Genomic DNA, 144,179 nt, shown 5'->3' with positions numbered 1-144,179 from the left:
AAGAAAATTGTAGACCAATCTCCCTAATGAATATTGATGCAAAAATCTTAAATAAAATATTAGCAAAAAGATTACAGAAAATCATCCCCAGAATAATACATCATGACTAAGTAGTATTTATGCCAGGAATGTAGGACTGGTTCAATATTAGGAAAGCTATTGGCATAATTGACTATATCATTAACCAAATTAACAAAAAACATATGATTATCTCAATAGATGCAGAAAAAGCATTTGATAAAATCCAACACCCATTCCTATTAAAAACACTAAAAAAATAGGAATAAATGGACTTTTCCTTAAGATAGTCAGTAGCATCTATTTAAAACCATCAGCAAGCATCATATGTAATGGGGATAAACTAGAACAATTCCCAATAAGATCAGGGATGAAACAAGGTTGTCCACTATCGCCATTGCAATTCAGTATTGTATTAGAAATGCTAGCCTTGGCAAAAAGAGAAGAAAAGCAGATTAAAGGAATTTGAGTAGGTAATGAGAAAACCAAATTATCACTCTTTGCAGGTGATATGATGGTAAACTTAGAGAACCCCAGAGAATCAACTAAAAAGCTATTAGAAATGATCCACAACTTTAGTAAAGTTGCAGGATACAAAATAAATCCACATCAACCATCAGCATTCTTATATATCACTAACAAAATCCAACAGCAAGAGATACAAAGAGAAATTCCATTTAAAATAACTGTCGATAGAATAAAATATTTGGGAATACATCTGCAAGGGAGGGTTAGGAACTATATGAGCAAAACTACAAAACACTTTCCACACAAATAAAGTCAGATCTAAACAACTGGAAAAATATTAAATGTTCTTGGATAGGTCAAGTGAATATAAGAAAGATGACAATACTATCTAAACTAATCTATTTATTTAATGCTGTACCCATCAAACTCCCAAGAAACTATGTTACTGACCTAGAAAAAATAACAACATTTATTTGGAAGAACAAAAGGTCAAGAATTTCAAGGGAATTAATGAAAAGCAAAGCAAATGAAGGTAGCCTAACTGTACCAGATCTAAAACTATATTATAAAACAGCAGTCATCAAAACCATTTGATATTGGCTAAGAAATAGAGCAGTTGATCAGTGGAATAGGTTAGGTTCACAGAACAAAACAGTCAATGACTATAACAATCTAGTATTTGACAAACCCAAAGACCCCAGATTTTGGGATAAGAACTACTTTTTGACAAAAACTTGGGAAAATTGGAAGCTAGTATGGTAGAAATTAGGCATTGACTCACATCTAACACTGTATACCAAGATAAAGTTGAAATGGGTTCATGATCTAGATATAAAGAATGAGATTACAAACAAATTAGAAGAACATAGGATAGTTTACTTCTCAGATCTGTGGAGGAGAAAGTAATTTGTGACCAAAGAAGAACTGGAGATCATTGCTGATCACAAAATAGATAATTTTGATTATATTAAGTTACAAAAGTTTTTGTATAAACAAAATCAATGCAGACAAGATTAGAAGGGAAGCAAATTGAGGAGATGTTTTTACATTCAAAGGTTCTAATAAAAGCCTCATTTCTAAAATACATAGAGAATTGGCTCAAATTTACAAGAATTCAAGCCATTCTCCAATTGACAAATGGTCAAAGGATATGAACAGATAATTTTCAGATGAAAAAATTGAAACTATTTATAGTTATATGAAAAGGTGCTCTAAATCACTATTGTCAGAGAAATGCAAATTAAGATAAGTCTGAGATACCACTACACATCTCTCAGATTGGCTAAGATGACAGGAAAAGATAATGAGGAATGTTGGAGGAGATGTGGGAATACTGGGACACTAATACATTGTTGGTAAAACTGTGAATGGATCCAGCCATTCTGGAGAACAATTTGGAACTATGCTCAAAAAGTTTTCAAACTGTGCATGCCCTTTGATCCAGCAGTATTTCTACTGGGTTTATATCCCAAAGTAATCTTAATAGAGGGAAAGGACCCACATGAGCAAAAATGTTTGTGGCAGCCCTTTTTGCAGTGACAAGAAAACTGAATGGATCCAATGGATCAATTGGAAAAGGATAAATAAATTATGGTATATGATGATATGGGATATTATTTTGTAAGAAATGATCAACATCATGATTTCAGAGAAGCCTGGAAAGACTTACATGACGTGATGTTAAGTGAAATGAGCAGATCATTATACACGACAACAACAAGATTATGTGATGATCAATTCTGATGGACATTGCTTTTTTTTTCAACAATGAGATGATCCAAACCAGTTCCAATTGTTAAGTAATGAAGAGAGAATTGTGGGAACTAAATGTTTTTACAATATAGCATTTTCACTCTTTTTGATATTGTTTTCTTGCATTTTATTTTGCTTCTCTTTTTTCTTGTGTATCACAATATTTGTATAAATATGTATACATATATTGGATTTAACATATATTTCTACCATATTTAACACATATTGGACTACTTGTCATCTAAGGGAGGGAGTGGGGGAAGAAGGGGGAAATTGGAACCATAGGGTTTTGAAAGGGCTAGTGTTGAAGAACATATGTTTTCGAAGATTAAAAAAAGCTTTTTAAAAAAGAATATTCTATATTTTTAGTAAGGATTGATTTCAAATATATTTTATATGTTGAATTAATTAATTAATTAAATTAATAAGGATTTCATGAAAACAGAAACCTGATCATAATTTCCATTCTCTATTGATTATATAAATTTAAAATAAAATTTTAAAATAAAAATGACTATTTTGATAGCTATATATATATGCATAATTTTCAACATTCACCCTTGCAAAACCTCATGTTCTGAAATTTTTTATCCCTCCCTTTCCCCTATCCTCTCCCTTATGTGGCAAGTAATCCTATATATGTTAAACATTTCAATTCTTCTGCACATTTTCCCACAATTATCATGCTGCACAAGAAAAATCAGATCAAAAAGAAAAATAAAATGAGAAAGCAAACAAAAAGCAAGCAAACAACAAAAAAGTGAAAATACTATGTTGTAGTCCACACTCAGTCCCCACAGTCTTGTCTTTGGATGCAGATGGCTCTTTATATCATGAGTCCATGGAATTTGTAAGGGATGTTTCTCTCTCTCTGAGAATTGCCATGTATGCCATGCCAGCTGGTAGGGTGGGCCCAGGAGGTAAAAAGAGGTTTGGCCTTTGAGGTAGGAGGTTGTGTCTTACAGGTGTTAAAGGAACTCCTAATAGGTTCCTTGAGATGGCAAGGGGTGTGTCCTTTCGCCAGATCTCCACCTAGGATGCTACATTAACTCTAGGTATCTCCCTTCTGCTGATCTACCGAAGCAGTACTGAATGGGCTAGGCATGGGGTAATCCTGGAAGAGAGTAAATATAAACAGCTAACTTTGAGTGAAACTCGGAGAGAGATGCAGACACACATTCGAACACTTGCTCTTGCACTCTCTTACTCTTGCTTCTTGCTAACCCCTGCTGAGATTACTAATAAAGAAAGGCTGTTTTGCACTTCAAGATTGGCTCATCTTCGTGTGTATCCGGGAATATCCTGAAGACTGGTATGTATGGCCCTGGCAGTCTAGGATAGTGTGCACAGATGGTCTGGTACAAGTGATGCCCAAAGATGGGGTAGGATTGGCCAGAGACCCTGTGAGTTTGGCTGGTCCTATCATGGGAAGGGAGATGTACCCAGTATTACTCGAGAATGATAGTAGCTCTGGGAAGATGGGACAGGTTTTTGTTAGGGTCCCAGATTGAGAGATGGTGGAGAAAGAAATTTATAAAATAGTACAGCAAATAGAAATTAGATGTGACTTCACAGGAAGAAGTAATGAGGAATAAGCAGGATGTAAACATAAAGTAGCAAGAAATGGATATGATGAAACAGGAGGAGGCAGGAGGATGAGGAATGAGGAAGTAAACAGAGGGAGGTATGAAGAAATAGACTGGGCCATGGAAGGAGGCAGGGATAAGATGAGGGAGGAGAAGGTGAATAGAGGGAAGGTTGACTCCGAGGCATGGCCTACTTCCCTCTCTTCCCCTTCTCTGAGCTTCCCTGCTGCTCTTTATGTGCCCCCTTGTGGAGTATTTGAAAATTTACAAACAGTATTAGGACGTATTTTACAGAAGGCAGCAAATGAAGGGGACCAGGAAGCAAAGATTTGGCTAGACACTTATCCTGTGTTTGATGGCCTCCAGAGAAGAACGTGGGCCCCATTAGAGTGGAAGAAATTTAAGGAACTGAAAGAGACAGGTAATATTTACGAGGTTGAATCTCCATATGTTAAGAAGCTGTTGGCTCTCCTAGCCTCTACCAATATACTAACTCTGAATGATTGGAAGACTATTGCTAACGTCTGCCTTACACCTGGGGAGTCTCTGCAATGGATGATTCTGTTTGCAGACTTAGCAAAAAACTCTGTAAGAGACATACAGAGCCACACCCCTCAAGATAATTTCACAAAATAGTAGAAGTTGGAAGGTATGAAAGAAATGAGACAAAAAGCATTATGATGCAAGCAGTGTATGCAGTTGTGTCCCAATGTGCCCAACGAGCATTTAGAAAAATTCAGGCTTCTGGAAAGCAGAGGCCCTCAATGACTAAAATTAAACAGGGGCCAGATGAACTTTTCCCTGATTTTGTGTATCCCTTCTGCAGATCTATCTATACAATACTGAGTGAGCTAGGCACGGGGTAATCCTGGAAAAGAGTAATATAAACAGCTAACTTTGAGTCAAACTCAGACACTTGCTCTTGCACTCTCTTGCTCTTGCTTCCTGCTAACCCCTGCAGAGATTACTAATAAAGAAAGGCTGTTTTGCACCTCAAGATCAGTTCATCTTTGTGTGCATCCAGGAATATCCTGAAGACTGGTATGTATGGCTTTGGCAGTGTAGGATAGTGTGCATGGATGATCCGGCACAGAAACTGGCCTGAATCACCTCCCTTTTGAAAAGAGCCACATCCATGAGAATTGATCATAGTGTAATGTTGTTGCTATGTACAATATTCTCTTGGTTCTACTTCATTTACATCAATTCATGTAAGTTTCTCCACACTTTTCTGAAATTATCTTGCTAATTACTTCTTACAGAACAATAGTATTACATAACATTCATATACCATAACTTATTCAGGCATTCTCCAATTGATGGGCTTCCACTCAGTTTTCTGTTCCATGCCACTACAAAAAGCATTATTTACAACAAGATTATTAAGTAAACCTTTGGATCTGGCTTTTTAACCCAGTATTACTAAGATTGTTCTTCTAAAGATCCCCAATAATTTCTTAATCCCTAAACCCAAAAATCTTCATTGTGTCTTCATTCTTCTTGGTCTGTGTATTTCATTTAAAACTGTATCCTCTTTCCAGAAATTTTCTTCCCTTAGCTTTCAGGACCACTTTACCCTCTTGTTCTCCTCTCTAAATATTTGAAAGGTTTCCATGTGGAAGACGGATAATAATTGCTTTACTTGAATGAAGGAGGAAGAACTTAAGAAAATTTAAACTTAATATGAGAACAAACTCATAATTAGAGCTATACAAGAGTAAAAGAGACTGATTTGAGAAATAATGGATTGCCCTTCATGGAATGTCTTAAAATAAAGACTTAATGACAATTTTTCTGATGTATGTGGTATGTTTTTGCATTTTGGTTTGTTTTTTTCTGGATTTTTAAAAATTGTGAGTTGTATTAAATAGCAGAGATCTCTTTTAATTCAAAATTCTGGCATTCTGCAACAATGTCCATAACTAATATTATTATATTTTCTATTTTGACTGCTTCTATCATATACCATTGTTCACACAGATTTTTGCAGATTTGAAGTGTTCTTTGTTCTACCAAACTCATAAGGCTGTTGTGAGATGGGATACTAGATTAGAAAGCCCTAAACCTTGTGCAGACATAATGTGGTAGTAATTTTTTTTTTCTAATTTTAGCTGACTGTTTCTCTTTCTTTCGAGAGCCATCTCTGGGCTACCACACTCCACTCACATCCAATTTGTATTACAAGCATAGCTCAGTCCTCAGGTCATGAAATATTAAATTCAGTTGGAATTTCTAATTAATCCATGGAGTGATTTAGCAAACCTTGTCATGATGGAATATGGTAGTTTTGTAGCCAGAAGACCTTCCTCTGCTATTTACTGCCCAGGTGACCTCAGATATCCCTTATGTTTCTCAAGTCAGTCACTAAGTCAACACAAATTTATTGGCATTTACTATGAGGAAGGCACAGTGCTAGGCACCAAGGGTCCAGAGAAAGGCAAAAATAGTCATCATAAGGAATTAGTAGTTTAATAGGAGACAACACAGAAAAAAAGAAGTAGGTATATGAAAGATAAACATAGAATAGAATAGAGGAGGCACCAGCAGCTGGAAGGAACAACAAAGGCATCTCACCAATGGTGAAGGAAGCCAGAGGAGCTAAAAAAAATTAGATGTGAGGGGTCAAAGTATTCCAAGGATCAGGAATGGTGCGAAGGCAAAAATCAGGAGATTGACTGAGCCTCAGTTTTCCCAGCTATAAAAATGGGAATCTTAGTACCTACTCCCTTCTCAAGGCTGCTGTGAGGTAACACAAGAACCAATAATGTTACATAAATTTTAGCTGTTATTTTTCTTTTCCAAATATTCCAACTAATCCAGACTTTGTGATCCTACTTATTGATTAAATCTTTAGATAAAAGTCCAAGCAATATGACTCTTTTCAACAGTTCCAATGGTCTTGTGATGAAGAGAGCTATCTGTACTGAGAGAGAGGAGAATCTGGGACTGAGGGTGGGTCACAACATAGTATTATCACTTTTTTGTTGTTGTTTGCTTGCATTTTGTTTTCTGTCTCATTTTTCCATTTTGATAAGATTTTTTCTTGTGCAACATGATAATTGTGGAAATATGTATAGAAGAATTGTATATGTTTAGCATATATTAGATTACTTGCCATCTAGGGGAGGGGTTGGGGGCAAGGGAAAAAGAAAACAATTGGTACACAAAGTTTTGCAAGATGAATGTTGAAAATTACTTATGTATATGTTTTGAAAATGAAAAGCTTTTAAAAAATAAAAGTTCAAGTAGTGTTCTGTGTGAAAAAGGCATACAAAGTGACTGGATATAAAGTCAGAAGTTTCAATGTTGACATATATTAATAATTGAATACCTCCTAACCTTAATTTCCCCAGTTGTAAAATGGTAACAATCTTATTTGTACTCTGTTCCACATAGTTGCTAAAAGTAAAATGCTTAATAAATTGTAAAGTGGGAGCAGCTAGGTAATACATGGTAGGACCTGAGTTCAAATGTAGCCTCAGATGCTTGGCAATTACTAGCTGTGTGATATTGGGCAAGTCACTTAACCCAGATTGATTCACAAAAAATTAAAAAGTGTGATATTAAAATTAAAAAAAATTAAAAAGTTGTGACTTCTTATAAACAATAATCATGATAAATGACACATATATATAGAAACACAAACACCATTTAGAAAGACAAATTATATATTTTTTATAATTTTTTAAAGTAAAGAAACTCAACCAATGGCCAAGAATCAACTTAAGAATTTTCCCTTTAAGTATACTTCTTAGCTTCCCCCAAGATACCCTCCCTCAATATGTATCTTCCTTCAGAGTATAAACTCTATGTCTTCCTTTGGCTCAGTTCACTTCCACTTCTTAAGTGACAAGGTTGAATGAATTTAATTTCTTTGGAAGGAATTGGATCAAAAATCAAGGTCATTTATTTTCTGAAAAGAAAATGAATGGTTGGTTTTTTAGATGATCTTTTTTTTTTCTTTTTTAACTAAAGGTACAGTGGTTAATACTAAGAATCCAAGGTCATTTAAGCTTACCTTGCCAAATCATAAAAAAAAGAATTCTTTATACAGGATTTTAATTAGGTTGAGTACAGCTAATTCTTCCTTCAGTATTTATTACATTTCCTTTCCCTTCTGTAATTACTGGCAGTGCAATGCTTCTCACACATACAAGTGGAGCTAAAGAAAGTCCTGTGATTAGACTTATTTGTCCTCATACAAGAAGGAAGAAGGGCATCATTAAAATTAACTCAGTGTAGAGATTCTAGACAATGCTTTTAATATGATAACACGTGTGTTTGCTTTATTTTTAATGAGAAAAGAGGTATATAGTCAGCAAATACAGTCTTTTACATTCAAGAATCCCAGTAATTTTATACCAAAATCAGCTTAGGGAAATCAAGATAAGCAGATTCAACAATCTTTGCTATGTGTTGGTTATAATCAATTAGCAAATAGTGTCCCAACTAAGGTCAAGACACTATAGCAGCCATTATGGGAAAGAGAAATATGATGAATAATACTTAATTCTGTACTCTAGAAATTGGGAGGGGAATGGAAAAAACAATGAATTTTGAGATGATTCCAGGATTCTTGAAATCCCAAATTCAATTCCTTTCAAAAGGGAGCTGCTAGGTTGTTTTGAAAGTTTTCTGTGCTTTCCATATATAGGCAGGCTTCTGTGAATTTTCAGAATCTCAATACTTATTCTGATGTGAAACAAAAGCTATTTAGTAACCAATACCTATATTATACCTTGAGTACTCACATGGGAGCAAATTTCCTTTTTGCCTTTAGATGTGGTAGATACAGCTACATCATGAGTATATATTAGGTGATTCTCTTGGAGTATCTACTACTTGTAAGGGGGCTTTCTAATAAGTCTAATGAGTTCTCAAATCAACCTGATAATTGTAGGTCACTGTGTAAAGATATCAGAGTGACACCTCTTAATGTATGTAGATAGACTTCCAGAGAGGTTTCAGATGATGTCTCCAAAGAATTGGAGACAATTCAGATAATTGTCTCCAAGAAAACAAGTTCCTGTGAGTCTAAAGGAGAGACTTTTGTCAGGAGAACCTCTCCCTCTAAGCCAGTGAGATGGGATAGTGGATAAAGTGTTGGGCCTGGAGGCAGGAAGATTTGTGTTCAAATTCTGCCTCAGATATTTACAAACTGCATGACTGGACAAATCACTTGTAGTCTATTGATGAACAATATTCCTTAGCTTCAAACTTCCATGTAAAGGAAAAGGGATTTTAAATTTCTTAGCCAGGGGCAGCTAGGTAGTGAAGTGGATAGAGCCCCAGCCCTGAAGTCAAGAGGACCTGAGTTCAAATGTGGTATCAGACACTTAACACCTAGCTGTGTGACCCTGGACAAGTCACTTAACCCCAATTGTCTCAGAAAAAAAGGAAAAGAAAGAAAAGAAAAGAAAGAAAAAGAAGAAAAACTTTCTTAGCCAGCATGATCTTAGAATCTTAGCCACTAGACAGAAAAACATTTTCTGGGCAGCAATGGCTTTGGGAGTTATCTCATAAGTAATTGCATGTTGAAAAGTTTAGCTATTGGACCTTTTAGAGAAGGAAGGAGATTGTATTGTATTCTTCAGAGAAAGTAGAAGATTGTCTACCAATTTCCTATGCAATGTACTATTTACAGAAAAAGTCCAGTGAGCATCAAAACAGAGAAGGTCTAATGGAAAGTGATTTTTTTTTTAAAAGCTCCTAATGTTTAACTTCTGGATGCTTGTATATGTTCTTGTTGTGTGTGGTAGAGATTGGGAAGACTGGATAGATTTCTATGGGAAAGAAGACCTTTGCCCAGAATGTCAAAAGATTGCTCCAATTATAACCCCAACTTTAGTATTATATGTTGAATTCCTATTTGAGAGCTCTTGCAGAAACTTGGACAAAAGCTATGCCATAAGGGTAATAGGATGTTTCTCTGCAATGACTGAACCAAAAAAAAAAAACTTCCCTTGAATCACTCTTCCACAGGATTAGACTTGGTGAGCCCAGTCTTGAGGTTCTCTGAGTTACAGGTTGCATATTAATTTTGTAAGCCTGGGTAAGTTATATTACTTTTCAATGCCTCATTTTCCTAAGGTCTTTTCCAGCTCAAACATCTTATGATTCTATGGGTTTACAATACAGTTGGGATGACCAAATGTTTATTGACTTGAACATCTCTTAACAGAAACACATATGAAGTGATCAACAACACTATCATTATCATAGAATGAAAGCTCAAAGCAGCCTTAGAAATCATTTAAACAATCTCTCTCATTTAACAAATGAGGAAATTGAGACCCAGGAAAAGTAAGTGACTGACTGCCCATGACTGCCCAGCTAATGAGATAAAAGAAAACATGTTTTTCTGAATGATATACTGGTAAATATTTAACAATTGACTCTCTGGAAAACAAAAGGTTTTTGGGGGGCAGAGGGAGAGACAATTGGGGTTAAGTGACTTGCCCAGGCTCATACAGCTAGTGTCTGAAGCAATATTTGAACTCAGCTTCTGATTCCAAGGCTAGTACTCTGCATTGAACCATCTAGCCTGCCCTCCAATCACATACTTTTAAATTTAATCTGCATTATTAACATGTTCTTCAGATGACATGATGGTATACTTAGAGAACCCCAAAGACTCTGCTAAAAAGCTATTAGAAATAATTCAGAATTTTAGCAAAGTCGCAGGATACAAAATAAATCCACATAAATCCTCAGGATTTTTATACATTACCAACACAATCCAACAGCAAGAGATACAAAGAGAAATTCCATTCAAAATAACAGTCGATAGTATCAAATATTTGGGAATATATCTACCAAAGGAGAGTCAGGAATTATATGAGCAAAATTACAAAACACTTGCCACAAAAATAAAGTCAAATTTAAATAATTGGAAAGACATTCAATGTTCTTGGATAGGCCGAGCGAATATAATAAAGATGACAATACTCCCCAAACTAATCTATTTATTTAGTGCTATACCAATCAGACTCCCAAGAAACTATTTTAATGACCTAGAAAAAATAACAACAAAATTCATATGGAAGAATAAAAGGTCGAGAATTGCAAGGGAACTAATGAAAAAAAAGTCAGAGGAAGGTGGTCTAAGTGTACCTGATTTAAAGCTATATTATAAAGCAACAGTCACCAAAACCATTTGGTATTGGCTAAGAAATAGACTAGTTGATCAGTGGCATAGGTTAGGTTCACAGGACAAGATAGTGAATAAAAATAGCAATCTAATCTTTGACAAACCCAAAGATCCCAAATTTTGGGATAAGAATTCATTATTTAACAAAAACTGCTGGGAAAACTGGAAATTAGTATGGCAGAAACTAGGCATGGACCCACATTTAACACCACATACTAAGATTAGATCAAAATGGGTCCAAGATTTAGGCATAAAGAACGAAATCATAAATAAATTGGAGGAACATGGGATGGTTTACCTCTCAGACTTGTGGAGGAGGAAGGAGTTTGTGTCCAAGGGAGAACTAGAGACCATTATTGATCACAAAATAGAACATTTTGATTACACCAAATTAAAAAGTTTCTGCACAAACAAAACTAATGCAAACAAGATTAGAAGGGAAGTAACAAATTGGGAAAAAATTTTTACAGTTAAAGGTTCTGATAAAGGCCTCATCTCCAAAATATACAGAGAATTGACTTTAATTTATAAGAAATCAAGCCATTCTCCAATTGATAAATGGTCAAAGGATATGAACAGACAATTTTCAGATGATGAAATTAAAACTATTTCCACTCATATGAAAGAGTGTTCCAAATCACTATTGATCAGAGAAATGCAAATTAAGACAACTCTGAGGTATCATTACACACCTGTCAGATTGGCTAAAATGACAGGAACAAATAACGATGAATGTTGGAGGGGCTGTGGGAAAACTGGGACACTGATGCATTGTTGGTGGAGTTGTGAAAGAATCCAACCATTCTGGAGAGCAATCTGGAATTATGCCCAAAAAGTTATCAAAATGTGCATACCCTTTGACCCAGCCATACTACTACTGGGCTTATACCCCAAGGAACTACTAGAGAAGGGAAAGGGTCCTGTATGTGCCAAAATGTTTGTGGCAGCCCTTTTCATAGTGGCTAGAAGCTGGAAGATGAATGGATGTCCATCAATTGGAGAATGGTTGGGTAAACTATGGTATATGAATGTTATGGAATATTACTGTTCTATAAGAAATGACCAACAGGAGAAATACAGAGAGGCTTGGAGAGACTTACATCAACTGATGCTGAGTGAAACGAGCAGAACCAGAAGATCATTATACACTTCAACAATGATACTGTACGAGGATGTATGCTGATGGAAGTGGATTTCTTCAACATAGAGAAGAGCTAATCCAATTCCAATTGATTAATGATGGACAGAACCAGCTACATCCAGAAAAGGACTGGGAAATGAATGTAAACTGTTATTTTTACCTTCTGAATCCAATTCTTCCTGTGCAACAAAAAATTCGGTTCTACACACATATATTGTATCTAAATTATACTGTAATATATTTAATATATATACTAAGACTGCTTGCCATCAGGGGGAGGGGGGTTGGGGGAGGAAGGGAAAAAATCTGAATAGAAGTAAGTGCAAGGGATAATGTTGTAAAAAATTACCCATGCATATGTACTGTCAAAAAATGTTATAATTATAAAATAAAATAAAAAATTAAAAAAAAAAAAAAAAAAAAAAAAACCATGTTCTTCATCATTTTTAAGTTATAGCTTTTTTGCTCATTTAATAGCATTGATAAAGTAGCTTTTGCTCATTTTTCGAGGTATAAATGCTCACTAAAGATTTAACAATTACCTGAGCTGGTTCAAGCTGTCTTCGGCACATCCCTAGTTTGGCTCAGAAAGAACTGAGTTCAGAGGAAGGAGAAACTGTTGTTTTTAGGAAAGTTTCATGAAAGTAATAAGCAAGCTGAGCCAGGAAGAGTTGTTGGAATTCATATAACTGATGGAGTAGGGGTGAGGATTATTTTTAGAAAAATAGTAAGAAATAAGAAAAAAATATGGAAGCAAACTATTGGGGTCAACATACTTCATCTAATAGGAGCGGAAAATTCATTTATGTTAGGAACTGAAGCTCCTTCTGAGAAAATAACTTTTCAATACTAGCTGGCTGTAAAAAGACCTGCACACATTATTTGTGGTAGTTGGTCTAAGCAATCCAGTCCATGGGGCAGGGTGACCAATTTTTTTTATGCCTGCTAGTTTAGCTTTAACCTAATAGAGGGGAATTTGCCTATTTTTGACAACTAGCCTTCTGTCTTTGTACCAATCTGAATTCTTTTGATAATTTTTGTTTTCCTAAGGAATATTTATTCATGTATCTGCCATTCAAGTAATTATTGAAATTATGTCTAATTATGTAGCGATGGTAAATAATAATAATTACCTAGCCACAACATGCACTCTTTTCATTATGAGTAATGATTTTGTGGAATTCACTAAGAAATTTTTTGGAAAGAGGGACAAATGGGGAAAAAAGACCATTTTTGCTTTTGCTCAGGTGCTTCCTAATCCTGCTTTATTGCTGAGCATAAAAGAAGCTTAATATTTTCCTACTTCAGATACTGCTCCATAAATGTTTTTTGATATATGCCCCTCTTCTATGAGTACCCCAAATGCCTTTTCTATAGGGAGAAAAAATATTGCTCTTATAGTTGCTCAGATCATATGGGATTCAGAATTGTTGGACAAGGGATAATGGAGAAAAACAAATTACTCAGATAAATAACTGTGTGATTAGCTTAGTAGAGGCCTTTGCCTAGAGACAAGTGTGGCACAGAAGAGCCAGCACTTAGGGGTACTAATCTCAATTGAGCTACTAACTAGTAAAGGCTTTGAGTAAGTCACCTCATGTATGTTTTTTGGATGAGTGAATGAACTAAAAAAATTTATTAAATGCTTATTATGTGCCAGGCATAGTAAATTCTGGGAATAGACCTAATAAAAATAAAAATAAAACAGTCTCTGCCCTCAAGGAATGTATTTTCTAATAGCAAATGACTACACATTGAGGGTTATCCAAAAAAAAAAAGAAAAAGAAAATGTAAGCCATCAAAAGAATGGTGAGGAGACTCCCAAGGTAGAGGATCCCACACTTTGGAGTTGCTTTGATTTTTATTTGCAGAATAAGAAAAAGAGTGAGTATAAATGAAGGGGAAGATGGCAAGATACCTTGATATGTAGGCTCTGATGTCCTAGCAATAGATGGATGGGATGTTAAACATAGATCTGAAGCATCCATGTTTCTTCTTTTAAAATAGAAATACCCCTTGGGAAAGGTAAAACAGAAAACTAATGCTAATTATATATACCTTAGAGTAGATTAGTTTGTCAGATGTCCTCCTTGCTGTTCAAGACTAAGACACTTTGTTGATGGAAATTTTGATAGGGAATAGGGGAAAAGGAGTGGGAAGGTTAGTTTTGAAGCTGGATAAGGAATGGATCTGGCCAAGGTGAAAAAAGGAGCAGTATGACAACAAAGAAGATCCTGGGCCAAGAGGGTGGATAAAATAGAAATGGGAAGGGGATGCTAAAGACAAACTTCATCCACTTCACCTTTTTTCTAGGTACTGAAACCAAGTAGGTAATTTATTCCAGATGGCCTTAACCAAGCAAGCTGATAGTTTCACTGGAAAACACTGAGCTGTCTCCTTCAGGTCTGGTAAGATCAATCAACATTTATCAAGTGCCAGGGATAGGAAAACAAGGAAGAAAGGAAGGAAGGAAGAGAGGAAGAGAGGAAAATAGAAGAGAAAGAAAAGGGAGGGAGGGAGGAAAGAAGGAAGGAAGGAGAGGAAAAAAGGAATGAAAGAATAAAAGAATGAAAGATAGGAAGAAAAAAGAAAAAGAAAGAGAGAAAGAAATCAAGAAAGAAAGGAGAGAAGGAAAGAAGGAAGGAAGGAAGGAAGGAAGGAAGGAAGGAAGGAAGGAAGGAAGGAAGGAAGGAAGGAAGAGAGAGAGAGAGAAAGAAATAATTCTTGCCCCCAAGGAGCCTACATTCTATCAAGGGAAATAACCTAAACATATATTTATATATGAAATATTACAAAGTAATATTTGGTAATTTGGAATGGGGAAAACACTCAGTTGAAAAACATCAGGGAAATGCTTTTGTAGGAGGTAAGCTTAAGTTGAGCTTTGAAGTTAAGGAGTCAAAAAGACAGACATGAGGAGGAAGTGAATTCCAGGCAAGAGGCACAGGGATGGAGATAAGAAATGGAATATATGTAAATAATAGAAAAAAGACCAGTTTGGCTGGACAATGGATGTATAAAGGGAAATAATAAAAAAAATAAGCCTGGAAAGGTAAACTGGAGCCAACTCCCTTTCTGATCTATGGTAAGGAATGGGAGGGAGATGGCTTCCCTCTACATCCCTTCTTGGTTCTCCTAGATATCATGGCTTCTTAATTATATTCTAGGAACTGCTACTTCATCCCCATTTAATGAATGAGAATACAGAGGCTGGGAGAGTCTTAATTAGCTTGCTCAGGATCACATAGCTAGTGTGAAATTTGAACCCAGGTTTTCCCAGTGTCCAACATTCTAGCTACTAATACAGGCTAAAAATTTCTTTTTTGATCCCCCTTCTCTGAATTTACTATCCTCTCCCAATCCTAAGGGTGCTAGGCTGATAGGACTGGATATTTGCTCTCTTTTCCTTGCCATTTTTAATCTGGCTAAAGACAAGGAGGCACTTTAACTAAATTTGTGATAGACAGTAAAATTTTCCTAGTCCTAGAAAATGACTGCAGTCTAAACTGTACACAAAAAATCAGCAGAGCCCCCAGGGAAATAGAAATAAATCCTTTCAAACCAAATCTAATCTATCAACAAGTATTTTTTAACCTTATATTCAACAGTAGATTTAGAAATTTTACCCACAAGGTAACTTTTCTCTTTCATTTAAAGTGAGCTTGAAGGGCATAACAGCTTTAATTTCTTTGCTTCTGTCCTCCCTTCCCCCATTTTATACCAAGATTCACTGTCACAAAGAAGATATTCCCCCAGTGTGTTCACCTATAAAATGGGCATTGTACTAAATGATCTCTAAAATCCCTTATACTTATGGGGCATATTGAATTAGAGACTCAAATCAGACAATGTCTGCAAAACACTTTGCAAACCTAAAAGAACCATGTAAATGTCAGCTGTCACTAACATTATCAAAATTTCACTTGTTGGGACCATATGAGGCTATCAAGACTTAATTATTGTTAATGTTCCTGAACATTAGTTTCAAAGGAATTATCAATTTGGTGCTCGAAGTCATATTAAAGATCATTCAACTTCCTCATTTTGCAGATGAAGATACTGAGGTCAAAGGGATTGTGTCTTGATAAGGGTCACACAGCTGATAATTATCTAAAGCAGGATTTGAACCCAGATTTTCTTGAATTCAAGTCCAGTGCCCTATTTACTATGCCATGATACCTCTCATGTCTTCTTCATGTGAAAAATGATGAGTTGGACTAGACCAGACTCTCTTAAACTTTTTTGCATTTTTGACCCCTTTTAGCCCAAGAAATTTTCACATGACCCCATGTATATATATAATAGATATACAAGTCAAATATTTACTGATAATAAATCATAATGTCATGCCCCATATTAAGTTATGTGACCCTATGTGGGGTCATGATCTGTAGTTTAACAAGCTTTGGATGAGACAGTATTTGAAATCTCTTCCAGCTCTAAATCATTAATCCTGTGATTTTTATGAATAATGATCACAAAAGTACCAATTTGCTTAGCAGAACCCAGTTAAATTATACTAGATTTCTCCTTGGCTGCTTGTAAGTCCTTTTCATTAAAAACCTCCTCTCCCTGTCCCTTATCATGTTCAACCCCAATTTCAGAGAGACCCCCTTGTCATTGAGATAATCTAACTTGTCCAATGTTAGTAGACTCCTCTGGGAGAAGCATGTGCGACAGGGAGTGTTCCCAATTTGGTGTGGCTGAAAAATTATGGATTTTACTGGGGGATGGAGGATGGGTAGGAGGGAGGGGATAAAATGCATTGAATCAATAGAGACTGTAAAAATCATTTCTCATTTTTATTTAAAATTTCATGGAGGTAATTTCAGAGAACAATGAGACCAGACTGAAGTACCAAACATTGAGCAAAGGAAAGAGATGGGATAAGGAAAGGGAATGTAATTATGGGCAATGTTGATAAGGGCTCAGATGGAGCAGTTCAACACTTGCAGCTTTAGGAAAGGCTGGAAACAAATCTACCCAAGTCATGTCCTCCTCCCACATGCCTTTTTCTCCAGAGAATGGGGAAGACAACAGGATTTAAATTAGAGTGGTGAGCACTCACTCAGATGTGCTGCTTCTCAGATCCCCAAAGGATAAGACCATGGATGATAGGTGTCAACTTAGAGAATGATTTGGAGACAGGGGAGTGAAATTGCCAAGGTCAAATTGCTCAATGTGTTCGATGAACAAAACAGAACCAAACCAGAGCTTGGGGTGAATAGAAAAGAACTGGGATAATTCTTTCCCCTAGTTCCAAATAGTCTTTTACTTCCCTATTCCCCATCTCCCAAATCTGCTGTTTAGGCTGGAAACTAGAGGAGTGAAGAAGGGAAGGGAATGGACTCAATAATAAAGAAAAAATAATATTTGGTATAAAGAGACCAGCCAGATCATGGAAATCACACCAAAAGATACAGACAAGGAAACTAAGGTTAAGTGACTTGCCCAAGATCACACAGCTAGTGTCTAAGGCTAGATTTGAACTCAGGTCTATCTTATCTATACTCCTAGAGCTCAATTTATTGTACCAACAACTTGCCTCTGTAAAAATGAGGAAATTAGTGTAAAGACCTTTATATCTAAGGCAAGAGACTAATGGAAGAGAATGGATGAACAGACCAGCATGATATAGTAGCAAATAAGTTTGAATCCTAATCTTTCTGTTTATTATCTATATGTTTTTGGACAAACACTGCTTTTTCTGGGTCTCTGATGGTAGTCCAAGGGTAATTCTTCTCTATACTCAGCCCCATCCCCTGACCTCAGGAATCCAATGTCCCTGACATTATCATCTATGGCATCTATGTATGTCTTCAAGGAAGAGGCAGATGAGGCACTTGGGTATTGTGTAACCTCTCAGAAATGGGGAAAAGGAGAATGAAAGTTGTTGAGAGCACTGGGCAACAGCTTGCCTTCTTGCTCCCCTTCCCCAAATTCAAGTCCTTCAAGAATAAATGCCGCATGAAAAGTCTGCAAGAATCCAGATAGAGGCAGCAGGAGAAAAGATTACAGTCCTGACTAGATTACAAATGGTAGAATCTTCTTGGTATATTGTAGGTCAATGGTAATGTCTGTGTCCTAGGGAAATAGCAGAGTAGAATCCCTGCAAACAGCTACATCAGCTCACTATCTTCAATGGTCTTTTGAAGAGAGGTTCATTATTTGGACAAAGGCTTGAGACAATTCCTTTTGGCTAGTCTGCAATCAGGGAATGTGCCCTGTAGTAATGACACAACAAGGTTATTGTTATAGTTGTTGCTCAATTGTGTCTGATTCTTCATAATCTCATTTGAGGTTTTCTTGGAAAAGATATAGGAGTGTCTTGCCATTTCCTTCTCCAGCTCATTTTACAAGTAAGGAAATTAAGGTAAATAAGGTGCACACAACTGATAATGTCTGAAGTCATATTTAAACTCAAGAAGAGAAGTCTTCCTAAGTACAAGCCCCATGCTACTACTTTGCTGCCTAGCTGCTTACTGCTGGAATACTCTTCATTTTTAGAATTGTTGAGTAAGCTAAGTAGTGCAGGCTAGAAAACTGGACTTTTGAGTTAAATCCTACCTCATACACTTTTGTGAGTATTTTTACTTCTGGCACCTCAGTTTCCTAATCTGTAAAATGGTAATAATAATAGCACCAAGGTATATGAGGTAATATTTGTAAAACTCTGCAAGTTTTAAGTCCTAGAAAATGCTAGCTATTATTATTGTTACATTATCAGTATGGAGGGTAACTTGTCCCAATTAATGAGATAGGAACAATAAAAAATGAAGAAGGGAAGGGATTTCCTCATAGACATGTAAATAATATTTGCAAAGGCTAGGGCTCTTTGAGAAAGGCCAGGTCTTCTGATTCCAAGGTCAAACAATCCATCAACAAGCATTTTTTTTAAAGCAGCTACTTTGTAGCACACAGAATACTTTCTCCACTCCATCATGATACTATTAGAAAGTAGAATCACCCCCAGTAGATGCAGGATTCTCTAGGGGCCTTTAGCCAAACATATGTTGAGCTTTGGAAATAGTCTATGACAGCCAGCTCCCAAGCAATTAGATGCGCTGGCTCTGGGCTAACATTGGTTGGCAGGAACATCACATCTAGGGGAGCCTGGGAGTGGTCCTGGAGCAAAAGCCAAGAGAACCCAGGTCGGCTTCATGATAGTCTCAGAAAGAGTCAGTCCAGGTAGGAAAAGCAGTGTAAAAGAAAAGCTAGGAACTCTAGCTGCATGCGTACATATATGACCTGAACCTCTCTTTTGTAAAATGAGATGGGTGAACCAAATGATTATAAAGGTCCTTTCAAAATCTTTCAAAATCTCTCTGACACACTACAAAATATTTCTTGTTGAATTAATGCTAACAAGGCACTCATTCCAATTTTCTAGTGGTTCTAAAGGAAAGATGGATGTATGTGGCAAAAACACATTAAAATGTTGTTTGGAGAAACCAAATTACCTTAACAAGAGCAAAGCCCAAAGAACAATGTGTATGATGACTATGATAACAATATAAATATTGTCAGCCGCAAATAAGCAACAAGATTCTGGTGAGTTTCAATACCTCTTTTAGAAAATGGGGAGGGGTAGCTAGATGCCTCAATGGACAAAACAGTATACTTAGAGTTAGGAAGACCTGGGTTCAGAAAGGTTTGTGACCCTGAGCAAAATCACTTTAACCCCATTTCCCTCAGTTTCCTATTCTGTAAAATGAGCATGATCATAGCACTTACCTCCTAAGGTTGTTGTGAGGATCAAATGAGGCAATAATTGTAAAGCATTTAACATAGTATTTTATACATGGTAAGCACTATATAAACATTAACTGTTGTTATCATCAAATATTATTTCTTTCTCTGATTTTTTATCCCAGAGAAAATCCCAATGCCTGATACCTAGTAGGTACATAACATAAAAGCTAATTGATTAATTAGTGTCAAACTGTCAAGATTAGTGGATATGTTGCCTATTCTGTTAGTTCACATACTGTTTCCAGAAATATATTCAATGAAATTTGTTTGAGAGTTTTGTGAAAGCAACATGTATCAATAAATTAAATTATAATGTAAGAATACTCAAAGGATCAGAGATTCCATCAGTCATGGGAACTCCTGATGTGGCAACTCTCTTCACCCACACAGATTGTAACTTGTTTACAACTTAGTATATATGTCTGAAGGAATTGCTCAAAATGCATAGTGAAGAGGCAAAATGTCTTACCCTGGGTCACTTAACTAATAAGTGTCAGATATGGCCCCTGAACCTGGCTCGGTATTCAGTACACTGGGTTGTGTCACCTCTTAATTTTTTTATAAAAAAGGAATCTCAATAAGCCAACTTTTCTAAGAGAAAAATGAAAACAGGCACAGCTACAGGATCAAAAAATTGTATACCCATCCAGATATTTTGCCACTGCTTGAATACATGCTAAAATCTTTCACTCAGGGTTTTTATAAAAACAGCATTTCAGAAATGTGTTACTACTTGTATTCTTATTTTTATAAGTCTTAATAATGCTAGCTCTAATTTCTATATCACTTTAAAGTTAAACTATGAGACATTGCAAATTATCATTTCCCCATTTTAAGGTAAAGAAACTGAGACTTAAAGAGTTTCATTTCTTTTCCAGGGTCACACAGTTTTATAAGTGTCAGAACTGGAATTTGAATCTAGGTTTCCTGACTCCAGATTCAAACTTCTTTTCATGATGTCATTTTTGACTCTTGTTATGGCACAGAGAATCAAATCCAGCCTCAGATTCTAATTATGCTATTCTGGGCAAGTCACTTAATCTCCATTTGCCTTATTTTTCTCCTCTGTAAAATGGAAATAAGAAATTGGGTATGATGATGAGTGACTATAATCCCAGATACTGATAAATTTGAGACTGATGGATCTTCTGAACTTGAGAATCATGAGCTGCAGTGTCTGCTTATTAGTCTACATTCTCAGTCTGGAATTAATGTGGAGAACTCCTGAAATGAAGGAGCAGATTACCAGCCCAGGTCAGAAATGGAACACATAAAAGCTCTTGGACTTATCAGAGTGAGGCCTGACCTGTGAGTAAGCCCTGGATTTCCTTCATAGTCAAAATAGGGAGAACTTATTTTTAAGAAAAATACTTTTTCTAATGAGAATAACAATAGCACCTATCTCTCAGCATTATTGTGAGAATAAAATGAGATAATAGATTTTGCAAACTTTAAAATATAATTTAAATGCTAGCTATTATCATTATCAATTCAACAGTATCCTTCTGGACTAAAGTTAATAATCTAGTGAATGGAGAAACTAAAGCACAGGAAGGTTGCCCAAGGTCACATGATAAATCAAGAGTTGAACTGGGGATAGAACTGGTCTCTTAGATTGCTTCTCTAATACTGTCCATACCAGCCAAACAATGCCATTTTGAAAAGGGACAGTTCTGTCAAATTGAGATTCTTAAACAACTATTTATGCTGATTCAGTTTTCTACTTTTCTTTTCATACTCGGATGAAAATGAAGTTATAGAGGTGTTGTTGATAAAGCTGTCAAGGAACCATGGAGATAGTTTGTTTCATTAATATTACGAAAAGAACAGGCCCATAAATAAGAGATTATCAAGTGAAATAAGAGAGTCTCTGTTCCAACTTCTAACAAATCTCATGTGCAAAGCCATGTAATTTCCCCAGACATTCTCCTTGCCAGCAAATGTATAGAATACAAATTGCACTGGAAAGGAAATTGATATGCAGAGCAAGAAGTTGGAAAAATAATTAGAGCCCTGAGAACTAGGAGTAGAGAAGGATCTCTCAGGCTTGAATTGTATTTAAAAAGTCATCAAACATGGCATCCCAGACATCTTTTATCCCAGAGAAAAGTAGTGACAAAACATTAGAGTTAGAGATGATAGATTGGAAGAACCTTGAGGGCAGAAACTGTTTTTCAATTTGTCTTTATAGTTTCAGTTCCTTGGTAGGTGCTTAATAGGTGCTTAATAGATACTTATTCATGGGATCAATAATCAATAATGCAGGGCTAAAAATGACTGTATAGTCCCACTGACAATTTATGTGATACCAAAGGTCATAAATAGTGTCAGAAGTGGAATTTAAATTAAGTTCCCTTAACTACAAAGTTAGCACTTGAATTGAATCATTCAGTTCAATAGCACCCTAAGCCTCATTTTACAGATGAATAAACCTAGGACCAAAAATTTATCAAAGGTCACACAACTATTAGGATAAAATTGATAGGGTAAAGAGTTGGCATCCAGGGTCTGATTTTTAGCTGAGTGATCTTTCAATTGAAAAATGAAGAAGAAAAATAACATAAAAAAGAGAGATTTTTGGAGTCAGCACTTTATATGACAAATTCGCATTTCTCTGTACTTCAGACTAAATGACTTTCTGAATTACTCATATATATATATATATATATATATATATATATATATACACACACACACATACAAACAGATATGTATCCATATACATACATGTCTCTAGAGACAACTACATGGTGCAGGGGGTTGAATACTGGGCCTGGAGTCAGGAAGGCTTGAGTTCAAATCTAGACTTAAATACTTACTAGTTGGACAAGTCACTTCACCTTTTTTGTCTGTTTCCTCATCTGTAAAACCAGCTGGAAAAAGAAATGGCAAACCAGTATCTTTGCAAAAAAAAAAAAAAAAACCCTCAAAAAGAGACATGAAGAGTTGCCATGTTTACAAATGACTAAACAATAAGACACATGTTTCTATCACCTGTAGTCAGACTTCTAATAAGAACTTCTCTGAATTTAACCATAGTGCCCCTCAGACATCAGATACTCAGCTCATCACATAAGCAAGCAACAAGCACTCACAAGCCCTTACAACTTGTAAGACTGACAGAGCTTTTGCTCCTTCAACTACTCAGAGGCAGCTCCAAGACACAAAAGAAATCAGAAAGAATTTTCACTGGAAAAAAGACTAGGAAAGGAAACACAGCATAATTAGGAAGAAATTTCCTCCACAGATTTCATGGACCTCAGTTAATAAACCAGTCAATCAATCCATAAACATTTATCCAGTATCTACTATGTTCCAGGTACTGTGCTAAATATGGGGAAAACAAAGAAAAACAAAAGATAATGTCTCCCTGGGATTACATTCTTTCCCTCTTCCCCTTTCTCTTTTCTATTTTATTATCTGGGGACTGAGGTACTAGTAATATCAACTGCATGTGAATAGAAGCATGAAGATCAGAGGAAAAGCTAGAAAAAAAGAGAAATTAGGACAAATCACTATTTTCTCATGTTTTTACAAGGCTTGATACTTTTTCATCTAGCACCTCTAACCCTGTGAGGAGGTAGAGGCTGATTACTACTTTAAAGATGCCAGCTGCTTGCTATGGCTGAAATAAAAGTCACCCTATTTGGTGAAGGTTGGGTGGGGAGTAGAGATGGGGGCTGATGGAAAAGTGCAGCCAGGTCAAAAGCAAAGAAATGGCTGGCCTGGGTACCCTCCTTAAATGGAAGTTTGAAAGAAAGTTCTTCATCTTTCAATCAGAGGGAGGAGCCTTAGGGCAGGGAGTACTAATGAGGTATGAGTTCCAGGTTTCAATTGATCTTTTAAGATGAAAAGGATTCTGGAGCTGAGAAGTTTAGAGTACCACCAAGTAGGAAATGAAAGATCTATAGTTTAGGATCTTTGTATGCTCACTTTTCTTTCTCAAATCTTGCAGCTCAGGATAAATAAGTCATCAGAGAATATCCATCAAGACACAGCATGGTATAATGCAACAATTTTAAAGTTAAATAGAAACAGATTCCTCTGCCAAATATTGACTCAGAAAACCATAAGTTGACATTATGCATGTTGCATTGTATTTTTATTTATTTTTGTTAATGTTTCAATTCTACATTTTTATCTGGTCTAGACTACACTGGAAAATTTCATTGGTTCCCTTTGAGTACACTTGAGTTTGACACCTCTGGGTACTAGAAATAATTCTGGACTTAGAGTCAAGAAGACCTGGATTTCAAAGGGCTATCTAACTGTGCATATCTTTTGATCCAAAAATATCTCTACTGCACAGTTGGAAAGAGAAATTAAAGTGATGCAAGAAAATCATGAAAAAGGAGTCAACAGCTTGGTAAAGGAGATACAAAAATATTTAGAAAATAACACCTTAAAAAACAAAATAGACCAAATAGAAAAGAGGCTCAAACATCAAGGAAGAGAAGAATGCCCTGAAAAGCAGGATTGGTCAAATGGGAAAGAGGTACAAAAGCTAACTGGTGAAAAATAACTTTTAAAAGTTAGAATTGGACAAGTAGAAGCCAATGACTTAATGAGAAATCAAGAAAAAATAAAACAAAATCAAAAGAATGCAAAAATAGGAGAAATGTGAAATATCATTGGTAAAACAACTGATAAGGAACATAGATATAGGAGAAATAAGTGAAGAATTATCGGACTTATTATAAGTCATAATCAAAAAAAGAACCTAGATATTATCTTTCAAGAAATTACCATGGAAAACTACCTTAATATTCTAAAACCAGAGAATAAATTAGAGATTTTAAAAATCCACCAATCATTTCCTAAAAGAAATCCCCAAATGAAAATTCACAAGAATATTATCGCCAATTTTGACCTCCAAGATCAAAGAGAAAACACTGAAAGCAGCCAAAAAGAAACAATTCAAATATCATGGGGTCATAGAAAAACACAGAATTTAGCATATTTTACATTAAAGGATTGGAGGGCTAGGAATAGGACATTCTGAAAGGCAAAAGAGCTAACTCTCTAACTAAGAATCACCTATCCAGTAAAACTGAGTATAATCTTTTTTTTTGGGGGGGGCAAGTGAGCAAATGGATATTTAATGAAATAGAAGACTTTTAAGCATTCCTGATGAAAAGAACAGAGCTGAATGGAAAAAACTGACTTTAAAATAAAAAAATGAAAAAGAAGCATAAAAAAGTAAGCAGGAAAGAGAAATCATAAGGGATTCAACAAGGTTAGACTGTTTATATGTCTACATGGGAAAACAACATTTATAACTCCTAAAAACTTTCTCATTATTAGGGAAGTTAGCAGGAGAATATATAGACACAAATCAGGGCTGTGAATTGAATGTGATGGAATGATTATCTATTTAGCTATCTATCTATAATTAAGGAATGAGATAGAAGAATGCCCTGAGAAAAGGAGGAAGACAGAAGTGGTATTAAATAAATTATCTGACATAAAAAACCTCAAAGAGATTTTACTGTGGAGGGGGAAATGGGAGAAGCAGGGAGGGGAGCATGTGAACCTTACTCTCATAAGAATTGACTCAGAGAGGGAATAATATATATACTCAGTTGGGTGTAGAAATTTTTTACCATACAGAAAAGTAGGAAGGGAATGGATTGAGGAGCTGATAAAAGGAAGGGTAAAAGCAAAAAGAGTAAAAGGCAAGAGAGAATAGAATAAACATAGAGAAAAATGATGGAGGGAAATATATAGTTGATAATCATTACTGTGAAAAAAATGAGAGAATAGAATAAACATAGAGAAAAAGGATGGAGGGAAATATATAGTTGATAATCATTACTGTGAAAAAATGTTTTTACAATGTTTCTCTGATAAATACTTCATAGAATTATAGAATCTAGAGAATGAAGTCAAATTTGTAGGAATAAGAGCCATTGCTCAATTAATTAGTGGTCAAAGAATATTTACAGGAAGTTTTCAGACAAAGTAATCAAAGCTATCTATAATCATATGAAAAAAATTCTATATATCATTTATTGTTAAGAGAAATGCAAATTAAAACAACTCTGAACTACTACCTCACACCTGTCAGATTGACTAATATAGCATAAAAAGGAAATGACAAATGTTGGAGGGGATGTGGGAAAATTAAAAAACTAATATACTTTTGGTGAAGTTATATAATGATTCAAATCTTCTGGAGAGCAATTTGTAACTATACCCAAAAGGCTATAAAACCATGCATACTCTTTGGCAAGGCAACACCATACTCAGTCTGGATCCCAAAGAGATTTTAAAAAGAAAAAGAAAAGGGATATTTGCATTCAAAAATATTTTAGCAGCATTTTTAGTGGTGACAAAGAATTGAAAATTGAGAGGATGCCCATCAATTGATGAATGGCACAACAAGTACATATGATTGTGATGGAATTCTACTATTGTATTTTAAGAAATGATAAGGATACTCTCAGAAAAACCTGGAAAGACTTACATGAACTGATGCAAAGTGAAATGAGCAGAATTAGGAGAACATTGTACACAATTGGATGATGATCTACTCTGAATAATTTTTAGCTAGTTTCAGCAATTCAGTTAGTTCTGTAAGACTTATTATGAAAGGAGCCATCCATTTGCAGAGAAAGCATTGGTAGAACCCAAATGCAGGGCAAAAATTTTTTTCTTTATTTTTCTTGTTTATTTTAAACTGTGTTTTTCCCCAGTATGCTTACATGGAAATGTGTATTGCATGACTATACATATATAACTTTTGTTAAATTGCTTGCCTTCTCAATGTGGGAATGGGGAGGGAGAGAATTCAGAATTTAAAGTTTGAAAAAATAATGTTAAAATCGTTTTCACATGAATTTGGGGAAAATAGAATATTATATGAGATTTAAATACTATGTAATTTTCTAAACATCAAACAAAGTTTAAAAAAAGAATCCCATGGTAATCTCACCTGACACTCTGTTCACTACTGTTTACACCTCAGCTTATAAGTACTCAATTTATAAAATATTCACTTGCTTTGTTGATGTTTTTCTTCATTTATTTATCTGCCTAACATTTCATTATATATCCCCCTATGTATGCCACCTATCTATCTACCTATTTATCTCATCATGCAGGTAGGTTTTTTCATAATTGGATTAGAGTATTATGGAAGGCACAAACTGTGATTATTTTTCCCCTTCCTTCTTTTTCTTTTTTCATGTAGGGCTTAATCAGTGTTCAACATTTTAAAGATCTTTGAAGCACTTTCTGAATAAACAGAGATTTTTTTTAAAGCAGGTATAGTGTGATCCCACAGGATCATATTGTTTTTTCCACACTGATAGTTGCCTACTTTGAATGCCTGTGATACTCAGTGCCTGTACCATCATTCATTACTTAGCATGTCCTGTCATAGGTTATTTTTAACCTTCCTTGTCATAGCACTGTAAGTTTGCAAGTGCTTTCACTTATATCAGGGATATAAATATTCCCAGGTTACAGATGAGAAAACTAGGGCTCGGAAACAGTCAGTGATTTGCCTACCTAAGCTCAACTACCAAACTTGGAAGGAAAGGGGATAAGAAAAGGAGTTGGGGAGGTCATAGAAAGAAAGGCAATTTGGGGAAGGTAAAAGTCAGAAGCAAAAAGAATAAAAGGAGAGAGAGAGTAGGATAAATAGAGAGAAAAAAGTACAGAAGCAAATATATACTTGGTAATAATTACTGTGAAAAAAATTATACTGAGTTTCTCTGATAAAGATCTGATTCAAACCTGGTTTTATTGACTCCAGGTCAAATATCCTTACCATTTCATAATGTTTAACCAGTCTTGTCTTTTCAAAGCTGCATGGGGTCAGGACTTGTATTTTAATACCTTAGTATCCCTCACAGTGCACACTTTAAATATAAAATGTGATAAAAAGTTGTTTGTTGATTTTAATTAAATTTGGAAATAGCTTCTAAAAATTAGAATTTTCAGTATATTTCCATTATTTTATTTTCTCCATCAGTGGGAGGTATGGCAATGCAGAAATAAATTCTTGTGTTGAGGGCAAAGTTAAAAGACTACTTATGCTGGAGGATTTGTATGGTGGATTATATAAACAGTGCCATTTAGGCAGTTTAGATCTTTTGCATTCAAAATTATCTATATGGGTACATCCAACATCATGAGGAAGAAAAGATTATAACAGTAATAATAACAGTAGTTTTCACTTACATAGCACTTTAAGGTTTGTGAACATTTTATATATGTTATCTCTTTTAGTGCTCACAACAACCCTGGAAAGTTTCTGCTATTATTATCTGCATATCCCAGATAAGGCAACTGAAGTACAAAAAAGTCATATAGCTAGTTAATGAGACAAAATTTGATCTCCAATGCTTTGACCATTTGCCACCTTGAGAAGTAAGAAAGGGATACTTCCTTTTAGGCCTGTCTGGTAGAAAAGAAAAGGCTTCCCTGTTGTCTTCTTTTTGTCTCTCCATCAGGACCAAATGAATTCATTTCCTTACTCCCAGACTTCAGAAAAAAACATTTGTATTAAAGCATGGCCAAGGTGGAGTAAAATCCTCTATTGTAATCTATACAGCTCAAGCTGTGCTTCCCAGCACTGAGATCTTGTAATCTATGTAGAAGTGAGGTAAGGAGGTGGTCCAGTAGATAGCACACCAGGTTTGATTAAGGAAGACCTGAATTCAAATTCAGTTTTCTACACTTACTAGCTAAGAGACCATGGTCAAGTTATATAGCCTCTATTTACCAAAATTTCTTCAACAGTGGAATGAAACTCTTCCTTTCAGGGTTGTTGTAAGGACAAAATTTGTAAAGATGCATAAAGCATTTTGTCAACCTCAAAAGAAGGCTTATATGAATGCAAGAGATTATAGAAATAGGATACTCAACAAGGAGATGGGGTAATTGTGAACACAAATTCCAGCTGTTTCACATCTCTGCCCAGGAAACTGGGAAAGCCAAGGACTTGGATCATCTTCTCTCCTGGAGTGTGGTGTGACAGTGGTGAGGATTAGAGAGAACAGGACAGTGTTTCCTCAGGAGGAGGTTTCTCTGCCTGACTCCTCAGTGGGCCCATGTTAAGTAATAATGATAATGTTCATTTTCTCCTTATGAGCAAGAATTATAGCTTCTCATAAAGAGCTCCCTTTTAAACAGGGAAAATCCATAATTGAAAATGGCTGAAATTAATTTAATGACCCACTTCTCTGAGCAGGCAATGAGCTGCCTTTCCTTTGTCCTTTCAGAGAAAAAGGAGTGAGTCTGCAGTCTGAAACTCTTTGAGATTAGAGCCTGAAGGGGGCAATTTATGGCCCAGGCTAAAAGGTTGGTTCAGACTACATTGCAAGAAGCACCTTTTTTATCTTCTGCCCCAGTGAATAGTTCAACAATCAACACTGATACAGTGAACAGTGAACTTTCTATAGGATTTATCCTTAGTCCATTTAGTAGCTTCCTTATCAATTAATGCACCAGAATTATGTGCCAGAAACTGTGCTAGGCACATGAAAATACAAATACAAATGAAAAAATCCCTACTTAAAATGAGCTTACATTCTAAAGCGGGAAACAAGGGCATATAAATAGACACAGAACTTAAATAAACTGAATAAATAACATATATACAAAGTTGTATTACTAGCAGGTAAGAGCATCTAGCATTTGGGATGGATATCAATTTCAAAGGCAACCTGGTTTGGTAGAAAGAGCTCTAGTTCTAGAGTCAAAGGCACTATTAGAATGTGGAATCTTGCATAGTGCTGGAGAAGGAACCAGTATTCAAAACCTGATTCAGACAGTTGTTAGCTGTGTGACTCTAGGAAAGTCAGTTAACCTCTCTGAGACTCATTTTTTTCCATTGTTAGATTTGTAATTGTCACATTGTAGATGTGACAATAGAGGCCCGATTTGGATAAGACTGTGTAATTGGGAAAAAGGAATGTCTGGTCCCACCCATATATATATATTATGATGAGGAGCTGAGTCTTTCTACTCATTTCTATGAATTCCCCAATCATGCTGGTTCCAGAGCCCCAGAGTATATTTAGATCTGGTTTTTCTAGGCAAAGATCCATGCTCCCCAACTCCTCCTCTGTTGATCTCTGCATCAAAATTCAACTGAATCCTATTCCCTTTAGGCAGGTTTAAGCATATAAAGAAGTCCACTGTTGGAAATGATTGGTGGAGTTGTTCCTTTCATTCAGTGTTGAAAACAATTTCCTTCATTTATTTGGCCCATTTCAAGAGAGGCTTAAATGAAGAAAGCCAAGTCTGAAGATATGGAAAGGAAAGGGAAGGTCAAGGGTAACAAAGGAAAGACTGTAGACCCCCAAACTTTGGGCAGCAGCAGTCATCTCAGAACAAGATAGGTAAAGAGAGGGGAAGGATAGAACCAGGTATGTGATTAGTGCTTCAGGTTCAAAGAAACCGTCTCCAGTGTTCCCAAGAAAGACTATGCCTTGAACCAGGTATATCATTGCACCAAACTCTCCCCATTTTCCATTTTCAATGTGGAACTTTTAAATCTGTGTCATTCTATGCCTCAGAACAACTCAAAGGTGTTAATGAGGGCCAAGTAGGGTCTGAAACAGGTTGATTTTGTGAATCAAGTTGATTTGTTGAAACAAACATCTGATTGGTTGTTTTTCCCACCTGCAATGTAAAAGACATGGAAAAAGCACCAATCAATGATATTCCATTGCAAAGAAAAATTTAACCTGGAAGAATCCAGAAAAGGAAGGATAGCATGCCAAGCCTGGAGTTCAAATCCAACTTATATACTTACTGGGGTAAAATCATTTATCCCCAGTTTCCTTATAAGCACATACCTCCCGACTTGTGGCTGTGAGTCTCAAAACGATATATTTCTAAAAAGTACCTGACACATTACTGGTGCTCAACAAATGTTTACTACTTTCCTCTACCTTAGACATTAGGAGATACAGAATTCTATGATTTGGTTTTCTCAATTTTTTCTATAATTTAAATTTTTTTCTACAATACAAACTCTACAATTCTCTACAATTCAACTGCTTCAATTGGAAAGGGAAACCAATTCACTTCTGAGAGCCCTAGTTTTTTCATTTGTAACACAAGAATATTTGGGTGAGAGAAACTCTAGGTTCCCTCATGGCCCTGACAGTCTGACCTCCAAATGCTTTAATGTATATGGAAAAGTTATTATTTTATTTTTTTGCAAAGTGCTTTTTTTTTTGTTTGTTTGTTTGTTTGTTTTTTTTTTGCTGAGGCAATTGGGGTTAAGTGACTTGCCCAAGGTCACACAGCTAGGAAATGTTAAGTGTGTCTGAGATCAAATTTGAACTCAGGTCCTCCTGACTTCAGGGCTGAATGCTCTAACAACAGCACCTGCCCCAAAAGTTATTTGTTTTTTAGAATGACTACCATAGTTGCAGCACCTTAACTTTATGGAATGGATCTATCCAAGGGATCTCTAATGATGGCACCAAAGTAAGATACAAATGCTTCCAATGAAGAATAAATGCGAGTTACCTAAAGAGATTATAAAGAGACCAGATGTACCAAGAATGTATCTCTCAACTCAGATTTTTTTTTTAAAATAACTTATTAGTTAGGTAAAAGATAACTGGATGAATACAGAAAAATAATGATGAATATATACAATTGTAACAGTTATGGTAATAAAAACAAGAGTAAAATAAAACTCAGAATCAAACTAAGGGTGGTCATAAATGTTAAAGACAACAAAGACGACTTAAAAATTATGTTGGGTATGAAACAGAAGTCAATATACTAGAACTGTGTCAGAGAATAAATAAGTACTATTCAATTGTTAGTTTATCTGTTTTCTCTTCTGAAAAGAAGAATCTTCAGATTAAAGATAGAACATAAATGGGTAAGATGGAAGTGAAATTCAAAATAAGTGAGATGGTAAGAGAGATACCAATTATCCTCAGTGCAAATCTTCAAACACTACAATCCATAATAACAAAAGAACTAAGACAGAAGATCATCAGGTCACTATCAGTGATCTTTAAAATATTGTAGAGAATAAGAGAAATGCCAGAACACTGGCATTGAGCAAATATTATCTGAAACATCAAAAAGAGAAGGTGGTGGAGCCTTCAAACTATAGGCATTTTTCATCCAATATATCAGTTATTGTCCTTGATAGCTCCAAGTGATCACTGCTTCCCTTTCTCAACAATCATAAACTACCCCTTTAATATTATATACTAGAGTTTTGCTCCCAAATCCTCAAGAATTCTGTAAAGAATTAAGCCTTTCAAAGATGATCCTGAGATCTCTTTCTACTGAGTCAATGGAATGGATAATATTTTGAACCAGAAAACATTTGAATAGAGCCCCTAAAATAAGTATAACCAACATTTATTTAAGACTTTTAGATTTGCAACAAAACTAATGCAAACAAGATTAGAAGGGAAGTAACAAATTGGAAAAATATTTTTACAGTTAAAGGTTCTGATAAAGATTTCATTTCCAAAATATATAGAGAACTGATTCTAATTTATAAGAAATCAAACCATTCTCCAATTGATAAATGGTCAAAGGATATGAACAGACAATTTTCAGATGATGAAATTGAAACTATATCCACTCATATGAAAGAGTGTTCCAAATCACTACTAATCAGAGAAATGCAAATTAAGACAACTCTGAGATACCACTACCCACCTGTCAGATTGGCTAAGATGACAGAAAAAGATAATGATGAATATTGGAGGGGATGTGGGAAAACTGGGACACTGATGCATTTTGGAGTTGTGAAAGAATCCAACCATTCTGGAGAGCAATCTGGAATTATGCCCCAAAAAGTTATCAAACTGTGCATACCCTTTGATCCAGCAGTGCTACTACTGGGCTTATATCCCAAAGAAATACTAAAGAGAGGAAAGGGATCTGTATGTGCCAAAATGTTTGTGGCAGCTCTTTTTGCAGTGGCTAGAAATTGGAAAATTAATGGATGCCCATCAATTGGAGAATGGTTGGGTAAATTATGGTATATGAATGACATGGAATATTATTGCTTTGTAAGAAATGACCAGCAGGATGAATACAGAGAGGTTTGGAGAGACTTGCATGAACTGATGATGAGTGAAATCAGCAGAACCAGGAGATCATTATACACTTCAACAACAATACTTTATGAAGATATATTCTGATTGAAGTGGATATCATCATCATAAAGAAGATCCACTCATAAAGAAGATCCAACTCATTTCCAGCTGAGCAATGATGGACAGAAACAACTACACCCAGAGAAGGAACACTGGGAATTGAATGTAAACTGTTTGCACTACTCCTTTTCTACCCAGGTTACTTATACCTTTGGAATCCAATTCTTACCGTGCAATAAGAAAATTGGATTTACACACATATATTGTATCTAGGATATACTGTAACACATTTATAGGATTGCCTGTCATCTAGGAGAGGGAGTAGAGGGAAGAAGGGGAAAATTTGGAAAAATGAATACAAGGGATAATGTAAAAAAAATTACTCATGCATAGGTACTGTCAAAAAATTATAATTATGAAATTAATTTTAAAAAGACTTTTAGGTTTGCAAAGCACTTTGAATGCCTAATTTGATCCTCACAACCACTCTGTATATAAAAGGGTATTATTAATATCTTTATTTTACCATTAGGAAATTGAAACTGAATTAAATAATTTGCCCAGGGTCTCATGGCCTATCTAAAGAAGGCAAAATTTAAACTTGGGGAGGGAAACTTTTAAAGATTTGAAAGTGAATCTTTATGACAAGCATTTCAACATCATTCAATGAATGACTTAGTTGTGTAGATAGTCTCTTTGCAGAGATCTTCAAATTTCCATGCTTCTAAGATCACAAGGAAAGATATCTTTAAATCTGCTAAAGGAAAAAGTGCTATCAGAAGGGTCCTATAGTGTGTGTGAACAGGTGGGGAGATGATGAACACACTCCAGGAGAGTAGAAAAAATAAGAGAGTATGGAAAAGAGGCCCTGTCTGTAGGATAGCTGCTTTTTTTATGGTCTATGAAAGACCAGGGAGCTTTTGGGGGTAGAGAAGTTAGAATTTAACCACCATTTTCTTGGGCCAGCTGCCTGTCTGCTTGTCTCTGATTCCCTTCCCTGCTTTCCCTGTCTCTGGTCCCCATAGACCTACCCCAGGCTGCCGAGAAAATCATATTTAATTTATTTATTTCATTTGGTCCCGAGGTGCCCTAAGTAGCTCCTTTTCAAGGGCCCTGAGGTGGGTGTACAGGAAAATACAATCCTAATTAAAATGACTGAAACCACCAGCAGGGCCCATTAATAAAACATCAGAATAAAACTGCATTAGAAAAAAAAAAAAAAGCCTTTCTCCATCCCCCATCCCTCCACTAGAAGATGGGCAGGGTAAGAAAGATGTAGGTAAGAAAGAACATGAAGGAAGGGTAGCATTTCTCATTCCTAATGTGGGAGAAGGATTGTGGTTTAATCATTTCTGGTAGGTAAAAAAAAAGAAAGTGCATTCTGAAAGTCCTGAGCTTCAGTTTCTAAATCCTTCTCTCTGCTATTAACTAGTTCCTTGGCTTTGTACAAGTCACTTCCCTCCTATGGATCTGTTTCCCCATCTGCAAAGCGGGAAGAGGAATTACTTGTGTTACCTGTGTAAAAGAGTGGGTTTAAATTATCTGTGAGTGAGTCAATGTGTGCTCATCCTTATATGCCAGGATTTTGTTTGCTCCCATTTGCAATCCTAAAATTGGAGTTAAAAGACCTGGATTTGAATCTTGACTTTACTACTTACCAGCTATGTGTCTAAGGGCAAGGTACTCTAACTCTAGGCTCTAGTTTCCTCATTTGAGAGAACTAGAGGGGAAGGAGGAGAAACAAACATGTCTGTTTATTTATTTATTCATTCATTCATCTATTTATTTGCTTATTTGGAGAGGCTATCAGATAACTCTGATAGTTATGTGACTTGCCCAGAGTCACACTGCTAGGAAAAATCTAAGGCCAGATTTTCTTTTCTTCATAATAGTATTTTATTTTTTCAAATACATGCAAAGATAGTTTTCAGCATTTATTTTTGCAAAACCTTGTGTTCCAAAACGTTTCCCTCTCTTCCCCCTTCCCTACACAGCAAGAAACTCAATATAGGTTAAATATGTGCAATTCTGAACATATTTCTATATTTGTCATGCTGTGTAAGAAAAATCAGATCAAAAGGAAAAAAATGAAAAGAAAAAAAACCCAAGCAAACAACAACAACAAAAACATGAAAATACTATGCTTTGATATACATTCAGTCTCCATCTGGAGACTCTCTAGAGGAGGATGGCACTTTCCATCACAAGTCTATATTGGCCGAGGCTAGATTTAACTCAGCACTATCCACTGCAGCACCTAGTTGCCCCTGGAAAGAAGCATTTATTAATGTTTATTTGTGTCAAACACTCTGATACATTTTACAAATACTGTCTCCTGAAGAGACCTTAGAAAGCAAGGAATCCATCCCTATCATTGGTCAAATCAGGAAACTGAGGTTAATTGAGATTAACTAAGGTTAAGAGTAGGATCATAAGAATAATAAGTGAGAATTTAAAGTCAAGTCTCCTAGTCAAAACTCCAAGTCTTCACTGAAAATGCACCAAACCAGGTCTCTTTCAGCCCTAAGTTTCCATTTTTATAGTAAAAGGTTTCCTTAACTTCTTTGTAAGGCCAGTTCATATTTATTTCAGGTTCACAGATTTTTGAAATAACCAGAATAATCAAGGTTAAATATCCTGAGTTAGGCTAAAATTAATAACGTTTCATATTCACAGTGGGTTCCCATTCCAGTTAATAAAATGATTTATCTGAACTACTTTGCTTTTTATTGATGACAGGGGTTCTACTTTTCTCCTCCAGTCTTTTCCTTTCTAGGAAAAAACAAGCAACACTTATTGAATTCTAATGTATCATTCTAACAGTGGGTGTCAATAATGGCAGACAGATGTGAGAAAGAAACATGCGGTCTGTCCCAGAGCCCCTTGTCAGCAAATCTATCTAACTCCCCCCACCTCCCCAGGAAGCTGAGAGTTCATTACCAGTAGGAGAAAAAAAGTCAATAAATATGTAGCTATGATTTCAATCCTTGACTGTGGCTAATCTTTACAATAGCTAAGTCATTATATTTCCCTGGATGATGCAGCAGGTTAGTTGGAGTTCAATAGGGTAAGGAGGTGAGAGAAGAATGACATCCAATATGATCCTGGAGTCTTAACTATGGGATGTCCTGGAAAAAAAAGAGTTTAACTAGGGGAAAAGTGAGTAAGTATTTATAGGGACATTTGGAGATAATATTGGGGTATTTGGAAAATGGGAAGAAATATTCTATCTATGAATAACAATAAACAGATGATACTAGGTCTGAAATATACTTCTCTTACTTTACTGTTATATAATCATAGCATTTAGAGGTATAAATGAACCTTAGAAATTCTAGATTTATCATTAGAAAGGACTTTAAAAAACCATTGAGTCCAATACTCTCATTTAATAGTTTATGAAAAAAATAGTTTATTTAATAGTTTATGAAAAAGTCAAGATCTTATAGGTAAAAAAAAAAGTCAGGACATTTTTCACTGATCAATTCTGCCTCTTCTATCCCATCCCTTGCATTTTACAGAGGAAATAACATGATTTGCCCAAATGCCATATAGCTCATAAGAAGCAAAACCAGGATTATAACCTAAATCTTTTGACATGGAACCCACTACTGAAATTAAGAGAAGAGGAAGTACAATGTGTTTGAAGTAGTTAGGAAAAGATAGGATTTTCATAGAAAGTGGAGGGATTATGAGAGTGAAGGGACCTTGAGGTCTATTTAGTCTCAACCTTTCATTTTACAAATGAGGAAACTGAGGCTCAGAGAAGTTAAGTAAGCAACAGGTGGATTTCCTAGAGGGAGGACAAAATCAATAAATAATTTAGAGATATGAGGGATAAGCCTCATAAATGTATGAGAAAAAGATTTTCCAAATAACCTTTCCTTGTGGATAATAAAAAGTATCAAAGTCATTTGGTAGTACTAAGAAGCATCATTTCTGGACATTCTATAATAAAGATAATAGATATCCTATCCTTACATGAAGGGGAAAAGTAATTCATTACAAAGAGCAGATGTTGAGATAAGGGTCCTCCTTATTTGAATCAAAACTTGTATAGGGTTAGAACTCTGGAGCAGTATACTTGAAACAAGGATACTTACAACAAGGTGTTAAATCAATGGAGTTGATGAGATAATGGTTCTCTAGTTCACATATATCTAGTATGATATAATGATATGATCACTCTAGTTGGCATATAGTCAGTATGCCATAATGATATAATTGTAATAGGGTATTTAAGGGATGAGAAAACTGAGGACACAGTCAGTCAGACTGGGATAGACTGTGAAGGAGACAGACTGTGAGAATAAAGACTTTAGACTCTATTCCTGATATCCTCATGCTGAGACCAAGGCCCATCTGGAGGACCTCCAGAAAACTACCCCAGACATTACATTTTGGCACACTAACTGTGGGGCACTGAAAGAAGCACACTACATTTTGAGGCTGTGGATGTAAGGACCTACACTTAGCAGTTTGACTGACACAATCATAAACTCAGTGGAAAAGTCCCTGTGACACGGAAATAGGGTGAGTAAACTAGTCTCTTTCATTTTTCAGCTGAAATGGGGCAAATACTAAGAAAAGAGCCTTCCCCATCACAAGGGAAGTGTGTAGCAAGCATAGTTAGGTTAATAAAGAAGCAAGGTTTTTTGGTAACTTGGTCTCAGCAGGATAGTCACCACAAGGATAGTCAGGAATAGAGTCTAAAATCTTTATTCTTACATCTGTCTCCTTCACAGTCTGTCCCAGCTTGACTGACAATGTCTCCTGTGAGCAGCTCCACTATCTTTAGATAATCACCAGGTAATGTGAAGAGATCCAGAAAGTGTTGAATGGAAGGGACCAGATAGGTTAACTGCTTGGGGGAGAGGGTTTCTCCATCTACATATGAGAAAGAATCAGATGGGTGCCAAGGATCTATATTTGCTTTGTCCATATGAGAGAGACAGAAAAGACCCTTGAAATAAAGGAAAAGACGCAAGAAACATCAGATGGTTCCGTCTTTGACTACCTGTGCCAATGAACCACAAACATTGTTAATGAGACTACTAGAGGACTTCAAAACCCTCAGGAATCATTGGATTCCCTGACACATGAAGTAATGGACAATAGACTGGTGTTGGACTATCTCTTGGCTGTTGAAGGAAGTGTATGTATGACTGTTATTTATATACCCTCTTTCTAGGGCTTATGGAAATGTATAATTCTCATGTTGATTCATGTTGTTTGGTACATCACTACTAGCCTATGTTATATTACTATGTGCTTGTAATACTTCCCATGCTGATGAGATAATAGTTTTCTAGTTTATATATATATATATATATATATATATATATATATATATATATATATATATATATATATATAATATGATATAATCACTCTAGTTGGCATATACTCGGTATGCTGTAATGCTGTAATTATAATAGGGTATTTAAGGACTGAGAGAACTGGGGACACTGTCAGTCAGCCTGGGACAGACTGTGAAGGAGACAGATGTAAGAATAAAGATTTTAGACTCTATTCCTGACTATCCTTGTGGTGACTATCCTGCTGAGACCAAGGCCTGTCCAGAGGACCTCTACAAAGCTAGTCTGGACATTACAAAAAGGGCAACTATTGGAACAATTAAAGCCATTGAAATCACCTTAGATTTGATGCAGGAAGAAATTTCATTCATTTATATATATCAAAACCCATTCATCCTTTCTTATCCAGAATGATTCTTATCCCTTCCCCACATAAAAAATATGACCAAAAAAAAAAAAAAAAAAACCACACACACACACACACACACACAAAAGAGAAATCTTCTTTCAGGATATTTTTTTACATCTTATAGGTACCATGGCAATGATTAGGCTGTACTCAAATATTCTTCACTCTTACCACTTGAAGATCTATCTCCTTTTCTAATTTTACAGTCACTCACTGGTATCCCTTATGCCACATTTTGCACAACAGTAGAAACATGCTGCTGTTGAGGATGGGAAGGGGGACCCTAAAAGTTTGGGGGTCACAGACTAGTGTTGTGAGGTGTCTGAAAAGAATTTGCAGGTTTTAACCTATTTCCTAGTCAAAGAACAAAGTTTATTGTAATTGTAATGCCATTATAAATGGGCTAAATTCCAAAAGAAATTAGCAAAATCCTAAGATTAAAAAGACCCTTTTATCCAGATTTCTATTATTGATGTGCTACTTCTATGGCCCAGGAGTGGTCTTCAGAATGTGGTTATCACTGACCAAGAGATTATCTATCTGATACTTAGCAATGACCTGAGGAGTGGTCTATTCACTATCATCTCAGGAGTTTGATCTATAGAACTATATTGAGGCCAGAAGCTATATGACTGAGGAGTGGTCTATTCAGAATCAGACAGGCTGGTTGTGGGAGTTTCCTGAGGCAGATTCCAAAGCCAGAAGATTTAGGACTACTGACTTATTATTAAAACAGAAGCCCCCCCCCAAAAAAAAATTAGAGGTCTTCAAATGCTACATTACGTCACTGCTATTTGTCTATGGTCACTATATATTTTTTTCTAATACCCACACTTTAGATTTTTTAGAGATTCTGATGTTTGAATCAGCACTTTTTGGAGTCTGTAGGAATAAATGAAAGGGAAAAAGTATGGCTCTTACCTACTTCCTTCCTTCCTACAATTTGATAGTAGATATTATTCTAAATAAATGATGAGTAGGGTGAGAAGTTTTTTTTTTTTTTTTTTGCAGCAAATTTCTCTAACAAAGGTGTATTATACAAGATTTATAAGCAAATGATATAAATATATAAGAATAAGAGACATTACCTTAAAAGACCAATGACCAAAAGCCTCTAAGAATGTCTATTTCTCAAAAAAAGGAAAGACAACTATCAATACCAAATTAAAACTACTACAAAATACTAATAATAATGGAAATACAGATTGGAAAAAATCTGAGGTCTCACCTCACAGCCATGAGATTGACAAAGATTAAAAAAAGAAAAAATATAATTATCAAGGAGATTATTAGATGACAGAAACATAATACTCTGATGATGGAGCTAAGAATTGATTCAACCATTCTGGAAAGCAATTTGGAATTATCATCAAAATAATAGTCTTTTAAATTATACATGCTTGTTGCTCTAGAAATATCATTATAAAAGTATACCAACCCCCCTATCCCTCCCTTCATATACAAAAATGAAAGAAACCATATGTACCAAAATGTTTCTAGAGGTACTATTTTTTGATAATAAAGAATTATCAAAATGGTGACACATCAATTTGGAAATGGTTAGACAAATTATGCTACATATAAATACTATGAAGTTTGATCTTCTGATGAAAAGAGCCATCTACACCCAGAGAGAGGACTATGGGAACTAAGTGTAGGTCACAACATAACATTTTCACTCTTTTTGTTGTTGTTTGCTTGCATTTTGTTTTCTTATTCATTTTTTTCCTTTTTGAGCTGATTTTTCTTGTGCAGCAAGATAATTATATAAATATGTTTACATATATTGGATTTAACAAATATTTAATATGTATAACACATATTGGATTGCTTGGCACCTAGGAGAGGAGGTAGGGAGGAGGGAGAAATTTGGAACACAAGATTATGCAAGGATCAATGACTATTTGACATTCTCCTGTTGGTTTCATTAATGAATAAATGCTCTTAGGATGCCATGGTTCAGATAAGCCAAGCTTTCTGTAGATTTATTTTACTTCCACTGCTGTTCCTACTGCTCCCAGAAAATTGCAAGTGACACCAGAAACTACCAATGTAAAAATCTGACTGACTTTTGAGATTGCCCTGCACCAACTCTATATCTAGGATGGGAAACTTTCTCTCTGACGAAGACATTTTTTTTGGAGGATGGGGTTCCTTGCTTATTGTCCGGGAAGAATTAATTTCATTTCTCCACTGAACCTGCTGTGGAATTTCATCCATATCTGAAACTGTAGGCCAACTCTGTTGTTTCATGTTACAAACAACAGGAGGACTCTGACATTTATTCATTCTCCATGCTGCCTTGTCACATTGTCCATGATCACACAGCTGGTCTTAGCTACAGTCCCTAAATTTTCTGGGCAAATGTTTAGCTCAGTCCTTCACTTAGAAGAAATCTTCACAGACTGCAGAGACATTAAGAGTTGGTAAACCATGACAATTCACATTTGCCCCCATTTACTGAAAATCAATATTCAACATTTGGTGAAAAGACAGGGATTAGGAACATAGACAGGGCAAATTTGCTTTCAAGAGCCCTGAAGAGGGTTTAGAAGTCTTTGATGTATCAATGGGCACACAAGCAAAGTGTGCTTGATATAGAAGAGGAACCTGGAAGCCAAATGAGGGGTAGGGTAGGAAAGGATTGCCCAGAAACAAAGGGAAGATAGGACCTTGAATATAAAGGAAAATGCATAATTATTTTTCTTTTGGTTCTGCTCACTTCACTCTGTATCAGCTCATATATTACTTCTCATATTTCTATTAATTCATTTCTTACATCATTTCTTCTGAGACTATAGTATTTCATTACATTCACATATCACAACTTGTTCAGCTACGCCTCAGTTGATGGGCACCCACTTAATTTATATTTCTTTGCCATTACAAAAAGAGATATAGATATTTTTTTGGTAGAGATGGGCCTATTTCCTTTTCCTTTGCTCTTTTTGGGGGCAATGCAGTTTAATAACATATGATACTATAAATGCAAATAACTTTAAAAAACTTAAGAACTCTTGATTAATGCAATAACCAACCTAGATTCCAGAGGACTAATGATTAAATATGCTATCCACCTCATTATGATAATAGCTAACATTCATATGGTGTTTTGAGGTTTATAAAGATCTATACATGTTATTTCACAGTAGCCTTGAGAGGCAGGTGCTGTTATTATCCTCAATTTATAAATGAGAAAACAGAAGTTAAATGACTATATACAGTATCTTCTGAGGCTAGATTGTAGGATTCTAGTCAGGCATTCCTAATTCTTGGTTCAGTGCTCTATCTGTTCTCCATTGTATCACCTACAAAAGTCTGTCTCAGTCTCCTCATCTATAAAATGGAGATAATAATAACTTTGTGAATATTAAATGAAATAACATGTACAGGGCTTCACAAATGTTAAAATATTATATAAATTCTAATGATCATTACCTCAGGACATAAGGATGGTGGACTCGGTGTTAGAGGCATACATTTTTTGAAAATGGCTAGTTTGACAATTTGTTTCACTTAACCATTCTTACTTGTTATGAGAAACTGGGAGTTCCTTGTATTTCTTTTTCTAATGGGGTAATGAGAAAATATATTTGTAATAATTGGAAAAAACTGAAACTAAGTTTTTAAAATTAAATTTCTAAAAAAGAATCCTTCCCAAAGATGGGAAGGATTGGAGAAAGAATGAAGGATAAAGGTTGGGGTTGGGAGAGATATAGAGGAACTAATAAGAAATAAATGTGGGAGCAAAAGGTTGTTGAAATCAGGTGAGATGAGAAAAAAGTGAATGTCTGAGAGAAAGATAAGAAAAACAAAAAAATCTGAAAGGAAAAATTTTTGAAAAAATAAAAATACTACCCCATTCCCATCTTTAAATTTCATTGGAAAATAGAGGAAATGAAGATGACACAGATGTGTGTTTACCACATATGTGTATGGTGAAAAAACTGAAGAATTCAAGGTTTTCAGGCATATGATGTGGAGAAAACTATAGGAATGGAATCTTGGCTTTATTATATGGAATCAAATAAGCTATGAAAAAAAATCACTTAGCCCATATTGCAAATATTTAGTCCTACATCATAAAAATATGCATACAGAGTTCTCAATCATGTGAACATTGCCCCATATAAATGCCCACTCTTCCCTCCAACATTGATTGCAGTTTGTGAGTCCTGTCCTTCAACTCTGTCAATCAGAGCTTTCTAACCCCAAAAGGCAGCTTACTGAGCCCATACCAAGGAAAGGGATGCCTGCTGCCCCTACTTTTGCCCCTTACTGTGAGATTTGTTCTGCTCACTTCTAATGCTAGACAAGAATCAAAATTGCCGTGTGAGGGGTTAGTCCTCTTTTGTTAATTAAAGTAGCCCCCAGACCCCAGCTGCAGAAAAGCTTATAAGAATGCTACAGGGAATGTGGAAAAGCACCAGCGTAAAAGGATTACTTCATGGCCCTGAACACATCAGAATTTCCTCTCGCTTAGAACTCAGTGGGATCATGCACGCCCGCCTGCTTGAATAGAAAATGACCTACTTTCTACCAGGGATGGAAGCTGAATGTTTCCTATGGGCAGCTGTCCATAATTCATACTGCCCACTTCAATGGCTGCCCATTTCTCTCAAGGCCATTTTCCTCACTATGTCTGGAGGCACTCTGAGAACATGCTAGTTCTTGATTTACCATGAGTCTACTATGTTGAAGCTACATTACATTATGCTGAAACCTCATACCAATGATAAATGGTGACATTGTTGTACAAAATTTTGTGTACATATACACAAAGTTGTATATGTTCAAAGTTGTTTTACTGTTTGGAAATATTTTCAAGTGTAAACAGCCAAAAGATTATTTCTAAGACACAAATTTCACAGGATATCTTTTGCTTCTTTCTTGGAGGAAGAGCAAAAATAATCACATTGACCAGAATCATAGGAAAATCTATGGTTAAATTAATCAATCACCTATCAATAAGCATTTTTGAATTGTTCACTGTGTACCAGATACTGTGTTAAGTTCTGGGGTTACAAAGAAAAAAAAAGACACAATAGTTTCTGTCCTTGTAATGGATGGGTCAAACTTCGGCCAATAATCTAAAAGTTTAGGTTTGATTTTAGAGTGAAATGCAATACTTGTAGACCATTTGATAGTTAATAAAAGGAGGTTTCCTCAGCCAAACATAAAAAGTATATTCAATGAAGATGTTCCAACACTAAACTTAGGTAGGAGGGCACTTTACCTTTATAAAGAGGTTAGCAGGGCAGGGTATGATAACTCCTGTGCCTTGATTCATCTAAAAGTGTGAAGGACTCTGATTCCATGTGGCTGACCAGAAAAACAAATCAATATGGCCAGAGACCACCAGGAAGAAGCCTTAAGAGAGCACACCTTGAGCCTTAAGTCTCTTGGGCCAATCAAGTCCTAACAACAACTTTGCCTTGGAGGGGGGAACAGCTTAAAGTTAAGAGAAGTGTTGGGTAAGGATTATCTCTTCTTCATATCTCTTGTATATCAGGAATTATAAATTCTCTCCTCCAACATAAGGAGCAATGGAAAAGGGTCAATTCCTTCTCTCTCCCTTCCCTTTTTGGACTTTTTGGGGAAGACCACAAGGATAATTTGAATAATCCAATTTAGCCATTCCAGGAGTATGTGGAAGGACAATGGTGAGAGAGTATGGGTGGTTCCTAAACCCCAAGACTCAGTTACAAGTTCCCACTCAGACACAGGAGAGAGAGTGGTAATACTAATACTAATTCACTATGAGTCTACATAGGGAATGGAACTAGAAATTATTATATATATATATATATATATACGTATACATATATATACATATATATACATACATATATATATATACATATATATATATATATATATATATATATATATATATATATATATATATATATATATATATATATATATATATATATATAAAAACTATAAATAGTTGCAGGAAAAAAATCTAATTCATTCCTCCCCATTCTTTGATTAGACTACCATTTGAGATTTGGGGCTACAAGGACAGTATACATTCCCTGTATAACTTTAAAGTTAACAGTTAGGGTTTTATTTTGTTTTGTTTCAGCTATAAAAGTCTCATCAAATTGTACAGCTCAAGCTAGATTGGTTACTTGGTGCCCCTGGAAGAGTCATGGGCAACATTAACTGAAGGAAGAATTTTGGAAATCAGCAATTAGAGCTGAGCAGGAAAACTCAAATAGTGGACCATCCACTAGAACAGAGATAATCATGGAAAACAGTGAAGTAGAACTATGTATATGATGCAGAAACATTGAAAACAGAAAGGTGAAAGACTGGCATGCACTAGACAGTAGAGAAGACTTATAGGAGAGAGGCGATATGGTACAGAAAAAGAAGTTGTATGGTACAGAAAAAGAAAAGGAACCAGCCCAGATTGTCTGAGAATATTCAGGGCAATTGAGTATCTACAGTGTTATGTTGCTCACCAGAAGCATAAGAATTTTCATGGACCCATATAAAAGTCTGACTTACATCCTTTAACTCAAGACTACATGCTTATAAGAGAAACTAGTGACAATTTTGGGGGAATATTAAGTAGTGAAATTTCCAGATCATTTGAGGAAGAAGCAAAAAGTCAGACAAGTTTCCCACTAATATGACTCTGTCATGTCATGTTGGGAGAGTGGAGTCTTAGAAGTTTTTTTTTTTTTTAATTTCTTTTTGGATCACCTATAATTTTTACTTTTCAGATATCATGATATTCCATGATTTCAAGCATGTCATATGCCACATTTTCTTTAATGTCAAAACTGGGATGGTTAGGTGGCATAGTGGATAACCAAGCCTGGAGTCAAGAAGATTCATCTTCCTGAATTAGTACTTAAATCTGACTTCAGGCACTTGCTAACTGTGTAACCTTATTTTTCTTAGTTTTCTCATCTATAAATGAGTTAGAGAAGAAAAATGGTAAACCATCCTAGTATCTCTGCTAAGAAAACCCCCAAATGAAGAATCAGACACTACTAAAAATGACTGAATTGGAAAGTTAAAAGCATGAACCTTGGGTTCAGGGAATACAATGGAATTGTTTTGAGCATTATATAATTTAGCCCACGCTCATCCTTTAACCACTTTTGGGTACAGTCTCATTGTCTCATTGAAAGACATGCTGAAATAAATGGATGGATATATTAATCCAACTGGCTAATTGTAATCTGGGCAACGTAATTTTTTTCATCCATCTGTTTTTATTGTGTGGATTACTAGACCAACCTCTTTTTGAGTAACTATTGATCTCTTTGAAAAGAGCTGATAAGTGTACCCAGGCTTTATGTAGTTTATACAGTGTTTCCTGGGGTGGGCAAGAGGATGGGAGGATAACAAGAATGCTATTATCTTTAATGGATTTTTCTTCCATTTTGCATTCTGTGCATGCCAAAGAATACTTTATTTAAGACTAGAAGAGATATTAGAGGTCATAGAATCCCTAAGACCAAGGAACAGAGAAGTTAGCTGTCATACTCATTGTTACACAATATAAAAATTGAGATACTTCAGGTTTTCCTGATTCTGAGTCCAAAGACCTATCCACTACAACATGATCCTCCATAACAACATAACAATGACAAATTCCTTGAGGACCATATGTCTCCATTTTATGCCTTAATATTTATAGCTAGAGGATCTATAAGCAAAGTTATCACTGTGACTTCTTTTATCAAGGAATCCTTTAGTTCTGAAAATAATCTTGAAGGAAATATTTTAAAATTCTCTATGGCAAAAATAACCAATCAGGTAATAGAAAAATTTTAGTGAGTACTACCATAGTAAGTCTCATGCAAGTATACCCAAGTTCTAATCTTGACTGTTTTTATTTCTTTTCATACTTCCTCTTCCATTATGTTCTCATCCACTTCCATGGCTTCAATTGTCACCTCTGAGGAGGGCAAAGGTTAAGTTCCTTGCCCAGGTTCCATAGCTAATCAGTTTCTGAGGCAACATTTGAACCCAGACTTTCTTGATTCCAAGTCCAGTGTCCTATTAATTATGCCAGACTCAACTCATCATCTTCCCCTAAATCTTTCCCTTTCCTGATATAAAGATTTGTCTTTCTCTTAATGCCATCACTATCTTTCTAGACACTAAGGCTAGTAATTTTTTCTTTCCCTTCACTTCCCTACTGAAGTAGTTGGCAGTACAGTGGATAGAGGCTGGGTGAGTCCTCATTAGCTACTGAACACATCACTTAACTTGTCTGCCTCAATTTTCTCAATGGTAAAATGCAGATAATAGCATCTACTCCCAGAGTTATTGTGAGGGTCAAGTGAGGTAAACTTTGTAGAGCATTTAGCACAGTGCTAGATATCTTTAAAAATGCTTATTCCTTCAACTTTCTTTTCCTTTCTCTCTATATTCAACCAGTTGTCCAATCTTGTTAATTCCACATGCACATCTCTTGCATTTATGTCTCCTTCTGTACTCCCCTCACTGCTAATCACTCTAATTGAAGCCCCTATCTTTTCTAACTTTGAAATAATTGTAATGTACTCTTAACTGGTTCTCCCACTTCTAATCTACACTTTCTAAAATTCATCTTCCACTCCATGTTACTCCTCCACTTCAGTGTATAAACTTGGGATCTGGATATGTGAAAGCCTCCACACAATGGCTCTAATCTTACTCTTATTTCATAGCCTAAATGATCCTGCCAAGCTAAACCGTTCTTCATCCATGATCTAGCCACTTTCTCTTCTCTCTCTCCATATCTTAGGTAATACTAACCCCTTCTAAGAGCTCTTTCCCCATTAGAATGTAAGCTCCTTTTGAGCATGTATTGTCTTTTATTTTTGCATGTATCCCTTAGCACTGTGGCTGCCACATAATAAGGTTTTAGTAAAGCTCTTAGTGAAAACCTATTTTCTTTTCTTTCTTGGAATTGACTCCTCCCTTTCCTCTTCCTTTTGAAGTTCCTAACCTGCTTTGCGTACCATAGGCACTTAATAAACATTTGTTAACTTGAACTAAATATATTCTGGAACAGCTAGATGTTATTAAGATAGACTGCAATAAGGAAAAGATCTTCCTGAGTTCAAATCTAACCTCACACACTTACTAGCTGTATGTACCAGGGCAAGTTGCTAAATCCTGTTTGGTACTCTCTTTTGGCTAATGAGAGATTTTGATCAGTGAGAAGCCTTTAAATTATTCTATATAGGTGGACATATTTTACTCAATTATAGGGCAGGATCAGTTCATTTTTATTTTGATCCTTCCAGATTTTTGCCACAGTACTTCTTCACTTGAAGGGTCTGATTGAATAGATTCAATGATAATTCCATTCTACATGACTTGCTCATTTTGAGTCACTCATCTTCCCTTCTAGGTATGGTCCTTATATCCCTAGGACCTCAGATCTTTATCATGTTGTTTCAGGGTAACTGTTAGAGCTAAAAAAAATATGATCTCTCATTTTATTTCTTAGGTTTCACTACAGATCTGCTCTGTAGGGTTGACAATCTGCAAGCCTATAGGAAATTTACCCAACAATTTTTTTTCTCTCACAGCTGATCTGACAACTGCTCTGTCACTAAATTGAGAAATAAATCCATTTCTCCTGGGAAAAATGACAAAAAAAAATGATTCTGAAAGCATCTTCCTATAATGTTAAAGGGAAAAACAAAATGACAGTCAATATGCAAATGTAAAGTTAATCCCATTGCAGGGGAAATCTCAGTGCTAAGCTGGTGCAGACATTTGCAGGAAGCTTAGCTCAGCGTCCAGGACCCTACCATGTACCAGTAATAGTGACTGGGTAGAAATTGTGATCTCAGAATTGACTTCAAAAACAAAAACATTTTATTTTTCAGTAAGATTATAGAAAAAGATGTTAAGAATGCTTCCTTCCACAGTTAGCTTGCAATAGGAGGAAATTATATCAGAGCCTTTTCAAATACTGTGACTATTCAAAATAATTCTGAAACACAAATTGAATGAGATTCTTCTGGAAGAAGTCACAGTGCCGTTTAAGTACAAATAAAATAAATTTTGAATACTTCATAATCAATAAGTTGGTTCCATATTATGTTTGGAATTCATGGCATCAAGTGTAATTAAATTTACTTTAATTCAGTGACTTTATAAGATAGCTACTACTACGTACCAGGTACTATGCTAAACACTGGGGCTATCTACACAAACAAAAGCAAAACACACCTTCAAGGAGCTCATATTCTACATATGGGAGAAGAAATGTAACATCATATATGCTAGAAAACTAACTGCAAATATACAAAGTAACTTCAGGAGGAGACACTAGCAATTCTAGGGAATCAGGATAGGTTTCCTGGAAGAGCTGGCGTTTGAGCTGAGGTTGAAAGAAGCTAGGGATTTCTACGAACAGGAAGAGAGATTGAAAAAAAGTAATTCAGGCATGGGGTACTGTCTATGTTCCAAGAATGATAATAGCTGTAATAATAAATATCTTTAATCATAGATATCTTGAAAATATAATTCATATCATACTTATCTCAGAAATATCAATTTTGTATATTTTTTAAAGAACATGAATAAAAGTATGTCTCTTTCAAAGATGAGTAAAATAGGAGCTTTGAGAAAGTAAGGGACTGATTATAGAAATAGAAAACTAAGTTGTAATGAATCTCAAAAGTTGAATGCCCATCTCAACAGGAATCTTCTCTGAATTATGTCTAATGAATGTTCTTTCAGCCTAATTCAGCCTATGTTTGAAGATCCCCTAGGATGGGGAACCAACTACCTCTTAAGGTGGCCCATTCTACTTCTATATAGTTTTAAATAACAGAAAATGTTTCCTTCTGTCTAATGGTTTGAGATCTTTTTTGGATCCTGACTGTCATTCACTTTATAAGCTACACTTCTCACTCTTACATCATCTGCAAATTAAATAAGTGTGCCATATCACCAAGTTCAGAGTGAGTGTTAGCAATTGTTTCTTCTCTGACCAGAAACCCTGAGGGTCTTCCCCTCCCAGGGTAGGTAAAAGTAGATAATTGATTAGGTTAAAAAGGCCATTTTCTGCCTCATTTCTTATCTAGCCTTAATCATGTATGAGCAATACCTCAGATAAAATGAGACCTGAGAAAGGCCTTAGCTTAAAAAAGCCAAGGTTACTCACTGCATCCAGAGCCATCTCCAATCATCTTGATCTATTCCTTGCCATTGGACCTATGGCTCTGGAGGGGAAAATGAGGCTGTTGACTTTGCACATTTTCTTCACTTAAGTCCAATTCACTGGCATGCCATGGCATCATCTCTCTGATGTCATTGTCATGCTAGAGAACAAAGAACAAAAACAACAGTGATGATGATGATGATGATGACAATACAAAACACCAGACCAAGGGGATACAATTGAGCCACTGCACTAGAAAACTTGTTTTAAGTTAACATGGGACTGTTCTAGATATCTTGGCATATATAAGATCCCTTTCTAATCAATAACCTCCATGGGATATGTTCCTAGCAGTGAAATATGTAGGCTCCCATGCTATTCTTGTCAAGAGAGAGGGATATGATAGGATAATGTTCTTCTCTAAAATATAATGTTCTCTGGGAACAGAAGCTCTCTGGGAGCTTCTGGAGGCAGCCTCCATTTCAGTTCAGTGTAATTATCACCTCAAATTCAGTCAGGAGTTAAAATCCAAATTCTTTATTGTTTTCTTTTAAGTCTTGTCTCCTTCCTGAGGCCCAGTTAGCTTTCTTAGAGGCCTATCTCTCTCCTTGGTTCATGAGAGCTCTTGCCGCTAGTCCTTTGCCTCTGCCAGCTTCAGCCTCCAGCCAGAACAAAAGTGGAAAATGGAATGAATCTGACTTTGCCTCTGAGAGTGGGCTTATGGGCTTCTGTGTCTGGCCCTGAGAGCTTCTTGCTTATATGCTGTACACTGAGTATAGTCCAATCATTACATCACTAGGAAACCATTATTTGTTGGAGGATTAAATCAATGCTAAATTAGATTTAACCATTGTCTCCTCAATTTCACTTAGTACCTTGTTTCAAGTTCTGACCCATAACATCTCCTCATAGGATCAGATAAATCATACTGAACCATGCTAATTTAGATAATTATTGTCTCTATCAATTCCACTGTCTTAGTACCTTGAAAGAATCATAACATGATAGTATAGGTAAACTGATTCAGAATTGATTAAATTACCAGATCCAAGAAGTTCATAATCATTACTTCTAGGGTCTGATCATTTAATCAATTCTGAATCAGCCTACCTATACTTACATATCTCTATACCCTGGCAAGAATATCATGAACTTCTTGGGTCTGATCATTAATCAATTCATAATACCCTTTCTATATGATAAGAATATCATAAGAAGCCAGCATTTCCATTGCTAGTCACATACCCTAAAGAAGTCATTGATAAAAAGGAAGATTCTATACATCAAAATATATCAGCACTTTTTCTGTGGTAGCAAAGAAATCTAAAGAAGTAATGTCCATCAAGTGAAGAATGGCTAAGCAAATTGTAACACATGAGTGTAATGGAATATTACTGTGCTATAAGAAATAATAAATATAATAAATAAGGAGACACATAGAAAGACATAAGAATGGATGGTGAATAAAAAAGACTATAATAATAACAATGTAAATGGAAAGAATAACAAAAAATTAAAAATAAAAAGTCAATACAAAGAACAATCATAACCTCAAAGATGAAATATAACAAAATATTTCCCTTTATCCCTTTGCAATGTTTGGTGGCCATTGGGTTAAAAAAGTATATATACTGTCAGGTTTTTAAAATTAATCTTCCTTATTTCTCTGTCTCTCTGTCTCTGTCTTTGTGTGTATGTGTGTACATGTATCTCTCTCTCTCTCTCTCTCTCTCTCTCTCTCTCTCTCTCTCTCTCTCTCTCTCTCTCTCTCTCTCTCTTAAGTTTTACTGAGGTCAGATTTGTATTCCAGTCCTCCTGACTCCAGGACCAATACTCTATTCACTGAATCACCTAGTTCACCCTTCTCTGTTTATTTAAAAAAATTCTTAGTTACATGGAATAAGTAGGAAGTAGGAGGAGGGAAAATTTGCAATGTAAGTAATATGAAAATTTTAAAAATCAATAAATTAAAATATGTTTAAAAGAATATCATGGGGAACTATTTCAGGTTCTTTAAAATGTGAGTTAAAAGCAAATGTGAGAATTTAGCCTTTCTTTATAGTTCCAATCCTTAATACAGTGCCTGATACATGATAAGTGCTTAATAAATGCTCATTGACTATTAACTGATTGCTTGACACTAAGTATACTATTTCTAGAAGTTATATCAACCTACTAACCCTATCATAAAAGAAAATGTAGTTATCCTGGCATTACCTGCTGTTGATGAAAACAGACTTGCTCTTAGTGTACGACTTTCTTCCTTCCTAATTGCCTTCTTTAATCATACAGAAAATTGAAGTCAAGGTCATTGACAGATAGTTTGAAGATCATACTTCCTTCTTCCCTTAGGGAAAAAAATGAGATGTGGGTCAATCACTGATTCTAGAGAAACTTTTTGGTTCCACAATTTTCCAAAGATGATTAAGAGTGACTCAGCAATCAAATCTGTCAGATGATTTTATGGTTTGCCAGAGCCTTATGACTTGAATTCATGTGAAAGACTCCCAAGAGACCTGTTTCCAAATCTTCATTTCCTTATTGCTTATCTAACAACAGTACCTCAGACAGTGTACCAGGCTTTCTACAATGGAAACAAAAGACCCTATAGCTTATGATTATAGGTGACGTAAAAGAAAAAGGTTGAAGTTCAAATTTGGCTTTAAACATTTACTAGCTGTGTGATTCTGGGCAAGTCACTTAACCTCAATTTACTTCAGTTTTCTTAATAATGGAATGGAGAATAATAATAGTATCTTCTTTTTTCCCTTTTTTTCTTCTTAATTTTATAATTATACATTTTTGACAGTATATATGCATGAGTAATTTTTTATAACATTATCCCTTGTATTCATTTTTCCAGATTTTCCCCTCCCTCCTTCTACTCCCTCCCCTAGATGACAGGCAATCTCATACATTTTACATGTGTTACAGTATAACTTAGATACAATATATGTGTGTAAATCCAATTTTCTTGTTGCACGTAAACTATTGGATTCCAAATGTATAAGTAACTTGAGTAGATAGACAGTAGTGTGAATATTTTACATTCAATTCCCAGTGTTCCTTCTCTGGGTGTGGTTGTTTCTGTCCATCATTGATCAGCTGGAAGTGAGTTGGATCTTCTTTATGTTGAAGATATCCACTTCCATCAGAATACATCTTCATACAGTATTGTTGTTGAAGTGTATAATGATCTCCTGGTTCTGCTCATTTCACTCAGCATCAGTTCATGTAAGTCTCTCCAAGCCTTTCTGAATTCATCTTGCTGGTCATTTCTTACAGAGCAATAATATTCCATAGCCTTCATATACCATAATTTACCCAACCATTCTCCAATTGATGGACATCCATTCATCTTACAGTTACTAGCCACTGAAAAAAGAGCTGCCACAAACATTTTGGCACACACAGGTCCCTTTCCCCTCTTTAGTATTTCTTTGGGATATAAGCCCAGTAGTAGCACTGTTGGATCAAAGGGTATGCACAGTTTGATAACTTTTTGGGCATAGTTCCAAATTGCTCTCCAGAATGGTTGGAGTCTTTCACAACTCCACCAACAATGTATTAGTGTCCCAGTTTTCCCACATCCCCTCCAACATTCATCATTATTTGTTCCTGTCATCTTAGCCAATCTGACAGGTGTGTAGTGATATCTCAGAGTTGTTTTAATTTGCATTTCTCTGATCAGTAGAGATTTGGAACACTCTTTCATATGAGTGGATATAGTTTCAATTTCATCATCTGAGAATTGTCTATTCATATCCTTTGACCATTTATCAATTGGAGAATGGTTTGATTTCCTATAAATTAGGGTCAGTTCTCTATATATTTTGGAAATGAGACCTTTATCAACCTTTAACTTTAAAAATATTTTCCCAATTTGTTACTTCCCTTCTAATCTTGTTTACATTAGTATTGTTTTTACAGAAACTTTTTAGTTTGATGTAATCAAAATCTTCTATTTTGTGATCAATAATGATCTCTAGTTCTCCTCTGGTGATAAATTCCTTCCTCCTCCACAGGTCTAAGAGGTAGACTATTCTCTGTTCCTCTAATCTATTTATGATCTCATTCTTTATGCCTAAATCATGGACCCATTTTGATCTTATCTTGGTATATGGTGTTAAGTGTGGATCCATATCTAATTTCTGGCATACTAATTTCCAGTTTTCTCAACAGTTTTTTTCAAATAATGAATTTTTATCCCTAATGTTGGTATCTTTGGGTTTATAAAACACTAGATTGCTATAGTTGTACCCTTTTTTGTCCTTTGTACCTAATCTGTTCCACTGATTGACTGCTCTATTTTTTAGCCAAACCAAATGGTTTTGGTGACTGCTGCTATATAATATAGCTTTAGATAAGGTACAGCTAGACCACCTTCATCTGGCTTTTTTTTCATTAGTTCCCTTGCAATTCTTCCATATGAATTTTGTTGTTATTTTTTCTAGGTCATTAAAATAGTTTCTTGGGAGTCTGATTAGTATAGCACTAAATAAATAAATTAGTTTATGAAGTATTGTCATCTTTATTATATTCGCTCGGCCTAAGCGAATATAATAAAGATGACAATACTCCCCAAACTAATCTAACAAAGGACAAAAAAGGGTACATCTATAGCAATCTAATCTTTGACAAACCCAAAGATACCATCATTAGGGACAAAAATTCATTATTTGGAAAAAACTGTTGGGAAAACTGGAAATTAGTATGGCAGAAATTAGATATGGATCCACACTTAACACCATATACCAAGATAAGATCAAAATGGGTCCATGATTTAGGCATAAAGAATGAGATCATAAATAGATTAGAGAAACAGAAAATAGTCTACCTCTCAGACCTGTGGAGGAGGAAGGAATTTATCACTAGAGGACAACTAGAGATCATTATTGATCACAAAATAGAAGATTTTGATTACATCAAACTAAAAAGTTTCTGTACAAACAATACTAATGCAAACAAGATTAGAAGGGAAGTAACAAATTGGGAAAATATTTTTTAAAGTAAAGGTTCTGACAAAGGTCTCATTTCCAAAATATATAGAGAACTGACCCTAATTTATAAGAAATCAAACCATTCTCCAATTGATAAATGGTCAAAGGATATGAACAGACAATTCTCAGATGATGAAATTGAAACTATTTCCACTCATATGAAAGAGTGTTCCAAATCACTACTGATCAGAGAAATGCAAATTAAGACAACTCTGAGATACCACTACACACCTGTCAGATTGGCTAAGATGACAGGAACAAATAATGATGAATGTTGGAGGGGATGTGGGAAAACTGGGACACTGATACATTGTTGGTGGAGTTGTGAAAGAATCCAGCCATTCTGGAGAGCAATCTGGAATTATGCCCAAAAAGTTATCAAACTGTGCATACCCTTTGGCCCAGCATTGCTGCTATTGGGATTATATCCCAAAGAGATACTAAAGAGGGGAAAGGGACCTGTATGTGTCAAAATGTTTGTGGCAGCTCTTTTTGTTGTAGCTAGAAACTGGAAGTTGAATGGATGTCCATCAATTGGAGAATGGTTGGGTAAATTATGGTATATGAAGGCTATGGAATATTATTGCTCTGTAAGAAATGACCAGCAGTAGGAATACAGAGAGGCTTAGAGAGACTTACATCAACTGATGCTGAGTGAAATGAACAGAACCAGAAGATTGCTGTACACTTCAATGCTGTATGAAGAGGTATTCTGATGGAAGTGGATATCTTCAACATAAAGAAGATCCAACTCACTTCCAGTTGATCAATGATGGACAGAAATAACTACACCCAGAGAAGGAACACTGGGAAGTGAATGTAAATTGTTAGCATTACTGTCTATCTACCCAGGTTACTTATACCTTCGGAATCTAATACTTAATGTGCAACAAGAAAATGGTATTTACACACATATATTGTATCTAGGTTATATTGTAACACATGTAAAATGTATGGGATTGCCTGTCATCGGGGGGAGGGAGTGGAAGGAGAGGGGGGATAAAAAAATAAAAAAAAAATAAAATAAAAATAAATATTTGCTCGGCCTATCCAAGAGCACTAAATGTCTTTTCAATTATTTAAATCTGACTTTATTTTTGTGGCAAGTGTTTCATAATTTTGCTCATATAATTCCTGACTTTTCTTTGGTAAATGGATTCCCAAATATTTTATACTCTCAACATTTGTTTGGAATGGAATTTCTCTTTGTATCTCTTGCTGTTGCATTTTGTTGGTGATGTATAAAAATGCTGAGGATTTATGTGGATTTATTTTGTATCCAGCAACTTTGCTAAAGTTGTGAATTACTTCTAAAATAACTTTTTATTAGAATCTCTGGAGTTTTCTAAGTATACCATCATATCATCTGCAAAGAGTGACAGTTTGATTTCCTCATTACCTACTCTTTTATTCCTTTAATCTCTTTCTTGACTCTTATTGCCGAGGCTAACATTTCTAATACAATATTGAATAGTAATGGTGATAGTGGGCAACCTTGTTTCACTCCTGATCTTACTGAGAAAGGTTCCAGTTTATCTCCATTGCATATTATGCTTACTGAAGGTCGTAAATATATGCTCCTGATTATTCTAAGGAATAGTCCATTTATTCCTATACTCTCAAGAGTTTTTAGTAGGAATGGATGTTGGATTTTGTCAAATGCTTTTTCTGCATCTATTGAGATGATCATATGGTTTTTTATTAATTTGATTATTAATATGGTCAATTATATTAATAGTTTTCCTAATATTAAACCAGCCCTGCATTCCTGGTATAAATCCTACTTGATCATAGTGTATTATGCTGGAGATGATTTTCTGAAGTCTTTTTGCTAATATCTTATTTAAGATTTTAGCATCAATATTCATTAAAGAAATTGGTCTATAGTTTTTTTTCTCAGTTTTAGATCTACCTGGTTTAGGTATCAGTACCATGTCTGTGTCATAAAAGGAGTTTGGCAGGACTCCTTCATCCCCTATTTTTTCAAATAGTTTATATAACATTGGGGCTAGTTATTCTTTAAATGTTTGGTAGAATTCACATGTAAATCCATCTGGTCCTGGGGATTTTTTCCTGGGGAGTAGATTAATAGCTTGTTCTATTTCTTTTTCTGAAATGGGACTATTTAAGCAATTTATCTCCTCCTCTGTTAATCTAGGAAGCCTATATTTTTGAAGGTATTCTTCCATTTCACTTAAATTATCAAATTTATTGGCATAAAGTTGGGCAAAGTAACTCCTTATTATTTCTCTAATTTCCTCTTCATTGGTGGAAAGATCCCCCTTTTCATTTGTAAGACTAACAATTTTATTTTCCTCTTTCCTTTTTCTGATCAGATTTACCAAAGGTTTATCTATTTTATTGGCTTTTTCATAAAATCAATTCTTGGTTTCATTGATCTTCTCTTTCTCTATTTTGTTCAAATAAGCCTCTAAAGATGTAAAATTTCCCCTTATTACCACTTTAGCTGCATCCCACAGATTTTGGTATGATGTCTCATCATTGTCATTATCTTGGGTGAAATTATTGTTTCTATAATTTGCTGTTTCATCCAGTCATTCTTTAAGATGATATTGTTCAGTTTCCAATTACTTTTTGGTCTATTTACCCCTAACTTCTTATTGCATGTAGTTTTTATTGCATTGTGATCTGAGAAGAAGGCATTTATTATTTCTGCCTTCCTACATTTAATTTTGAGGTCTTTATGTCTTAATATATGGTCTATTTTTGTATCCATGAACTGCTGAGAAGAAAGTATATTCCTTTCTATCACCATTCAGTTTTCTCCAAAGGTCTATCATACCTAGTTTTTCTAATATTCTATTTACTTTCTAAATTTCTTTCTTATTTGTTTTGTGGTTTGATTTGTCTAAATCTGAGAGTGCAAAGTTGAGATCTCCCACTGTTATAGTTTTACTGTCTATTTCTTCCTGCAACTCTCTTAACTTTTCCTTTAGAAAATTAGATGCTATACCACTTGGTGCATATATATTTAGTATTGATATGGCTTCATTGTCTATGCTACCTTTTAGCAGGATATAGTTTCCTTCCTTATCTCTTTTAATTAGATCAATTTCTGCTTTTGCTTGATCTGAGATAAAGATGGCTACCCCTGCTTTTTTGGCTTTACCTGAAGCATAATAGATTCTGCTCTAACCTTTTACCTTTACTCTGTATCTCCCTGCTTTAAGTGTGTTTCCTATAAACAACATATTGTAGGGTTCTGACTTTTGATCCAGTCTGCTATCCGTCTCCGTTTGATGGGAGAATTCATCCCATTCACATTTACAGTTAAAATTACTAATTCTGTATTTCCTGCCATCATATTATCCCCAGATTATGCTTTTTTCCCCTTGACCCCCCTGAACCCCTTTCCCAATATTTAATTTATAGTCCCCACTTGTGATGCGCAGCCCTCCCTTTTTAATATCCCTCCCCCCTCCTTCCAAGTCCCTTCCCTTATTCCCCTTTTCCTTTTCCCTTTTCCTCTCCCCCCTTTTAATGAGGTGAGAGAGACTTCTTTGAAAAACACATATATCAATTATTTACTCTTTGAGCCTACTCTGATGAGAGTAAGATTCACACAATGTATCTCCCCCTCTCTAAATTCCCTCATATGTGGTAGATTATAATAGTATCTTCTTCATATGTGAAAATTAGATGAGATATTTGTGAGATATTTGTATAAGTCCTTAGCATAGTACTTGGCATACATTAGATGCTTGCATAAATGCTTGTTTGTTTCCTTCCTTCCTTTTTTTTTTTAATATACTGTGTTCAGTCCTTATAGGGATCTAAAAGTTCCTGCTATTCTTGAAGTGTGAGAGAGATTAAAGAAGTAGATGGCATATTCTAAAAAAAGAAAGAAAGAATCTATTAAGTAGTTAATGTCACATTTCCATTCTCTATACATTAAAAATACTGACTTTCATACACAAGTCATTATATTAACATGCTCCTTCACTCAACTTGAACAAAATTGAGTTGTATTTCTAGTTGATGGGATGTAGTACACTAAGCCATCTCCATTTTCCCTCAATCCTTCTTGTTATAAGGCTGATAGATATGACATAAAACCTGGAATCATAGAGGTAGACCTATAAGAACCTTCAGAGGTTATCTAGTCTAATCCCCTCTTTTTGTAAATAAAGAAACTGAAGTCTAGGAAAGTTAACTTGGCCAGAGTTACTACCGTAGTAGCAATTAGAAATGGGATTTTATTAGAAATCATCAACTCTACTGGCAGAGCTCTTTCCAGTGACCTTTAAACTTTTTAATGTGTCCTCTCCAGTGTACTGGCCAAGACTGTAACAACTGTACTCAATCTCCCTCCCCCCCCCCACCGTTGGATAAACTTAAATTGGTTCAAAGATGGAGGAAAAATCTACCACTTTGGCCTTATCAGCACTATACTGTATCTAACTGAGTGACCTTGTGCTTGGGTATCAAGGTATTTCCTGACAAAGGCAGAGAAAGAAAGAGTGCTCATTCCTGGACAGAAAAAGCTCTATCAGATTCATATTACTCTCTTACCCAAAACACAACTGTACTCATTACTAATGATGAGCCATTGGACATTGCCAAGAACTTTGGTGGGAAAAACTTTGCTTTACAAGTTTTCAGGAGATGTGACTGCATCTATGGAAACAAGTGCCAACCTTTATCACCACAGGTGTTGCTTATCAGGATGATAGCTACAGAAGATTGCCTGGAAGGACTAATGATATTGGGGATGTGGCCTTCTAAGATTCTTCAGCTTATGTGTCTGATAGTGGCAGTTGGTTGATAGTGGGTATTGGTGGTAGCTAGGGAAGTATGTTCCTTAGTCATCCACTCATGGCTGCAGGAAAAAGATAGGAAGCAGGGCTTGAAATAGAGGTGTCATTCTTCCTTCTTATCATCTGTATCTAGTCTACTGCCAAGTTCTGTTGATTCTATCTTCCTATCCTCTCTGAAACATGTACCTCCTCTTTTCTGACATTGCCATCACACTGAGGCAAATCCTGATCGCTTCATTTACACCTGGACTATTGCAATAGCTTAATAGTTGATCTCTCTGTGTCAAGCTTCTTTCCACTGTAGTCTAACTTCCACTTAGCTACCAAACTAATCCTCCTAAAGTGCAGATCTTCTCAAGTCACCTTCTACCCAGTAAACTTCATTAACTGGCTCACTGTCATCATCAGGATCAAATATAAAGTCAAGTTCAAAGTCCTTCATAATTTGTTTCCCTTCTATCTTCCTAGTCTTCCCATCCTTTTTTTGTACCATGTACTCTTAATCCAGAAACACTGGATTCCTTATGTTTCTTGAATCTAGGTCTTTTCACTGGCTGTCCATGTCTGGAGTCTTCTCCCTCCTCATCTCTGCCTTTGTGCTCCTATGATTTCCTTCAAGTCTCAGCTGAAATCCCATCTTCTATGAAAGGCCTTTCCTGTTCCTCCCTAATGCTAGTGGAGTGTATCTATATTCAAAAGAAAGCAAGAATACACATCTTTATCATTTCCTCTCTGTACTATTCTTCATGGGAAACTAATGACTAGCAGGGAAGAGATGTAAGAGACTGGTCTGGAGACTAGCCCAAAGACTCTTCTGAGAGAAAAGGTACCAATATTATAGCTATTTGCTCCCTTAAACATTTTAGTCTGGAGAAGATAATTTTAGGGTTCAAGAAATTCCTGATCTCTATTCATCAGTAGAAAAGAATTTCCAAGTTTGATATCCAAGGCTTAGTACCCTACAAAATAAATATCAGTCTCATAATGAACACAAATAGCAAATAATAATTTTAAAAACCCTATTTTTCCAAGTATATAGCAAAACAACAATCAGAAAAGTATACATATGAGAATATATGCCAGATAATTCAGATTAAAGGAGCTCTCTCATTTGGAACAAGATTCATCGGTTCTACTAAGAGAGTCCCAGATTTTACCATAGTGAAAACTCCCCAGAGTCACTTATCTTGCAACATTGTTAAGAAGATCAAATTATATAATATTTGTAAATCGCTTAGCATAGTGTCTGGTACATATTAAATACTGTGTAAGCAATTATTTTCTTCCTTCCATTAGATTTTGAACTGTGATTATTTTCCCCCAGTTATTGTGTGATTTCTTTAAGGAAGAGATCTAGATTTTTTTAAGCAAACAAAGATAAAACAATTTAATTTCTATCTCCTTTCATTCCCATCTCTGCTCTTCCATATCAGGCAATCAAGAATTGTCCTTGAACAAAGTATATTCTCTGTCTAAAAGTTCTAGTGAAACTGGTGAAGGAGGCAGTCTGAAGGGTGTCTTTTTGTTTCACCAACGTGAACCAAAAATAAAAACAGAGTATTTGGGAAACAGTGTTTGCAGCTTCCAAAATGTTTTATGTTGTGTTTGAACAAATGAAAAGAGCTAGAGAGAAACTGAGCATTCTTGCACAGAGATGATCTAAGAAGAAGGGGGAAATGATATGAGTAGAATAAATCAAAATGGACTGATAAAAGATTATCGTACTGAAGTGGCCAGGAACTGAAGCAGAGCCATCCCATAGTATGGAGTGCATTTTTCTACCACTACTTTATTATCCAATCATGTGCTGTTCTATATCACTTGGTCCTTTAACATGTGTAGATTTTGGGGAAGGAGGGGGAGAGTTATTTCATTGTGTTCATGATGTTTCTGGTCTGTTATTAACTCTTTTCACCACGATTTCTTCATATTTTTTGTGTCAATTATCCCTCAGTAATTGTACCATTGTACCAGAAGATATGGATGATAATTATTGCCCTGATAAAGGATTCTCTTTAATGCCTTCAATAAAGCTATTCTATAGCTAATGCTTCTGTTAGCTTTCATGCTTACAGGATATAGAGGAGCTTTTGAGAGAACAAACCAGATTGTAATATTCACAGGAGAAACTGATAGTGGAATCAAATAAGTCTGACATTTGGGCTACATAGAGTTGGGGAAACTGAGACCCATTACCGAAGTTGCACAGATACTTATCAACAGAGCTAATAGTGAAATTCATATCTTATAACCTATACCAATCCAGCAATCTTCCCTCTCTTCTACATTCAGCCCTGTATCTAGTGGGTTTCTTTCACTCTTTTCTGGATCTAGTTTGAGGCTCCAGTTGGAGATATATATTTTCCCTAGGCTTCACCCTAATTATATATTCTCTAAAAGCAATAAGTTCTAAAATGGCACCCTGATGAAAAGTTCCTTTAGCCTATGATTTAAATGCACTTGTACCTCATTTTCCATTCCTGCCCCCAGGAGACAAATCCTGGTGCTTGATTGACAGTTGGATTTGTGCAGCCTTGTGGGGTCATTTATTATTGGGCTTGGTTATCTGCTTTAAAAAAAAAAAAAAAGAAAGAAAGAAAAAGAGAAACACCACCATGAGTAACATACAGTGAAGAGAAAGATGGCAGAATCACCTTTTGAATAAAAAACTCAATGCAAACTAGAGGCAAGAAAGAAACATTTCAGCACTTATTAGTGAATAAGTAAGCATGGGACAGCATTTTGGATGATTTTTTCTCTGCATTAAAGGCATAAATGGGGCTCAGGCATTTGGTAGTTTGAGTTTTCAGAACTAAAATATGATTGCTTTTCTTCTTGTCTTTATCTTGAATTATATTAAATAATATATTAAGGCTACTTGGGACTTTAAAAGTAAAAGTGTTACCTACTATAGATGAGGAAGAAAAAGTATGCCAGGAAATTGCAGTGATCAGGGGAGCTCCTCACTAACAATGTACAAGTATAGAGCCACCAGATAGAGTCATATTCATGCATGAGTGAGAAAGAGACAAAAAACAGAGTAAAAAAACAGAGACAGATTCAGAGAGAAAGACAGAAGGGAGGGAGAAAGAAAGAATGGAGAGGAGAGAGAGACACAGAGACACAGAGACACAGAGAGACAGAGATAGAGACAGAAGAGAGAAAGAGACACAGAGAAGAGGAAGAAGGGAGAAAGAGTTTTCTCCTTTTAAAGTCTACTGAATGGGCAATTCTCTTTTCATTCCCTATCTTTGACACAACACCTAGAAATGACTTTCTAATTATGCATATACTTTACATGGATCAGAGGGTTTCCCCAAATTATCCCTTTGCAGTGGGAAAAATAAATAATCAAGATGTAGGTTGGGTTCCCAGCTTTGCTTTTAATTGGATGACAAAGTATAAATCACTTTATTAGGGTCTACTATAGTCCTGATCAGTTGCCTGCTGGCAAGATACAAGAAACCCCAATATAAGAAGTACCTTTTGAAAGTACTTTACCAAATATTAGTGTATTTATAATATATACAACATGTCTTGGAGTCCAGAAACTATATCATGAAGGTTAGTAGTTAAATTAGAAGTTCAAAGAAAAGGGCACACTAATGCATTGATTTTTTATTTTATTTTATTATTATTTTTATTAAAGCTTTTTGTTTTTCAAAACATATGTGTGAATAATTCTTCAACATTAGCCTTTGCAAAACCTTGTGTTCCAATTACCCTCCCTTCCCCCATGCCCTCCCCTAGATGGCAAGTAGTCCAATATATATTAAACATTGGTAGAAATATATGTTAAATCCAATATATGCATACATATTTATACAATTATCTTGCCTCAAAGAAAAATCAAATCGAACCAGAAAAAAAGAAAAGCAAAATAAAATGTAAGCAAACAAAAAAAGAGTGAAAATGTTATGTTGTGAACTACACTCAGTTCCCATAATCCTCTTTTTGGGTGTAATTGGAACTGGTTTGAATCATCTCATTGTTGAAGAGTCACATCTGTCAGAATTTATTATCTTATAATCTTCTTGTTTCTGTGTATAATGATCTCTTGGTTCCGCTCAGCACGTTAAATCTCTCCAACCCTCTCCAAAACCATGCTGCCAGTCATTTCTTACAGAAGATCCATTCAGTTTTCAGTTTTTTGCCACTACAAAAAGGGCTGCAACAAACATTTTTGCACATGTGATTCCCTTTCTCTCCTTTAAGATCTCTTTGAGATATAAGCCTCTAGAAACACTTCTGGATCAAAGATTATGCACAGTTTGATAACTCTTTGAGCATAGTTCCAAATTGTTCTCCAGAATGATTGGATCAGTTCACAATTCCACCAACAATGCATTAGTGTTCCAGTTTTCCCCGTCCCCTCCAATATTCATCATTATCTTTTCCTGTCATCTTAGCCAATCTAAAAGGTGTGTATGTTAATGCATTGCTGAAGGATTTGTGAATTGGTCTAAACACTTTAAAAGTAATTTGAAAGGATACCACAAAAGTCACTATACTATATATACTCAGTGATACTGCTACTAAAACTACATCCCAAAAATGTCAAAAAAATGAGAAATCTCATTTACAAAAAATATTTGTGATAGATCTTTTTGTAATAGCAAAACAAAACAAAACAGAAATTAAGAGGCTCTCAATCCATTATGGAAGACTTAAACAAATGACAGTACAGGAATGTAATGGAAGGTTATTTTATGATAAAAAAATTTCAAAGTGAATAGTTTCAGAGGAGATTGGAAATACTCGAATAAACTGATGCAGAGTAGAAATGAAGAGAATCAGAAACAATTTACATAATGACAACAATATTTTTCTTTTTTTAAAATAATAATAACTTTTTATTTTTTCAAAATACATGCAAAGATGCTTTTCAATATTCACCCTTGCAAAACCTTGTGTTACAAATGTTTCTCCCGCCCTTCCCTCCTACCTGCTTTTCCTAGACAGCAAGTAAACCAATATAAGTTAATCATGTGCAATTCTTCTAAACATATTTCTGCATTTGTTATGTTGCATGAGAAAAATCATATCAAAAGGGTAAAAACACAAGAAAGGAAAAAAACAAACCAACCAAGCAACAACAACAATGACAATGGTGAAAATATTATGCTTTTATAAGCATTTAATGTCCATAGTTTTTTCTCTAGATGCTCTTTCCATCACAAGTCTATTGGAATTGCATTGAATCACCTCATTGCTGAAAAAAGCAAAGTCCATCATAATTGATCATCACATAATCTTGTTATTGATGCATACAATGTTCTCTTGGTTCTATTCACTTTACTCAGCATCAGTTCATGTAAGACTTTTCTGTAGAATATTCAATAATATTCCATTACATTCATGTACCATAACTTATTCAGCCACCCCCAACTGATAGATATCCATTCACTTTCCAGTTCCTTGCCATTGCAAAAAAGGGATGTAGCAAACATTTTTGCACATGGGAGTTCTTTTCTCTTTTAAATAATATCTATGGGATACAGAGCTGATAGAGACACTTCTGGTTCAAAGAGTATACAGAATTTGATAGCCTTTTGGGCAATAATTCCAAATTGCTTTCCAGAATGGTCGGATCAATTCAAACTCCACCAATAATGTATTAGTGATAATGAAAATATTATAAAGAAAAATAATTTTCAAAAGTTTTAGAACTCTGATTATTACAAATCACTATTCTATTTGAAATTTATATTTATATATATTTATATATATTTGAAGTTTATATGGCTTTATTGAAAGGCCCATTAAATAACTACTTCACCATATGGAAATTCTCTCCATTGATACCAAAATGCCATTGGAGTTGAAAAGTATAAAATCTTAATGAGCCCAAAGAAGAACAAAGACCGGAGGCTTTGAGATTGAATCCAAAAATCAAATCAAATTAATAGATGCTTTAAATTACTCCAGTCTCCTCCAGGAGATACATCAAACATGAAAATATACAGGGGGAAAGCAGAGGCAATGGATGTTAATAGACCAAAGCTAATGGGGAAAGTGCATTTAAAGGAATTAATGTTTATTCAATAACAGTCTTAACACATACCTTTATCACAGGAAAATGGATGACAGTGGATCCAAAAGACATTTTTTAAAAGTCATTGTCTAATGATAATGAAAGAGAAGGTTTATATCTCATCACATCTATGAAAAAACAAACATTTCCTCATTATAAAAAGAGCAGTGAAATATCTTCAGAGCAGATGATAAACAAATTAAGGATTAAGAGAAATACTTTTGGAAACAACAAACTTCACTTTCACAAAAGTGTATATCACAGATATACAGCGATAGATTTATCTAACATAAATGAAAATAGCTTATCATCTAGCATCTAAATAGATACAGTACTGAATGTAGAATAAGGAAGACAAAAGTTAAACTTCAGGCTCAGCCACTTTCTAACTATCTCAATCTGAACAAGTAGTTTAACCTCTCTCTGAATCAACTTCTTGTTCTGTAAAATAGAAATAAAAATAGCACTTAAATCTCAGGACAACAAGGATCAAATGAGATAATGTATGTATATAGAATGTAACATTCTACATAAGTGCTACCTATTATAATTAAAGCTATCTCCAGATATGCCCCCCTTGAAACAGGTAAGATTTAAGAATGGAATCAAATCACATAATAAGAATGACATCCACAAGAAAAAATAGGTTTTCAATGAGTTTACAGAAGATGAGCTTACCTCCTAATACTTTCATTCAGTTTTTTAAAAGAATTATCCTATCCACTTGCATAACAATCCACAAAAATAGCTAGAGAGTGAATTCTTCTCATACTGTTTCAAATTAAAAAAAAAAAGATGAGACAATAATGAGAGAGGAGAAGGACAAGGAAAAGGATATAAAGGAGAAGGAGAAAAGCATTAGGAAAAGAGGAAGAGAAAGAAAACAAGAATAAGAACAAGAACAAGAGAAAAAGAAAAAAAGAGCAAGAAAGAAGAAGAAGAAGAACAACCACAACAAGATCATTTGATCCTCCCAATAATACTGGGAGTTAGAATGTCCGGGAATCCCCATTTTACATATAAAAAAGGAAGGCAGGTGGAAGGTTAAGTTAAATCCAAGATCACACAGTTAACAAGGCTAGATTTGAACTCAGATCTTCTTATCTACAGAGCAAATGTTCTCTCCATTAACTCTATTTGTAATCCTATCTGCTACTTGACTTATATCAGATATACCTAGAATAAATGTGTTTATATTTTAAAATTTTATTCAAGTATATAAAGTAATTATTTTATTTACTTATGCAATATTCTGCCAAAAGTTAGGTAAAAAGAAAAATCTAAAGATAACAAGTTGTCCCAAGATTCTTTCTATTGGGACCCCATCAAACAATATGGGTAAAATGGTTTTTACATAATAATGAATCCCCCCAGACCCTCCTAGAAATACTTTAATGCAAAAGGAACTGAATCATAAGTTGATGTGATAACTAAATGGACTAAAGTCATAAATGTTTTCAAAATTGGATCATAACAAAGTAGAAAATTATCTTAGATGTTACATGCAAAATTATTTTCGATGATAATTCCAAGCTCTATCAACATATTGCTGACCAGTACGGGTAAATCATAAGAAATAACTTCATCACTAAATTTTGATTAGACAAACTAGACAAGGAGATGATAAAATCTGATGAACTTGATGATATGACAGAAAATTGTCACAATACAAACTTCAGAAATTCTATCAAATAAAGAAATATATAATAAATACAATATGAATGTCTCAATTTGCTTGGAAAAGGAGACAGGGATACTTATGCTGGAATTTTGAAAAATCAGATTTCTTTTGAAATTTGATTATGTGAATCCATATAGAAAAACTAGCACTTAAATGGTACTTTAAAGTTTGCAAAGCATTTTATATATGCTAACTCATTTGATCTTCACAACAATTCTTGGAGGTAGGTGCTATACTTATCCCAGTTTTACAAATGAGGAAACTAAAGCACAAAAGATATTAAGTAATCTGTCTGGGCTTAAACTACTAAGTGAAATAGTTAAGGATTTGATTAAGGATTAAGAATTTGAACACAAATTTTCTTTACTCCAAGTCCTATACTCTATCCATTGTGCCACCCAAAACCCATTTATACCCCAAAAGAATAATTCACAATCCCTGGCACTTGCTTTAAATATTATTGGATGCACTCTTCTACATAATTGACAGAAAGTATAAGAAAATATTTCAGAACCAGCACTCAGCACTGTATGAGATGGCCATTGTCAAGATAGGAACTATAGGAGATAAGTAGAATTATCAAGAAATATTTCTTGAAATCAGGTGTTACCACCATGGCTTATTAAATTTGAGAGAGCTATTAAAGATTTCTTAAAAGGCATTGAAAACTATATCAATATTTAATTGGTTTTCATAGTAGAAAACTTGAATAGTATATTACTCAATTAAAAAAATTCAAAAAACAAAAGAGAAATATATTAAATGGAATCTGAAAAATAAGTGCATCAATAATTCTTGATTCTCTTATTCAGCAATTAAAAGCAAAATTCAAAATGTTATGCTGCTACAGTCAAAGTCAAAGTCAAAACAAAACAAAACAAAATAAGCAACTCACCATCCATCAAAAACTTGACAAAGGCTTTAGGTGAAAGAAATAAGAGGAAGGGAGGTGGAGAAGAAGGCCAGAGAAGGAAGATATGAACATTTTCAAGTATATACATAGCAAGAATTCCAATATAATGAAAAAATAAACTGGACCAGAAAAAAAAAAAAAAACTAAAATAAGTAACAGAAGAGTTATCTTAAGGAAAGCTGATAAAACTCTAGCTAATTTGTAAAATTGGCCAGCAGTGAGCCAAATAAAATTCATTATCATTGCCTCAAATGCTTCACAGTGGTTCATGCACTACTAATAAAGCATTTTGCCAGCTTCCTCTCAAATACAATTTTGATCCCACCTGTCTTAACTAAAGATATCACATTTCTATTACTAAAAGCTGAGAGCAATAGTGATACCTCTAAATAAAAACCAATTATATGCTTGTGCACTTTATACAAAGTATTCACAGCTTGTATCATGAAAAAAAATCTATAATTACAAACAAAAATGATTGAAACAAAAAGTTTGCCAAAAATTCCCAGCAACCATTTCTGTAATTATTGAACAAGCTACTCAAAAGCACCACAACATTTATGCTACCCTTATTAATTATTATAAGGCCTTTGGGCCTCATAACTTACTCATATACTAGAAATACATAAAATAGACTCAAATAGAGTGAGTACATTGAAGGATTATGAGTCCAAATGGAAAATCACTCTACTTAAATATGCTATCGATGCAATATCATAAACCAGTGATAAAAAATGTAGTATTTTTCAAGAAGATATTTTAACTATAGTTTTGCTTAGCTTTGAATTCTACATCACCTCTTCTAAATAGAAGTGATTATAGTTTCTAAATTACATAGTTATAACAAAATATAGCATTAATCACAGGATGACATCAAGTTATATAGCTCCATATCACCATATAAGCTTGAGCAACTTCTCAATCTCATAGAATCTTTCTCCAGTGACATCATAATTTCAATCAATATAAAATTCTTGACACATAACTAGGAGAAATAGAAACTGAAGACTCTATCCTTGAATTCCCACAATTTAACCAATAGATGAAAGCATCACAAATAAATAGCTAGGTCTGTTCTAGGCAAGCTATGTTGCACACGAAAGGAGAAAGCCATGGCTGAGTATGTTAAGAGACCTACTGGCACCCTAAAATCAAAATTCAATGGGATGAAGATTTGTAGAGTAATTAACATACTAAGTAGTCTTATTTTTAATGCAGAGTCTTGGAATTATTTGGAAAGTATGCAAACAAAAGCCCATACAATGTTAACAAACTCAGGACTTATCATCTCAAGGCAGCTATAAAAAACAAGTTAATGTTTCCTTGGCAATAAAAGAGGAAAATAAAGTTGGAGAAAATCATGCAATCACTTTGATTGGATCCTCTACAAATTTACATTGCACAAGTTCAACTGGGCCCTCACCACTGTTAGACAATCTATTTTGCTTTCCTTATCAACTAACTGTCCCACTTTCCATAGTGACTTTCAAACTTTTTCATCCCTTCCAAAATCTTCCATTCTTGCCCCAACCCTCTCAGCTGAGAACCTTTCTTAAAAATTGAGGCAATTCCCCCAGAGTTTCTTTTTCCTTCTTCTTCTTCATTTTGTATTACTCATGTCTTCTTCCACTATCTCTTTCTTCATTCCTGTCTCAAATGAAGAGGTGACTTTATTATTACACAAGCTATCTCATTCCATCCCATCTTTTTCAACAGAGTGCTACCTCTGTCATCCTCCACTCTTTCACTTATTTTCAATCTTTTTCCATCTATCAACTCCTTCTCTGCTATCTACAAACATCACCATGCTCCTCATCCTCAAAAAATCCCGTTGGTATTCCTATACCTGCTACCATCCCATATATTACCTGTCCTTTTTTGGCTTAATTCCTTGAAAATTCTTTCTAAAATAGGTATCTTCACATTTGCTCCTCTCACTGTCTTCTTAAGCCTTTTATAGTTAAGAGTCTGCTCTCATCATTCTTTAAAATTACAAATGATCTCTTCATTGCCAAATCCAATGGTTTTTTCTTAATTCTTTCTCCTCAACATCTCTGCAACTTTTGGCAATTGATTCTGATGAGAACTAGATAAGGGGTACCCAAATGAAATTATGTTTAATTGAGGTCTAGTAGCAAGTTTGGGGTACAGGGAGTCAAATAGAGCTCCCCTGCAACCCCTTTGGATTCGGAGCAAGGATATATAAAGGCAGAATTTGAGGCAATAAATAATGAAGAAATAGAATTAAATGAAGTCTAGTAGCGGCACAAGAATCCTCTGTAAAGGAATTTACAGACCCCAATACCTCGATTGATAAAAGAGGTTTATTGGGGGTTTTGGAAGTAAGGGTAAAAAGTAGGAAGGCACAAGAGCCAGGGTGATTCTGGGCTGGGCAGAAATCCTTGACATGACTGGTATAAGGATGCCATGATTGGGACCTCTGCAAAGAAGTGGACTCCAGTTTGGCCCTTTTTATAATGGGGGGGGGGGACTTTGGAGAATCTTAAGGGGCTTGTGGGTAGAGTCCCAGGTTGGCTTCCTGCTTGAGTTTCTGCCAGGGTTAGAATTTGAATAGAATTCAATGGGTTTTTAGATAAGGAGAAAACTGTGGAGGAAACTATTTGTGCTTGGGGTGGAGTCCCTTTCTCACATCTACCTATAATTCTCTAACCTTTCTGTTGGGCTCCAATCTCCACCCCCATCTAAACTGGTTCCAATACCTATTAATTTTCAGTCCAAGGAGATTTTAAGAGTTTTGGGGTTTACTCATCAACTTCCCTCTAGGTTTTCAGGACACCATTCTCTCTTGGTTCTCCTCCTACCTATCAGACACTTGCTTCTCATTCCCTTTTGTTGGATACTCCTCCAGATCACTTTCTCCCTTTAATCATAAAGCATCCTAAAGGGGTCTGTTCTGGACCCTCTCCTTTTTTTCTTCCATCTTTATTTATTAACTATATAAGTTCACGTGGATTTAATTACTTCTAAATGGATGATTTTCACATCCACCAATAATTCTCTAACCTTTCTGCTGGGCTCCAATCTCCACCCCCATCTAATCTGTTTCCAATGCCTATTAATTTCAGCTTTGCAACATCTTTTGAATATGCCCTCTTCTCTCCTTGGATATTGCTTTCATGGCGGTGCATATCTTCATCACTTTTTGCCTGCATTATTATAACAGACCACTGGTGGTCTTCCTGTCTAAAGTCTCTCATCACTCCAATTCGTTCTACATTCAACAACCAAAGTAATTTTTTTAAAGTTTAGATCCAATCATTTCATTTTTCTGTTCAATAAAATCCAGTGACTCTATCAACTCCAAGATCAAACACAATCCCTCCACTGGCTGTTCAAAACTCTTTATAACCTAGCCCCTCTTATCTTTCCTGTCTTCTTTCAATTTACCATGAATTCTTCAATTCAGTGATAATGGTGTCCTGGCTTTTCCATAATCAAGACTCTCCATCTCACAGTTCTTGGAATGTTTCTGGCTGTCTTCCACATTTGAAATGTTCCCCCTCCTCATCCCTGGCTACTGGCTTGTCTGACTTCCTTTAAGTCCCACCTAAAGTCCCATTTTAGTACCTTCTCTCTGCTGATTTTCTATATTTATCTTGTATAGAGCTTATTTGTATATACTTGTTTGCATATTTTTCCTCCATTACATTGTGATCTCCTTGAGGACAGAGACTGTTTTTACTTCTTTTTTGTATCCCCAGTATTTAGTTAGCATCATGCTTGGCACATAGTAGACACTTAACAAATGTTTATCAGTTGTTTATTGACTGAAAAGGATTAACAGGCATTCTCAGAGCATTTGATAAACAGATTAAAACCTACAGAAATACTTTTGGAACAAATAACCATCTTTCATTGAGCAATAGTAAATTCTGAGAATAGGTCCGTCCATACCTCCGGATTTGTTGTCTATAACTGAAAGCAATTTACCTTTGGAGGGAGATTATTAAGTGGCCAAGATCAATGAATGGAATCAGAAGGCCCCACACAGGGGCTACTTACATGAATTCAGCCAAGATGTTAACACATTAAACATACAATCATGGCAGAACTTGATAAGTCATACGTAATTGTTTATAGAGGCGAAATGGAGAATAAAGTTTATGATGATCATTTAGAATCAGGTTATCACCACAAGAAATTTCAGAAGAGTTAGTTGTAAGGAGATCAGACAATGATCACTACAGATTATGCAAGGAAATGGTACAAATAGAGCAACAAATCACTGATTTCACAACCAACTTTTTTTTCTTCAGGTACCTTCTGTCTTTTCCTTTTCTAACTCCTCCTGTGCTCAGCTTGTGTCTCACTTTCCTGATGAAACACAGGGTCTCTTTGTGCTGTGTGACTCATTGCTGCCTAATGATAAAAAATTTAAAAATCCACTTTTCTTTCAAGTATATTTCCCATTGGTTTTTACATATATATATTCTGTAATCCATAAACAGCTCTCTAATTTATATTTTCTCAGCTCCATCCTTCAAAACATACATAAAGGAGGCGATGGACCAAAATAAAATAAAACTGTACTTTCAATCAGGTCTTCTCACTGCCTTTATCTGAAAGACAATTTTCTCTCAATTAGCTCCTCAGCACAGCCTCAAGATGCTTTTATTATCCAAATATCCTTTTTCTTCTTGTTGTTGCTGATCCTTTGTTCTAGAAGAGGACTCATGAATTGAACTTAAGTGAGGCAGAGCTGTGCTAAGTCTTCAGCCTCAATTTCTCCTCCAGAGGCACTGAAATCCAAAGCAAGACAAAAGCCAAGACAACTGTCTTTTTTTTTAACTACTTCTGGCAAACAAGATGTCCATATGCAAAGAGACAATACTTTGCAGGAAGGAAATAAATCATTTCAGGATCATTTCAATCTGAATTCCATAAAATATAAAGATGAGAACAAAATGATGATGATGATAATGATGGTGATGAAAATATTTTTACATGATTTTGAATTGGAAAATAGCTGAAAGAAACAGTAAGGTGGCTGATAAGGTGATAGTGGTCTCTGAAGGTTTAAGAAGTCCTTATATCATTACAAAGATAGCTTCTTATAAGAATGATTTTGCAGGCATATTATTTCTTATGATTTGTCAGAATTCATCATACTTGGAAGACCAGAAAGGAGAGTAGGTGCTAGAATTATTATTTGAGCTTTAATTCAATAAATATAATTTATTTTTCTATAGAGGCCTTCATATAGAATATTGCCAAAGGCTTTTTACACTTTGACAAGCTCTAATTTAAATGACTTAAGTTATTTGCTTTCAGACCAAATGGACTTTTGTGAACATTCTGACTTTCCCTACATACGAAATGAAGTGATATACAGTCATTCTCAACATAATTTCTGACACCATTATCTTTTCTCGCTCCAGCTCTTTTGTTGAGCATCAGATAACATAAAATGATAATTGCGGCAGTATTTCCCTCATGGAAGGAATGACTTTTTCTCTTTAAGTTAGTCTTAGAATGACCTACTCTCATTAGGACCATGGGGAAAAAGGGTAGCAAAGGGTATATCTTGCATAGACACAATTATTTGCCTTTTATCTCCTCCATTAAGATGTGAATTCTTTGGGGGGCAAGCACCATACTTTTGTCCTTCTTTATATTCCTAGGACTTGGCAGAGGATCAATGAATTAAAGATTAATAAAACCCTAGCAGCTATGTCACCCTGAAATGCCTCAACCTCTACAATTTCCTCTTCTGATTGGTCATTCTGAAACTTCCACTAGAGGAAGAATCTATGACAACCATGCTTACTCTAAATCTAGCTCAGCCTAAGTTTTCCTGAACTCTTTCTGCCCCTGGGTTAGGATCCCTTCTATGTGATGTCTTCCTTCATTGAAATGTAAGCTCCTCTTGTTGTGCTACAGTTCCCTTTTATTGTTCTGTTATGCTGGAGAAACTAAGGCAAGATAGAGATTAGAGAGTATTTAATAGTTTATTAAATGGAGAGATTTATTTGGACTAAATGGATCTATAATTTGATTCCAGGGATGAATGAGACTATAGTCTATAGTAGGGGCAGAGTCAGGGTGCTGAGAGCGGGAATGGGACTCTGACAATCCAGTTCTGACAAGGTGAGAGGAAGTATGGGGGAAGGAACCCCAGAGATGAGAAGAGGCATCTTGATAAGATGGTATCTGACATTCCAGTAGCTTGGGATGGGGAGAAGCATTCTGATATTCTAAAACATAAGATCTTTTATCCTTATCAAATATTCTGATAAAGAGGGAGGGGAGGTTTTGCAGGACTGAGCTTTGAAAAGCAGGGAAACTGAGTCAGGATAATTGGAGAAACTGAGTCAGGACAATAAAAGAGAACTGTGGCATAACAGTCCTGTCTCAGTTAAATGTTAAGGTCTTGTTGTTTCGCAATTATAATCCTTCTCTGGGAGGAGGTTTCTTTTCTGTAAATCTTTTTTCTCTGTGAGCAGGTTTCTTGGGAGGCTTCTGGAGCCTCCAGCCAGAGCGAAGGTAGAATCTCAAATCCCCTTCTTCCTTAATCCTGGCTCTGAATTTCCTCCAGCTTCCCTGAAGTTCTCCTGGGAAGTCTTGTCCTTAACCCAATCCAGACTAAATTATCCTGCCTCAGTTTCCCTAATTGCATTTCTCAATTTCCCTTGTTGTTCTGTCTCAATCTCTTTAATTGCAACCCCCCTCCTTGAGTTCATTAAGACTGATATAACTCAAGGCTACTTACTCTAAAGTTATAAATTGTCAATGTGTAAACTCAAGATAAGGGGGAGTCCAGGCTTCCTGGCTCTAAGCTGGACACCTCCTTAACTCCCAGTTTGTAAGAATTTATGGTCCTACTCCCCAACATGTCAGAACTGGATGGAAGGCTCCTGCCTAAAGATTCCCAATCATCAGAGTTTGGACTCCATCTCCCCCCTTTCTCCTTCCCCCCCTTTGTTTAGCTACTGTGTATAAATATATCATTGAGAACTTACATTAGCTGCTGGATACTGTGGACATCAGCCCTGGGGGCATCATGCCCCCACCAGAATCTCTCCCTCTCAGAAATCCAAGTAAAATATTAAAAACTCTCTAATCTCTATCTTGCCTCAGTTTCTCTGGCATTACACTCTAGGTCAGGGAATGTCTTAGTTTTTGCTTGCATTTTATTCTCAGCTTTTAGTATAGCTAAAAGCATTATTTTTATTTATTTTTAGCATTATTGCCATAATGCATGCTTCATAAATGCTTTATCCATATAACAAATGCTGGATGATGACAACAATAGTGATTTTAAAAGATAAGTAACAAAGAGAAATAAGGAAAAGTTGGGTATCAAGATATGGAGAGAGGTATCAATGAAGTTAAGAAAGCTTCCTGAACAATATCCAGGTAGGTTAAGCTTGGAAGTTCATTGACAGGAAAAACCAAGATTTATCCCACCCCCACCCCACTTCCCCACAAATTGCCAACTGTGTACAACTGAAGCTTCAGATAGGTAGTAGATATTGATGTTTTTAGCTATACGGTATTTATAATGCAAACAGAAAAGTACTCTTTCCCATAAACAGATCATCAGAGGACCTTCATTTGAGGCCATGCAAAATATGTGAATGAAAATGAACCTTGCTTTCCCTAAGTTCTTGACAATGGCATTTCAACCAGTCTTCCAGTTTTATCCCTGGTGTTTCCACACTGCTTTTGTGGACCATTACAATTTAAGTCATAGATTCTGAAACTAGAAATGTATTTGATACTGCTGAAGCTTTATTGGACATAAAATTCACAGGGCTGTTCGATTCAAGAGGTTCATAGAACCTTTTCACCCAAATAGAATGTTTCATTACATTCACTGGCTGCTTTCTTATCCTGACTCAGCAAAAACCCATTGGCAGAAAATGTACATCATATCAGTATCATAGAGTTAGAGCTGTGAGGGAACTCAAATCATCTAATCCAAAACCATTTTTCTACAGATGAAGGAACTGAGACCTAAAGTGAGATCATGCAGGTAAGTGATTTGTGAACATGTCTTCTGACCCCAAAACATCCTCTATTTACTACCTATGAAAGTACAAAGACAAAGAATGAGACAAAGTGATCACAAGAATCTTGTGTTCTACCAGGGAAAAGAGGGACACATAAGAACTCTGTGAGAGAATGGATAGAGAGTCAGTCGACTGACAGGAAGCTGCTGTTGTTTAGTCATTTTCAATTGTGTCTGAGTCTTTATGATTCCTTTTAGGGGTTTTCTTGACAGAGATACTGCAATGATTTGCCATTTTTTTCTTCTATTTTATACATTAGGAAACTGAGGCAAACAGGGTTAAGTGACATGCCCAAAGTTACACAGATAGTACTTGTCAGAGTTGCTATTTGAACTTGTCTTCCTCACTCCAGGCATAGCGCTCTATCCACTGAACCTCCTGGATGCCCTTTTTGAAGCCAGGAAGATTTGAGTTCAAATAGCATCTCTGACCCATATTGGTTGTGTCCCTAGGCAAACAACATAATCTCTCGGTGCTTCAGATAACTGTCTAAAATTATAAATTGTGGAGAAGATGTTGATCTACATTAGTGGGAGAAATTTCTTCAACCAGTGGAATCCCAAGGTCTACTCTTATACATGGTTTTTGTGCTCAGTGCCTTAGTAGTATCTGTTATAAAAGTTTTCCTGTTTCATGAAGTTCAAATGTGAGATGGATTACCAATCATCAGAAGCTGTAATTGCAGAAGATTAGAACTGGGAAGAATCTTAAATAAATTTTACAGATGAAATAGACTAAATTCTCCAGAAAGGAGGAATAACCAATTAAACGGCTATCATCTAGTTTCTGGGTAACTAGAACCTATCAATGTCTCCCAGTCCTGAATATTTAAAGTAACCCTATAGCTGGGACTTCAACATTTCAGGCTAATGAGCTTCATATTTTCTCTTTTTAGAAAATGTCCCACCTTATTCCCTGAATTTTTGTTTCTGGAAAATACACACACACACACACACACACACACACACACACACACACATATACACATAATTTGCAAGGCACCAGATGGTTTCACTCAGGAAGAGAATTTGCATGTCCTGAATGAATCATCAAATAATACTAAACTCTATTTCCTAATCTCATGATTTTAATAAATAATAATAATAACTATAATGCATATAGTACCTATTATGTGGCAGGCACTGTGCTTTACAAATATGATCTCATTTATATCCCAAAGAGAGCTTAAAGGAGACAAAGGGACCCACATGTGCAAAAATGTTTGTGGCAGCCCTTTTTGTAGTGGCTAGAGACTGGAAACTGAGCAGATGCCTATTAATGGAGAATGGCTGAATAAATTATGGAATATTATTGTTCTGTAAGAAATGACCACTGGGATGATTTTCGAGAGGCCTTGAGAGACTTACATGAACTGATGTTAAATGAAATGAGCAGAACCAGGAAATCATTATACAACAACAACAAGACTATCCGATGATCAATTCTGATGGATGTGGCTCTCTTCAACAATGAGATGATGCAAACCAGTTCCATTTGTTCAGTGATGAAGAGAATCAGCTACACCCAGAGAGAGGACTGTGGGAACCGAGTGTGAACCATAACATAACATCCTCACTCTTTCTATCATTTTTTTGCTTGCATTTTGTTTTCTTTCTAAGTTGTTTTTCCTTCTTGAACCATTTTTTCTTGTACAGCAAGATAACTATATAACTATGTGTAATATTCTCTTTAAAATTCAATGTTCTCTGGGGGGGGCTTCTGGAGGCAGCCTTAGTTTCAGTTCAGTGTAATCACAAGTGCAGCCAGGGATTAAAGTCCAAATCCTTTATTGTCTCTTTCCAAATCTTGTCTTCTTTTGTGGGGCCTGGTTAGCTTTCTTAGAGGTCTATCTCTCTCCTTGGTTCTGAGAACTTAAGCTCCTGCCCCCAGTCCTTTGTCTTCTCTGCTTCTGCCAGCTTTTTGAGATCCTCTTGAATGTGTCTTGGGGAGGCAGGAGGACTGCCACCACTTCTCTCTTGTTTTCCCTAGTTCTCATTCTGGTTGAGCTTGTTTGAACTTATATTCTCTCTCATCATAAGTGTGAATCTTGTGGAACTATAGTAAGTACTAAGTACATGTACTGAACTAGAGAATTATTAAGCACTATGCTAAACAACCATTGGCTCTATCAATTCCACTGACTTAGCACCTTGTTTCAAGTTCTGGCCCCTAACAACTATGTAAAGATATATTGGATTTAATATATATTTACCATGTATGGGACTACTTGCCATCTAAGGGAAGTGGTGGGGGAAGGAGGGGAAAATTTGGAACAGGTTTTGCAAGGATCAATGTTGAAAAATTATCCATACATATGTTTTGCTTTTTATTTTTTTATTATAGTTTTTATTTACCAGATATATGCATGGGTAATTTTACAGCATTGACAATTGCCAAACCTTTTGTTCCAATTTTTTCCCTCTTTCCCTCCCCACCCCAGATGGCAGGTTGACCAATACATGTTAAATATGCTAAAGTATAAATTAAGTACAATATATGTATACATGTCCAAACAGTTGTTTTGCTGTACAAAAAGAATCGGAGTTTGAGGTAGTGTACAAGGAAAGAAAAAATGCAGGTGGACAAAAATAGAGGGATTGGGAATTCTATGTAGTGGTTCATAGTCATCTCCCAGAGTTCTTTCACTGGCTGTAGCTGGTTCAGTTCATTACTGCTCTATTGGAACTGATTTGGTTCATCTCATTGTTGAAGATGGCCACGTCCATCAGAATTGATCTTCATATAATATTGTTGTTGAAGTATATAATGGTCTCTTGGTCCTGCTCATTTCACTCAGCATCAGTTCATGTAAGTCTCTCCAGGCCTTTCTGAAATCAGTGTGTTGGTCATTTCTTACAGAACAATAATATTCCATAATATTCATATACCACAATTTATTCAGCCATTTTCCAATTGATGGGCATCCACTCAGTTTCCAGTTTCTGGCCACTACAAAGAGGGCTGCCACAAACATTCTTGTACATACAGGCTCCTTTCCTTTCTTTAAGATCTCTTTGGGATATAATATATGTATGTTTTGTTAACAAAAAGCTTTAATAAAATTTAAAAAAGAAAATATGATCTCAGATCCTCACAACAATCAAGGGAAGTAGGTAATGCTATTGTCCCCCAATTGAAGAAATTGAGGCAAACACAGTTTAAATGATTTTCTCAGGGTTACAAGTAAGTATCTGAAGCTAGATTTGAAGGAAGGTCTTCCTGACTCCACATATCACTTAGTGGCCTTAGGTACATACAATAGATATCACATATACATGTACTTATATGCATGCACAGATCAATCTCAACAAACATTTCTTAAGCAATTGCTATGGGCTAGACACTGGGACAGGCATAAAGAATAGGACAATCTCTCTTTAAAAGGCACTTACCTTCTATCGGGGAGACAACAAGGACATAGATAAATATACAATATAGATTAAATACAAATTAATAATAATAATAATAATAGCTATAGTGCTTACTATATGCCAGGTATTGTGGTAAGCATTTTACAACTATTATCTCATTTGATCAGCACAATAAACAGAAAATAGTTTAGTATAGGATAGTTTAAGAGGGAGGTGCTAGACTTTGAGGAAAATACTAAATGATTTATGAAAAAGATAGTACTCAATAGGGGCAGCTAGACAGCACAGTAGATAGAGCATCATTCCTAGAGTCAGAAGGACCTGAGTTCAATTGCAGACTCAAACACTACTTAGTACTTAGTAGCTGTGTGACTCTGGGCAAGTCATTTAACCCCATTTGCCTTACAAAATAAATAAATAAATGAATAAACATGGCCCTTGAATTTTATCTTGAAGCTTGGACTCAAGAAGCTTGAGTTGTTTATATCAAAGATGTCTAAAAGGTGGAAGGAATGTATCCTAATCATTGGAAACTGCCACTGCAAAGACACAGAGAGAGGAGATGGCAGCATAGAGAGATCTTTAAAGAGGGTCATTCTGTCATGCAGATTTTAATGGCTCTCATGAATTTTACCTTGAAAAGATTTCCCTCCACACTGTGTGTATGTAGAGATTTGTCCAAGGTTTTGACGAGAGGAGCCCTAAAACTCTCTCTCTCTTTCTCTCTCTGATTGGGGGGGGGGGGGCGCCTTGAGGTAGAAACTCCTTGAAGGAGAAAGTCTCCTTGAACTCTTACCTTTGCAAAAGACACCCCCCCCCAGGAAATCAAGATAAGTAGTTTCATTCTGTTAGACCAGCATACCCCCATTTTGAAGATTAGTCTAGGACTTCTCATTCAATTGAAAAATTCTCTATTCAAATGAAATATTCTGGTCTGATTTCAACTAAAATTATCATTAGCCCTAGGCCAGAGTCTGCTCATAAAACTAAGTATCATCAACAAACCACTTTACAAAACCTTCTGATTGAATTAGAGGTTTTTGCCCACCAAAGAAAAAAGAAATAAACTTTCCTATTTTTTGTCACAGAAACTCAGATTCATGAATTCTTATCATGTGGACCTGCCCCTCTCTCTGTCTCTGTGTGTGTGTGTGTGTGTGTGTGTGTGTGTGTGTGTGTGTGTCTATCTGTCTGTCTGTCTGTCTGTCTCTCTTTCTTCTCCTCTTTCTCTGAGCCCAGCCTCCCACCTCATCAGTTTTAGCCTCATTTTATATCAAAGGGCATTTGTAATAAGGGGAATGTAAGGACTTGTATTAGGATCAAGTTAAAAAAATTAAAGCAAACCAACAGCAGAGAGAGTAAAGGATAAATAAAAAACAAGCAAAAGGAAACTCAATGTCCACAAGAGCAGTGGACACATCCTTCTCTGGTACTTACAAAAATGTAAATATTGATCATCAAGCTGTTATTTTAGGCTGTTAAATGAACCTCAGATGGATGTGGTTCATGTCATCTAAGATTAAGAAACTACAAAAAATAAAATGCTGTGAGCATTAACTCTCAATTCAAGCAAGAAACTAGCCTACCATATTGGCTTGAAAAAAAAAAAAAAGGACACATTACCTTGGCAATTGAGATGACATTTTCTGGAAACATTGATGGATTTAATCAAAAGTCTTAAGTTCAAACCTTTGCTCAGTCACTTACCAGATGAGTGATATTGGGCAAGTCATTTCTGAGTAAGAGAACTTCTCTGGTCCTTAGTTATCTTGATTGTAAAATGAGGGTATTGTACTACCTGAACTGTCCCTTTCTCTTGGAAAATCATTGCATCATTATCATCATCATCACCATCATCTCCACAACCATCATCACCATCATCATCATCCTAGACTACCTTCATGAAAATTCTGGAGTAAATTTGTTTCTCCCTTTGATGAGGTTTAAGGGGTTCCCATTGTAGGAAACCAAATGATAAGGTCTAGATTTAGGGAACCAAAGTGAGATTAAGGTTTCTGGTGGTCAGGGAATTAAATGATAAGATCTAGTAGCAAATTCGGGGTTCAGGGAACCAAATGGAAAGGTTTGGCTCCCCTGCATCCCCTTGGGATTTGGTGCAAAAGTAGGGAGTTTTGGGGAACTTTCTTCTGGCAGTGCGGATGTTTTCTATAAAAGAATTTACAAACCTAAAAACCTAGATTGATAAAAGAGGTTTATTATAGGGTTTGGGAAGTAAGGTTAGAAATTCTGACAGAGAGGCATAAAGTCTTGTTAGGGAAATAGGTGAGGATAAAGAAAAGGTAACACTGGAAGAGAATATTATTCCAGTAGGCAGAGGCTTCCTTGGTATAGCATAGGATAGCCTAGCATGGTATAGCCTGGCATGTTTAGAACCTCTGCAAAGAGAGGATTTTAGATGGGCTCTTTTATAATAAGAGCTTTGGCTACAAGTTGAAGGGGGCTAGTGGATGGAGTCCCAAATTGGCTCATCTACAAGCTGAGTTTCAGCTTGGGCTGGAATTTGAATAGAATTGAATAGAAGATAACAGAATGAAACTGTTTGTCTTGTTTCCCTCCAGCAGGGTCCCTCACTAAGGCAGAGTTGAAGGAGATTTTCTCCTTCAAGGATTTTTAGAGTCTCAGCGTCCCTTCTTCACCTTCATAATCAGACATTTAGAGCTAGAAAATGCTTTAGAAATGCTTTAGAGATCAGCTAATCCAATCCCTTTGTTTATAGCTGAGGAGGGAGACAACATGTTACAGTGAAAAAACCAATGGCTCTGGAGTTCAAAGTACCTGGGTGACTGTGGGAAAGTCACTTAATCAACATAGACCTTATTTTTCCCATTTATTAAATGAAAAGTTTGGACAAGATGGCCTCAAGAAGAAAAATGTTTGCTCATAGTCACAGCCAATAGGTATTAGCGCCAAGATTCCAACCAAAGCCCTCCACTTCCAAAGTCTTGCCAGCAGACCAAACTACCTTCTCCAAGGATGTAATGAGCCAGAACTCTGGAGAAATGTACTTGAAACAAGGATTCTTACAACAAGGTGTTAACTCAGTGGAATTGATAAGACAATGGTTATCTAGTATACATATACTTAGTACTTAGCATGGTGATATAATAGTTCTACTGTTGATATAATTATAATAGAATATTTAAACTGAGGAACAAGTCAGCCACAGACATCATGTCTTTGATGAGCCTTGTGGTGGCTCTCCTGCCTCCTGCACTTTGAAAGAGAAGACTTGACCACCATCCTGGTGGCTCTCCTCCCTCCACTGAAACCAACTCCAGAAAGCTAGTCCAGCCTCAAGCAAAGGAGACAGACTGTGAAGAAGATAATAAAGACTTTGGACTTTATTCCTGACTATTCTTATGGTTATTATTCTGCTGAGACCAAGTCTGGTCTGAAGGCCCTCCAGAAAACCAAGCAGAACATTACACAAGGATCCTCACAACTCACCACCATCTGTACAGCCTCATTATCTCCAGCTTCCTCCCATATACATATCAATAGTGCTTCCAACTAATTTCTGCCTAGAGAGAGCTGATAAGAAGTAGATTCAATGGAAAAAATAGTCTTAGACTCAATTTTATATCTATAAAATAGAAAGGTTTGTACTAAATAGATCCTTTCCCATGGATATTAATACATTAAGAAGCAACTCAAAACCTTCAAGAATTAAAAAAAAGAAATCTCTAATAAGGAAAATTTCAGACACTAAGGAAGATAAAAGTGGAGTGGGCAGTGATAAGAAGGGCTGATATTACCACAGAGGGGAATTATTTGGACACCCTAGCAGGCCTGGGGTCAAAGTCCTGGGGTTGAAGCTTAAGGTCAGCCTGCTAAGTCCACAATATACAATCGTTGAACATGATTTATGCTATTTTTAACTCATCCAATCCCAAGCAATTCTACCAGTATTTTTCCAACAGCTACTAGGTGCCCATTCTGTGAGTTTAAAATATTGATGTTTATGGAAAGATGCTCTAAATCACTACTGATCAGAGAAATGCAAAGTAAGGCAGCTCTGCAGTATCACTGCACACTTCTAAGATTGGCTAAGATGACAGGAAAAGATAATGGCAAATGTTAGAGGGAATGTGGGAAAACTGGGACACTAACACATTGTTGGTGGAGTTGTGAATTGATTCAACCATTCTGGAGAGCAATTTGGAACTATGCCCAAAGGGCTTCAGCTGTGCACACCCTTAGATGCAGCAATGTCTCTACTGAGCTTATATCTCAAAGAGAACATAAGAGAGGGAAGAGACCCACATGTACAAAAATGGTTGTGGCAGCCCTTTTTGTAGTGGCAAGAAACTGGAAATTAAAGTGGATGCCCATCAGTTGGAGAATGGTTGAATAAGTTATGGTATATGAATGTTACAAAATGTAATTGTTCTATAAGAAATGATCAGCAGGATGATTTCAGAAAGGCCTGGAGAGACTCACATGAACTGATGCTGAGTGAAATGAGCAGAGCCAGGACATCATTGTTCATGGCAACAACAAGATTATACAATAATCAATTCTGATGGATGTGACTCTTTTCAACAATGAGGTGATTCAGGCCAATTCCAATAGTCTTGTGATGGAGAGAGCCATCTACATCTTGAGAGAGGACTGTGGGGACTGAGTGTAGATCCCAACATAGTATTTTCACTTTTTGTTGTTATTTGCTTGCATTTTGTTTTCTTTCTCATTTTTTTTCCTTTTTGATATGATTTTTCTTGTGTAGCATGATAATTGTGGAAATATGTATAGAAGAATGGCACATGTTTAACATATATTGGATCACTTGCCATTTAAAGGAGAGGTTGGGGGAAGGCAGGGAAAAAATTTGGAACACAAGGTTTTGCAAAGGTGAATTTTGAAAATTATCTAAGCATATGTTTTGAAAATAAAAAGCTTTAATAAAAAAAAGAAATATTGATGCTACTGGGATCTTTATTGGATATAAAACTGGGTAGCTTCCAAACCTTTGAATTTCAGCATGCAGCATAAAACCCTAGTGAGTTTTCACCTCTTTCTGGGCTCCTAAAGCCAAGTTGCTCTCTGTCCCTTTATACTCAAACATGATGTGTCACTCCATCATTAGCTGCTTTCTTGATTCAACTCAGCAGGAACAAATCTGCACAGAGTGTGCTCCATGCCTCAGTGCCTTCAGTAAGTAACTCCATTATAACTGTGCTATAACATGGAACTCAGAAAGCCAAGTGGATCCCTACTCATTAATGTTATCAGAGAAATTTAGAACTAGCAGAGACATTAATGATAAACTGGAAAACCAGCCTCACTTTGTAGAGGAGGAACCTGTGGCCTGTGAAAGTTAAAGCACTTGTCCAAGGTCATACAAGTAGTAAGTGCCAGAGATGGGACTTGAACCCAAGTCTTCTGACTTCAGATCTAATTGTCTTTTTAATGAGAAAGAATTTGTTAAAGGATTCATATATAATGTTATATGACTAGAACCTATCTCTGGTTTTGATAGGTTTATGGTTTTGGCAAACTTCCTCTAGACTTCAGATTCCTCAAAAAGATAAGGTTGGGCCTAAAGGTCCAAACAGCTCTAAATCTACAATCAATAATTGATAATTGCATCTCACCATAGGAATCAAAAGAGAGGGTGAGTCATCATTCTCCCTGACTTCTCTAACATTGCGAACTAAGTCCACTCTCCCTTCTCTGGGTCTTTATTATACTACTCTCTCTTGATTCTGCTTCAACTTATCTGTTTTTCAGTCTCATTTACTATCATCACCTATTTCCTACCCCCTAACTGTGGCTGTATTTCAAGGTTCTTTCCAAGCCCCCATGAATGCGCTCTCTCTCTCTCTCTCTTTCTCTCTCTCTCTCTCTCTCTCTCTCTCTCTCTCTCTCTCTCTCTCTCTCTCTCTCTCTCTCTCTCTCTCTCTCTCTCCTCTCCTTCTCTCCCTTTTTTTCCTCCCCCCTTTCCCTATCTCTCCCTCCCTTTCTCCACCCCCTCCCCCCACTCATGCCTTATCTTATCAACTCCCATGGGTTCAATTACTATCAGCTCCAAGTAGATGATTCCTAAAATCTATATATCCAATTCGACTTTCCATCCAGAGCTCTGATCCCAAACCAGCAACTTTCTATTTCCAGCTGGATGTCCACTAGGTATCCTCCGTGTAACCTGTCCAAATAGAATTCACAATCTTTTCCTAAAATCCCATATTTCTTTTAAATTTCTCTATTTCTATCAGGGGCACCACTATTCCAACAGTAACCCAGATTTACAACTTCAACTCTTCACCTTCTCTCACTTTCTACATATCCAATCAGTTTTCAAGCCGAGATTCTACATCTGCAATATATGTTATCCATCCTCTTCCCTTCATTTCTGCCACACTAGTCTAGACCTTCATCACCTTTTGCCTGGACTATTGTGGTAGTTTCCTACCTTAATTGGTCCCTCTGCTTCTAGTCTTTTCCCTTCCCAATACTCCACACAGAGTAGAGTGCTACAGTAATATTCCTAAAACACATCTGCCCATTTCCACTATGTCTTGTAGAATTCCTAGCCTCCTTCAAAACGCAGCTCAAGTGCTAACTAGATTATGAAGTCTTTATATATTGTTCAAGTTATCAGTGCCCTTGAAATTAGCTTTTATTTACTATATATTTATGTTGTAGACTCAGTTTGTGGATTGAGTTATAGCCTGGATCAGGGAAATCTGTCATTAAAGCCTAGCTCAGACATTTATTAGCTGTATACTCTGGACAAGTCCTTTTACTTCTCTCAGCCTCAGTTTCTTTATCTGTAAGAACATAACAAAAGCACCAACCTCATGGAGTTGTGAAATTTTTGTATCAAATAAGATTGCATATGTAAAGTGCTTTGCAAACCTAAAAGTACTATATGAGTGCTAGTAAAGTATTGTACATGTTGTTTTCTCCAATAGCGTATAAATTCTTTGAGGCAGTTTCTGTCTCAGTTTTGTTTTTGGAACTTTATCATCTAGAACTGTGCCTGGAACTTAATAGATGCTTAATAAATGCTAATTGATTGATTTAGTGGTTCTCTCTAATCCTTCAAAACTCAGCTAAAACACCAACGCTTATGGAAGACTTTTTTTAATTCCCCAGAAACTAATAATGCCTCTAACCCACTTCTATGTGAACATGCCATTTCCTTCAATAGAATATTATCTCCTTGAGGTCAATGGCTGTTTAATTTTTTTTCCTCTGTATCCTTAGGCCCTAACATAGTGTCTGAAACATAGTACAGGCTTTTTTAAAAATGCTAGTTTATTGACTCCATCTCTTAGATACTGTGATTCCGTGAAAATGGTGAAACAATGTGGAAAGAAAAGTCATCTTTCCTCATTCTTCTAAAAGATTATTCTGATCCTTTATAGGAAAAGTAACTAGCCCAAGCTACCCAGTTTTCTTACCCCTATAGACTTTCTCTAAGAAAGCAAGAGGATATAGTGAGGCACTGTCCTACCTAACTTCTCAGGTCTTGCTTGAGGCCCCCAAAAGAAATTTTCATTCATTTCAGAGACCACATTCTCAAAAGAATTAAAATTTCAGGATCCTGAATTTTCTTGAAATTATATTTCAAGATATCTGACTAGCCCTTGTTGATGTTGTCATTTTCAATTGTGTACAACTCTTTATGACCCCATTTGGGATTTTCTTTGCAGATACTGGAGTGGTTTGCCATTTCCTTCTCCAGCTCATTTTACAAATGAGAAAACTGAAGCAAACAGTTAAGTGACTTTCCCAGGAACATACAGCTAGTAAGTGTCTGAGGGCTGTCTTCCTGTCTCCATGTCCAGTACTCTATCCACTGTACCACTATCCTTCAGTTCACCCTAAAAGTCACTAAATAGAAATAATTCCTGCTTTTCATGTGTCCTTGTATCTCTTTCTCACTCAAAAAGTCCCCAGTGGCTTTAATTCACTGGCTGGAACAAAAGATTACTGACGGCTGAAGGGCTCTCTATTTTTCTGGGATCAACAGGAGCCAAAGGAAGCCTGTTTGCCCTTTGGCAGATTATATTCTGCAAAATAAATCTTGCATTTACTCAACACATCCAAAAAAATTTGAAATATTAATCATTCATCTGGAGACTCCTGTTCCACTCTGGCCTAGAAACTTCAGGAAAAAAAGGGGGGGGAGAAACTGACAGCTCAATCTTTTGTCAATCCCATCTTAAAAATCCTGGCAACAGACTTTCCAGAATAAAAGGAGGAGAGTGTAGGAGTATGCTTTTCTTTCTCCCAGGAGTACTACTTACTAATACAGAGCTCCATCTAAATAATAACACACAGATGTTATTTCAGCTCTTCTACAATCTTGAGAAAAATGACTCTGAGTGACTGAGCCCAGGCAGAATCCATAACACCCAAGTAATTAGCTGTTACAACCACCTGTCCACAGATTGAGGCTTAAGTGCCTCTCTTCTTTGTGGCTTTCCCACAGTAGGATGTGTGTTGCATGGGGAGGGTTGTGGGTGGGGATTTTAAGGTCAGGATCCATTTGTATACTAGATAAGAGAGCTTTTGTAAATATACAATCTCCTGGTCCCTGCTGCTGGAATCTATGTCTCCCAAGATTCTAGGATAATGGAATCCTTAGATTCAAAGACAAAAACAATCCCTACTTCCAAGGAGTTTACATTCTAAAGAAAGATAATATGTTATAAAATGTATACAACAGATACATGCAAAGTACCACATGATGAAGCTCAAGAAGACCTTAGAAGTCATATAATATAATACTCTCATTTGTCAGATGAGGAAATTGAAGATCAAGAAGATTGTCACATGATTAAAGCTATTCAACAAGTTATTGAGAGAGTCAGGATTAGAACCCAGGGGCAGTCAGGAAGGAGGTAAAGTGGAAAACTTGCTAGAATTGGAGCCAGGAAAATTAGAATCCTGGTCTGGTATGTTCTGGCTGTGAGACCTTAATTAAGTCACTTAATCAAAGCCAAAGAGGGCAGTAATTTGAGAGAAGTAAGTACTTGTTACTGGCCAAAGGAGTTAACCTACAATCCTAAGTTTTGCCCCCTCCCTCTCCTTATTATTGGGAAAATGGTATATGGTTAAGAGAATTTGGAAAACAAGCAAGAAGAAAGGAGGTAGCAGGGAAACATGGCAAGCAAAGAAAATGAATGAGGAGCCATGAAGATCACACAGATGATGACCAGCTATCGGGAGTTAACAATGATGACTCAGGATTGGACAGGGCTGGCTCAAGGTACAAAAGCTGGAGGATGAGACTTGAACTGTTGATTGGAGTGGAGAAGGTGAGGAAAGATGGTAATAACACACATTTCCTTTCTCCTTCTGTCTCCAGAGGGCAAGTCTGATGAATTGTGAGTTATTTATTGACTAAACCCCATGCTTCCCTCTAGGTTTGAGAAGCAGTTAACCTTTGTTCTAAATGTATACTTTGTATCTTAAGCTAATAAATGTGATGAAACTGTTAATCAACATAAATCCAAACTCTCTGTGGTATTTTTAACTAACACAGAGAAGGATTCTTTGTTTTCATGATGAGGCATTTTGTATGAACTTGGCTAGAGGCTTGGAGTTAGACTTTATAATGGTTGGAGCGGGGATTATATTCTGCATGTCTGGCAAAGAACTTGAAACCAGGCACTCCAAGTTAGATTTGAGATGGTAAGAAGCCATAAGAGCATGTACAGCAGGGCAGCCACCTTGGCCAAAAGTCATGCCTCCATGAAAGAAAGTAAAATTGGTACCCAGAGAAGCTCCACTCATACCAGGAAGATGGTAAAGAGCCATGGCCCCCTGGTTCTGGGGGATGGTTGACAGCTTGTCTTATCCCAGTAATATGTAAGCTTCTTGAGGATAATAACTTTCTTCATATTCTCAGTTGGTACTTGGTACATAAAATGTTTGGTAACTCTAGTCCCCAGACCCACTAGTATGAGACTCTCTCTTCATTGGTAGAAAAAAATCACCAACTCCTCCAGGAGCCTTGGGGGACCAAGAGAGTGGTAGAGATTTGCTGTGTGTCATTAAATATGTATGGGATTGCCTGTCATCTAGGAGAGGGAGTAGAGGGAGGGAGGGGAAATTTTGGAAAAATGAATACAAGGGATAATGTTAAAAAAAATTACTCATGCATATGTACTGTCAAAAATATAATTATAAAATTAATTAAAAAAAAGAGAGATTTGCTGTGTGTGTGTGTGTTCTGGAGTAACGAGTCTTTTTAGACTTCTATGGTCATTTTTTGTGGCAAACCTCACTTAAGGGAAAAAACACAGGGAAAAAACTGACATGCTTGAAACTGGCAGTTTCTATCAGGTCCCTTATCCCAACTTGATACATCAAAGGCTTTGAGGAACTTCCTCTTAAGTGAAAACTAGGACTCTCTCTTGGTTGAAGCTCCTTCCAGTGGGAGAGTGCTTTCATTCTAAGATGTCATATGTGTGTGTTTATATGTATATATGTATATGTATCTGTACATACATATATTCCTATATATGTTTTCTCTGATTTTTGTTTTGAAATCAACTTGCATCAATATTTGTTACCCACTACATGTGTTCATTTGGAACTGGTATTTGATGGGAAGAGTCAAGGCTTGGATATAAAGCTTGGGTTCCTGCTTCCCTTAATTAATAAAAAAGTGAAAAATTACTCTAAACCTCAAAATATTATCCTTTATATTAATAATGTTTAAGGGAGCCGATACATAGGCTTCTAGCTACTACCTCTCCAGTTGCTCTGATCTATATCTGGCCACTAGACTCAGATGGCTCTAAGGGGAAAGTGAGGCTAGTGACTTTGCATAGCCCTTCCTCACTTGCATGTCATAGCAGCACCTCTCTGATTTCATAGTCTTCTTCAAGAACAAAGAACAAAAACAACAACTTTTTATCTACAAGGAGAGCAGAATGACAAATTCTTTGAGCACTAAGAGATTGAATCTCCCTTTTCTTGCCAATCTCATGAAGGCTTAGGTCATTGATTTCTACCAATAAGTAGAGAGTCCCATACCAATGGGTTCTGGGATTAGTGTTATAGTTTCTTGAATTAATAAAAGAGAGGGTGATCAGCTATTTTATAGCATTTATCTTCCTTGGGTTGTGAGAAAAATCCTTTGTAAACCTTGAAGCCCCTCAGAAATGGGAGTTATTATATTTGTGATGTGGAACTAGCCAATGAGAGCACAAGTTTCTCCATGCAACTGAGGCTTCACTTTCTGAAAAGACTCATTTTTATAGTGCAAAGTTTTCATGGTGCTTGAATCATAAAACAGATTGTCCTGGCAAATATATACTATAAAGAAGGGCTAGGAAAAAGAAAATTTTTCATGACAGCACAAAACAATGATGGGTTTTTAATGGAGGCAGGGTTTCATGCTAATTTCATGTGCTTGTCAAATTCTCTATCGGGACATGTTTGGAATCAAAGTCAGCAAAAGAGATGAAAAGAGAAATGCAGGAATTTAGATGGCAGGCATAGGAGAGGAATTCTAAAGAAAACAAATATGAGAGAAGAGAGGGCTGTTTGAATAGCTGACTTAATGCAACAGCTAACAACAACCAAAAAAAAGATTAATAATAAGACTCTGGAATTATTCTCTTACAGTGAAATCAACTACTTCCTACCTTTCAAGCTTCTAGGGTAGCCCAGAAGGAGAAGGGATGACTATTCTCTAATATTATTGGCCCAAGTTCCCATTTTGGCATGTTTCCTCCTACTGTCAATGACCACTAATTAGTGTCCAGTTTCATTTAACCAACTAATGTCAATAAGTTTTACAAAAATATATTTATTGGGATATAGCAAGATCAAAAGTTATAAGCATTTCCTCCCAAAAACTGAAGGCACATTCTTCCATTGGTTCCTAAGGAGAGTGGGCTCATATTTAACAGTCTTTGCACAACAATCAAGAAACTAAACTCACTCAAAATGAGGCATGGCCAATAAATGAATATCTCTGCTACTTCTGGACTGGATCAAGTAGATTAATTGACATTTCACATTGTGTGGCTTCTGTCAAATTCCAACATGAACTCCAGTTTCCAAACTTTTGATGGCTCATTTTCCTGTTTTCCAAAGCATACAAAACTGTGCTTATCTCAGCTCTCCTTCACTGAAAATCTGAAAGGAAATAGACACAACAATGTCAGCCTACCAGGCAGGATAATAAGTACACCAAGAAACTCACTTTTTTTTTTTTTTAGCTTTTATTTTTTATTTATTTTTTTAAATTTTTATTTTATTTTATAATTGTAACTTTTTTTTTGACAGTACATATGCATGGGTAATTTTTTACAACATTATCCCTTGCACTTACTTCTATTCAGATTTTTTCCCTTCCTCCCCCAACCTCCTCCCCCAGATGGCAAGCAGTCTTATACATGTTAAATATATTACAGTATATTCTAGATACAATATATGTGTGTAGAACCGAATTTCTTGTTGCACAGGAAGAATTGGATTCAGAAGGTAAAAATATCAGTTTACACTCATTTCCCAGTGTTCCTTTTCTGAATGTAGCTGATTCTGTCCATCATTAATCAATTGGAATTGGATTAGCTCCAAGAAACTCACTTTAACTTATAAATGCCTTTAAAATATATCCCTGTTCCAGCTCCACAGCCAATCAAAGACTTATCTTTTCCATGTAATTAGTGGACAAGAAAAAGTGGTCAAATGTATGTTCATACAACCAAAATTCATGTGGAGGGGACATCAATAAAACACATTGGACATGTTCACATTGCCCACCCTCTTCCTCAACCCACCCTTTACATTGCAAAAGGATTCTTTTCTTTAAAGAAAGTATTCACAGCCTTGTCCTTTGGCAATATTTAGAACATTTAACTTTGTATTAAGTAGAAATAATAACTGACATTTAACTAGTGTTTTCAAACTAGCAAAGTACATTGTGTATGTTATCTCATTTAAGCCTCATAACAACCTTGGTATTAAAACCCCCATTTTATTGATGAGGCAACTGAAGCTTACAAAGATTAAATAACTTGCCTCTAGTCATATGGCTTTGAGAGACTATAACAGCTAGGTAAGGGGGTGTGCTTTAAATCCAGAGTTTCCTGCTTTCAAATACAGTTCATCATCCACTACATCAGAGGGAAAAGATCAGATGGAACTTGAGTTAAAGGGTCTTTTTTTGAGGTAAAGTAACTACTAGTAAAGTCTCTATTAACTGAAATTCAGAATTGCAAAAAAAATAAAAATAAAAATCTCATAACAAAACAAAAGAAAAATAAAAACATTTTAGGATGGGGAATGGCTCCTGAGAAGACATAACTTTTACTCCTTGTTGTCTAAAATAGATACACATGAGTGTAGTCTTACATTTTGGGAACAGTTAGATGATATACTACAGAGCTTCTTAAACTTTTTCCACTCATGACCCCTTTTTGCCAGAGAAATTTTTACATGATTCAAATCAAAACATTTTCTGATAACAAATCATAATTTTGTGACCCCCCCACATTCAGCTTTGAGACTCCATTTGGGCTTACAAACCACAATTAAAGAATCTAGGATATAGTAGAGAATTTGATTCAAGGTCAGGAAGTACTTTAGTCACATCAGCCATGGCCAATTCTTCATGATTCCATTGGGGATTTTCTTGGCAAAGATACTAGAATGGTCTGCCATTTCCTTCTCTAGCTCATGTTACAAATGAGGAACTGAGGCAAATAGGGTCACAAAATTTGTAAGTGACTGAGACCAGATCTGAAGATGAGTCTTCTTGATCCCAAGTCCAGTGGACGCTGAGTTCAAAGCAAACATCAGACACTTATCAGCTATGTGACCTTGAGCAAATCCCATAATGCTCTGTCTGCCTCAGTCTCCTCATCTCTACACACACACACACACATATATATGTATATATATATACATATATATATATGTATATATATATACATATATATATATATATATATATATATATATATATAATGAGAGAGAGAGAGAGAGAGAGAGAGAGAGAGAGAGAGAGAGAGAAAATAACTACTTCCCAGGATTGTTGTGAGACCCAAATGAGACAATATTTGTAAAATGCTTTGTGAACCAAAAAGTTTTTTTTTAATAAATAAATGCTAGCTATTATTACATGTTATGTCATAGCAGTAGAATATAAGCCTCTAAGCACAGAGGATTTTTAGAGTTTGTTTGCCTGACATCTAGCAAAATGCCTTACATGTAGCAAATACTTATAAATGTTTATGTATTGCAGGATAAAATGAAAATGGAGTTATTTCTCAAAGGATCCAGATTTGAGTACTAGTTCTTCCATTTATTGTCTGAGTCATTTTGGATAAGTTGCTTTACTACTTGAGAATTCAGATGGACCAGGTGATCTCAAAGTCTTCCCTTTCAACTTTAAAGCTTGTAATTTGTGAATTGAATTGAGCCTAGAAAGCAGCTCTGGAGATTTTCTGATCCTAATTTTACAGAGAAGGCAACTAAGGTACAAGCAGAAACACTTTTTGAGATTTCACCTTTCCTGTAGGCACTGCCAGCTGAACTACTAGGAGATGGTCTTTAAAATGTTAGGTAATTGGTTCCATTGCATTACAATATGACATCTACAACTACTGAATTTGGAAGAGCTCTCTACATGCTGTCAGCCGTGGTCCTTATGGTGTCTGGGTATGTGAGTTCACATTGTAATGATGGATGGAGCTGCAAATAGCCCCAAACATTTGCCTTTTCATTTTTCACTCCAGACAAAAGTAAACTCCAGCATATGCCTCAATACAGAGGCCAATAAAAATAGATACTGCTGGCAGAGGAAGAAGCTATAAATCCAAGAATCTCTAACATTTCCAGTGTTGTCTCTGATTCACTCTCACTCTGTAAATTTCTTTTATTCACCTACTGAAAACTTAGAGAGTTTGACCATGGCACTGGTAACATGGATACTTTGCTAAAGACAACTTTACAGATGCCCAGGAACATTTCTGACCTAGGAAATGTCAGTCTCTGGAAAGGGGGTTTGGGAGGAATCTCATAGAGAAGTCAGACATATGCCAGGAGGCCTGTACACTTCCAGTTTCTGGGACCTCATACTATTGAGGCTGCCACCTCACTTTAGCAAAGTGCATGCAGAATGTGCGATGATCCTATAGCCATCATAGGTCTGGTTGCTCATCCTATTGACTGTTACTACAAAGAATGAAGTCATAAAAAGAGCAGAAACAGTAAGCTCCCAGGTCATTGGGGGAAAAAATGCCTTGTGGTTAAAAAAACAACAACCAAAAAAAAATGTTACTGGACTTTTTCATACTTGACTTAAAGAATAAACATTTTTATAATACTTTAAGGTTGGTAAAATGCTTTACACATATTATCTCATTTGATACTCAAAACAGCCAGGTAAGACAAATGAGCAAACTGAGGCTGAGGGAAGTAAAGGATTAACTAGTATTCAAATTAAGGTCTTCATATCTCAGAATCTATCCAATAGGTAACCGAAATGCCTTTCATACGGTAGAATTTTTTAATACCATAGCATCTGAGAGAGATAATACAGGATTGTGGGAAGGATTATGGAACCTATCCAAGAGAGACTTAGTTTCAGAGCCTACCTCTGTCTCTTACTATGTAACTGTGAGTCTGTAATTTAGTCTCTCTGGAAAGTTTCCTCATATATAAAAAGGGATGATATCTCTAACATCTTCTTTATAGGATGGGTGTGAGTATAAAATGGAATAATATACAAGGTGTTCCAAAAGTCTTAGTGCTGTTTTAAGTTTCTAAAACTTTAAGATTATTAATATAATAAAGATTTAGTAGCCTTAAAGTGAACTAAGATTTTGGAGACATCCTACATGATAAGTGCTTTGCAAAATCAAAAGCAACATAAATATTAATAGTCTGAATTCAAGAGATACATTGTGGGGAAATCTAGAATGGGGGAGCTAGGTAGTGTAATACCACCTGGAATCAGGAAGACTCATCTTCCTGAGTTCAAATCCATCCTCAGACACTTACTAGCTATGTGACCCTGGGGAAGAAACTTCATCCTATTGACCTTAGTTTTTTCATCTATAAAATATAAAATACAAAATATAAAATGAAGAAAGAAATGGCCAGCCACTCTTTTGCCCAGAAAACCTCAAATTGGGTCTTGAAGAGCTAATTAAAAAGACTAAATAACAAAAATGGCCTAGAACACCTTAAAGCAAATACTTTACAAATATTAAAGACGTGTGTGTGTGTGTGTGTGTGTGTGTGTGTGTGTGTGTGTGTCTTAAAGCCTTTTAAAATATATCACAGAGACAGCTGCAACCACATTTTCCTACTCCTGTATAATGGCCCAGGTTTAGTGAAATGATTCCAGGATTGGGGGAAGGGGATTCAGATGAAGTAAGGGTGTGCTTTTATTGAAGATTTTTGTTTAACCACAGTCTCATTTCTTTTGAAACCAAAGTTTTAACCCTGAATCAGTGTGGCCATCAAAGTGGACAGAGTATCATTAGCTTCATCTTTCCAATGACTAAGCAGCTGTTGATTCAATCTCATTGTTCTCCTTCTGTTTAAACCCCAGTGCAGGCACCATAGGGAATAACCCCCTAGGAAGGAATAAGGATTTTCTAGTCAGGCAGCTCATTTGGAAACTTCCACTCTCATCCATTAAAGACTAGGGCACCAGCTGGTCCCAGAAAGAAGTGAGTAGGATTGAGTAGACAGCAACACCCACAAAGAACTCGGGGAACATTTCATCTCCTCCACATTACTATGCTGAAGCCACAGAACTACTGGTACAAGGAAAAGAAAAACAGATTTGAAATCAAAGGATTTGAATTGTTATCCCACCTTTGTTATTTGCTACTTCTCTCACCTGTAGAACTCTACTCTGGTTTGGATGAGTGGGAAATTAGGCTTCAGTCTCCTCATATATAAAAAGGATGGTTTGTGTTAAATTCTTATAGACTCAAAGATTTAAAGCTGGAGAGATCATGTAGACTAAATCTTTCACCTTACAAATAAGAAAACTAAGGTCTATTCCTATAGACTTACGATGGAAAGTGCCATCCACATTCACAGAGAGAATTAGAGAGAATAAATGTGGATCAAAGTATTGTATTTTCATCTTTATTGCTGTTGTTTCTTTGCTTGTTTTTATTTTCTCATTGTTTTTTCCCCTTTTGATCAGATTTTTCTTGTGCAGCATGATGAATATAGAAATATGTTTAGAAGGATTGTACATGTTTAATCTATATTGGATTGCTTGCTGTGTAGAGGGAATGGGGAGAAAAAGAGGAAAGTTTGGAAAACAAGATTATGCAAAGGTTAATGTTGAAAACTATCTTTGCATATATTTGGAAAAATAAAGTGTTATTTTTAAAAACTGTAGCCTAGAAAAATTGACTTGTCCAAGGTGATAGAAGTAGTAAATAGAAGAGGATTCGAACCTGCAATCTCTGACTTCAATTCTAGCCCTGTTTCTGTGGTTTCATAATTCTCTGGCTTAATTTTGTGACCCAAAAACTAATAATGCATTGGCTAAGGAACCAAAAGACACAGATTCTAGTCCAATTCTGCCAGTAGTTCGCTATGTGACTTTGAGAAAGTAACAATTTCCCTGAAACTCATTTTCTTACAATTTAAAACTAACCCTTACCCTCTGTCCCCTTCCCAGGACTGTCACAACTCCCTGCTTAAATGAGCTCTTCTCCAATGTCACACAGAAAATGTCTGAAATAGGACTCAAATCAGTTCTCTGATTCCAAGTCCAACACATTTCCCACTATTCCATACTGTCAAGGTAAGACCCAGGATCACTTTGACTAAAGGATTCTCTATCCTTTAGCAACTTACTTTCTCTTTTCCCTTCCAGACTCAAGCTACGTGTGAGGTCTATAAGAATTTAAAATTGAGAGAGAAAGAATAAATATTTATAACCAATGTAAAATATAACAAAAGGAATACCAGATTTGGAATCAAAAGAAGTTAAAAACTTTGGGCAAATAATTTCTCTGGGCTTCAGTTTTCTCATTTACAAAACAAATTAGACTAGATATTGTCCAAAGTATCTTCCAGCTCCCAATCCTATAAATCTAGAATAAATCCAGATGTTAAATAGATAATGGAACAGTATGATTAGTCTATGCTAAACTTCCCTAATCTATTTTTCTTGAGATTCAGGAATTGAATACCAGTATGGGTTGGGATAATTATACCATCAAACAAGCATTTATTGAGCATTTAAAGTGCCTAGCACAGTGTTAGCTACAAGGAATACAAGAATAAGCTTGAGAAAGTCCCTGCCCCAAAAGGATTTTGCTTTCTGCTAGGGGAATATGTGTTCATATATAAATTAATACAGGCTATAAACAAAATAAATGGATAATGATTTGGTCAGGGCACTAAAATCAGTGAGACTTAAGAAAGGTCAGGAAATACCTGTTGAAAGAGTTGAGACAAATAATAATAGCTACTTGAAAAGAGTTGAGGGTTCTCAGAAGGTTCCCAGGCCTGGAGTACCATTTCCATCGATTTCCCCAACCATCCCTTAACACCAATCTTCAACATCATTTTTGACCCATATGTTCTTTGTCATATTTCTCTCCAGGTCCTCATTTTAATTTATTTATTTATTAAAACTAAATACCAAATTAGAAAAAAATTGAAGGAAAAAAGGCAAAAAAAGGGAAGAAAAAGAAAACAAAACATTATTGTGTATCTAGACGAACATCAACAAATATGTAACACAAATTTCCATGTCAAGAAAGCATATATAATCATAAAAGACATTGTATTTATGACTGTCCATCTTTGCTTTCTTGTAGGTTATTCTTTTATTCTCCATTACACATTTTTTGTTTTATTCTTTTTTTCCCCTTTCATCTCTTCCACCTAAGAATTTTTAAAATTCTAATTGTAGCTCCAGCATATTTTAATTGTCTTTTGTTTTGTTTTGTTTCTTGTAAAAGTTTCCCTTTGATATGATTTCTTTGTAGGATCTCTTTGAGGTAGTGATTGATGGATTTTTTTCTATTTCTACTTTTCCCTCTTGTATCCCTTCAGGACAATTTTCTTTGATTATTTTTTGTATTATTGTATCAAGATTTTTGTTTTTGAAAGGGATTTTTGATTACAACTCTCTGGCAGTTCAATAATTTTTACATTTTCTCTTCTTGATCTGTTCTCCACATATGTGTTTTTCTTATAAAATGTTTCACAATCTGTTCTATTTTTTCATTCTTTTTATTGGTCTCTTATAGCTTCACTAACTTCCTCTTGTCCAATTCTAATTTTCAAAGAATCATTTTCTTTTTTTAAGACTCTGGATCTTCTTTTCTAGTTCACTTGCTTGATTTTATTTAATTTTTAAAAACTTTTCCCTCAATTTTTATAATTTTATTTTCAAGGTCTTTTATGAGTTCTATAAATTCTTTCTGGGTAGGTAACTATTTAACATTACTCATTGAGGTAGATGAGCTTTTTTTTTTTTTTTTTTTACTTCACTATCCTCCTCAGAAGACAAATCCCAATATTGCCTATTCCCATAGTAAATTTCTGTGGTTGGGTCCTTCTTTGCCTCACTTTTTTAAAAAATGAGAACTATTGGGGTCTGCATTTCTTGGGAACTTCTTGGGTTGTCCAAGAAAGAACCTATTCTTTTCCAAGTCTTATTTGTTTTTCCCAGGTTTATGTTTGCCCTGAGGTGCAATTTTGTTCCATTTCTGTGGGAAATCTGGAGAGGTTGAAATTTTTCTGACACTCTGATATTTTCCCAGAATCCTCCTGCCAGACTCAAGAGTTCTTCCCGGGGCAGCTAGGTGGCATAGTGGATAGAGCACCACCCTTGAATTCAGGAGGACCCGAGTTCAAATTTGGTCTCAGATACTTCCTAGCTGTGTGACCCTGGGCAAGTCACTTAACCCCAGCCTCAAAAAAAAAAAAAAAAAAGTTCTTCCCAAGGTCTTCTGAATAAGGTCTTTGGATATACCTTCCTTTTAATGGAAGAATTAATATTGTGAAGTATCCCATGAATCTCAAAACCTGTTTTGCTGTATTCCAGGTTCAGCAAGGGGCCTGGTACCCAAGTCTACCAGAGAAAAACTAAACCTATTTATTAGCAATAATCCTTAATAAGGGATATATTTTGAAAATGTGTGAATTTCTTAATAACAACAATAAAAGTTAATTTATATAGTGATTTAAAGTTTATAAAATCTTTTACAAATATTATCTTACTTTATCTTTACAGTAACCATGGGAAGTAGGTATTCTTATTACCCTCATTTTTACAAATGAGGAAACTAAGGCAGATAAACAGTAAGTGATTTGCTCAGAATCATACAAGTCAGTTCTGAGGCTGGATTTAAACTGAGGGTTTTCTAACCCCAAGGTTAGTATTCTTTCTATTCACTAAGCCAGATAAGCCCGCAGATGGTCTATCATCATTAATATTTGGTTTTGCTAGGGAAAAGATTGAGAAATGCCACCTAGTTAATAGAAAATCCTTTTTGGATTAGCTATATAGGCATCCTTAACAGCCTAAGAAAATTCTAATTGTTCTGTTATCTGTAATCACCTCCCACACAGCTCCAGGAAGCACTTCTTCATAGGCCCCATAGACAGTGCCTCCCTCCTCCAAACTTATGTCACTGTGATTTGATGAAAAGTCTCCCTCCCCAGACTACTATGTCTTGTCTTGTTTTGAGTTTTTCTCTCTCTCTCCTGTTCCCAAGGAGTGGAATTTCTCCAAAATCAGAGGAAAGGGATAGACATAGATAACCTCAGAGTGTTGCTCTGGCTCTTTCCTTTTAGTGCATTAATTCTCTGGTTTATGTGATCCTGAACACTGCTTTGCACTTGATAACTTTGATAGAATTTGAAGCAATTTCCTTCACTAAGGTGCTGCCCATATTTTTCATACTGGTATGAACATGACCTTGAATTATTTTTAAGGATTTTTTTAGCTTCTTTATACTTCATTTTTTCTAATTACATCTAAAAACAATTTTCAACATTCATTATTTTTATTTTGTTTCAATTTTTTCCTTTCCTCCCTCCTTCTCCTCTACCCCACTTTGACATAGTAAGCAATTCAATGTTTTACATGGGCAAACGTACAAAATATATTTCCATATTATTCATATTATGAAAGAAAACAGACCAAAATCCCCCCAACACACACACACACACACACACACACACATACACACACACACAGTAAGAAAGAGCACACTTCAATCTGCATTCAGACTGCTTCAGTTCTTTCTCTAGAGGTAGATGGCATTTTTCATCCTACATTCTATAGAATTGTCTTGGATTTTTTTTATTGCTGAGAATACCTAAGTCATTAACATGTGATCAAGCACAGTACTGCTGTTATTGTGTACAATATTCTCCTGTTTCAATTCACTTAAATTTGTAAGACTACTTGTCATCTAGGGGGAGGGAGGGAAGGGAAAAGTCAGAACAGAAGTGAGTGCAAACGATAATGTTGTAAAAAATTACCCAGGCATATGTTCTGTCAACAAAAAGTTATAATAAAAAAATTTTTAATTCTTCTGAGTTCCTTCCAACTACTGGTGTTCACCTTCTAAAACAACCTTGTATTTAACTACACTGTGTATAAATATATGTGTGTGACTTTGTATTTCTGTTATACATTTTCTAATTTAATTTTTAAATTAATACATTTATTTATTTATTCATTTTTGATAGCTAGTGGTACAGAGTGCTAGATCTGGATTCAGGAAGAACTGAGTTCAAATGTGGCTTCAGACACTTTCCAGGTATGTGACCCAGGATAAGTCATTTAACCTGTGTGAGAGATAGCCAGTGAAAAGTCCTAGAGCTGGGAAATTAAATGCTGTGTGTGAGGAACAAGAGGACCACTATTTCTATAGGAAAAAGAACATGAAGTAAAGTGTCAAAAAACTTGAAAGTTAAGAAGGAGCCTGACAGTGGCTGCTGGAGGTCTAACTCAGGCTTGTAGAATGGATCTCTTCATGTGAGAGGATGATGATGATACAAGGAGACTAAGAGACAGTTGCTGTTTTCTGACCTCTGTTCTCTGACCTCTGTCCTCTTCCCTCTTGCCTCCAATTTATTTCATTCCCCATCCACAAACATAATAACATATGGGTTAGTAAAGGCTGCTTTGCAACTTCTTCAAGTGTTATGATTCCCAGCTGTGGAGATTCTCGGAGAATTGACCTGCCCCTTCATTTAGGCATCATCCTTAATAGGAGCCAAGTTAAATGGTTTTAAACAACAAATAAAATATTTTGCTTTTGATCCTGGAGGTAATAAAGAGTTACTGAAGATTATTGAGTCAGAGAATGACATGATCAGATCTACATTTTAGGAAGGTCATTTTGGCAGCTGAGTGGAGGATGGATTGAAGTATAAAGAGTCCAGGGACAGAGGGACAGAAGATCATAAAAATCACAAAAATCAATTTTATTATTAACTCTCCCATTTTAGGGGATAATAGTAACATTTCTCTCCAGGGTTGTTGTGAGGATCAAATAATATTATATTTATAGTGTTTAACATAGTGCCTGACATAGTAGGAATTTAATAAATGTTTCTTTTCTTCACTCCCTCTCCCTTCTTATTTCCCTCTTTCCCTTTCTGGTATATAGTAGATGCTTAATGAGTGCTTGTTGATTGAATTATTGATTGACTCCCTTTCTAACACTCTTACAATTGCTTGATGTAGTGTATTAAAGAGGGAAGCAAGGACATTCTGTTTTTAATTAAGTTCCCCATTAGTACTCAGTTTTTAATTGATTGTATGTAGGAGCAGTATTTTAAGTATGAGGAAGGTTGACAGTGTGATATTGCTGATGAATTTACTTACTAAAGCCAATTTACCTTTAATGACTTGAAATCCACAATTGTAAACATTCCCATAAACAAATAAAAAATAAACAGCACTGCCATGGGTCACAGGAAGCCACAAAGAGAGCCCACTGATCATTTTTAAATGGAGGCGAGATTGTCAAAGATGTCATAGCATGAATCCATACTTCAAGAGGAAGATTGACTAAATGGCCTCTGAGCCAACTCTGTAATTCTGTGATCTCCAAGGTTGTCAGTCAATAGCATTTCTTAAGTGTTTACTACAGAGCAGTAATTGTGCTAAGGGATAAAGATATAAGGAAAGAAAAAAAAATACTATCCTAGCTCTCAAGAAAGTTATGTTCTATAGGAGGAGAGAGCAACATACAAATAAACATGTTCTCATAAGGTAGCTATAATGTCAATGGAAGATAATTTCAGAGGAAAGGCACTAATATTTAGGGGATTTGGGTTGAGTTGTGAAGGAAAGCAGGGAAGCTTGGAGGAAGATATAAAAAGGAGAGATAGCCAGTGAAAAGTCACAAAGTTGGAAAATGGAATGTTTTGTGTGAGAAACAAGAAGGCCAGTATTGTTGTATGACAGCAAACATAATAAAGAGTAAAATGTTAGAACACTGAAAAGGTAGGAAGGAGCCAAATTGTGAATGATTTTAAATGACAAATTTGAATTTGATCCAGGAGGTAATAGGAAACCATTGCATTTACTGAGTCAGAAATGACATGGTCAAACTTACACTTTCAAAAGATCATTTTGGCAGCTGAGTGGAGGATGGATTAGAGCGTGGAGAGCCTAGGGGCAGAGGACAGAGGGACTGAATAAAAGATTATTGCAATAGTCTAGCTATGAGGCAATGAGAGCCTGTTTCAGGATGGTGATTGTTTCAGTATATAGAAGAAAATGTAAGCAGAGATGTTCCCTTTGTAAGAACTTGACAACATATTGGATACATGAGGTGAGTTCAAATGAGGATGCAAGAATGACACCGAATTTGAGAGTCTACAGGATCAGAATAAAGATGTTATTTTCTTATAACAATAAGAAGGTTGGGAAGAGAAGATTACTGGGGGAAAGATCCACCTATAAAATCATATGGCTGATTTTTTTTAAACCTCATCCATTCTAATTCTGTCACTTTAAAGTAGTCACTCTGGTAGGTTACATTTATTCTAGTGTATAATATGCAATCATGCCATTTCTTAGACAAATGTATTCTCCTTATTGGGAGTCACCACCAGAGTCAGTTTTAAGGAAATTTACATAACATCGATCTCTTCATTTTATAGACACATATTTTTCCACCTCCACCTCTTTCCTCTTACCCACTTCCAACTACTAACCAATAAATTAATGAATCAACAAAGATTTATTTGGCATTTATAATATGCAGGTACTGTGTGCTAAGTAACATTTAGTCAAAGACAAAAATAAATGTGAGGACCAGGGGGCGTTAAACAACTTACTCAAAGTCACACCAACCACTTTCTCTAGTTCTAAGTTTAGGACTTCTCCCTTCACATAGCACTAAACTGAGACTTTGTCATGGGGCTGAGATTAAATCAGTATGGAAACTTTCTTCCCTAAGGTAAGAAAGCAATAGGTTGGTGCATTGAAGTGAGGAGTAAGGGCAGAGAAGAAATGAGAGTTTCACACGTATGCTGTTAATGTACTAATGATACCTTTCTTTTCTTTTTCTTTTTATTAATTATAGTTTTTATTTACCAGATACATGCATGGGAAATTTTACAGCATTGACAATTGCCAAACCTTTTGTTCCAATTTTTCCCTTCCTTCTCCCCCACCCCTTTCCCCAGATGGCAGGTTGACCAATACATGTTAAATATGTTAAAGTATAAATTAATACAATATGTATACATGTCCAAACACTTGTTTTGCTGTACAAAAAGAATCGGACTTTGAAATAGTGTACAATTAGTCTGTGAAAGAAATAAAAAATGCAGGTGGACAAAAATAGAGGGATTGGGAATTCTATGTAGTGGTTCATAGTCATCTCCCAGAGTTCTTTCGTTGGGTATAGCTGGTTAAGTTCATTACTGCTCCATTGGAACTGATTTGGTTCATCTCATTTTTGAAGAGGGCCATGTCCATCAGAATTGATCATCATACAGTATTGTTGTTGAAATATATAATGATCTCTTGGTCCTGCTCATTTTGCTCAGCATCACTGCATGTAAATCTCTCCAGGCCTTTCTGAAATCATCCTGTTGGTCATTTCTTACAGAATAATAATATTCCATAATATTCATATACCATAATTTACCCAACCATTCTCCAATTGATGGACATCCACTTAGTTTCCAGTTTCTGGCCACTACAAAGAGGGCTGCCACAAACATTCTTGCACATACAGGTCCCTTTTCCTTCTTTAAGATCTCTTTGGGATATAAGCCCAGTAGTAACACTGCTGGGCCAAAGGGTATGCACAGTTTGATAACTTTTTGAGCATAGTTCCAAATTGCTCTCCAGAATGGCTGGATGTATTCACAGTTCCACCAACAATGTATCAGTGTCCCTGTTTTCCCACATCCCATCCAACATTGCACATTATCTTTCCCTGTCATTCAAGCCAATCTGACAAGTGTGTAGTGGATATCTTTCTTTTCTATAGAATTGTCCATTTCACCACTGTCAAGTAGTTGATAGTAGTATGGCTTGGTATTTTGAGGGAGGAATTCAGAGAGCTTGGGAGTCATGAAAAATAATTAAAGATGATTGAAATAAAGCAAGGCCTTAAATTCTTTTCTTTTTTTTTTTTTTTGGTTTTCTTTCTTTCTTTCTTTCTTTCTTTTTTTTTAATTTATTTTTATTAATTTTTATAATTATAACATTTTTGACAGTACATATGCATAGGTAATTTTTTTTCAACATTATTTCTTGTACTCCCTTCTGTTCCGAATTTTTCCCCTCCTTCCCTCCACCCCCTCCCCTAGATGGCAGGCATTCCCATACATATTACATATCTTATAGTATATCCTAGGTACAATATATATGTGCAGAACCGAATTTTGTTGTTGTTGTTGCAAAGGAAGAATTGTATTCTGAAGATAAAGATAATCTGGGAAGAAAAACAAACAAACAAACAAAAAATGCTCACAATTTACACTCATTTCCCAGTGTTCCTTTTCTGGATGTAGCTGATTCTGTCCATCAATGATCAGTTGGAATTGGATTAGCTCTTCTCTATGTTGAAGATATCCACTTCCATCAGCATACATCCTCGTACAGTATCATTGTTGAAGTGTATAATGATCTCCTAGTTCTGCTCATTTCACTCAGCATCAGTTGATATAAGTCTTGCCAAGCCTCTCTGTATTCCTCCTGTTGGTTATTTCTTACAGAACAATAATATTCCATAACATTCATATACCATAATTTACCCAATCATTCTCCAATTGATGGACATCCATTCATTTTCCAGTTTTTAGCCACTACAAAAAGGACTGCCACAAACATTTTGGCACATACAGGTCCCTTTCCCTTCTTTAGTATTTCCTTGGGATATAAGCCCAATAGTAGCACTGCTGGGTCAAAGGGTATGCACAGTTTGATAATTTTTTGGGCATAATTCCAGATTGCTCTCCAGAATGGTTGGATTCTTTCACAACTCCACCAACAATGCGTCAGTGTCCCAGTTTTCCCACAGCCCCTCCAACATTCATCAATATTTGTTCCTGTCATCTTAGCCAATCTGACAGGTGTGTAATGATATCTCAGGTTGTCTTAATTTGCATTTCTCTGATCAATAGTGATTTGAAATACTCTTTCATATGAGTGGAAATAGTTTTAATTTCATCATCTGAAAATTGTCTGTTCATATCCTTTGACCATTTATCAATTGGAAAATGGCTTGATTTCTTATAAATTAAAGTCAATTCTCTGTATATTTTGGAGATGAGGCCTTTATCAGAACCTTTAACTGTAAAAATGTTTCCCAATTTGTTACTTCCCTTCTAATCTTTTTTTGCATTAGTTTTGTTTGTGCAGAAACTTTTTAATTTGGTGTAATCAAAATTTTCTATTTTGTGATCAATAATGGTCTCTAGTTCTCCTTTGGACACAAATTCCTTCCTTCTCCACAAGTCTGAGAGGTAAACTATCCTATGTTCCTCTAATTTATTTAAGATTTCATTCTTTATACCTAAATCTTGGACCCATTTTGATCTTATCTTAGTATGTGGTGTTAAATGTGGGTCCATGCCTAGTTTGTGCCAAACTAATTTCCAGTTACATTTCCATTATACAATATATGTATACATGTATGACATACTTTTTAAGTAAAATCTGCATTATTAATATTTTTCTCTATCACTTTCTTAAGTTACAAATCAACAAAGCAACAAATCTGTAATATTCTCTCTAAAATGTAATATTCTCTGTTGAGGTTTCTGGAAGCAGCCTTCATTTCAGTTCAGTAATCACCCCAAATGCAGCCAAGTATTAAAGTCCAAACCCTTTATTGTCTCTTTCCAAGTCTTGTTTCCTTTCCTGTGGCCCGAGAGCTTTCTTAGAGGCTTTTGTAGTCTTGGTTCTGAGAGTTTGAGCTCCTGCCTCCTTCTCTGGCTTCTGAATCTCCCCGACTGAATCCTAGCTAAGGCTCTGATAGCTTCTAGTGCTCTTGTGTCTTCTGGCCCTGAGAGCTTCTTGCTTATATGCTGTATACTGAGTACAAACCAATCATTATATCACTAGGAAACCATTATTTGTTGTAGGATTAAATCAATACTAAAATAAATTTAACCATTGTCTCCTCAATTCCACTTAGTATCTTGTTTCAAGTTCTGGCCCATAACATCTCCTTGTAGGATTAAATCAATCATACTGAACTATGCTAAATTAGAGAACTATTGTCTCTATCAATTCCACTGACTTAGTACCTTGTTTCAAATTCTGACCCACAACATAAATCAATCCCTAATTTGTAGTGTTTGATGATTTCTGAGATATAAATGCTGAAACAGAAAATGTAAAAATCAACTCTCATGATTGATGTCAACTGGGTCTGGCACACTCTTGTATGGCACTTTTCAAAGTCTTCCCAATTTTTCAAAAATTGCTAAAAGAAACTGAATTCATTCTTGCAAGTTTCTTCAGGAATCTAAAATATATCTCATTTAACCTGTCACTCTTTCTCACATTCTTTAAATTTCTGATTAGCCATTTGTCTTGAAGAAAATAGAAGCAAGAAAGGAATAATTTCTCTTTGGCATCTGTCATAAGGTCATTTAACTTAAATGATCATGATCTTGTTATCCTCTTACCTATGACATAATCATTTTTAGTTTTCTTTTTTGTGTGTTTCACTTATTTTTATAATAGCTTTTTTATTTTCAAAATACAAACAAAAATAGTTTTTAATATTCACCTTTGCAAAACCTTGTGTTCCAAATTTTTCTCCCTCTTTTTCCCCTACCTCTTCCCCTAGATAGCAAGTAATCCAATGTAGGTTAAACATGTGCAATTCTTCTATGCATTTTCCCACAATTATCATGCTGCACAAGAAAAATCAGACCAAAAAGGGAAAAAAAAAAACAGTGAGAAAAAAAAGCAAGCAAATAGCAACAAAAAGGTGAAAATACTATATTGTGATCCACATTCAGTCCCCACACTCCTTCTTTTGGATGCATAGGGTTCTCTCTATCTATTGGAGTCTATTGGAATTGGATGGCCTAACTTTATTAAGTCCTGTTTGTTGCTCTTAGCATTCATTATAACTCTTAGTTTTTCTTCCAGGAATTTAATATTCCTGATATTATTCTTGCTGGACTCTGCCACACTTTTTGTATTCATAATCGGTTACCTGTGCCACCTCTTACCATTTGTATCTGTCTTTTTAAAATCTGAATTGTTTCAAATGCAACGTACCTTCAGATTATTCCTCTTTTTATTCCTCATTTGAATCATGAGAACTAATTTTAGTTTATATTGTCGCAATTCTTTTTTATTTTAAACTTCTAATTTTTTTTGTAGCAAAAGAAATTTGAAATTGAAAAGGAAGCTGCCACTTGTTTAGAGTCACCTATACCTTTATATAGAGTAAGGGAAGAGTTTAGACAATAATGATAACAGTGTTAAAATAAATTAATTAAAATGAAAATAAAAGTTTTCCCCAAAATATTTCTATGAGATTGTACAATTATTATAACTCCTGTTTCACAAATGAGAAAATTGAGTCTCATAGACTTGCCCAAGACAGATAGACATATAGATGAATAGGTAAATGAATGGATGAAATTAATGTTTGGATTATTTGTGCTTATTAATTAATTATTATCCATTATTAATTAATTAATTAATGTGATTATTAAAGCACCATGTATTTTTGTGTGTGAGGCAATCAATAGTAAGTGACCTATTCAGGGTCAGACATTTGCTAAGTATACCAAGTATTTTAATAAACATTATGTACTAGACATGACGGGTATAAATTTAAGTAATTGAGATTGTCCACATTTATTGTGTAACACAGGGAAAGTCATTTAATCTTTTTTTCTTAATTTCTTTTTCCATAAAATAAGGATGAAAACACCTCCCAGAGTCGTTCTGGAGCTCAAAACGCTTAATACAATGCCTGGTATACAGTAAGAATTATATTAGCTTTGTGATCCTGCATAAGTCACTTAACCTTTGCTTGCCTTAATTCAGTGGAGAATAAAATGGCAAACCATTCCAATAAAACCTCATGTTCAGTATTGGCATTATGTATAGTATCATGAAAATTTGGACACAACTGAATAACTAAACAATAACAAATAAAATGATATAGAGGCTTGGATCTGAACAAAACAAGGTGGAAACTCATTTATCAGGGCTCAAGGGGGTTCTAGAGGCAGATTCCAACATGCCTATGAGGAGATTGTACAGAAGATAGCCAGAGTGGGGGAAGCATGATCAGATAACTAGGTGGCACAAGAGATAAGAGATAAAGCCCTGGATCTGGAATTAGGAAGATCTGAATTCCACTACAATCTCAGATACTTAATGTGTAATCTAGGAAGACTCACTATTTAATATCTATTTGCATTAGTTTCCTTAGAATTGATTGAATGGCATGGGAAACACTGGTACAGGATTGCCCAGCATGGCATTCCCTCATCAAAGAAGGTGCTGTGTTCTAAGAGCAAATCAGAATCGAATTAGTCCAAAAGAAATGTCAGATATACAAAAGTAGAGAGTTCACCCCAAATGTTCATAGGGTCTATTTGTGTCTGACCTGTGGCAGAGCAGTCTGAGCTTATATTGGTCTGAGCAGCCATAGTGGACACATTGTAACTTGACTCTAACATAGTGATGTAATTTTGGTCCTCTTCAAGAACTAAGGACAACAACCAATTAACCATCCATAAAATAAGGATAATAATAACATTTATCTCCCAGGGTTGTTGTGAGGATCAAATGAAATTACATATGTAAAGCACTTACTATGGTACATAGTTAAGTATTACATAAATGTTTGTTGTTGTTGTTACCAGGAAATAAGTTTTCAAGAGTCACTTTTCAAAGGCAGCCTTAAGATGGTGGAGTAGCAAGAAGTGCAACTGAGATTCCTTAACAGAATCCCTCTGCAAAAAACAAAATCAAAAACAAAAACAAAACAAAAAACAACAACAGTTCTAATCAGGAAATCAAGAGAAAAAAATATCACAGAGAATTGTAATTCTAAAGAAATAGAGGTCTTTGGACAAGGAGGGGTGGGATCTGGCCAGAGACAGAGAGAATTACAATGCATGAAAATAAAAAAATGCACTAAAGCTAAAAGAGGATCCAAAGTCATATAGGAGGATTTTGACCTTAGGCAGAATGTGGAGAAGAAATGAGAGGTAGGGAAGAAAGACGTGGAAAGAGAATTAACAGTTTGGAATATGAAGTACAAAATCCAAGGGTAAAAAAAAATCTGGGGGAAAAAAAGAATTAACCAAATAGAAACCAATGACAACTTGAGACAATAAGAACTATTTAAATTAGTCAAAAGTCTGGAAAAATAAAAGAAAATATAAGATCATATCACATAGCAAATTCAATGGAAAAAAAAAAAGATCACGTGGAGATAATTTTAAAATGATTCAACTTACTGAAAGCCATGACTAAGAGCCTAGATACAATATTTCAAGAAATTATAAAAGAAAACTGCCTATATTTCTTAGAATCGGAGAAAAATGTAAAAATGGAATCCATTAGTTATCTCCTGAAAGAAACTACAAAATGAAAACTCCTGGGAGTAGATAACCAAAATTCTGGTGATTTAAAACATTTTTTTTCCATGACTATAGATAGTTTTGATTTCTTCATTTAGAAATTACTTATTCATATCCTTTGATAATTTGTCAATTGGGGAATGATTGACATTCTTATAATCATTTGTATGTATTTGAGAAATGAGATCTTTTCAGAGATTCTTGCTATTAAAAATTGTTTCCCAACTTTCTGCTTTCCTTCTAATCTTTGGTATATTGATTTTGTTTGTACAAAATCTACTTAATTTAATACAATCATAATTAACTATTTTAAATCTTGTTATGCTATGTCTTGCTTAATGATAAGTTCTTCACTTCTCCATAGATCTAAAAGATTCCTTGCTTTCCTAATGTGCTTATGGTATCAGCCTTTTCCTCTAAATCACAATAAAATATATATATATATATAATAATATAATAAAAATAAATATAATATAACATATAATATAAATATACAGTGTAAAATGTTGGTCTATGCCATACTGTTTTCCAATTTTCTCGGCAGATTAATTCAAACAGAGAATTCTTATCCCAGAAGCTAGGTTTAAATGAACTTTTCCAAAACTATAAAACTAACAAGTCAGAAACCACTAATTAAACATCAAAATAGAAATCTTGTAAAAGAAAGATTAATAAAATTAAAAGCAAAAGAAAAACATTATTAAAATTAGTGACTGTTTTTCCCACTCTTTAATAATATTTTATTTTTCTAAATACATGCAAAAATAATTTTCAACATTCAACTTTGACAAAAATTCTGGGAAAACTGGAAAATTATAGACCTACATCTCATACCCCATACCAAAATGAGGTCCAAATGGGTATATGATTTGGGCATAAAGGATGATACCATACATTAGGAGAATAAGGGATAATTTACCTATCAGATCTTTGGAGAAGGGAGGAATTTATGATCAAAACAGAACTAGGGAACATTATGAAAGGCAAAATGTAAAACTTTGATTACATTAAATTAAAAGATTTTTGTACAAACTAAGCCAACAGAAACAAGATTAAAAGGGAAGTATAAAGCTGGGAAAAAAATCTTTATAGCCAGTGTTTCTGATACAGGTCTCATTTCTAAAATTTATAAAGAACTCTGTAAAATTTATAAGAATACAAATCATTCTACAATTGATAAATGGTCAAAGGATATGAACAGACAATTTTCAGATGATGAAATTAAAACCATCTATAGTTACATGAAAAAAATACTCTAAAAAACTATTTATTAGACAAATGTAAACTAACTCTGAGGTACCACCTCTCAGCTCTCAGCTTGGTTAAAATGACAGGAAAAGATAATGACAAATGTTGGAGGGAATGTGGGAAAACTGGAACACTAATGCATCGTCGGTGGAGTTGTGACCTTATCAAACTATTCTGGAAAGCAATTTGAAACTATGCTCATTATAGCCTTTTGGCTATAAAACTGTGCATATCCTTTGACCCAGCAGTTTTATTACTGAATCTTTATCCTCATAAAAGAGGGAAGAGGATCCAGATGTGTAAAAATGTTTATAGCATTTGCGGGGGGGGGGGGGGGGTGACAAAGAATTAGAAAATGAGTAGATGCCCATCAGTTGGGGAATGGCTGAACAAGTTGTGGTATATGAAGATAATGGATTATTATTGTTCTATAAAAAATGTTGAACACCTGATTTTAGAAAGGCTTGGAAAGATTTATACAAACTGATACTGAGCAAAATAAGCAGAATCAGGAATACATTGCAAACAATGACAGCAAGAGTGTGCAATGATCAGTTTGAAAGACTTGGTTGTTCTCAGTGATTCATTGATCCAAAGCAATCCCAATAGACTTTGGACAGAAAATTCCCTTTGCTTCCAGAAAAAGAACTAAGGAGACTGAATGTAAATCAGCATATACTATGTACACTTTTTTTTGTTTTCTCTTTTTTAACTCTCTCCAATGGTTTTCCTCCTTTGCTCTTATTTTTCTCTCCCAATATGATTAATAAAGAAATGTGTATTGAAAATAAATTCACCTTTACACATTCACCTTTTCAAAACCTTATGTTCCAAATATTTCTCCCTCTTTCCCTTCCTCCCTACTCCTCAAGTTAGCAAGCAATCTGATATGGGTAAAGCATGTGCAATTCTTCTAAATATATTTCCATATGTGTCATGCTGTGCAAGAAAAATCAGATCAAAGGAGAAAAAAAAAACATGAAAAAGAAAAAAAAAAACAAGCAAACAACAATAACAAAAGGAAAACATACAAATCTTTGATCCTTATTAAGTCTTCACAGTTCTCTCTTTGGATGTGGATAGCACTTTCCATCCTAAGTCTATTGGAATTGCTTTAATCGCCTCATTGTTGAAAAAGGCCATCACAGTTTATCATCACATAATCTTGTTACTATGTACATTGTTCTCTTGATTCTGCCTAGTGACTTTTTCAAAACAGATAAACTATTAGCTAAGCAGAGTCTTCTGATTTTAAATTCAAAGCTATTTCTATTGTACCGCCTTGGTCTTCTAATTTTCTGATCTATGATGTTTTTACTGCACTGCTGAACTATATTGAACTATTATTTATAAATCTGTGTCATTTTTTTTAAAAGTAGATACTGCTCAATTTTTAATTGACTCTAGGATATAAGATCATTCCCATACCATCTCTTCACCTCTACCATAAGTCTTTTCATTCAGGTAATGCTTCTGTCTGCCCTGACAATAGCTTCTTCCTACAAACCTCTCTCCAAACCTCTCCAAACCTCCAGTTGAGAAAGCACCAATAGAGCAGTCCATTTCTTCTTCTTCCCTTGCCTTCCCCTGTCTCCCTATTCTTCTACTGTTTTTAAATGTTTCTCTCCTTGAGATCAGGGACTTCTCTGCAATTTGTATTCTCTGCATTTAGCAAGGTGCATGAAATATTGTGCTTCCTAAATGCATTATCTTTATATTTACCTACCTTTCTATTTATCTATCTTTCTAGCTATCTATCAATATATATATATATATATATATATATATATATATATATATATATATATATATATATATATATATATATATATATATATATATATATATATATATATATATATATATATATGTATATATATATATATATATATATATATATATATCTATGACTATCATTTATCCAGAGATAGGATTATAGATTTAGAATTGAAAGGTACTTTTGAGGTCACCTCATCCAATACTTTCATAAAACAGATGAAGAAATTGAGTATTTAAATATAAGGAAACCTCAAAATTCTACTTTACTGTTTCATCATTACATCAAGTCATCAACAAGCATTATATTAAGTACTTTGCATATAGTATACATTGCTCTAAACATTGAAGTTTTTTAAAAAGTAAAAATGCTATTTTTTTCCCTCAAGGAATTCACTTTCGAATGGGAAAGTGAACATGTAAATAGCTAGGTACATACACAAAAATATAAAGAGTATATTAAAAATTATCTACTAAGATATGATACTAATGCTAAGGAGGACAAGGGTTACTGGGGCCATCTTAGCCAATATAATTCCTGAGGATCCATTCATTGAAATCACAAAAAAAGTTCATTTAATTTGAAGACATCTAATAAAGAGCAAAACCTATTTCCTAAAATTTCCCTTAAATAGTTCTAATTATTAGGAAGTCTCTTGATAGATCAAACCAAAATCTGCCTCTTGCAAATTTTAATTTATAAAACATTTTAAAGTTTGCAAAGCACTTTACATATGTTATTTTATTTAATCCTTACTACATCCCTAATAGATAGGTGTTTTTATATTATTATTATTAACAGATGAAAAAACTGAGGCTAAAAGAAGATAAGTGACTTGCCCAACAAGTCATAGTGACAAGGGAGCCATGAAACTCTCTAAAAATCCTTGAAGGAGAAAGTCTCTTTGAATTCTGGCCTCTGGCCTCAGGATAAACAACTTCATTCTGTTATCTAGGTGGGGCTAGCTGAGTCAGAGATTGTAACTCCATTGAATTGGAGAAACACCCATTCAATTTGAAAATTTTCTATTCATTCCAGCTCAAGCTGAAACCCAGCCCCCATCAACAACTGCCCTCGACTTATGTAGCGAGCTGTCGTCTCCAGAAGCTGCCAGATCGCTCTCTGGGAAGAGATCTGCTGTGTCTACTCAAATCTCTCAGACAGATTCTTCTTCCTGTAGTGAATCGTTGTCTCCAGGCAGTTGCTGTTAACTCTTGTCCAGAGAAGTGACTTCCCTTTCTGCAGAGAGCCGACTTCCCTTCCTGCAGAGAGCCGCATCAAGCCAGATGTAGTGCAGAGACTTCTCCTTGAATGCTGGCTCTGAATCTCCTCCAGCTCTTATCCTTCTCCAGGTAGACTGACTTTCCAGGCCCACTGTTGCCTCTTTTTATCCTCCCAGAGAATGGGCGCGGGATAATGCAAGGGCTTCTGGGAAGAACCACTTCAGACAATGAGCTTGCTCCTTCTATCAAGTCAACCTGAGTTCTCACCTTGTAATTGTCCAGACAACCTGAATTCTCACCTTGTCACTGTCCAGACAACCTGAGTTCTCACCTAGTAATCCTAACATCTCCCCCTTTCTTTTGATTTAGAACATAGGACAGTCATGACCTTGAAACATAAATCCATCAATATGGGAAGTATTACAGATAATTACATAAATTACATAAGCACATAGTAACATAGTAACATAACACATGCTAGAAGTATATAACAATCAAATAATCATAAATTGAAAATTTATAAATGTCCATAAGTCCATTGTCCATTAGTCTCATCTTGTGTGAGGAAGTCCAATGATTCCTGCTGGTTTTAAAGTTCTTTAACAGTCTTTTTATTAGCCATGCTCTTTCGGTGTAAGATGTTTCTTAGATCTTCTCCTTTATTTTGAGGTCTTTCTCTTTTTCTGTCTCTCTCTGATGGACAAGGCGAATATGACTCGTTGGCACCCATCTGATTCCTTCTCCTGCTGAAGAAATACAAGCAAACCCTCTCTCCCAGGCAGTTAACCTATCTAATTACCTTCTATTTACCACTTTCTAAATCTCTTCTCATCATCTGGTGATTACATTGGAATTGTTTGCACTGGACACAGCCCTGTTGGTTTAAAAGGCCTGTATTCTCCCCAAGTGTAATCCATTTTTGCAATCTGATTGCCTTTCAGCTGACTTATCAGGTAATCCCTTTCTGCCATGTGATTGCTTTTCTGCTGGTTGATCAAATCAGAGTCCTGACCTTCTAAAGGTTCTTTGGGTATAACATCAGCTTCCATCATGCCCCAAGTCTTTTTTGCCTGGGGCCCTGGACCTGGACCCCTCATCCCATTTCCCTGAATTATTCTACACTCTGATGCCCAATGGAGTCCTCTGTTGCATTTTGGACATGGGGTTTTAGGTCTTCTCTCACCCTGTCTTTTCACTGTATCTCCATATCTGCACTGAGCTCTTAGATGACCAATTTTTCCACATTGAAAACATCGCCGAGTTTCTCTAGAAAGCCCTTGCCAGGAGGGACCCTGTCTTTCCACGTTCATCATTGTCTAGGTGTAAAAAGCATTTGTTCCCACTGTAGCACAGCGTCTTATGATCTCCTCTAAAGGAGCATCTTTGTCTAATCCCCATATTATTCTTTTGCAAATCTCATTGGCATTTTCCTTAGCCAGATGTCTGGTCATTGTTTCTGTAGCTGCATTTTCTCCAATAGTTCTTTTGACAGCAGTTTGCAAACGTCCCACAAAATCTGCAAAAGGTTCATTGGGACCTTGCTGTATTTTAGTGAAAGCCTCTCCCCGATCTTTCTGTCCAGGGAGGACACCCCAAGCTTTTATTGCAGCCTTAGCAATTTGTTCATATATTGTCATGGTATAATTAACCTGAGGAACAAATGTTAGAAGCATGTCTACAAAAGACCATGGAAACATTAAAGTACTACAAACTGCATATAGCTACAGAAAAAATTCAAAGACATGCTCCTTTTCAATATTTAGGATATGAAGTATATCCTAAGACACTCACAGTACAAAAGCTTTCTTTAAGAACAGAGAAGTTGAACACCTTAAATGACTTTCAAAAATTAATAAGAGATATCCAATGGATGTGTCCAGTGTTAGGCTTAACTACCAATCAACTACAACCTCTCTATGACATTTTAAGGGGAGACAGTGCTTTAAATTCACCACACCAGCTTACAAAAGAAGCACAAAAGGCTTTGAGAGAAGTTGAACTGGCTTTATCCAATGTGGTTGAAAGAGTCACTCAAAAACCCTTGGAAATATCAGTTTTTGCTACAAAAGAGGCACCCACAGCAGTTCTTCATCAAGGAGACAGAGTGATTGAGTGGGTGAACCTCCCAGCACAACCAGAACAAAGCCTTACACCTTACCCAGTGCTTGTGGCTAGGATTTTATTAAAGGCCATTAAGAGAGTAACACAATTATCTGGAATAAGTCCTGAAAAAATATACACATTCTATACTAACGCACAAATTAATGTATGCTGTGAGACCATCCCAGAATGGCAAATTTTATTGGCCACCGCTCCAAATTTTGCACATGGATCTCCATTAAAGATAACCCGGCTACTACATAATTGGCGATGGATCTTTGAAGAAAAGGTTTCTAAGGTTCCTCTTAAAGGACCAACAATCTTTACAGATGCCTCCAAAGAAAATATTTGTGCTGTATACTCTCATGATTTAACCATAAAGAGAGTAGTCAGGACTCCTTTTCAGCCCACTCAACAGAATGAATTATTTGCTATCATGCTAGCTCTTACTTATTACCCAGGAGACGTAAATATAATTACTGATTCAGCCTATTCAGTAGGTGTAGTACAAAGAATTGCCACAGCCCAAATAAAATTTGCAGCCTCCAATATTTATCAGCTCTTTAAGGAACTTCAAGAGCAAGTGAGAAAACATCCAGGCAAGATTTATATCTTGCATGTCCACTCACATAGTGGACTTCCAGGTCCCATTTTTGATGGAAATTCAAAGGCAATTTCAGGAAGCACAAGAATCTCATTCTAAATATCATCAGGCTGCTCGAGCTTTACGTTTACAATTTGGAATCACAAGAGAGGAAGCTAGGAGCATAGTAAAAAGCTGTACAGCTTGTCTTCCTTTCCATGCTCCTACACTCCCTCCAGGGAAGAATCCTCGTGGTTTGAGACCCAATGAAATCTGGCAAATGGATGTGACCCATTATAAATCTTTTGGTCGTCTATCTTTTATTCATGTTGTGGTAGACACCTTTTCAGGATTCACATTTGCAATGCCAGCAGCAAAAGAGACAGCCCGAGTGGTCACTGAATTCCTTATACAAGCATTTGCAATTATGGGTGTGCCACAAGCAATAAAAACAGACAACCTGAATTCTCACCTTGTCACTGTCCAGACAACCTGAGTTCTCACCTAGTAATCCTAACAGACTTATAGCCAAGGCTTCTATTATTAAAGAAGGCAATCTTAAACTCACTTCTTGCAGAGGACCTAATATGCCATGCCATGCCATGCTATGCTATGCCATGCTATGCCAAGAAAACCTCTGCCTGCTGAAATGATATTCTCTTTCAGCATTACCCTCTCTTTATCTTCACTTATTTCCCTATCAAGACTTTATACCTCTTGGTCGGGATTGCTCTACTAGAAACTTTACTTCTCTTCCAGGATTTCTCCACTACTTTACTCCCCTGTTAGGATCTTGCCACTAAGGAATGCAGTCTTTCTATTCATGCATAGCAAAGTCTGACTTCCCAATGCCAATAATAAACTTCTTTTCAGGTTCCTAAATTCCTTTACGAATGATCTCTACACTGCCAGAAGGGGGTTCCCAAAACTCCCTACCTTGCACGAATCCTAAAGGGAATTTAGGGGAGCCAAACCTCTTCATTTGGTTCTCTGAACCCCAAACCTGCCACTAACCTCATCATTTAACTCCCTGACCACCAGGAACCCTAATCTCATCATTTTGATTCCCTGAACCTAATCTCATCATTTGGTTCCCTAACTGGGAACCCCCAAAATTAGACCTCATCAATAGAACTTGTTAAATATCTGAGGAAGGATTTGAATTCAGATCTTCCTGCCTGCAGATCAAAGCTTTATCCATTATATCATTTAAATTCCATTCATTGCTCTTTCATTCCTTCATTGCTTTTCTTTCTAAGGTCAATTGATTAATTCTTTTAATACTTCAAATACTTGTTATCAGTTATCATGGCCCTGCTAATTCCTTTCTTGTCCAGGCTAAACATTTTCCATTCCTTCAGACAGTTCTTACATGGTGTCTCATCATTCTAATATGCACATTGTATCCCTTTCTTCACCTTTTGAATTCCTCTTCTATGTCTTTTCTCCAGGAAAACATGGTGATCACAACTAGACACAGTCTCATTTGTTAAAATGTTTGAATGGAAACCCATGAAGGAGACTGAAAAATGAAAAAAATATATATTAGGTCCTTTCTTTGGAATTCTGTAATTTAATGATACCTTTATGCTTTCTGTGTTCAGGTCAATAAGTTGCAAGGGGGTGCCATCCTTTCAAATGCCACTTTCCAGAGCTCAATTTGAAAAAGCCAAATCAATGCAAATCCAGGAAATGATTCAAGGAAGTCTGGAACTCAGCAGGTAGCCTGAGGCAAAGAGTACTTCTTAAAAAGCTAAACAAGGAAGAAAATTGGCTAATTAAAGTCTATGTGTGAGTGTGAGTGTCTGGGGATGGGAGAAGGGAGGGTGGCACAGTGAGAGGTAAACAGCAGAATGAATTCAGCATCTGTCGCCCCTGAAATAGGGTAACCTGCCTGGGGGAGCATTCCTTTAAAGGGCAATTAGCAGATTGAATTTTGAAAACCAGCTAACAACACAAGGAAATCACTGAGATAGGGTGAGTAGACTTATTTTTTCTTTGTCACTACTTGTTATACTTAGATTTGAGAATATATGGAATTTACATGACCTCTAGCAACGGATGAGAGAGGATATAATTTGACTAATGTTAGATTTATCAGCAACTAAGTTCTTGAGGGCATGACATAATGGATGGATATCTGGCCTTGGAATCAGGATCCTTGGATTCAAGTCCCTTTCTGAAACATACTGGATAAATCACTTAGACTCTCAGTGATCTAAGAAATCTTGTAAGATCAAATAGTACATGACCAATGCCAACCTGCTCTGATAGAGGAAGTTAACTTCACTGGGAGATCTCTTTACCAGTGAAATAATGTATCCAGTATGTATTTCTATTTGAAATAGGTTAGCTAGGCAGCTAGATGATGCAGTGGATAGACGACTACCCTAGAATCAGGAAGGCCTAAGATCTTATGTCTCAGTTTCTTCCTCTTTAAGAGGATAATAACAGCACCCATTTCTAAAAGTTGTTATGAGGATCAAATAAGATATATTTGAAGAGCTCTTAGCACAATACTTGGCACATAGTATATGCTTTATAAATGCTAATTGTTATTATTTGTTTAACCACTTAAACCATGATGCTATTGAGGTCAGGAATTGTGTTGTAAAAAAATGTAGAAAGGTATTAGGATTCTTACAAGGTACTAAGACAGTGGAATGGATAGAGACAATAATTATCTAATTTAGCATGTATGATTGATCTGATCCTATAAGGAGATGTTATGGGCCAGAACTTGAAACAAGGTACTGAGTGGAATTGAGGAGACAATGGTTAAACTAGTTTAGCATTGATTTACTCCTACAACAAATAATGGTTTCCTAATGATATAATGATTGGTTAGTGTATACTCAGTGTACAGCATATAAGCAAGAAGCTCTCACGGCCACACACACAAGCCCACTCTCAGAGGCAGAGACAGATTTATTTCATCTTCCACCTTTGTGCTGGATGGAGACATTTGGAGGGAGCTAGAGACTGAAGGTGGCAGAGGCAAAGGACTAGCGGCAAGAGCTCTTAGAACCAAGGAGAGAGATAGGCCTCTAAGAAAGCTAATCAGGTCCAAGGAAGGAGACAATATTTGGAAAGAGACAATAAAAGATTTGGACTTTAACTTCTGGCTGAATTTGAGATGATTATTGAACTGAACTGAAACTAAGGCTGCCTCCAGAAGCTCCCCAATAAATCTGCTCTCAGGAACATTACACTTTAGAGAAGAATATTGCAGAAAGGGACCTTCAGAATCAACCTAATCCAAACTTTTCATTTTGTATGAAAGGAAAATGGAACCCAGGTGAGTTAATTTAGGTGCCCAATGATTTACAGGTAGGAAGAAAAAAAACTCAAGATTTGAATTTTGATCCTCTAACTCCAGGGTCGGGGCTGTTTGTTGTTGTTGTTTTAACATATCTTTTGGCTCCATAATTTAACAGTGAACCCTGAAAAGTAGGGACAACTGAATGTTTGTTGAATTACACTAAATTGAAGGCTGTGGGTTTGATCCCTGAAAAATAATAAGACTTTTCTCCTAAGAATTTTTCAATAGGTATATTCTGTTCTGGGGAGACTAGCCTCTTCATTGACCCCAACACATGCCTCTGTGCTTTATTACTGACAGAAATGCCTTCTCTCTCTTTCTCCACCTTTTGAATTCTTCTTCACCTGTAGTCTTTATACTGAGTTCCAAGGTTTCCCATAGTCTGACACAGTGCTATGGATTGGTTTGCTTTTGTAGATGTTTGAAAGATGTGTATAGAGAGAAAAGTAAACCTAAGGCAGTCATAAAATCTTCCTATCTATGAGGATGGAATAACTAGTGCCAGGTCTTTGTACTTCATTTAGAGCTTTCATTTAATTCCTTTCATAGAATTTGTGGCTTAAATAGACTCTCTAAGAATAGGATGATGTGTGAAGAGCATTTCGCCCAAGCTCTGCCAGACTCAATGATGTTTACCTAGAAGACTATTTTCTCCATTTTAGGATCAAATAACAGGCATCTCTGTGTTGGGATGAAGATAATGGCTATAAGCTCATATAAAAATACTTAGGGGGAGGGTGGAGCCAAGATGGTAGAGATCAGACATGTCTCTATGTGACCTCCCCCAGGTTTCCTCAAATTAACAACAAATTAAGCCTCTGAACTGGTTTTGGAGTGACAGAACTCACAAATATTTGGAGTATAACAAATTTGTGGGAGATACTTTGGAAGAACTTCAGAAAAGGTCTGTTTTAATCAGGCAGGGAGAGACTGCAGCTCAAGGAGCCTGGGTCAAGGAGTGTCCAGTGTCCATACTGAGGAATCTACTGTGAGGTTCTTAGGCTACTCTGTCCTGATTGTAAGCTGGTAGTTCAGCAGATTTGCTGTGGGACATCCAAAAACAAATACAAAAGGCAAATTGTGATCCACTGTGCCCCCAAAAGAATGCAGGACCTGGTCATGCTTACCCAGCACGGAAGTTAGTAAGCAGAACTTCCCCAGAGCAAACTAAAGGGGCTGTCACCCTTTTGTCTTAAGAGCAGATCTTAGTCTTTTTTTTTTTTTTAATGGGAAAAAAAAAGCAAAAAAGAACTCTGACCATAGAGAGCTTTTATGGAGAAAGAGAATAATAACCATAAATCCTTAGGATCCTAAAGGCAAATTGACTCCAGATAAAGCCCCAAGGGTGATATAAGTTGGTCCCTATTTCACAAGGCTTTTTTGGAAGAATACAAAAAGGATCTTAAAAAGAGCTAGAAGAAAAATGGGGAAAAGAAATGGATCTTTGCAAGAGCATATGGAAAAGGAAAACCAGAAATTATCTGAAGAAAACTCCTTAACAATAGATTTGATGAAATGGAAAAAAATATATATAACTCCTTCCAAAATGGATATGAAAAGGAAACAATTCATTGAAAAACAAAATATCTGAAATGGAAAAATGCAACAAATAAAATTTCATATAAAAGTTCAATTCGCCAAATGTAAAAGGAGATTAAAAAGCTAACTCAAGACAATAATTCACTAAAAATTAGAGTTGAAAAATGGAAGTGAATGAATCTATAAGACTTCAAGAATCAGTCAAATAAAACAAAAAGAAAAAAGGAAAGGAATATCTCATTGGAAAACAAATCTAGAAATAGATCTAGGAGAGACAATCTAAGAATTATTGGGGTTCCTGAAAACCATGAAAAAAAGAATACCGTAAACATCATCTTTCTGCAAATCATCAAGAAAAATGCCTTTATGTCCTAGAAGCAGAGTGGAAAATGTCATTGAAAGAATTCACTGATCATCTGAAAGACAAAGCAAAAATGAAAATTCCAAGGAACATCATAGCTAAATTTCAGAATTATCAAATCAAAGAGAAAATATTGCAAGCAGCCAGAAGGAAATAATTCAAAAATCTAGGAGCCACAATCAGGATTACCCAGGACCTAGCAGCTTCCACTTTAAAAGATCAAAGGGCATAAAATCTGATATTCTGAAAGGCAAAGGAACTTGGATTTCAGCCAAGAATCAATTATCCAGCAAATCTGAGCATCATCTTTCAGGGGAAAAGATGGATATTAAATTAAATAGGTGAATGTCATCTATTTCTGATGAAAAGACCAGAACTGAATAGAAAATTTGATATTCAGATACAGAACTCAAGAAAAGCATAAAAAGATAAAAAGGAAAAACTTTCTTTTAAAAGTTAAAAAGCTTATATTCCTATATGGAAAGATGATATGTTTAACTCTTGAGATCTGTATCTCTGTTATGGACATACTTAGAGGGTGCAGGTGTAATTTCATCTTATTGTGATGATTTAAAAAAGAAATTATATGAGGAATGGTGATTCTACTGAAAGAAGAGAAAAATAGAATTAAAATAGGGAAAATTCACAGAGAAATTTATCTTACTTTATAGGGAAGTAATAGAGAAAGTGGGAAAGAAAGGGGGAGGCTAATAGAAGGGAGAACAGAAGCAAGGGGGAGAACAGAAGTAGAAAGGAAAAGGTATAATAAAGGTAAAGGTCTGCAAAAGGGAGGGTTATTTGAGGGAGGGAGTGATCTGTGACAAAATAGTGGGGAGGAAGGAAAGGGGGAAAGGGAAGAAAAAAGTGTAACTGGGAGTAAACAAGATGGCAGGAAATACAGAGTTGGTAATTTTATCTGTGAATTCGAATGGGATGAACTCTCCTATAAAACAGAAGCAGATAGCAGACTGGTTAAAAAATCAGAATCCTACAATTTTGTTGTTTACAAGAAACTCATTTAAAGCAGAGTGATACATTTAGAGTAAAGGTAAAAGGATGGATAAGAATCTGTTATGCTTCAGCTAAGGTAAAAACAAAACAAAACAAAACAAAACAAAACAAAACAAAACAGAAACAGGGGTATCAATCCTGATCTCAGGTCAAACAAAAATGAAAATATATCTAATTAAAAGAGATAAGGAAGGAAACTACATCCTACTTAAAGATACCATAGATAATGAAGTAATAATAATACTAAACATATATGCATCAAGTGGTATAGCATCCAAATTTCTACAGGAGAAATTAAAAGAGCTGCAAGAAGAATTAGCGAAACTATACTACTGGGAGATCTCAACCTTGCTTTCTCAGAACTAGATAAATCAAAGCACAAAACATATAAAGATAAATAGAATCCTAGAAAAGTTAGGACTGTTGTAGAAAATTGACTGGAGATAGAAAGGAATATACCTTTTCCTTAGCAATACATGGAACCCATACAAAAATTGACCATATATTAGGGCATAAAAATTTCAAAATCAATGAAGAAAGGTAGAAATAGTAAGTGCATTTTTCTCAGATCATGACGCAACAAAAATTACATGCAATAAAAGACCAGGGGAAAATAGACCAAAAATTAATTGGAAATAAAATAATCTAATCTTAAAGAATGAATAGGTGAAACAACAAATCATAGATATAATCAATAATTTCATCCAAAAGAATGACAACAATGGAACAACATACCCAAATTTGTGGAATGAAGCCAAAGCAGTTATTAGGGGAAATTTAATATCTCTAGATGCTTACTTACAAAATAGAGAAAGAGAAGATCAATAAATTGGTCTTGCAACTAAAAAAAGCTAGAAAATAACAAATTAAAAACCCCAATTAAATGCCAAATTTGACATTCTGAAAATAAAAAGGGAGATTAATAAAGTTGAAAGTAAGAAAACTATTGATTTAATAAATAAAACTGAGTTGGTTTTATGAAAACAAAAAATAAATAAACCTTTAGTTAATTTCATTATAAAAAGGAAAAAAGAAAATCAAATTGTTAATGAAAAGGGAGAACTTTCCACCAATGAAGAGAAATTATAGCAATAATTATATTATTTTTCCCAAATATATGTCATTGAATATGATAATCTGAGTAAAATGGAGTAATACCTACAAAAATATAGATTGCCCAGATTAGTAAGAGGAAATAAATTTACCTAAATAGTCCCATTTTAGAAAAAGAAATAGAACAAGCTATTAAACAACTCCCTAAGAAAAAATCTCCAGAGTCAGATGGATTTCATATGTGAATCCTACCAAACGTTTAAAGAACAATTAATTCCAATACGTTGTAAACTATTTGAAAAAACAGGGAAAGGAGTCCTACTAAATTCCTTTTATGACACAGATATGGTGCTGATATTGAAAATAGGTAAAGTGAAAACAGAGAAAGAAAATTATAGAACAATTTCCCTAAAGAATATTAATGCAAAAAATCTTAAATAAAATATGAGCAAAGAGATTACAGAAAGTCATCCCCTACTATGACCAAGTAGGATTTATACAGCAATACAGGTCTGGTTCAACATTAGGAAAATTATTAGCATAATTGATTATACCAATAACCAAACTAACAAAAATCATATGATGATCTCAATAGATGCAGAAAAAACATTTGATAAAATTTAACACTCATTCCTATTAGAAACACTAGATAGTATAGGAATAAATGGAGTTTTCCTTAGAATTATCAATAGAATCTATTTAAAACTATCAGCAATTATCACATGTAATGGGGAAAAACTAGAACCATTCCCAATAAGATCAGGGATGAAATAAGATTGTCCACTATCACTACTATTATCTAAGATTGTGTTAGAAATGTTAGCTCTGACACTAAGAAAAGAACAGGAAATTAAAGGAATTAGAGTTGGTAATGAGGAAACCAAATTATCACTCTTTGCAGATGATATGATGGTATATTTAGAGAACCCTAGAGAATTAACTAAAAAACTGCTAGAAACAATTCACATTAGCTAAATTTAAGGGTATAAAATTAATCCAAAAATCATCAGCAAATGTATATATTATTCACAAAATCCAACAGCAAGAGATTTGAGAAATTCCATTTAAAATAATTGTTGATAATATAAAATATTTAGGAGTTTATCTGCCAAGGCAAAGTCAGGAACTATTTGAATACAACTACAAAACATTTTTCACACAAATAAAGTCAAATCTAATCAACTGGGAAAATATCAAATACTTGTGGGTAAGCCAAACTAATATAATAAAAGTGAAAATACTACCAAAATTAATCTATTTATTTAGTGCCAAAGCAATCAAATTCCCAAGAAATTATTTTACAATTCTAGAAAAAATAATAACAAAGTTCATCTGGAAGAACAAAAGGTCAAAAATTTCAAGGGAATTCATGGGGGAAAAAATGCCAGTGAAAGTGACCTAGCTGCCAGATCTAAAACTATATTACAAAGCAGCAGTCATCAAAACCACTTGGTACTGGTTAAGAAATAGAGTAGTTGTTCAGTGGAATAAGTTAGGTTCACAGGACAAAAGAGTTAATGACTATAATCTAGTGTTTGACAAACCCAAAGACCACAGTTTTTGGAATAAGAGCTCACTATTTGACAAAAACTACTGGAAAAATTGGAAACTAGTATGGCAGAAACTAGGCATTGACCCCCACCCAACACCATATACTAAGATAAGGTCAAAATGCTTTCGTGATTTAGACATAAAGAATGATATTATAAACAAATTAGAAGAACATAGGATAGTTTACACCTCAGGTCTGTGGAGGAGGAAGGAATTTGTGTCCAAAGAAGTAGAGATCATTATTGATCACAAAATAGATAATTTTGATTATGTAAAATTAAAAAGATTTTGTACAAACAAAACAAATGCAGACAAGATTAGAAGGGAAGCAATAAACTGAGAAAACATTTTTACATTGAAAGGGCTCGTTGATAAAGGCCTAATTTCTAAAATATATAGAGAATTGACTCAAATTTATAAAAATTCAAGCCATTCTCCAATTGATAAATGATCAAAGATATGAATAGACTATTTTCAGATAAAGAAATTAAAACCATTTCTAAACATATAAAAAAGATGTTCTAAATCACAATTGATCAGAAAAATTCAAATTGAGACAACTGAGTTATCATTACACACCTTTCAGAATGGCAAAGATGATAGGAAAAGATAATGACGAATGTTGAGGGGATGTGGGAAAACTGGGACACTGATACATTGTTGGTGGAACTGTGAAGGGATCCAACCATTCTGGAGAGCAGTTTGGGACTATGCTCAAAAACTTATCAAACTGTGCACACCCTTTGATCCAGCAGTGTTTCTATTGGTTTTATATCCCAAAGCTATCTCAAAGGAGGGAAAGGGTACCACATGTGCAAAAATGTTTGTGGCAGCCTTTTTCATAGTGGTAAGAAAATGGAAACTGAGTGAATGCCCATCAATTGGAGAATGGCTGAATTAAGCTATGGTGTATGAATGTTATGGAATATTATTGTTCTCTAAGAAACAATCAGCAGAATGATTTTAGAAAGGTATGGAGAAACTTATATGAACTTATGTTAACTGAAATGAGCAGAAGCAACAACAAGATTATACGATGATCAATTCTGATGGATGTGGCTCCCTTCAACAATGAGATGATTCAAACTAATTTCAATTGTTCATTGATGAAGAGAGCCATCTACACCCAAAGAGAGGACTGTGGGAGCTGAGTGTGGACCTCAACACAGAATTCTCACTTTTTTGTTGTTGTTGGTTGCTTGCATTTTATTTTCTTTCTCATTTTTTCCTTTTTGATTTGATTTAACTTGTGCAGCAAGATACATATTGTATAAATATGTATGCGTATATTGTATTTAACACATATTTTTATCATGTTTAACATATATTGGATTACTTGACATCTAGGGGACAAGATGGGGGAAGGGAGAAATTGGAACACAAGGATTTGCAAGGATTAATGTTGAAAAATTATCCATGCATATGTTTTGAAAATTAAAAAGCTTTAATAAAAATTTTTAAAAGAATCTTAAAAAAAAAGAATCTTTATTCTATAGTACAGTAGAAGGTATTGCACCTGTCCATTTGAGATATTGTGAGGATCCATCATGCTGGTTTTGATATAATAGAAAGGGATAGGTAAAAGAGATTGTGAATATAACATCAATCAGTCAGTAAACATTTTAAGAGGCTTCTATGGGCCAGACACTGTGGTCAAATTGACAGGTATTGCCAATTTTGGATTAAAGGGAATGAAACAAAGATAAGAGTTAAAGATGACTCCAATTCATAAATCTGGGTGCTTGAAAAGTGAATGGTACCCACAAAAACAAAAAATGATTAGAAGGATAGTTTTGGGGAGAAACAATGAATTGTTTTAAGATATGCTTTTTGGGATATTCAGGGCCATCTAACTAGTGGTAGCAATTTCACTATAATTAGATCCAAAGTTTTCTTTTGATGGGTCATTTGAAGGTTGAATCAGCTAGATTATGAAACAGTTAGGTGGTATAGTGGATAAAATGGTGAGTCTAGACTCAGAGAGATCTGAGTCCAAATTCCCTGACATTGTGACCCTGAGTTATTCATTTAATCTGTTTACTTCAGTTGCTTTATTGAAAAATTGGGCATTAAAATAGTAAGTATCTCCCATGGTACTTACAAAGGATCAGAATGAAATAATTGTAAAGCGCTCAGTACTGTACCTGGCATATGAACACTACATAAATATTAATTATTATTTTTATTTCCCAACTACAATGGTTAATGTGGGACTGTGTCCCATAGCTGCCTAGATCTGATCACTGAATCAGTTCATTGATGGATAAAGTATAGATTGAGAGGAGATCCCAAGACAGAGCCCACTTAGTGGGCACTATGGAAGGAGGATGGTCCAGCAAGCAAGACTGAGAAGGAATTGTCTTTCATGCCTGTCGGAAGAGACCCAAGAACCTAAGGAGGAAATAGCATCCTGAAGAAGTATCAAATAGTATCAAAAGCTAGGGACACTTCAAATAGAATGAAACAGAAGAAAAGTCACTAGATATTTGGTAACCTTAGAACAGGTATTTTTTGTGAATTTGTTTTAAATTATTTTGTGCTATAGTTCAATATAATTGGTTTCCTTAATCTATGTATTTTATTTTATGCATTTAAAAGAATTATTTTAAGAAGGAGCCATTAGACTTAAGAAGGGGTCACACACACACACACACACACACACACACACACACACACACACAAGATTTAAAACTCCTGATTTAGGGGAAACCATTTTAAACAAGCATTGAAAACAGAAGCCAAAACAAAAGAAATTGAGAATTGAGTGGAAGGTGAGGACCAGAAAGAAATCTTTGTTGATGGGCTTTTTTTTTTTCTTATTTTATGGCTATGAAAGGGAGAAGAGAACTAGGAAAATATCAGAAGATGATATCAGGGTTAATGCAAGGTATTTTTAAGGATGAGGAAGACCTGGGTATATATATAGGTGACAGGAAAGAGCAAGGTCCTAAGGAGAGAATAAAGATGAGCAAAAGTGAGGTTGAGGGGTCAAGCTTTCAAGAGACAGGAGAAGATAAGTTCAAGAATACAAGTAGAGGGACAGCTGGGTGGTGCAGTGGATAGAGCACCAGCCCTGCAGTCCAGGAGAACCTGAGTTCAAATTTGGCCTTAGACACTTAACACTTCTTAACTGTGTGACCCTGGGCAAGTCACTTAACCCCAATTGCCTCAAAAAAAAAAAAAAAAGAATACAAGTACATAGTTGGTTTTGGCAAGAAAGTTCACCTCTTTATCAGAGACTGGAACAAAGGAAAAAATGAAAAGGCAGACAAGAGGGTCTTTTGATCTCTGGCAATAAAGTATACACTGTGGTACCAGCCAAATCCTGTCAGCTTTTGTATAGCTACCACACTTTTTAAAAAAAGCCAAATTTGAGCTTAGTTTGTTAACATCTGGTTTAAATCAAGAGTTCTTACCCTGGAGTTCATGAATATTTTATTTTGTAAAATTGTGAGAACTATATTTCAATATATTGATTTGCCTTATAATTATATATACATATAATTCATCCAAAAACATTATTCTAAGAAAGGTTCAATAGATTTCAACAGACTGCCAGAGGTCTGTGTTACCAAAAAAAAAAAAAGTTTAAAAAGCTTAGTACCCTAATTTCTTGGTTTGGGGCCTTAGTTTTGACTCCTCATTTGTTTCAAATCTTCTTGATCACCCCCATCTTTCTTCCGAAAAATACATTATTTTTTTTTCAATAGTATTTTATTTTTAAAATTACATGTAAAGATAGTTTTCAACATTCATTTTTGTAAGACTATGTTCCATTTTTTCTCCCTCTCTTCATTATATCCTCCCTCCCTAAGCCAACAAGCAATCTGATATAGATTACACATGTATAATCTTTTTAAACATATTTCTATATTTGTCATGTTGTGCAAGAAAAGTCAGACCAAAAGGGAAAAAAAGCCTGAGAAAGAAAGATGGAAATAAAAAAGGTGAAAATACTATGCTTCAATCCACATTCAGTCTCCATACTTCTCTCTCTGGATACACATAGCATTTTCTATTCCAAGTCTATTGGAATTGCCTTGAATCACTGCATTGTTGAGAAGAACAAAGTTCATCACAGTTGATTATCACATAATCTTGTGAACAGCTACACTATTAATGCCTCCTACCCCTTATTTAAATGTTACTTTATACCAATATTATCTTTTTTTGTGTGGGTTTGTGACCTACTTCCTCATTTAGAGTTAAAGTTCCTTGAAGGCAGAGACTGTATTTTATTCATCTTTGTGTAGCCTCACTGAACTTTTAATATCTGTAGTGATCCAAGAAATATACTTGTTTGGTGGATTAATTAACTCCATGGCTGTAAATTTCTAAGCCTAATCTTGATCAATGATCTTATACAAATATGATGTCTACTGCTAAGGGAAATACCGGAACTATAAATGCATCAGTGCCATCCATCCCACTCTGGCTGCACAACAAAAAGCACTCACCCTGGACCTTCTGAGTTCATTAATACAAGTTTGGGGCACGAAGAACAGCCCATTTGTTTCCATTTTTTTCCTACTGAAACTCTGATTTTCCTTCATTCTCCCAGAAATAGTAAAATTCCTCATTCAAATGTAACAATAGGAAAGTTTTCTGCTTTCAAGTATTGTACTATTTGCAGTAGGTTGAGATAATTGGAAAAATAATTGCTGATAAATTTGACAGTTTTTAAAGAGATTTATTTATTTGACTCTTAAAGGCTTATGTCTGCAAAAGCTATCTCAAGTTATTATAGAGAGAGAATACGCAATTTAAAAAAGAGTAGAACAGACAAAAGAGGACTGAAAAGGTGAAAATGCAAGACAGCTGATAATGTAGAAATCAAATGTAATAGTTATATCTCATATTTATATAGTACTTCATTGCTACAGATCACCATGTGCATACATTTATTGATTCATTATTGAATCATTTGTTTGTATGCACATATGTATATGATTTAATTTACATGCATAACAACTCTATGAGATAGATAGATCAGTAGCACCAGATTTGTTAAGTGTTTCAAACTTAAAAGTCAGGAGCAATCTGAATCCATATTCTTCCTCTGATACTTTCCAGCTGTGTGATTCTAGGGAAATGACAATCTCTCTCAGCCTCATTTTTCTCATCTGAAAAAACAGGGATAATAATAATAATTATGGTACCAACCTGACCATGTTACTATGAAGATCAAATGAAATCATGTGTATAAGGCACATTATATATATAACTTCCTTAATCTATTTTCTGTCTTTTCGACTAATTTTGTCTTTAGGGATCAAGAAGATGTTACATGTAACAATCTTTATAATACAGGTTGTCCCAAAAGTTTTAGGGTAAATTTTAACTTTTTGATAGCTCAAAACTTGGACTAAGACTTTGGGAATCCTTTGTAAACAGATATCAAATCTCCCTTAACTATTCTCTACCCTAGCTTAAATATCCTGAAATTCTTCCAATTAATCCAGCTTTGGAATGCCATAGAAGCCTTTCATCATTCTGTCTAAAGTCAAACATCAACAAAGTAATCTCCTCAACCCATGTCCAAGGTTCTTCACATCCCCATGAACAGATGGGTTTGCACTTACACGGCTAGTTGAGGGAGCTAATAAAGTTCTGGACATGAAGTCAGCAAGATTTGAGTTCAAATCCACCCTCAGATTTAATGGCTGAATGATCCAGGATAAGATCTGGTCTTTTGATCTGTAAATAATATTAATTTTATATATTAATAATATTATTTAACATTGTTACTAGTATTAATAATATCCCCTACCTCCCAGAATGGTTGTGAAGATATGCAATGTTTGTACAATGCTTTACAAACTTTAAATATTATATAAATGGTAGCTATATTGTTATGAACCAGAATCTAGATAGAGATACTGTAATTATGAAGCATTTACTATGTTTCAGGCACTGTGCTAAATATCGGAGATACAATTAAGCAAAGACAGTTCTTGTTCTTGTTGGGATTCAAAAGAGACCTCAAAAGGATGGTGTTGTCTCAAAAGTTTGCAGGCTTGAAGCTTTCTTCAAATCAAGGGGCAAAGTTTATTATAATTGTAATACCAATTGAAGTGGAGTAAGTTCCAAAAGCTTTTAGCAAAAAAAAAAAAAAAAAAACAAGAGCAAGAAGACAAATTTATAGGAAAAGACAAAAAGATCTGGTTCTTCATGTCACTGATATGGTAATTTTATGGCCCAGAAGTAGAACTGAGGAATAGTCTGATATGCACCTTATCATTTGTCTCAGAAATCCTGTTATCACAGACCAACAGATTGTTATCTGTCAGTCAGCAATCTTTCTAAGACTACACTATGGTATTCCCAAAGCCCAGGTGATTTTAAGCTCATTAACAAACAGATTATTAGAACAATACCACTCTTAAGGTATGGGGCTTCAGTATTACTGCTGTATTTCTCCTAGAAGCTGAATCCCATCACTTTCAAGAGTCATTATAATGGAAGAAGATAACATAAAGGGTACAAAAAAGTGGGTTCCTTCCTAAAATGGTGATCTTGGTGTAAACCAACAGGTGTTGTCTTCATACAATGTAAACTTTGAGATCATAGGATAATGGAATGATAAGAAAAGGGACCTTTTTCCATTAAAGTTTCAATGTATCACTGTTTGGTATAAGAACTTAAATAAATAAATAAAAATACATATTTAATGTATTGGACTACCTGCCTTCTAGGGGAAGGGGTAAATAAGGCCGAAAAAAGAGATAGTTCAAGATAAAAATAATTAACAGGAAATTCTTGCCTGAGGAGGGGTTAAAGGAGATAATTTGAGATACAAATGATTAAGAGAAATTCCTGTCTTATTTATAAATATCTCCAGAACCTCTTGGATAACATCTCTATGCAAATGTTGTTTTGATGACCCTAGTTATGTATAAAAGGAAGTTCTGAAAAATGGAATCCTTGCACTTGGTCTGTACACCAGCCTTGTGCCGGCCAACTGGTGTCCCCTTGCCAGGCAGTTTGGCCTTCCTGGAGGCCAAATGCCTGTCCATCCCTTTACTATCAATAAAGACTTTGTTTTGATACAGCATTGAGTAGCAAATTCATTCGCTACCGAACCTGCCCTTGGTTACTTTGGGCAAAGACAGAGGTAAATCAGACCCAGGAGAAGAGCTGATCCATCTCGGCTTAGAACCACAATTTACTCCTCATCAGAGAAGGAGGGGAACATTTGGAACAGAAGTTTTGCAAGGGTCAGTGTTGAAAAATTACCCATGAATATGTTTTGTAAATTAAAAAGCTTTAATAAAAAAAGAAAGGAAGAAATTAAATATGAATTCTGGGGGAGTTTTATGGAAGTCACACCCAACACATAAAGACCAGTAGACAATACATAGCCTGTGACCAAATATTTAGCCCAACTTTTACAATAAGTTAACAGAAAATATCCCATAAAAGCAAAAGAAAAAATTCAAACTTCTCTGACACAAAGGCAGGGACAAAAACTTTTTTGTGGTTTTTGCAGATTATTGGAATGCCATTGCCCTAACTCCTGAGATGTGAAAGGAATAACTGGATAGTACAACTCCTTTTTTTTTTAATAGCTAGAAAAAAAAGAAAAGGTGAAATGCCCAAATTAACAAAATAACAATACCTGGCAGCTAGGAAGGAATAATAAAGACATCAGAAGATGTGAATGACCAACAAACTAGACCAGTAGCATAAAAACGTGCAGTCATGTGAAAGAGCACACTAATTTTGAAGTAATATGAACTGGTTTCAAATGTTCTCTTCAACTTATCCTGCCTGTGTGAACTTGGACACTTACTTAACCCTGTCTGGCCTCAACTTCCTCATCAGTAAAACTGTGTTGGACTAGGTGGTTACTAGCTCCCTTACAGCTATAGATCTGTGACTCTATGAAGGTATATAGTTTAGAGGAAGGGATCCAGGAGGATGCTTTTACTTCTTAGATGTCCAGCAGGCCTCAATCTTTCACTAAATGAATTCTCAAGCCCAGAGAAATGCTAAACACGGCAACCAGCCAAAATAGCAAGATGCCAACAAGTGGTTCGTTATCTCTTCTTTTGAGCCTACATGAATTATTTGTGGCAGGTCCCTGCTTTAAAAATAATGATAAAACTGCCTGTCAGTCAGAATAAGCTTCAAATACAATCTCACTAATATAAGCAAGAGAATTCAGAGAAGCCAGAGTGAATTAGTTAGGCATGCAAGATTAAACTCAAATTCATCTCCATACAATCATACTAGCTCAGAAAGAGAATTTGCTTGGTTTTTTCAAAGGGTTGGAATTTTCAGCCCAGACTTTGCTGGCTATAGAGGAATATAAGGGGGACCTGTACAAGGAGCCACAAATGTGCTCATTGTCAAACAGATTCATTTATTTGTGCCTTAGTCTGATAGATCCTGCTCAGGCTTAGAGTTCCACTGTTGTTATTCAATCATTTAAAGTCAAGTCTAACTCTTTGTGACCTCATTTGGGTTTATTTGTTTTTGTTTGTTTAGCAAAGATACTGGAGTATCTTACTGTTTTCTTCAGCTTATTTTCCAGATGAGTAAACTGAGGCAAAGTCAAGTGACCTGCCCAGGGTCATACAGATAGAGGCCAGGTTTGAACTCAGGAAGATGTATTCTAGACTCTGGATCCAGTATTCTGTGAACTATGGTGCTACTAGCTGCGCAGAGATATATAAAAATCAAGACTGGTTATCTTAATTTCATATGATTTGACTTAAGCAAGATGAACAAAGCCTTAACTGAGAGTGAATGTATCTTTTTCTGCTGTTCAGTCATCTTATTATCTTAGAAACAATATTGAAAGTAAAATCCTCTGAGTTTAAATACCTACAAGTTGATCATAGATCTATTATCTATTAGATCATTTTCCCTTTCTGCAAGAGATCTTCAAGGTCATTATTATTATTTAGTTGAAGAAATGGAGATCGATAGAAAGAAAATGTTTGTTTTAGTTCATATAGCTGAAAGATTTAATTCCAAATCACATATTTTCATCAACGTGCTACGTTCATTGATGGGTCTTTTCAGCTCAGCCTAAGAATTCACTTGACCTGTGGCATTTGAATAGCCCTAAGTTAATTATTATGTTGGCCCAGGGACATATCTGCCTGCTTGGCTCCTTGAAAATGGTTTGGCTTCTATTTATGAAGAAAAGTATATACACAAAAAGAGTTTAGGACCTATTTTACCCATGAAAAAAAAGAACAGTTTATAAAAAAAGCCATCAGAAAACTTTTACACATCTCCCAAGTGTCTACTTTGGTCTCTGACTCTGAAAAACAGCTAAGGCTAGAAAAAGTATCAATAGCCAAGAACATTACAAAGATCCAAATCCTAAATTTGAGCTGGGTGGTTACACAGCTAAAGAGATTTAGGATTGACCTTGGCAAGGACTTTCCTCAGAGAAGGCAGAAGCAAGGGAAGTTGTAGAAGCCTTGTGGAATTTCAAATGGAGTTCCAAACACTTTCTCAATAAACATGAGGAGAAATCAAATAGACTATAGTAATTGAATTAGACATACAAGATCAAAGTCAATTCATTTCCTTACAACCATAGTATCTCTGAAATAGAAGAGCCTGATGTTTAAAAGCCTCTAAAGAAGAGCAGAAGCAATTAATCTCAGGTATAGTATAGATGGGACTAAGCCTAAAGTAACATTAAGGTAACATTATAAATACATTAAGTTAAAATATTTAATCTGCTACAACCTTATTTAATACTATTGCCCATCATATATTCTACACAAAGGTCAAACTCAGATTCTCTGTGTGAGCCTGACCAAGTAATTTAATCTTCATCTGCCTCAGCTTTCTCATCTGTAAAATGTGGGTGACAGCTTCTACCTCCCAGCATTGGATAAAATGAGATATTTGTGAAATATTTTGCAAACTTCTAAGTGCTCAAAATTTCAAGTTATTACTATCATTCCCCCATATATTTTCCAGATTTTTTCCCTCTGTTCTTTTTTTTTTTTTTTTTGCCAATTCCTAGACTTGATGTGCCCTTCCTTATTTTCAAGCTCTAGTGAAATCTTATTCAACCCTTAAAACTGCCATCTCCTCCATGCACTGATCTTTCCAGTCAGAAATAATCTTTTTTCCCCTGGAATTCCCATTCCATGTGATTATTTTCTTAAATTTTTATAAAATTCTATTTTTCATCATGTACAATAAATTCTCTTCTAGACTACAAGGTTCTTGAGTAAAGGAATGATGGCTTCATTCAGTAGATGCTTAATAAAGGTTAGAACTGAATGGAATTTTGGAGAAAGATGATAGAGACAAGAAATAAATGGGATGTGAGGGCATGATAGGAATAGGGAATGTATTCCTGGGTGAGGAAATTCCATCTACTAATGCAAACCAGCATCTTCTCTGCAATTTATAGTCCTGGAACATTGACTAAAGAAAATTCATATGACTTGCTCAGAATCACATAGTGGAATGTGTCAAAGCTAAAACTTGGGTCTTCCTGGATCCAAAACTAGCTCTCCATTCAACACCTAATATTTCCTCTAAGGGGAAGATAGCCAAAACTCAAAATAAAGCAAATAATTGGGGGGACATGGTGTTCAGAAAGAGGGAAGCTATTCTCTGAAATCTCTAAGATTACATTTCAGTAAGCTGCTCTTGATAACCTCTTCACCATTTCTAGAAATTTCTTACTTGTCATTTTGCATTTCTTTTATTTATATCTTCCAGGCCTCCCCTAATCAATACCAAGATCTGCTAGAATATGACATCAGATATGGGAAACCAATCAGGTGCCCTTACATGAGAACTCAATATTCCCCCAATAAAACTTACAGTTTTCTTTGCCTCATTGAGCTGCCTTGGTTTAAGTATGATGTTTTGCTAGATGAAATGAAGTTTGTATATATATCAAACTCCTTCCTTACCACTCCATAAATCTTTCTGAGAGCTTCATAAACACAGACATACACACATATGTACATATATATGTATATATATGTACATATATATACATGGATTTAGAGATAGATAAATGATACATATGTACCTATTTTCACACACATGTGTATAAGTGTGTATGTTTACACGTAGTATATTATATATGCATATACACATATAGTTCATATCAGAGAAAAAGTGTGTATTGTGTGTGTGTTTCCAAAAAATTAATTTGGTTGTGCTTGGCTTCAGGGCAGTCTCTCCAAAAAAAATCAAAAGTGACCCTCCTCTCCTGTTGCTCTAATCTGAAGATCTAAGACCCTAGAAAATGATCCTTCCTATGAATGGAACTCAGTTATATTTACACCTTCCACTAGTTGAAACTCAGTGGCATCTATTTAGGTTCTCTTTCATCTTAGGCAAAATGTACCATTATGAAGATAATCCAACTCTAACCCTTTGACTCTATGATTGTGCATTCCTAATCCATCTGATTCTTTTGGGGAACTCCTCTGGAATTTCCTATTTTCTGACAGAGACAGACACAGAAGAGGATTAGTCTGACATGTGTTATTCCATTGACTACCAGGATTGATTTACCAGATCTGATTGAATATATCAAACTCCTTCCTTACCACTCCATAAATCTTTCTGAGAGCTTCATAAACACAGACATACACACATATGTACATATATATGTATATATATGTACATATATATACATGGATTTAGAGATAGATAAATGATACATATGTACCTATTTTCACACACATGTGTATAAGTGTGTATGTTTACACGTAGTATATTATATATGCATATACACATATAGTTCATATCAGAGAAAAAGTGTGTATTGTGTGTGTGTTTCCAAATACTGAAAGGACAGTGTCTATTTTTCAGGAAAAATGGTGAACAGCCAAGACAGACTGAACTAAATAAGGGAAGTTGGTAGAAATTGACAAATCAATAAAAAATATGAAGCTAAAGATATGTAGAGTTGGAAAGAGATTTGGTTTAAGTACACAGTGTGTCTGAGAGCATCAAGTTCCCCTTCAACAATGACAATTGTTCTAAACTCCCATTTGTATTCAAGAGAAAAAAAAGTCTGCACTTGGAGCATTTTTATGACTTTAGGGTTTAATTCTGTTTGGCAGAAGAAAGTAATTTCATTAAATGGTTTATAGTATTTAAAGCGTAATTCGGTTCAGCTTAATTGCTACCTTAAATTAACTGTTGTCTACATGTAGAAGAGAGATTATTAAGACATGAGTAAGAAATTATCTGACAGTGAACTGAGATCATCTAATCTTGAGTGTAACCAGAAATGGTTACCTCTTAGCCTCATCACCCATATCCATCAATATGGTGGATGGATGTGAGATTCCAAAATGGAGGCCAATGATTTTAGAATGTAATTTCAGCTGTGAATTGTCTGCATCTAAAGTTTGAACCTATTTTCATCCTTTCCAAACTTTTATTGCTTATGGATTTAGCAAGAATTGTTCTATAGTAACATAGATAAGAATGTTAAGATTTCAACCAGTCAACTAAAAGGTATTTATTAAGCACTTATTATGTGCTTATTATATACTTGATTCTGGTAAAGTGGGACAAGGGTGGTCTGGAAAAAACAGAACTAATCCCTAACTTATATTAAAAGTTTGTTTATAAACGATATTAATTTTCCCATTGAAATAATCTTGTAAATAGCCAGTTTCCAGGCTATTCTACAAAACTTTATTTAACCCATATGTAGCTGATATTACTAGCACATGATCTGGGTCTTGGAGCAAAGGGATCATTTTTGGTACACGAAAGAAGTAGAGCAGCAGAAGAAAAAATTTTTCTTTCTTCTTTCCTAGATTTAGGATAACCTTGAACAAACCTTTGAAGCAGCAAGGTTTATCTTTGGCTGTCTAACCCTTAGTACCCCTCTCCTATACCCAAGTTCTTCTAACTAGATACTAAGTGACTCTTTGCCATCCTAATCAGGAAAAGTATGTCTCCCTTTCAGAAGATGGAGTCTACTAGGCATACAAGAAACCAATCAAATATGAAATCCCTCTTACAAAGGCAATTGAGAAACCATACATTGAGAGCAGAGAAAATCAAGATAAATGGTCTCCATTTTTCAACATGAGACACAAAATAGGAATGAGTAGTAATGATAGCAACAAACCAGGTTGAGGTACCAAGAAGTCTCAATCAATATAAGAGGAAGAAGGGATTGGAGAAGGTAGAAACAATGCGTTGGAATTATGATATTAGCAAATGCCTGAGAGTTCCAACTGATAGAGTAGAAAAAAAAGAGACCCAAGACATTAGTCATCTAGATAGGAGAATTCTTCTGTACCTGAAGCCAATAAATAAAGCTATTCAGCTTGCTACCAATAAATTTTGTGTTTTCTGCATTAATTCATTTGTGTTTGTTTTTTACAGAGAGCTTTCCATGAGGAACTTCCTCTACTAAGGTAGATCAGCACCTACACTGCAATTTATAGTTTCAGACAGGTATCTGGGATACTGAAAGTTACATACTGCTGGCATTCTGTAGTAAGAACTTAACAGAGGACTCCATGACCATCTCTCTATCAACTATGCCATTCTGCCTTTCATTTGGGGAGTATAGGAGTAAGGATATGATGTGTAATGCTGCCTTAAGCATGGGCCTAGATAATGCCTAGATCCCATTCATTACCAAATGTCCCAAAAACCAAAATTGTTCTAGTCTTCAAAATCACTTTCCATCAAAATTTCCACTGGCTCAGTGCAGTGAATTCTGGATAGTTGGCAAGCAATTTGATTTACCCACTTTGAATGAGGTAGGGGTGAGGAGAGACTGATAACCCCCTAATATATACCCAGAGGATTTGCATTTTCAGAGAATGATTGTTAACCTAAATGAATCTCTAATCGCTAACTGGTACAATAATAAAATTAGTGGAAAATTTTAGGTTTTGATAGAAAACATTTTACTATTTACATATTGCATTCCAATCCCATTAGAATATAAATTCCTTGAGATCCAGTGTTATTTTTGTCTTCCTTTGTATCACTAGAGCTTAGCATAAATATAGGCACATTTGATAAATGCTTATTGACTGACTGACTGTCCTACTTTTCAGTTTCTTCCCCTACTCCAGTGTTGAATCCATATGTTCTCTATAGTCTCCAGGTTTTCATAAGGCCTCCTAAGGCAGTAAGAACAGTGAGACTGATGGAGAGAGAGAAGAATAAGAAAGACTACTGGTTATCTATGGATGATGTGAAATTGAGGACTCCTAATTTTGGAGAGAAGGATTTCTTCATTTGGGAAAACAAGATTGATAAGAACAACATTAAAGTTAAAACAAAGCCATCTCAATAGGCTTGAAGGTACCTTGTTATTAGTCTTCTCATTTGTAAAATGAAATGAACTAGATAGTCTTCAAAGTCCCTTTCAACTCAAAATCTGTGATCTTAAGTCCCAGGTCTGCCACTAATTAGCAGGAATATCAGTAAATTATTTTTCTGGGCTTCTGTTTTCTCAATTATAAAATGAGAGTAGGACTAGATAACTTCTAATGACCCCGTTAGGTGAGAGAGAGAGAGAGAGAGAGAGAGAGAGAGAGAGAGAGAGAGAGAGAGAGTGTGCCTAAATGGAATGATAGGAATTCAGAAAAAGAGATCAATAACCACTAGAATAAATGAGAAATATCTCATATGCTTCATCTCTTCTTTTTCGCCTAATTTCCTATCTTGTCTTCTAGTGTATTGCCAATGTAATCCATCCTCCAAATCACTGCCTCAGTAATTGTTTCCAGTAGACTACTCTGATTGTGTCACTCCTTTTCTCAAAAATTTTCTGTGGATCCCTATTGCCTATTCAATAATATATGAGGTCCTAATACATTCAAGCATGGTCTGGCTCCAGCATACCTATCCAGACCTATCTGATAGAAGATGAGTAAACATATAGAGGCAGGAATGAGAATGCCATGTTAGTGAATGTAAATATTTAGCTCAATATAGTGATGCCATCTCTAATCCAATATTTTTCCAGTTCTTCTTTGAGTTAGTCTTTCACGCTGTTCTTTCATTATTTGGGGGAAGGGAAGATAGGAAACACAACCAACTCCAACTTCAGAATTTCCAATTGCTGACATATTAAGCATGATTAGAAAAAACAGATGGTGTATCTACATTCACAAGAACAGTCCCTGGATTGTTTGGCTGTTTGGGTTGCTAAAGCTATTTACAGCTTGTTGAGGAAGCTGAGGAAGAGGAGGTAGGATAATTGGATATAATCATTGCCACAAGATGCCACTTTGACAAAATATGCCATAGGGAACTATTTATAAACTCCATCTCCCTGTCCCATTTTACAGCCTATATTGCTTTACTCAGGTGATTAAAAAAAAGCCACATGGCTAAAAGAGCATTAACAATAGAACATACTATCAAGGCAACAGTAGATGGCAAAGTTTTTATTTATTGGGCACCCATATACCAAACTTTAAATAGAACAAAAGCATCAGAAATTAGTTCTTACAATAATTCTTATGTAAAAACTCTGTGGTGGAATTACTGGGACCCAGCTGAAAAGCAGGGAAAAGGGCTGGGACCTCGGGAATTTAGAAATTAATGCACAGTGCTTGTTTTGTTCCCCACCATTGGTACACTGATGTCAGGAGATCATAGGATCTGGGATCACAAATCCAGAACTTGAAGTGATATTAGAGGTCATTTAGTATAGCCCCTTATTTCACAGATGAGAAAACTATGCCTGAGAGAGATTGAATGGTCCATCACCATTACCCATGGCCAGTTTAAATGTCAGAGACAGGATTTGACCTTAAGTCCCCTGACTCTTGAATCAGTCCTCTTTCTAGTTGCATTGCCTCTAAATAATGCCATAGACAAGAAGGCTTACAAATCTGTTATTAGACATTATTAGGCCTGGGTTTAAATCTTAGTTTTGTCATTTCCCATGGTACCTTGGATAGCTCACTTTACATTAGAAGTATCAAGGTCATGAATTGCTGACTACATTTGGCCCACAAAATTTCCCAAAGCTGCCAAATCAAATCAAAATGTAACTGGACAATGTTTAACACAAAAATTAAAAATATAGTATAAATATTGTGATTTTTCAAAATTAATATGTAACCCACAGGAATCCATTTCTCATTTCCTCTTTTGTAAAACAGGGTTAATAAAAATATGTGTAATACCTGTCTCATGGGATCTTTAGAAAAATAAATAAGGAGGCAGGGGCTAAGTGTTGAGGTATTTGTAGTAATAAAATGAAATTTTAGGTTACACAGCATTTTTCCAGCAATATTATTTTTAGCTTTTTATTTTCAATATTCACCATTGTAAAAACTTGTGTTACAAATTTTTCTCTCTCCCTTATCCCCACTCCTTTTCAATTCTTCTATACATATTTCCACAACTATCATGCTACACAAGAAAAATCAGATCAAAAAGAAAAAAAATAGAAAGAAAACAAAAATCAAGCAAACAACAACAAAAAAGGTGAAGATACTATGTTGGGATCCATACTCAGTCCCCACAGTCTTCTCCTGGATTCAGATGGTTTTTCTCCATCATAGTCTATTGGAATTGGACTGATTCACTTCGTTGTTGAAAGAGCCAAATCCATCAGAATTGATCATCTCATGATTTTGCTATTGCTGTGTACAATGTTCTCCTGGTTTTACTCACTTCACTTAGTACCAGTTAATGTAAATCTCTCCACGTTTTTCTGAATCATCCTGCTGATCTTTTCTTGTAGAACAATAATATTCAATAACATTCATATACCATAACTTATTCAGCCATTCTTCAACTGATGGGCATCAACAAAGTTTCCAGTTTTTTGCCACTACAAATAGGGCTGCCACAAACATTTTGGTACATGTGGATCCCTTTCCCTCCTTTATGATCTCTTTGCAATACAAGCCCAATAGAGTATGCACAGTTTGCTAGCCTTTTAGGTATGGTTCCAAATTGCTCTTCAGAATGGTTGAATCCATTCACAACTCCACCAACAGTGTTACAGTTTTCCCACATCCCCTCTAACATTTGGCATTATCTTTTTCTGTTCACCTTAGCCAATCTGAGAGGTGTTTCCAGTTCCTTCCAGCAATACTTTTATGAGACATGTTGTACAAGCATGTTTATTGTAACATTTACATTTTGCAGATGAAAAATTGAGACCTCACAAGGTTAAGTTAATGATCTAGGTTCATACAGCTAGTCAGTGTTCAAAGCCAGGACTTGAAACCAGATCTTTGAATTCCAAATTGAATTTCTCTTTCCCTTATACTATTCTTTTCTTTGTCTAGTAAACAGTCTTTAAAGAAATAACAGCAGAGTCCATGGCTTAGTATTTGAAACAGAATCTGAGATTATTGGTTTGGTGATTATCTAGATTTTTGAAAGTGATGGCTAGAAGTTGCCATAACTACATATGTACTGACATATGTACTGACTTCCAAGTACAATATCCATTCCTACCACTTACCATGATTATCAATCACAACTGTAAGTCAGGAAAGGGATTTTCTACCTGCCCCACTGAAGAAATGATACTCCTTCTTTTCATATTCTTCCATACAAAATCCCCAATGGAAGCTGGAATATCCTTCCATGGACCTGCCAAGGACATCTAGGATAATAGATACCTGGATATCAATATTTAGTCCTTTATGTATTTTGTGCCTTTCCACTTTCCAAGCCACCATGAATCAGGATTATAGATTATAGTTTCTTTCCAGACCTGGTACTTACGATACCCTAAAGCTCAGAGGAAATTGAGGGAGATT

Source organism: Sminthopsis crassicaudata, chromosome 1 (genome assembly GCF_048593235.1).
Source record: "Sminthopsis crassicaudata isolate SCR6 chromosome 1, ASM4859323v1, whole genome shotgun sequence".
Classification (NCBI taxonomy): Eukaryota; Metazoa; Chordata; class Mammalia; order Dasyuromorphia; family Dasyuridae; genus Sminthopsis; species Sminthopsis crassicaudata.
The sequence above is the reverse complement of the archived record's forward strand: the minus strand, read 5'-3'. Positions refer to the sequence as shown.